General features: G+C 44.4%; 2 protein-coding genes across 4 annotated transcripts; both read right to left on the bottom strand.

The window, feature by feature from the left end:
• Positions 1-49,138: 49,138 nt before the first annotated feature.
• On the bottom strand, positions 49,139-73,357 carry LOC137428751 (uncharacterized). 3 transcript variants are annotated; one of them, XM_068118646.2, is made up of 7 exons: positions 73,172-73,357; positions 68,742-68,798; positions 65,481-65,537; positions 62,685-62,741; positions 61,681-61,788; positions 53,137-53,270; positions 49,139-50,506 (listed from the first exon to the last, which is right to left on the bottom strand). In XM_068118646.2, exons 1-7 carry the CDS (start codon positions 73,326-73,328, stop codon positions 50,471-50,473), a joined length of 606 nt encoding a protein of 201 aa, XP_067974747.2. In that variant the 5' UTR covers positions 73,329-73,357; the 3' UTR covers positions 49,139-50,470. The 3 variants fall into 3 exon arrangements, with proteins under 3 accessions (XP_067974747.2, XP_067974749.2, XP_067974748.2); XM_068118648.2 differs by lacking the exon at positions 53,137-53,270; XM_068118647.2 differs by lacking the exon at positions 65,481-65,537.
• Positions 73,358-82,146: 8,789 nt separating this feature from the next.
• On the bottom strand, positions 82,147-138,591 carry LOC137427833 (uncharacterized). Its single transcript, XM_068117591.2, has 3 exons — positions 138,422-138,591; positions 122,609-122,716; positions 82,147-85,221 (listed from the first exon to the last, which is right to left on the bottom strand). Exons 1-3 carry the CDS (start codon positions 138,567-138,569, stop codon positions 84,200-84,202), a joined length of 1,278 nt encoding a protein of 425 aa, XP_067973692.1. The 5' UTR covers positions 138,570-138,591; the 3' UTR covers positions 82,147-84,199.
• Between the last annotated feature and the right edge of the window lie 5,588 nt (positions 138,592-144,179).

The raw sequence follows: 144,179 nt of genomic DNA, 5'->3' as shown, positions 1-144,179 counted from the left end.
CCTTCTTTAGGCATATTGATTACCGTTGATTTATGTTCGCCACAATAATTTGAATGTTTATCTAATCTTTCTTGTGAATTGAAGAAGTTAAGACAACGCAAACAAATATATATTTTATTTGTTCTCTTACAGACTTGTGGTTTTATTAATTTAGCAATATCTTTGATGTATGTATAATGTGAATTTTCGTCTGAATTAAAATATAGAAGATTAATATGAGTTTGTTTACAATTGTCAGAAAGCTTTAAAACCTGAATGTTGTTTGTTTCTGTTAGACCATAAACATTAACTGATAAATTATTCATCTTTTCAAATTTAGGAATATCATTTAAAGTCATCGGAAACTTTAGATCTTTCGTATTTAATGTATTCTCATATTTTTTATAATGAGATACTCTTTCATCATGAAAATGTGGAGGATGTAAGTGTGCTAAAATAGACCAGAGAAAACATTTATTGTCTTTATTTTTGATATTGATAACTGCTTTTCTATTTTTGATAACACTGGGTAAATCAATGTAAGAAGAAGCTTTTAGAGGATCTGATTTAAGAATATGAATGTCTATGTAAATAATTTTTCCTATATTGAATCCACTTCCTACGATTGAATTATCCACATCTTGCTCTTGTTTAATAAGTTCATCATAGACTCCTGATGTTTTAAAATCTTGATATGAAGATATAAAGTGTGGCTCAGTTCTCATGTATGGTGCATCTATAACTCCTTCATCCTTTGTCATTTCTAATTTTACTCCCATATAAAATTTAAGTGGTTTCATTTCCTTTAGTGTTTTTTCAATCAACGTTTGAACAGCAGGTTTAACTATTTCTACAGCATCAACTATAGACTCTGGTTCAGGAGGTTTGAAGTTAAAGACTCTTATTTTAATATGTCCTTTGAATGCTCCATCAGAGTTTTTAGTTGTGATAAAATTTGATAAATGTAGATTTGTTTTAAGATGTATTTTGAAGCCTTTCTTGAGGATATTTTTATTACATGTAGAACAGTGTTTTGTTTCAGGTGGAAGAGGGGAAAGTTTGTTTAAAATGTTGTATGTATGTTTTGCGGTGAGAATATGTTGTTTATAATATTTTACTTCCTTCTCGCAAGTATCACAATAAACCATATTTATAGCGTGAGAAAACGTGGTGTTTTATATATATCACTGTGCTTAAAATAAAACACTTTTGAGCTTTACAGCTCCGTTTTATATATATCGCTGTGCTTAAACTAAAACACTTTTTCACTCAGAATCATCTAAGTCATAACTATCACATGAATACTCAGAATCATACTCAGAGTCATCAATAAAGCTACTCTCATAACTATCATTTGAGCACAAACTATTAGTATCATAACTATCATCTGTGTTCAATGAAATACTATCATCACCATCGTCCAAGTTCAATGAAATACTATCATCACTATCGTCCGAGTTCAATGAAATAGTAAAATCTTCACTGCTGTATTGACTCATATTTAATTAGCAAGAAAAATATTCCCATCAATATCTATATACTTTCTTTCATTAACAGATTCAATCTCTACAATTTTTATATCAAAAGTTATCTTTAAATAATCTCTAACTATCATAGAACGAAATGACATTTCACCAGAAATATTAACATCATTCATTTTACTTAGATCTACACCCTTTGGATTATTAAAGAAAATACAAATGTCTCCTCTAGAATTATTAATGGTCTTATCATTCTTTTTCAAAGTATCGTGGTCAATCACTTTTTCAAGCTTTGAATAAATTGCCAGGAGTAGAGGAGAAACTTTTGTTAGATTTACTTTAATGGATGTCTTTCCAGGTATAGTTAGAGCTCTTCCTTTAAATGAAATAGAGGGGCTCATGTTATTTTCCATAACTGGTTTTACCCAAAAATTTCCATATTTATCTTTGTTCAATTTAACATCTTTGACATATTTTTCTATATCTTCCACCGAAGTAGAGATTGATTGAAATTTGTCTTTTGTGCTTTGAAACATTGTATTTATTAATGAATAAACTTGCGTTTAGTTTAAGTAAAAATTTACCACATAAATATGATAAGTTCTGAAGGATATTTAGAATTTCCAGACTCTCCATATGATAAATTAGAGAATTGTCCGGCTTGTGATAGAGTGGGGCTTAATGATGAGGATTCATATAAACAATGTTTATTCTGTGATTATATTCTAATTAATGATAATAAGAAATATAAAAAAACATATAACTCTTTTAAATTAGAACCAAAAATGAATTACTTTACAAGATTAATAAGAGAGATGAATGTTAAGCATTATGGTGATAATACACCATTTCTTACAAGGAAAGAGACTCTTTGTATTGAGGAAATGTATAAGGGTTTAATGATATTTATTATTCAAAATAATTTTAATGGAAATGTTAATACAAGATACTACATAAATAAAATAATGAATTATTTTGAAATTAAACCCGAACTCAGGATAAAATATAGAGTTTCTAAAATAGCTCAAAAAAAGTTGGATGACTTGTTTTCCAAATATATAAATGAATGATTTTTTACCCGTTTGGGAAAATAAGATAAAATTTAATAACCATAAAAACATTCCAAATTCATTGAGATGTCTAATAGTTGGTTCAAGCGGATGTGGGAAAACCTGTTTACTTTTAAAGATGCTCCTTGGTCCTAATTTTTTAGATTATGATAATTTAATAATTTTTACAAAGTCAAGTTTTCAACCCGAGTATCAACTACTCTCACAGGGTTTTAATGCAGGTCTTAAAAAGGAAGACATTATCGGTTTATTTAAACTTCAAAACAAACTGAATGATTATAATATTGAAGATATAATACAATTATTTTGTGATACACAGAAATCAAAATCGAAACCCATAACTTGTATTCTCAGTGATAATACGGATGATATACCTTCACCTCAAGATTTAGATAAATCAAAAAAGAACCTCGTCATCTTTGATGATTGTGTTAATGAGAGAAACCAAACAGTAATGGATAGCTACTATACAAGAGGGAGACATTCTTCTTGTAATTGTATATATCTTAGTCAATCATATTTTCAACTCCCTCGACGCTCAATAAGAAACAATGCCAATACTTTTATTTTATTTAAGTTAAATTCAATAGATGTAAATAATTTTTGGAGAGATAATTGCTCTACGTTATGTAGTAAAAAAGAATTTGAAAATTATATGAAACACACGATTGGAAAATATAAATATATTGTTGTGAAACAAGATGAGATACTAAATGATATTTTTCAATAAATAAATACAGAAAATGAATACTGAAGAAAGAGAAAGAAAGTTTAAGGAACATCAACAATTAGTTTCAAAAGTTGTTAAACAACAGGAAGAGATAAAGAAGAAACGGAGACAGAAACTAACTGGTGAAGAAGCCTTTGAAAGAAAACAAGAGAAATTCTTTAAACCACTTTTGAAAACTCAACACTCACCTACAGTACCCACGGTAGAATTTACTCCGAAAAAACTTCAAATGCTCAAAGATTTTAGTCAGATAACAAAACAAGAACTTGGTGAATTAGAATATGATGACGAGGGATTATTTCGGAAACTTGAGGAGGTAAATCAACCCCCTAATTATGTTGTGGAAGCTCTTCAAAACAATGAATATTCGGCGGGTTCAAAAACCAGAGCAGGTCTCATTCCAACAGAAGAACCAGCAGTGTTTCATCTTGTGGAAGAAAAGGTATTGATATTTAATGATGAATTGATGTTCTTGAGTTCTACTCAACCAAATGTTAAATTAACTCCAAGATTAATGTTTCTTCTAACAAACCCCGGATTCAGCGGTTCAAAATATTTTGAGGAACCACTTGATATGGAAAGAGAGGAAGATAGGGTATATATTGAGTTGCTAAATGCACTTGATTATGGAGTTTCTGTTGCTGGTAAAAGTAAGAAGAATGAGAAGGAGAAACATATTATTGATGCTTTAAGTAAGCTTGGTTCGGGTGTTAGTTTTCTTCCAAATGACCCATCACAATTAGTTAATAGGCTATTATTGTTGTTAGGTAGTAAGAAGGCTGGAAACAACAATTGTTTTAATGAATCCTCAGCCATTTTAGATCAGTTGATGAACATGAAAATAATTAATAAATGTCAATACAAAGATATTTTATTAGATATTAAATAAGATGAGAAGCACAATTCTTAGTTTTAATTTCACAACGAGCGATTACACAGCTTCATTCCCTTACCCACTACAACTTGACCCCCTTACCTCATATGAGGCATCTTTGTTGTCAATGGAAACTTACAATACCCTTTTTAATATCACAGAGAAAAACAGCAAGTTTAGTTATAATCCAGGAAGTGGATATAAAACTATAACTGTTTCACCTGGAGCTTACGAGATTTCTCAAATATCTTCAGAAGTCTCTCGCCTTATGAAAGAAAAAGGTGATGAACCAAAAAATATTGTAATAGATATTCAAAAACACACTTCAAAATCAACTATTAAACTTAAAAATAATTATAAAGTTGATTTCACGATTGAAAATTCGTTTAGAGAGCTATTGGGTTTCTCTTCAAAAAAGATTGAAAATAACGGGACGTTTTACAGTGATAATGTTATCCAAATATCCTCCGGTATAAATTCAGTATTAATTCATTGTGATTTGATTGATGGTGCTTATAACGATGGAATAAGAACAAATACAATATTTTCATTCAGTGCATACTAAACCCCGATTGGTTATAAATTTAATATGGAACCAAAAAATCTTGTCTATTTACCTGTGTCAGGAAAAACCATATACAGAGTAAATTTTAGGATAACCGACCAAGATAATCGTATGATATCCTTTAATGATGAAATTATATCCATCAGAATTCACCTACGTGAAGTTTTTCAATAAATAAATAATGGTTATTGTGAGAAAACACGAGTTGGGAAAATATAAAATAATTACAGGGGAGGGCATGTTCCTTTCACCAGACTATACAAGGTATGTGGGTAGAGGATACTATAAACCTAAGAGACAACGAGGTGTAGGTCATCAATTTCGAAATAAAGGAGATGGGATAATTGATACTCTAATGGGTATTGGTTCAACCATCCTTAAACATAAAGACCTAATTGATTCAACTGCTTCTGCCGTGGGCTCCGTTGCGGGTGCTATAAAGAGTATAAAAGATGCTCAAAAGGAGTCTCATAAATTACAAGCAATCAAAGAAATAAAAAAAGGTAAAACTCAACTATCTTCACAAGAACGACAAAAAATCATTAAAATACTTGGGTCAGGGTTTCAACAATTTTAATGCTATATAAATACAAGTATGGAAGCGATTGATAGTATCTATGATTTGGATGATACGATTATCATTTCAAACTCCACTAAAAAGGAAGACTATTTTAAGGTAAATGCTATAACAGGAACAGACTGGAATTCAAACGGAACAAAAAGTTTTGAAATAAATAATCAACAAACTTACTTGAATATAGCTGATAGTTTCTTGCTGTGTAAATTTAAATTCACTAAGGCTGCGAATAATACTAATGCTACACTCGTAAATGATTTCTTCTGGAAAATGTTTGACAGTGTCCGCCTGTACATTGGAACACAAGAGGTTGAAGCGGTTGATTATGTCTCTGCTACATCTGAAATGATGAAATTTACACTATATTCGTTTAGTGATAGAATGGGTAAGGGAGCTGTTGAAGGTTTTATTCCTGATATGTCAACGGGTACAAACGCAGACCCTGGTTATAGTCAAAGGAAGTCAATGTATAATGATGAAACAAAAGCAGTGAATAGTTTTACCGTAGCAGTACCTCTTAAAGGTATATTTGGATTTTGCGATTATGATAAAGTTTTGTATGGTCTTAAAATTAGATTTCAACTACAAAGGAATGATAATGTAAATAGGTTGCTTTTTGGGGATGAAAATGCTTTTGGAGACAACAATAAATTTGTTATTAATGATTTGTGTTGGTATATCAGTGAATATACTCCTAATCTTAAAACGGAAGAGATGTTAAATAGAAGACTTAACTCAAAGAAACCGCTAAATGTATCATACCTTAAAAGAAGATGTCAACACGTTAAACTGGAACACACTACCTACACTTGGAATTTGGGTGTTCTTCAAGGAAAGCCACGATACCTCTGGCTCATTTTTAAAAAACCAGATGGAGAGGACGGTACTAATAAGAATAATGCACTGAGTGATAATGCTAAGGTGAAACAACTTCGGGTTTCTCTTGATGGCACATTTTATCCGCGAGATAGATTGGAAATTGATTGGGAAAAAAATGATTATGCGGAAGCCTACAAGTCCTACCAAAAGGTGTGTGAAAGTAATGGTAATAATGATCCTATTTTGGATATGGTTGCGTTTCAAAAACTTTATACAATCTACGCAATTGACCTGAGTTCTCAAAAGGAAACTATAAAGTCTAATCGAGTGGATACTTCTCTATACATTGAAAGAGGGGAGAGTGAAGAGGTTAATGCATATTGTTTGCTTTTGGAGGAAACAGAATTACAGATTAATACAGATAATGGTGTTATGATTAATATCACATAGGTTTTTTCTCATAAATAAATGGTTGGGGTATATGTTAATCAAATCAATCTTAATAAATTAACATCTTGTATTCAAAATCAAAAGCCTTGTATTATTAATGTTAATACAATTCAAAGAAAAGGAGCTGTAAGAATTGATGTTTTACTCACACACACACAAGTAAAAACACTAAATGATGTTGGATCACTTAAAATTAAAATGACGAAACCTATGTTAAAGAAATATTCAATAGACGAGTCAAGAGGAGGATTTCTCCCGTTTCTAATTCCTTTATTTGCTGGTTTAAGTGCGGCGGGAGCATTGACTGGTGGTATTTCAGCAGCGGTAAAAACTGCTAACGAAAGGAAGGCACAACTAAAAGCTCAAAAAGAATTGGAAAGACATAACAAGGAGTTGGAGAAACAAATTAGTGGAAGTGGTGTAATTGTAGATTTTGCTCAAAAACTTGAAAGTCTACCTGATAAAGCTAGATTGTTGGTTGGAGATATGCTTTCCTCTATCGCTCAAGCGGGTGTTAAACTAACTAAACGGGGTAATGGATTGTATCTTTCTCATAAATAAATGGATAAATGGTTTAAACAATTTGGAAAGAATACAACGTCAAATATAGAACTAGCTAAGTATTGTAAAACACTAAAAATTGATAATGTGGTTATTTGTATGAGAGATGAATTAATACATATAAATAAGAATACAAAGAATATTATTATGAATTTAGACACACAGAATGGTTCTCATTGGGTTTGTATTCATAATAGTCAGGATAAATATTATTTTGATAGTTATGGTATGCCACCACCTGTTGAAGTAATACAATTCTTACAGAATGGTGTTTATCAAACATTCCAAGTTCAAGAAATTAATTCTAAATGTTGTGGCCAATTATGTTTATATGTATTATTTCAACTCAACAATAATGAAAATTTTTATGATATCATTTTTTATCTAATATAAATGACCTATGTTGGAAAAGATGGTTCTATCTTTGGAAAATCCTCTCAGGATATTGATTTATCAAATTATTATACAAAGGCACAGGCTGAACGACAAAAATATAGTGTAAGTAAAAATATTAATATGAAGAATACTTATAAATTAATCAATTATCCAAACCCTACAGATGCGAATGACTTGATTAGATTCAGTGATTTATCACAATATATATCTTTAAAGAAAACAGCACGTTTTGTGAAACAAGTAAAATTTACAACCACAACACCTGGTTATACTGACCATACACCTTTCCTCATTGAATTTAACTACCTGCTTACAATTAAATTTTATAAAGAAGGACATTTAGTTAATATGCGAATTAATAAATGGGGGTATGATATGCCTGATTTAGGGTATAATTGGTCTTTTTCAATAAACATAGAAGACCTACATGATTTAAATCAGTCTCGTAAAGAAGAATATTATCCACTTGGTGAAGATAAGGATTTATGTGGAAGTACAATTAGTAAACAACAAATACGTGATTTTAAGAAAATAAAAATATATGATAGTATAGCGATGGTTCGCATGACAAAGAAGGAAGGTAATGAGATAAGGATAGAAAGCCGAGGAATACAAACCGATTTGGTAGTGGGAAGATGGGGTGGTATTACCTGTCATAATATTAATCTCACATATATTTCTGATACATAAATGGCAGGAAGAAGACTACAAGAAAATTATAATTTTTGTATTCAAGGATACCTACAAGAAAAGGGTGCTCGGTATTACATACCTTATGATTTGGAGCATATACATGGGAATTTTGTCATAAAAAACTGGCCTTATACTGATATTGTTAAACCCACAAATAGAGACTTGTTTAAAATATTAAATAAAAATGAACTTCTCAAAGTTATGAAATATAAAACTCTTTTAGAAATCGTCAACAAATCTTATTGGTATCCTATTATGAGAAAAATAATTATAGATACAAGAATATCTCAAAATCCAGATGAGTATATGTATAATATTCTTTGGGGTTCAAACTCAAGGGTAGCAAGGGATGAGGAAGGAGTTGAAGAAGAGAAGGAGGAAAGAGAGAAAAAGGAGAAGGAGGAAAGGGAGAGGGAGGAGAAGGAGGAGAGGGAGAAAAAGGAGGAGGAGAGGGAGAAAAAGGAGGAGGAGAGGGAGAAAAAGGAGAAGGAGGAGAGGGAGGAAAGGGAGCAAAGAGAGAGGGAGGAAAAATATAAAAAGATGGAAATCAGTGAGATTTATAAAAGATTTAAGGTATTACTGCAAATAAATCAAACTCAACGCACTGAGGAGGAAAATAAAGAAATTCAAATTCTCAGGAAAATATTATTTGAAAGAATGGAAACAACCTTTACTACAATTTCAGGGAGGAGGTTTAAACGAGAAAGTGGTGATGAAGAAGAAGAAGGAAAAGATTATATAGTTGATGATGTTGGTGTAATTGACTTTAGTTAGTTTTATTTGTAAATAAATGGAGGAGAGAGTGAAGGCAATCCTTAGGATTCTTTATGTTTTAAAAATAAAGATTGAAATGTATATGTTAAAAACCAAAAAGGTTTTGATACTCTGTCGGAATTTTTCTGATAAATAAATATGAGTTATTGTCTCAAATGTAAAAAGAAAACTAAATCTAAAAATATCTCTTATGTTAAAGCTAAAAATAATAGAGTTTATCAAAAAGGAATATGTCAAGTGTGTGGCTCTAAAAAGTGCCAATTCATCTCACCTAAAAGAGGAGGAGATATACAAAAGTTTCTGTCAGGAAGTAAATTTACAACAACTGGAATTCCAGGAGAATTACACCTTCCAGGGTATTCTTTCTGTGGTCCAGGAACAAACTTGGATAAAAGATTAGATGAGGTTGACAATCCTAAACCTTGGTCCAGACCAAAAAATAGGGTTGATGAAGTGTGTATGAAGCATGATATTGCTTATGGGGATACCACCACATTGGATGAAAAACATGAAGCAGACAGAGAAATGTTGTATAATTTGTCTTTGATACGAAATCCGACATTGAGAGAGAAAGTTGATAGGTTTATTGTGAAAAAAATGATAAGTGTTAAATTGAAACTTGGTCTTGGTTATTTCCCAAAAAACTATTAAACTCCAATGATGTTATCAAGACTGAGGAGCTTTTGGCTAATGAATTACATAAACCTATAATCACAAAGTTTAAAAGAAGGAAAGTTTATTCTAAATACACTGACCACATATGGTCCGCTGATTTAATCGAACTAAATAATGATAAGGGATACAGGTATGCTTTAACCGTTATTGATTTGAGGAGTAGATTTGTCTGGGTTGTCCCTTTAAAAAATAAAAGGGGTGATACTTTAATGTTAGCCTTTAAGCTAATATTTGATAGGGATAAAAGAAAACCAAAGAAACTGTGGACCGATGAGGGAACAGAGTTCTACAACAAAATATTCATGAAATTTCTTAAGGGGAAGGGTATTAAATTATACAGCACCTTTAATGAAGGAAAGGCAGTTGTTATTGAGCGTTTTAATCGTACTTTGAAAGAGAAATTATATAAAAAATTCACACAACTCGGTTCTCAAAAATGGGTGTATTTAATTCAGGATATTGTAGATAATTACAATAATACAGTTCATTCATCAACAAAATCAAAACCATCAGAAACATTTACAAAATTAGAATATGAAAAGGAGATTAATTTGAGAAAGCCCAAGTTCAAAGTTGGTGATATGGTAAGGATATACAAATGGAAAAGCCATTTTGAGAAAGGTTATACACAAAAATGGACTCGTGAATTATTTAAAATCATTGATGTAATGGATACAGTCCCTTGGACCTACAAATTATATGATTTAAATGGAGAAGAAATCTTGGGTTCATTTTACTCGCAAGAATTACAAAAAACACAAGTAAGCAGCTAATACCCTTGAAAATAATAAATAAATAAATAAAATGTAATGGGAATACGTTTTTATATCTGTGAACCCCAAACACAGAATCCCACAACTTTTTAGTTGGGGCTTAACTTTTGTGTGTGTATAATGGGGATACGTTTTTAAATCTGTGAACCCCAAACACAGAATCCCACAACTTTTTAGTTGGGGCTTAACTTTTGTGTGTGTATAATGGGGATACGTTTTTAAATCTGTGAACCCCAAACACAGAATCCCTCAACTTTCCAGTTGGGGCTTAACTTTTGTGTGTGTATAATGGGGATACGTTTTTAAATCTGTGAACCCCAAACACAGAATCCCTCAACTTTCCAGTTGGGGCTTAACTTTTGTGTGTGTATAATGGGGATACGTTTTTAAATCTGTGAACCCCAAACACAGAATCCCACAACTTTTTAGTTGGGGCTTAACTTTTGTGTGTGTGTGTATGTGTGAGTGAGTCATAATAATATACAAACCCTAACCCAACCCCAACCCTAACCCAACCCCATCCCTAACCCAACCCCAACCCTAACCCAACCCCATCCCTAACCCAACCCCATCCCTAACCCAACCCCATCCCTAACCCAACCCCATCCCTAACCCAACCCCAACCCTAACCCTCACATTCAAAATCCCAACCCTAACCCAACCCCATCCCTAACCCAACCCCATCCCTAACCCAACCCATCCCTAACCCTCACATTCAAAATCCCAACCCTAACCCAATCCCATCCCTAACCCAACCCCAACCCTAACCCTCACATTCAAAATCCCAACCCTAACCCAACCCCATCCCTAACCCAACCCCATCCCTAACCCTCACATTCAAAATCCCACCCAAACCCTAACATAATCTTTCTTTTCTTCTTTTTTTAAATACGTATTTCTTTTTTTTCCTCTTCCTCCAATTCTGTCTTTCAAGGCTTTCAAGTTTGAAGAAGTAGAAATGGGAAGAAAGAATTTTCCAGCATTTTCTTCCTCGAACTTTCTTGATATTGCTTAAATCAAGCGTCATTAAATAAAGAACATTGTTCATTGCTTTAGAATCCAAAGAGTCTCCAAGAGGAACCCCACAGGTAGAGTCTCCAAAATAAAACCAACTTTCCAAGTTCCCAAGGTATAACCACATTCCTGTTGAGCCTCCAAGATAGGTATCACATTCCGAGTCATCAAAACAAAACCCCCATTCCGAGTCTCCAAAAATATAACCATCTTTCCAAGTCCCCAAGGTAAAACCACAATTTTCAGAAATATTGGGGGTTTCCGTGATAAGTCTCACATAGTATAACTGCGGACCATCAGGGAAAACTTCCCTTTCCCAATTTTTTAGGGTTTCTATGATGTGTCTCACATAGTATAACTGCGGACCATCAGGGAGAATTCCCATTTCACAATTTTTTAGGGTTTCTATGATGTGTCTCACATAGTATAACTGCGGACCATCAGGGAGAACTCTCCTTGCCCAATTTTTTAGGGTTTCTATGATGTGTCTCACATAGTATAACTGCGGACCATCAGGGAGAACTCTCCTTGCCCAATTTTTTAGGGTTTCTATGATGTGTCTCACATAGTATAACTGCGGACCATCAGGGAGAACTCTCCTTGCCCAATTTTTTAGGGTTTCTATGATGTGTCTCACATAGTATAACTGCGGACCATCAGGGAGAACTCTCCTTGCCCAATTTTTTAGGGTTTCTATGATGTGTCTCACATAGTATAACTGCGGACCATCAGGGAGAACTCTCCTTTCCCAATTTTCAGAAATTTGTGGGTCTCCAATGTATGACTTGTATTCTGGCTCATCAAGGTAGAACTTGTTCAGTGGGTTTTGTTTTGATAACTCACAACAAGTATCATCATGGTAAAACTCTTTTTCAGGATTTTGTGGATCTCCAAGGTATAACTCTTTGGCTGGGTCATCAAGGTAGAACTCGTTCTGGGGGTCTTGGTTGTTCAAAATGTCTTCAAACAAAAAAATAACTTCATCCCAAGTTGTGTTAAAAGCAGAATTTTCATTTCGTATCTCAGATACAATTTCCTGTGAAAGAAAATAACAATGTATTAATTTAATACAATATTTTTTATTTGTATAAATCAAGCTCTATGAATATTAAAATAAACTTTGTTAACTCTTACACGAGTCTCATCTTAAAAAAAAAAAAAATTAAATAAATAAATAAATAAATAAACAAACTTACCTCCATTGATAAGAGGTTCGAGTCCAGTTCATCAATCTGAAGGTTGAGTTCTGCACAGGTAGTAGGACTCCATGGAATAGCAAAGTTATCCCATTCCATTTCGGCATAGTAGTCCATTCTCAAGTGAAGCAGAAAGCGTGTTTGAAAAAGCCTGTGTGGTCGGTGCCTTTTATAAGGACTGGGTGTGTCTTCCTGTGGAAATTCCCTGGGCGTGTCTTAACTGGAAATGATGTGATGGAAATTCCCTGAAAATGATGTAATGTATTACCTGGAAATGATACAATGCTGAAGAGTTTATAAAGTGGGTGGGACTTAGCAAAAGTGGGAGGAGCTTAGCAAAAGTGGGCGGGGCTTAGTAAAAAATGGGCGTGGCTTAACAAAAAGTGGGCGGGGCTTAGTAAAAAATGGGCGTGGTTTACCAAAAAGTGGGCGGAGCTTACCAAAAAATGGTATGTGGCACTGGAGGCGCTCAAACAAGAACATTGAGGGAGGTTTACCATTTTATCTTAGCTCAGTTAAAATATCTTAATAAAGAACCAAACTCAAACATATTTTTTGTTAATGTATTAGACGGTGAGGAGAGTTGTAGGAGAATTAAATTATTTCCCACACATAAACAAATATTTGTAGGGTCGTTGTTTGAGTGGGTTATATTCACCAGATGATATTAAGAGTAAAAGGTTAAAAGGTCCATAAGGTCAGAAGGATCACAGGTGTTTAAGTGGTCTAATGAATAAGGATAACATGTCAAAAGGTTAGAAGGTTCGTAAAGAACAGGGTGAGAGAAATAGAGGTCTTTAGGGGCAATGAGGGAGGGGAAAAATTAACATGTAAGTGAATGGGTCAATGTTTGAGTGGGTCAAAGATTAATCTGCCAGATGATATGTAGAAGAAGGATGATAGGTCTATAAGAGAAAACAAATATTTGTAGTGTTTGAGTGGTCTAATGAACAACATTAAGGATAGGTACTACAGACAAAAGGTTCATAAAGATGAGGGTGGGAGAAATAGAGGTGTTTATGATTTTTGAAAAAGACAAGGGGGTAAATGACATTAGATAGGGATTTCCCATGTTAAACGGAGGTGTCCCAGAAGCAACATTATTACACTACTTACCTGGGTTGTGTTCCGTTAGGAAGCAGCTTGCTATCACTTGTCAAGCCAGTCGTTCCGTGTCAACCGCTTTGCAAACCACTTGGTAAGTGGCGCAAGCCATTTAAGAGAGGTGTTTCGCCACGTTAACATTGACGACGTAAATTTATGTTCAACCCAATATGGCTGCCAAACCACGTGACCGATGACGTCATAAATTTAGTCCTCTTGTACAATCTTTGTGTAGATCATGCTGAAGAAATTTCAAACTGATCGGATCAAGCGTTCCACTTGTCCAATTATGACGTCATAATTAAGGCACCGATTACATTATCATGAATGTATGTTGTTCCCCATGGGAAGCACTTCACATTGAGCCATGTTTCAATTTTTTCCATGGAGCGGTTTCGGAGATATGGAGGTGCAAAGTTTTTCGTTTTTTCCAAGATGGCGCCCATACTACATGACCTATGATGTCATAATTATCACAAAAATTCTGCAGGATGAGGCACAGCTATGGTGGAAATGTCCTGTTAATCGGACCAACGGCAGAGAAAAGAGATAAGCTGCAGAAAAAATGCAGAGAAAAGCATACGTATTTTGTGCGGACAAACAGACAGACAAACAAACAAGAAATATGTCGCGCCCAGCACGATACTTGTGAAATCCCTAAAATACGTTGTTGGCCTATGATGACCTCAAAAATAATTGGTGGTGGAATTCAGTGACATGGTATGCAAATTCTCTTAAAATCTCAAGTCAATCCGATGAAAATTAAGCATTTTAGAAATTTGGCCGATGTTGACCTTTTGGCCGATATTGACCTCAAAAATAATTGGTGGTTGAATTCAGTGATTTTGAAGACACATGAAAGCCCACATAATCTTGTTTCTCAGAGTCTGAGAGTCCTTCAGGTGCTTTTTTGCAAACTCCAAGCGGGCTTTCATGTGTCTTTCGCTAAGGAGAGGCTTCCGTCTGGCCCCTCTGCCATAAAGCCCAGATCGGTGGAGTGTTGCAGTGATGGTTGTCCTTCTGGAAGTTTCTCAAATCTCCACACAGGATCTCTGGTGCTCAGCCAGAGTGACCATCCGGTTCTTGGTCACCTCTCTTATCAAGGCCCTTCTCCCCCGATTGCCCAGTTTGGCCGGGTGCCGGCCAGCTCTAGGAAGAGTCCTGGTTGTTCCAAACTTCTTCCATTTAAGAATTATGGAGGCCACTGTGCTCTTGGGAACCTTCAATGCAGCAGAATGTTTTTTGTGGGCTTCCCCAGATCTGTGCCTCGACACAATCCTGTCTCTGATCTCTGCAGGCAGTTCCTTCGACCTCATGGCTTGGTTTTTGCTCTGATATGCATTGTCAGCTGTGAGACCTTATATACACAGGTGTGTGCCTTTCCAAATCATGTCCAATCAATTGATTTTACCACAGGTGGGCTCCAGTCAAGGTGTAGAAAAATCTCAAAGATGATCAAGAGAAATGGGAGGCACCTGAGCTAAATTTCAAGTGTCAGCAACGGGTCTGAATACTTATGTCAATGTGATGTTTCAGTTTTTTATTTTTAATAAATTTGCAAAATCTTGTTTATTCTAAAATCCTGTTTTATCTTTGTCATTATGGGGTATTGAGTGTAGAATGATGAGGGAAAAAATGAATCTAAACGATTTCAGCATGAGGCTGCAACATCACAAAATGTGAAAAAAGTGAAGGGGTCTGAATACTTTCTGAATGCACTGAAAATAACACATGGACACTGCTAGGACCTCCAGGAAAGAAGTCGGTATTTCAAAAAAGTGGATCTGGGGTGAATTAACAGGGGTAAAAAAGATCAAGGTTTTGGATGGGGGAAGATAAGAGATGGTGGTGGACAGCTGTTTTAAAGACCTGGAGGGAGGAGTGTGATTGAAGGGAGTGGGGGAGTTTGTTCCAGAGGCGGGAGAAAAGAGGAATGAAAGAGTGAAGGATGCCCAGTCGGCGACTGGCTTTGGAGGCCAGCTTGGAAATGTGGTTTTCCCAGGAAAGATCATGGCAGATAGTGAGACCCAAGAGATTGAGTGACAGAACTTCTTGGAGAGGATTGTTGAGAAAGTAGATGGGAGGGTTTTCCAGATGGTCTTTTCAGAGAGACATAGTGAGAGTGTGAGATTTGTCAGGATTGAAAGACATGTTCCACTTGTTTGACCAGTCTATGATTTTGTCCAGGTCTGCAGAGAGCAAGGAGGCTGCAGACTGCCGATCTGAGGGATGAGGTATGCAGCAGCAGAGAGTGGAGTCATCATCAAGGAGATAGAGAGGATTTTCCAGAGTCGGAGAGATCATTGATGAAGACCAGAAAAAGCACAGGGTCCACAAAACTGCCTTGGGGAACTCCAGCCTGAGCAGGAAGGGGAGATGAGAGAAATCCATTCAGGGCCACATGTTGACTGCGACCAGAGAGGAAGTCCACAAGCCATGCTTGGAGATTTCCATGGATACCAGAGGAGGAGAGTTTGGTGAGCAGAACGGGGTGCCAGACCGTATCGAAGGCACGTGATGTGTCAAGGGAGACAGCTCTGATTTCCTGTTTGGCATTGAGGACCTCCTCCTCCATCCATTGTTGAGACAGCAGAAGCAGCATGTCCAGAGTAGAATGACCTGGTCTGAATCCAAATTGATGATCCGAGATCAAGCCATTGGAGAAGAGGAAGGATTTGATGTCAGATTCCATGACCTTGCTGATTGTTGGGAGCAGGCTGATTGGTCTGTAGTTGCAAGGATCTGTTTTTGCACCTTTTTTGTGTAAAGTGGTAATGTTGGCTGATTTCCAAGCTGATGGCAAATTACCTTGAGCAAAAGAGAGGGCGAAGAGAACAGAGAGAGGGTGTGAAAGAGCGATAGAGCAGGATTTTAGGACCTGTGGGCTGATGCCGTCTGGTCCAGTTGCAGAATCAGAGTCGAGGATTGACAGAAACTTCTTCACCTTGTCAGGAAAGAAGGACACAGAGTCCAGGAGCAGCTGGGTTCGACTGGGTAAGGTGGGAACAGAGAGAGATGGGTTTGGGACACAAGATTTTTCGGCAGATAGTTGAGACATTCGGCTTTTTCAAGTGCAGTGTCAACTGTGTAGCCGTTTGAGGTAAGGGAGGGGATGGAGGGGGAACAAACACCAGAAACAGATTTGACCAGACACCACCAGGACTTGGAGGAGTGAGACAGGTTTGAGCGTTCATTCTTGAGAGTCGAGAGATCTTGTTTCCTGGCTCTGCTAAGGGTAGACACACACTTGTTCCGAGCTTTGTGAAAGGAAATGAGAATGCCTTCCTTTGGATTTGCCTTCCATGAGGACAAGGAAAGTCGTTTCATGGCAACTGAAAGTTGTGAGTCATAGTGAGGACAGGCAGTGGTGAGGGGTTGTGAGGACAGGCAATGGTGAAGGGTTAGCGAGGTCAGGCAGTGGTGAGGGGGTTGTGAGGATAGGCAATGGTGAAGAGGTAGCGAAGACAGGCAGTTGTGAGGAGGTAGCAAGGGCAGGCAGTTGTGTGGAGGTAGCGAGGACAGGCAGTTATGAGTAGTGGTGAGGACAGGCAGTGTTGAGGAGTTGTGAAGACAGGCAATGGTGAGGGGGTTGTGAGGATAGACAATAGTGAAGGGGTGTCGAGGACAGGCAGTTGTGTGCAGGTAGCGAGGACAGGAAATGGTGAGCAAGTTGTGAGGATAGGCAATGGTGAGGGGTTGTGAGGACAGGCAATGGTGAAGGGGTAGCGAGGGTAGGCAGTGTTGAAGGGGTTGCGAGGGCAGGCAGTTGTGAGGGGTAGTGATGACAGGCAGTTGTGAATAGTAGTGAGGACAAGCAGTGGTGAGGGGGTTGTGAGGACAGGCAATGGTGAATGGGGTAGCGAGGGCAGGCAGTTGTGTGGATGTTGTGAGTACAAGCATTTGTGTCGAGGTAGCAAGGGCAGACGGTTGTTTGGAGGTAGTGAGGGCAGGCAGTGTTGAAGGGGTAGCAAGGGCAGATGGTTGTTTGGAGGTAGTGAGGGCAGGCAGTGTTGAAGGGGTAGCAAGGGCAGGCAGTTGTGAGGGGGTTGAAAGGGCAGGCATTTGTGAGGGGGTAGCGAGGACAGGCAGTGGTGAAGCAGTAGCGAGGACAGGCAGTTGTGTGGAGGTAGCAAGGGCAGACAGTTGTTTGGAGGTAGCGAGGGCAGGCATGTGTGAGGGGCTAGCGAGGGCAGGCAGTGGTGAAGGGGTAGCAAGGGCAGGCAGTTGTGAGGGGGTAGCAAGGGCAGACAGTTGTTTGGAGGTAGCGAGGGCAGGCATGTGTGAGGGGCTAGCGAGGGCAGGCAGTGGTGAAGGGGTAGCAAGGGCAGGCAGTTGTGAGGGGGTAGCAAGGGCAGACAGTTGTTTGGAGGTGGCGAGGGCAGGGTAAAGCTGGTAGAGGCCTACCCAAAAAGACTCATCACAGTCATTGCTGCAAAAGGTGCTTCCACCAAGTTCCGACTGAAGGAGCTGAATACTATTACAACCAGTGAATTTTGATTTCTACATCGTTTTTGCAGGTTTTCCTGACATGTAACCTCCTTCAACAATAACAGGCTGAGTCGACTCAACTGGTTTCATTTTTCGCATGACAGAGGCTTGAACTCCGGACCGTAAGAGCTCAAGAAATAATAAACAGCGACAATAAAAGAAAATCAATTTAAAAAAAGATGATTTTAATTTGTTTGCAATGGACAAATTCACAGCATTTTGAAAAAAGATAATACAGAATTTATTTAATGTGGAAACATTCTTCATCAAAATTGAATCGATTCTTCCTCGTCACACACACAACCTGTCCAACAAGTTTCGTCCAAATCCATCCATAACCTTTTGAGATATCCTGCTAAGTATAATTTTTGGCCCCATCTCCCAATGGTGAAGAATCACTTAAGAAATAAATAATTTTCATATCCGAATCCATATTCAGATCTTCACCAAAATCGAATCAAATCGTCCTTGTCAGACACCCAACCGGTCCACCAAGTTTCGTCCAAATCCGTCCACAACTTTTTGAGTTATCCTGCTATGTATAGTTTTGGCCCTATCTCCCGATGGTGAAGAATCACTTTAAAAAACTTCTACTAGCCGGATCCGAATCCGGATCTTCACCAAAATCTAATCATTTAGTCCTCGTCACATACGCTACATCTCTGCCACATTTCGTCCGAATCCGTCCACAACCTTTCGAGATATTTTGATCACAAACAGACAGATAGACCAGGGTGAAAACATAACCTCCATCCACCTTTGGTGGTGGAGGTAATAACAATAAGATAAACGTTGTATAGATTTATTGAGATGAAAACTCATTAAATGGTCAGTTCAAGCAATGCAAACTCGAGTGTTGGGGTGAACTGATTTTATCGAAGCCATCGTGGATAGTTCAAAATTAACTTTGCATAGATCTTGATTACCAATCTACACACGCAGCACGGTGTACCGTACCGCAGCACGGTGTACCGTACCGCAGCACGGTGTACCGTACCGCAGTCGTATTGGAACGCTGACCTGCGATCGAGCTGGTTTACACCTTTGATTTTGTTTCTTGGGGAGAGATTGTTCATCATTCCTTGTTCTGCACCGATATTCTTCGACTCTTATGTTGCTTGGTAGATTTTGAGGACCTCCTCTACCCTGATGCGTTTGTACGACGTTTCATTTCTTCGCCATTGCATCGGTGTTCTTAGTTTGACTTTTGTGTTGTTTGTTATTATTTCTTGTGATGTAAATTTGGAAACAATTACCTTGTACGAATTGCATGTCAATGCCTTCAGAGAAGAAGCAGAGTTCCGTTTTAACACTTTTAGGTGTTCTGTTACTTATTCGTTGTTTGGTGTGAAACCTTTTAGGTTGTTCATGTGCAAGAGGTGGTTGGCCTTGCTTGTTTGGACGTTGTAGTGCCGTGTACGGCTGAGTGAGGCCTGTGTTGCCTGAAATAAAAGATGGTGCTTGATCCTCTCTGCGTCTCTGCATCTTTATAACAGACATTACAGATGTAACTTCCAACCTCCTATTGGAGGTTACACTGTGTCCATCTTCTTGGCTGTTCATCATCGTATTTTGAGGGTTTGAGCTGAGAAGAACAGAAGAACGTGGAACGGAGTCCTCCCAGGACTCAAAGTGTTCACCTGCATTTCTGTAAAAGAGCACATTTCAAAGACCACGTTGCGAAGTTTTGATGTTCTCATAATTTTGTTCCGAGGATTCTATTCAACATTGTCCCTGAACTCCAGACAGCCTCCAATTGCACCGTAATTTGTTTGTAATAACTTTCCCTGGTATCGTTTTTTAAAGATCTCGCTGAGGCTCTTCTTTCTCAATCCCTTTGCTCCAACTATCACTGTCACAATGTCCGTGCTCTTCAGCTTCCAAGTTCTCTTGACTTCATTTTTGAACTGTCGTTTTTGGTTTGTGCTTCCATTGTTTTTCCGAGACTTCTTTGCAGTTGTGTGTTGTGCCTGTGGATTACTCTGCACATTTGCGCTTTTGGGTGTACAGGTGTTCGGACAATTCTCCAACATGGCTGTGCTGACTTTTCTAATGTACCTTTATCCAGTATGGGTCTTCATGTGTGTCCAGCGGGATGAATTATTACCAAATGTTTTATTGCACAAATTGCACGTGTACGGTTTCTCCCCAGTGTGGATCCTCATGTGTGCCTGGCGGTTTGCGATGTAACCAAATGATTTATTGCAGACACTGCATTCATACGGCCCCTCCCCAGTGTGGAGCTTCATATGTACCTGGCGGGTTCTGTCGTGACAGAATGATTTACTGCACATGCTGCACTTATATGGCTTCACCTCTCCAGTGTGGGTGCTCAGGTGTTCGTGGTGGCTTGAGATGTCACCGAATATTTGATGGCACATACTACAACTAAAGGACTCCTCTTCAACATGCGTCCTCATGTGTATCTGACCGTGTGAGATATCATTGAATGTTTTATTGCACACGTTGCACTTGTATGGCTTCTCACCAGTGTGGGACCTTATGTGACGCTGGCAGGTTGAGAAGTTTTGGAATCTTCTTTTGCACACATTGCAATTAAATGGCTTCCCATCAGTGTGTGTCCGCATGTGTATCTTGCGGCCTGAGTTCTGACAGAACGATTTACTGCAGAAACTACAATTATACGGTTTCTCCCCAGTATGAGTCCTCCAATGTGCCTGGTAAGTTGAGATCTGAGTGAATGATTTACTGCAAATTGAGCAGGTGTGCGGCTTTTCTCCTGTGTGTATTCTCATGTGGTTCTGGCGGTTCTGCTTCGATGTAAACGATTTATTACACACACTGCAATCAAACGGCCTTTCGCCAGTATGGATCCTCATGTGTACATTCCAGTTGGAAGACTGTCCAAATGATTTACTGCAAGCAATGCACTTGTACGGCTTCTCCCCAGTGTGTGTCCGCACGTGTGTCTGCCAGTTTGAATGCAGTGCAAATGATTTACCACAGTCAGTGCACTTATACGGCTTCTCACCAGTGTGCGTCCGTATGTGTTTCTGCAGCTCTGACTTAAACTTAAATGGTTTGTTGCACGTCGCGCACTCGTGACATTTCCCAACAGTACGTCTCCTCCGGCGAGTCTTCTTGCTGGAATCTTTCTGAGATGTCTTGCATTCTGTGCCATTGTCTGTCTTTTCACAAGTGTCAATATCCATGTTTACCTGGTCACGACTCAAATTATTTTTGTAATCCATGAACTTCATCAAGTAACTCTTCCGCTGTTGTGGCAAAGGTCTCTCGTTGGAGGTGGGAACATTCTTGGGAGAGGAAAACGTACTGAAGGTCGTTGTTGATCCCTCTAAAGATCATTCACAGAAAAAAAGTCAGTAGAGGTATCAGAGGGATATAAAAACAGCATCAACATAATGATATGGATCTCAAAAAGAGAGGAAAGAGGAAATTAAAAACCTCGCTTGGCAATCAATTTACATTTGTGAATGAGACAATTACATAAAGGTGTACCAGTGGGGAAAGAGGTAGAGAAACAGAGAATTAATGAAAAGTTCACACAAATATTAACAAGTGAGAATTCTCCAATACACTACAACCTGCGACCCTCACAATAACCAATGGGAAAGTTCAACCAAGTCATGCAAATATGCAGATCTGCGTAAAATTTCAAAGAATTTCCATTGCTGAGGAATTGAACAACATAATGGAGGAAATATCTTCCTTGATGATGTCTTTAATGACGTCACCTGTGAGGGATAATTAATTAATGGAGGATGTATTTGAGGTTTAGTGAAATACGAGGAAATTAATTTGCTGCACAATGTACCAGAACACAGGCCCAAAAGGCGTAACGACGCCTCATCCTTCAATAACTTTCGTTCTCTGTTTTCCCAATCTTTTCACCCCATAGCCCTCTTCCTTGTGTAAATCACAACTCAAAAAAATCCCCCAAAAAAACATTTCCTTCTCTGTTCTCATTCGTTTATTCATTCTTATTCGTTCGTTCGTTCGTTCTTCGACCACGTGTTTCTCCCCCATTTCCCCAAATAGATTGTCAAATTTCAACTCGTTATTTTATCGTCCATGTGATATTGTTTTGATTATAGTTACTTTTGGTTTGAATTTCCTGGAACTTGTAATTATTTAATCGTGTTCTGCTCCTCGTGTGCGGCCTTGTAGTTGTACCCCCGTCGGTGTTTGTTATCTTAATCGTGTTTTGCTTGGCTCTTAGTTTTTTTCCCTTCTACCCCGAACATAATACTCTGTCTAACGTTCTAAATCCCCACCTCCCCCCCCCCCCCACCCCCAAAAACCACACAAACAGAAAAAAAACAAAAACATTTATTTTCCTTTCTCCACGTGTACTGTTGACTCATCCTGTATTTTCTGTCCAGGTGTGCTGTTCGCCCCGCCCCCATTAACTCCTTGCCATCCACCGTTTGCCCTTCACGTAACTCGTGGTGGTCCCTCTCGGCTCTCCCCCCGTTGGTATTTTTGTGCACATAAGATTGTTCACGGTTCTGTTTAAATATTATTTAAATATGTATAACCTTTCCCCTTCAGTGTTTTACTCAGTGGTATTTTACAACACGCTGTTTTTCTTCCTATTTAAAAGGCTTTTCTCAATTTCCTCTCCAACTCATTCCACCTCAAAAAAAAGAAATTCAATATCTTATACGTCTCCCTCACTACATGGTCTAAATTCACATTCATTCCATCCCTCCTCCATCATTCTGAACCGGATTGCTAACTTGAAAATCACAACAAACCCAATTTGTTTTCAATGTTCGTCTTTCATTAATCATCCACTTTCTAAACTCCCCTCTTGCCCCTCCCATCCAAATCCCTCCCCTTGCACCTACACTCCTAAACTCCCCCCTTGCCCCGCCACTCTTAAACTCCCCCCCTGCCCCTCCACTCCTGAACTCCCCCCTTGCCCTTCCACTCCTGAACTCGCCCCTTGCCCTTCCCCTCCTAAACTCCCCCCTCCCCTTCAAAACTCCCCCCCAACCCCTCCCATTCAAATCTCCCCCCATACCATTCCTCTCCAATTCTCCCTCCTCCCCCCTCCTCCTCAAAGCTGCCTCCTCCCCACTTCGTCTCCCTTCTATCTCATACCTCCACCCCCCCAACCTTCTTCTTTCCTCTGCCCCCCCTCAAACAACCCCTCACTGTGCCTCATCCCTTCACCTTCAAACCTTTCATCCTCCTCATCCTTCCCTTTCTTGGAACTCTTCTGCAATCGCTGACACACTAACAACTGCTCTCCCTACCTCCCCCTCTCATCCTTCATCTTACCCTACTCCTCCCCTCCCCTGTCCTGTACCCGATGCTCCCCCTCTCTCTTCATTAACGGTATGGACCTCAAACATCCGGGGCCTTCGCTCAAACCTGACTGATCTCTCCATACAGGTTGCTTCTGACAATCCAGACTTGATCTGCTTAACAGAGACTTTCCTCCTTCAAGATGTCTCTGATTCCTTAATATCTCTTCCTGGTTACTCCCTCCTCCGGTATGATAGACCTGAGCCTCGGCCTGGTGGTGGGGTGGCTATCTTTATCAAAAACTCTCTTCCTCACTCTCCTTGCACTGCCCTCTCTCCTCCTCACCCCCAGGAGTACCTCTGGCTACGGCTTCCTCTCCGCTCCCACCTTTTGTTCATATGTGTTCTGTACCGTCCCCCAAACAGTGATGACTCCATCTACATTTCACTGTCCGACAACATGGACCAACTTCTATCCACTCATCCCAACTCTCTCTTCCTCATATGTGGTGACTTCAATTGTCATCATGCCACCTGGTTGGGTGTGGGTTCCTCTCTCACCAGTCATGGCACCTCAGCAAAGGACTTCTGTGACTCACTGGGATTGACACAATCTGTCAATTTCCTGACCCGGATCTCAGCCAATGGAGTATCTTCTCTTCTAGACTTGGTTATGACTAACTTCCCTGCTAATGTCTGCTGCTCTTCTTCTGCTCCAATCGGTTCTTCTGATCATGTGCTTGTCAAAGTGGACATCTCTCTGGCCATTCTCAGAGAGCCTCCTCAGCGTCGACGAGTCTGGCATTTCGCTCAGGCCGACTGGGACGGTCTTCAAGCAGCCATCAATCGTCTGGATTGGTCTCCCATCTCCACTGCCTCTGACATCAATTCTTCCTGGGAATTCTTCCAAAGCAAACTGATCTCTCTCATGCACAGATTTATCCCATCTCGCCTTCAGTTGTCTTACCCTTCCTCCCGTCCATGGTACACTGAAGCTTGTGGTGAGGCAGTTGCCCTGAAACAACTTGCCTTTGCCTCTTGGAAGGCTAATCCAACTGAAGGAAATCTCAGTTCCTTCCACCAAGCTCGGAACAAGTGTGTGTCTACACTCAGGAGTGCCAGGAAGCACTATCTCTCCTCACTCAAGAATGAACTCTCAAACCTGTCTCCTTCCTCCAAATCCTGGTGGCGTCTGGTCAAATCCGTTTCTGGTGTTTGTTCCCCCTCCATCCCCTCCCTTACCTCAAATGGCCACACAGTTGACATCGCACGTGACAAAGCCGAATGCCTCAACTCTGTGTTTGCCTCAAAATCCTTAGTCCCAAACCCATCTCTCTCTGTTCCCACCTTTCCCAGTCGAACCAAACTGCTCCTGGACTCTGTGACCTTCTCTCCTGACAAGGTGGAGGAGTTTTTGTCAAACCTCGACTCTGATTCTGCAACTGGACCAGATGGCATCAGCCCACGGGTCCTAAAATCCTGCTCTGCCGCTCTATCTCACCCTCTCTCTGTTCTTTTCACCCTATCTTTTGCTCAAGGTCATCTGCCAGCATCCTGGAAATCAGCAAACATTACCGCTTTACACAAAAAAGGTGCAAAAACAGATCCATGCAACTACAGACCAATCAGCCTGCTCCCAATTATCAGCAAAGTCATGGAATCCATCATTGCTTCGGATATGAAATCTTTCCTCTTCTCCAATGGCTTGATCTCTGATCATCAATTTGGTTTCAGACCAGGTCACTCTACTCTGGACATGCTGCTTCTGCTGTCTCAACAATGGATGGAGGTCCTCAATGCCAAACAGGAAATCAGAGCTGTCTCCCTTGACATATCACGTGCCTTCGATACGGTCTGGCACCCAGCTCTGCTCACCAAACTCTCCTCCTATGGTATCCATGGAAATCTCCATGCATGGCTTGCGGACTTCCTCTCTGGTCGTAGTCAACGTGTGGCCCTGAATGGATTTCTCTCATCTCCCCTTCCCGTTCAGGCTGGAGTTCCCCAAGGCAGTGTGCTGGGCCCTGTGCTTTTTCTGGTCTTTATCAATGATCTCTCCGACTCTCTGGAAAATCCTCTGTATCTCTTTGCTGATGACTCCACTCTCTGCCGCTACATTCCTCTTCCCTCAGATCGGCAGTCTGCAGCCTCCTCACTCTCTGAAGACCTGGACAAAATCACAGACTGGTCAAACATGTGGAACATGTCTTTCAATCCTGACAAATCTCACACTCTTACTATGTCTCTCCGAAAAGATCGACTGGACAACCCTCCCATCTACTTTCTCAACAATCCTCTCCAAGAAGTTCTGTCGCTCAAGCTTTTGGGTCTCACCATCTGCCATGATCTTTCTTGGGAAAACCACATTTCCAAGCTGGCCTCCAAAGCCAGTCGCCGACTGGGCATCCTCCGTCGTGCGAAGTCCTTCCTAGGCACACCTGAGCTCCTCACCACATACAAGGCTTTCATCCGCAGCTCAATGGAATACTGTTCTCCCCTATGGGCTGGTGCTCCTGCCTCACACCTGGCTCGGCTTCACGCTGTTGAATCCAAAGCTTTCAGAATCATTGGAATCTCCCGCGATGAAGCTATCTCTGAGGGCCTTTCACTCACTCACCGCAGGCAGGTAGGTGGTCTTTCTGTCTTCTACCGACTCCTCTCCGGCCTTGCTCCCCCAGCTCTCTCTGTGCTCTGTCCCCCAAATATTCCTACAGGTCGCACAAGATCTGCCAGCCACCCTCTGATGGTTAAACTGCCGAAATCTCGGCTCTCTGCTCACCTTCACTCTTTCATTCCTCTTTTCTCCCGCCTCTGGAACAAACTCCCATACTCACTTCAATCACACTCCTCCCTCCAGGTCTTCAAAACAGCTGTTCACCACCATCTCTTATCTTCCCCCATCCAAAACCTTGATCTTTTCTACCCCCACTAATTCACCCCAGATCCACCTTGTTTGAAATTCCAACTTCTTTCCTGGAAGTCTTGGCAGTGTCCATATGTTTTATACCTCTCCCACCCCCCCCCCCCCCTTCCCATGCCTCCCCCCCAAAGCCCTCTCCCTCCCACAGTTCTCTCGATGTCTCCATGTCTCTCGGTCCCTGATCTCAAATGTTGTGTTTGTGTCCTTCCCCCTCTCTCCCCATCTTGTCTACCGCTCCCGATGTTATTTGTTTTGTGTGTCTGTTTGTCTTTCTGTGTGATTAATGTTCGCTCTTTCACGAGCCTCGATGTTGTATACAAAAAAAAACAAAAAACAAAAAACAAAAAAAAACGTATACTTAAATGTTTGGGAGGTTTAAAAGAGAAATTTGCACTGAAGATTATTGTTGATTTATCTGGGGAAAAGATAACCATTTTTAAAATTCAAGCCGCATTTTCCTCACTGTGCTGCAAAATTACAAGGAATCACACTAAAATGCGCAATTTGGGGTCTGTCTGTCTGGCCGACATACATTCGGTCGTTACTTATCCAATCTCAACCAAACCTGACAAGATGATTAAGTGTCACACAGTGCAGGTTGTAGCGACTCCATTTGTCCCACCCACCCCCTCCCCAAGGAGGTATTCCGTCTTGGGAGAATGGCTGATGCGATTTTCCCCAAAATTGACTAAGTCGGCCATTTTGACACATTTCCCGTCAAGAGATCGGCATGACGTCTGCAATTCAACGTCCCTACCCTGGCCTAATGTTGTAACCGAAATTTTGTAGCATTTTGACTGGTGGGTCTGGAGAAGAAGATTATTTTAAGGAATTTACTAAGTAGACACATATTTATTTTTGAAGGTAGAACCTTTTGAAGGAATTCACGAAATGCAGACAGGAATAGTATGTGGACAGGAACGGCTGCAGCTCTCGTGGCTTGGGCGGGCAGATGGCAGAGAGAAATGGCTGCGGCTCTTGTCGGGATTCAGGCAAATGGCAGAGGCTCCTCATCCATTTGTCCGCCCACCTTTTATAGAGGATGGCGTGAGGCGTGGTCACGGCGCTCCGGCATTGAACACAGACCCCAAGTGTGCCGTCTGCTCATTGGCCTGTGTCTGGCCATAGCGTCGGAGGATCGGTTCAGCAACCACCCCCCTCCCCCCTCCCCCAGAGCATCTTTTTGGACGAAAGCAGATTTTGGCATCTCCGTTAGTAGTAGCATCGACCACGCAGGAACTGCCTTGCACAACGACGACAATTGTAGCACTAATGATCACAGCACACGGTGCTTTGAATGCGTGTTGGTCTAATTGTCTAATAATGTTGGTTGGGGTGTGGGAAGGTACAGGGGAGAAAAGGCTTTTGAGGGGATTTGAGGCGAGGGGATATTGATATGGATTAAATGAAAAGGGAGGACTTGCAGGGATGTACTGGGTTTGCGAGGTTAAGGGGCAAGAGGGAGAGGGGGGAAAGGGTGGGGGGGGGGGGGGGGGAGGGGAGGAAGGGTGGAGGATATGGATGGGTGGATGGGGAGGACGAAGGAATGTATGGACTGAAAGATAGATTGGTGGATTGAAAGTGGATAGAAAGTGGGAATTCACAAGAGGGATGAAACTTGCCAATCTCAATATGTTTTCTCCAAACCCTGAAACAAGGGGCAAGGCCCTGACCGAGCACAGTTACTGATGAAATATCTATCTGAGGGTTTCTTATGTCTCTGGATGCCCTGCCCGGGGTCCAATTAATATTTCCCCCTTGAGCGTTAAACAAAACAGCGCAATAAGAGGTTGCACAAAGTGAGGTCTGTTAGTATCACTGAGTATAATGGGTTTTGTTTTTTCACCTGCGTCCACCTTTTGTTTTCAACCCCATCTGTTTGTCTGTGCGCAGGACATCTCAAAGTTATGAACTGATTCGGACGGAATTTGGTGGACAGGTTGGGTGTGTGACAAGGACGAATTGATTCGATTTTGGTGAAGATCAGGATAAGAGAATTTCAAAAGGCATTTTTCACCACTGAAAGATAGGGCCAAAAATTATATATAGCACGGTACCTCATAAAGTTATGGACGGATTATAATGAAACTTGGTGGACGAGTTGGGTAGGTGACACGAACAAACCAATTTGATCTTGGTTAGGGTTCAGATGCAGATCCGGTCCATTAGTGGGGTACAAAACAAACTGTTCAGCCTGGCGAAGATATGTGCCCTACCGAGTACCGTTCTACTAGTTGGACGTGTTTTCATCCTATAAAGACCTATTTTAATTATTTATCAGAAATTAGATTTTAATATGTCTAGGGCTACCAAAAAGGCGAAAAGAAGCTCCACGTCTTGACTTGAAAGGGTGAGGGGGTGAGGGAGGAACCCTTTCCATATCCTTTTTCTCAAGATTGCCTGGGGTAAAGTGTTATAACACCTGTCTAGTTTCACCTGCAACTGTTCCAGAGAAGAGCATTTTAGGAATGTCGTTAATGGGTTAATTGCTAGTAATGGAATAAGACATGGAAAGTATCACAGAGAACTGTTCTGGATTTCACGATACAGTACTCACCTTCGGCAGAGATAGAATCTGCATTCAGCTCTTCCTTCATGTGGATGTTATTTGAAGTCTGAATAGCGTTACCAGAAATACATCCAGCTTCTACTGGATCCATTTCACCTGCACAAAATCAAATGTTAGCTGACAGCAGGATCATGATGATGATGATCTAATACAGGGGTGTTCAGCATTTAGATCAAATAGGTCAGCCAGGTCAGTCTTTTGGGACTGCCACTCCTAACATGTAACCCGGTGCTACCTGCCGCATGGTCAGGTAGTCGACGACTAAACCTGCCGTATGCCTTTGCAAGTGGGCAGGGTGACCTTGACACCCTGCCAGGACTAAACACAACACCTGGAAAAGGGCGGATGAGCTCCTGTAGGGAGCCAATGGCCATCCCGTAAGGAAATGGTGCCTCCTAAAAAAAAACCATCTGGTTTGGACCTGTTCAAGTCATACCAAAGACTTTTAAAATGGTACGTGTTGCTTCCTTGCCTGAAAAGGATAGAAGCACGGACAATCCCCATCGGTTGACATCCATGGGGAGGAGGAACTTCCTCTTAAGGAAATGTTCCTATTGGACATTCGTGGATATACACTGCCCGATATATTATATATCTCATGGGGTTGTGTCCAACGTTTCTGCCTGTCAATCTGTTGACAGGTGTGCGAACCAACGACCTGAGACTATAGACTACAAATGTACTCAACAAAAATGCACATAACTCTAAATTGCATGAATATCGATATTTGTGGACCTCCGCATACACTGTCGGGACCCAAGAGCTCTTAAATGAGGTATCATTCGGCATTGTGCGTGCTGTCGTTACGACGCATACCCCATTCAGACACAATTGTGCAACTTGCATTAAAATATAGATAGATTATCGGATGAAAAGAATGGAAATAAACCTTGCACTATCAAGTAACTAATTAATCACTATAATTTACTTTGTAGGACATCGTTGTATTCCAATGCGAGCAATGCTGTGGCCAACGCAGTTTCGATTGAGGCCATGCATCCCCCATGCAAATTATTTCCATATGCTTGATTCTATCTCTTCTACGCACCTCATTGATGGATAATAAAATAGAATATAATTTTTTTTGCAAACTTATCTGAGTTCCGAGCTGATCCGGGACCCAGACATTTTTTTGGCAAAAATGCTGAGCTGGATCTGAACCGAATTTTTGCTACCGAGTCCAAGCACTATTGAGAGGATTCTTTCCAAGTTAGTGTGTGCTGTCCCAACAATTTTGGATATAAAGGGGTAAATAAAGTCTAAAACCAAGCTCAGTAACAGCCCATCAGACCATTCCCACCATCCAGTATCGTTACCTTCAACTTGTACAATGTTATTCTGAATTCTTACCTTTTGAGAGAGAATCATCTGTTTGTTCAGGTTCCACCTTCACCACCACAATCGAATCTGTAAATGAACAAAAACTGCTTTCAAACAAAACACAAAATAACAACAAGAAAAAGAGCAATCGGAGATTGCAAACCCCCACCACCTATGACATGGAGGCACCTATGACATCATCATTAACATATTTTATTCCCCATGGAGAGCTCTTTACAATGAGCCATGTCTCAATTTTTTCTATTCAGCGCTTTCCGAGATATTGAGGTGCAAATTTTTCCGATTTTTCCAAGATGGCGGCCGAACCACGTGACCTATGACGTCATAATTATCATTTAAAAAATTCTACAGGTGGAGTTGCACCTATGGTGAAAATTTCCTGCCAATCGGACCAACAGTTGCAGAGAAAATCATATTTATTCTGTGCGGACAAAGACAAACAGACAAACAAACGGACTCAAATGCAATACCCTCTCCTCTGGCGAGGGTAACTACAAAGAACAATCACTCAACCGAGCAAGAGGCAGTGATCTTCCATTTAAAAAAAAAAAAGTGTAGAGACGCATACAGAAGGAGCAGAAGAGAGAGGAGGGAAACACCAACAGCTGAGTTGAAGGCCATGTTAATGGGATCCAAATTTTGGAGATTAACCCTCTCCTTCCCCTCCACTCATCCCCCCCCCCCCCCCCCCCCCCTCCCAGGAACCCTCATGATCTGAAATCGAAAAATCTAAGCCTGAGGATTGTAGGGGTTGCCGTCTTGTATTCAGTTTCAGAACAATCAGCCGGGTGATAAGGGAGGAGTAGCAAAAATAGCAAAAACTTAACAGACAGGTGGACGGACGACTGAACGGACAGACATCCGGATATCACTACCCATTTTATAAGTTAATCTCTTCGAGAATCGAGATGAGATGACCTAATAAGTTCAAGTGGCATCAAAATGTGAAAGCTTTTGGACGGTGGTGAATACTTTTACAGGCCAATGTGGGCCTATAGTTAAAGGGATCCGTTTTTGCACCTTTTATGTAATGCAGTTTATGTAACCATGACAATTACAACTACATATGGGCAGGGTGCAGCCCGAAGTGGAGATCGGTTTCTGAGGTTTGGGACATGGAATGTGGGGACAATGACAGGGAGATCAGGAGAAGTGGTGGAAGTATTGGTCAGAAGAAGAGTGGACATATGTTGTGTGCAAGAGACGAGATGGAAGGGAAGTGGTGTGAGAATGGTGAAGGGTAGGCAGGGACAGAAATACAAGTTTGTGTGGCAAGGGTGCCCGGAGGGCGTGAATGGTGTTGGTGTCCTGTTTTCTGAGGAGTTTGTAGACAGTGTGGTGAGTGTGACTAGAGTGAGTGATAGGTTGATGATGGTGAAAATGATGATTGGAAAGCTCTTGGTGAACGTCATCTCGGGATATGCTCCGCAGGTTGGTCGAAGCGATGAAGAGAAGGACAAGTTCTGGTGTGCGATAGAGAAGTTGATGGAAAACGTGAAAGATGAGGAAGTTGTTGTGGTGGGAGGAGACCTGAATGGACATGTGGGAAGGAGTATGGATGGTTTTGAGGGAGTTCATGGGGGTTACGGATATGGTGTGAGAAATGGAGAAGGTGAAAGGATTTTGGAGTTTGCTTATGGAGCTGATTTGTTGATTTGTAATACTCAGTTCCAGAAAGAGGACAATAAGCTTGTTACATACACGTCAGGTGGGTCGACGACAACCGTTGACTACCTGATGGTGTGTCGGCGAGATAGGGGGCACCTCCGGGACACAAAGGTGATCCCGGGGGAGGAGGCTGTTTCACAGCACCACTTGGTTGTCTGCGACATAAGGGTGAAAGGTGCGAGGAGAGCTCGGCGGGTGAAGTACCAACCGAGAATGAAGGTGTGGAGGTTGAAAGAGGTGAAAGTAAGGGAGGCATTAAAAGAGAGGCTGAGTAGGGTAGAGGATGATGTGGTTGAGCTTGAAAGTGGTTGGATGTCAATGAAAGCTAGTCTGTTGGGAGCCGTTGGTGAGGTATGTGGATGGACAAAAGGACCACCGAGGCACTCGGAAACATGGTGGTGGGATGTTGAGGTTGGAAAGAGGCTTGACGAGAAGAGGAAGAAGTTCAAAGAGTGGCAGAAGGCGAAGGGTACGGGAGCAGAAACAGCAGAGCATGAAAGTTATAAGGCAGCCAGGAAGGCTGCAAAGAAAGAGGTAGCAAAGGCGCAGGAGGCATGTAGGAAAATGTTCGGAGAACGCTTGGATTCGGAAGAGGGTCAGAAAGCAGTATTCAGGATTGCAAAGCACATAGCGAAAGAGAGGTGTGATGTGATGGGGGTGAGTTGCTTGAAGGATGAAGTGGGACAAATCGTTGTCGACCCAGATGGAATTAAAGGAAGATGGAAAAGATATATGGAAATGCTGTTGAACACAGAGAATGAATGGGATGGCAACATAGAGAGTAACCCAGTTTTAGGACCGGCAGAGAAGATAACTGAGAAGGAAGTTGAGGAAGCGATAAAAGCAATGAAGAGTGGAAAAGTGGGAGGGCCGACGGGAGTTGTGGGAGATATGTTGAAGGCACCAGGAAGTTGGGGTGTGAAGAGAATGACAGAGATCTGTAATCTGGTGGTGAAAGAAGGCCGCATTCCAGTGGATTGGGAACTGAGTACCCTCGTCCCTCTATACAAGGGGAAACGTGACCCTCTGGAGTGTGGCTCGTACCGAGCGATAAAGTTATTGGAGCATGGAATGAAGGTATTGGAAAGGGTGTTGGAGAGGAGGATAAGGAAGAAAGTGAAGATCGACGAAATGCAGTTTGGATTTATGCCAGGAAGAGGAACGACAGATGCGCTTTTCATTGTGAGGCAGTTGCAGGAGAAGTACATGGATAAGAGGAAGAAGTTGTTTTTTGGGTTTGTTGATCTGGAGAAAGCATTCGATAGGGTTCCACGCAAAGTATTGACATGGGCATTGAGGAAGTTAGGAGTGGAGGAATGGTTGATCAGAGTAGTGATGGCAATGTACAAAAGAGCACGCACAGCTGTAAGGACGAAGGACGGGAACAGTGGTGAGTTTGAGGTGAAGGTGGGAGTGCATCAGGGGTCGGTACTAAGTCCACTACTATTTGTAGCTGTGATGGAGGTGCTGGCTCAGACCGTAAAGGAGGGTTTACCGTGGGAGTTGTTGTATGCAGATGATCTGGTGTTGATTGCGGAAAGTATGGATGGACTGAAGGAAAAGATGAACAAGTGGAAGGAATGTATGGAGACAAAAGGTCTGAAGGTGAATATCGGAAAGACAAAGGTGATGGCAAGTGGTAAAGCATGTGGTGAGGTGGAAAGAACTGGGAAGTGGCCGTGTGCTGTGTGCAGGAAGGGTGTCGGAGTGAACTCCATTCAATGTACAATGTGTGCTGAGTGGATTCATCAAAAATGTAGTGGTCTGAGAGGGTCATTAACCAGTGTGGCAGCTACATTCAAATGTAAGGTGTGCACAGAGGGAGCTGCAGATGGAGGAAATGTTGAGTTGGATCTTGGAGACGGCGTGAAGCTGGAAGGTGTGAAAACATTTTGCTACCTCGGAGACATGCTGAATGGAGAAGGTGGATCAGACTCGGCAACGGTTGCTCGAGTGAGATGTGCATGGAAGAAGTTTCGGGAACTGAGTGGCGTGCTGATGAGGAGGAGAGTGTCGCTGAAGCTGAAGGGAAAGGTGTATGCTGCATGTGTGAGAAGTGTTATGATTTATGGGAGCGAGACATGGGTAATGAACGTAGAGCAGCAACGAAGGCTGGAAAGGGTGGAAATGCGAATGGTTCGATGGATGTGCGGAGTATCGTTGAGAGAGAGGAAGACAAATGATGAATTGCGAAAGATGATGGGAATATTGCCTGTGATTGATGCTGTGAAGAGGAACAGGTTGAGATGGTTTGGTCATGTATTGAGGAAGGATGAAAGTGACTGGTTGAGAAGTGATGGAAGTTAATGTAGAAGGAAGTAGAGGACGGGGAAGACCGAGAAAGACTTGGCTAAAGATGGTGGAAGAAGAAATGCGGGCAAGGGGGTTAACAAGGAGAGATGCAGAAAATAGGGCAAAATGGAGAAGATTGTCATGGGGACCGCAAGGCTAACCCCCGCTCTAGCAGGGAACATGGCCTTAAAATGCATGTTGTTGTTGTATGTAATGCAGTTAACCCTGGTGTTGGGCTAGCGGCTAGGGTGCCGGCTTAGGATCCTGGGTTCGAATCCCGGTCGATCGCTGAATTAACGCCAGGGGGGTTGACTCAGCCTGTTCATCCTTCCGAGGTCGGCTAATTGAGTACCAGTTCACTGGTAATTCCCTGTTTGTCGTAAAAGGCGACAAAAAGGGTTGGCAGCAGGAAGGGCATCCGGCCGTAAAACATTGCTTCAAAAAGTGGACAGAAAAACAACAACAACCACGGTCCCCGAAAAAGGCCAACCCCCGCTTTGCGGGGAAAAATGGCCTCTATAGGTGGTTTTTATGTAATGCAGTTACGTAGGCGTATTTGCAAGCAGATGGAATATGACATAGCACAAATGACAGCATGAACTGGGCAGAGAGAGGATGTACACGAGCAGCAGAGCAGGTTTTTAGGACACGTGAGCCGATATTATCCGGTCCAGCAGCAGAGTTCGAGTCCAGGGTTGAAAGAACCTTATCCACCTTCTCAGGTGCAAAAGTGACAGAGTTCAGCAGTAGTTGGATACGACAGGGAAGGATGGGTACCGAGAGTGAGTGGTTGTGGACACAAGATTTGGCTTTTGAGGCATTCACATTCAGCCTTCTCACGAGCAGAGTCGGCTGTGGTGCCATTTTAAGTGAGGGAAAGGATGGAAGGGGATACACCACAGACAATAATAACTAGAACGGCATGCTGTAGAGAGCATACCTTCACCGAGTTGGACAGTTTACGTTTCCTATCCCACTGATCGGGCAGATCTGGATTCGGACCTGAACCAAAATGGAATCAGCCTGTTCTTGTGACCTATCCAAGACATCCACAAAGTTTTGTCTCAAGTCATCCACAACTTTTTGAAGTATCATGTTAATTATCATTTTTGGCTCTATCATTCAATGGTGAAGACTCGGTTAAAAAATAAAAAAAATCCTCTGATCCGGATTCGGATTCAAATCTTCACCAAAATTAAATTCGGTCTTCCTTGTCACATACCCAACCTGTCCACCGAGTTTCGTCCGAATCCGTCCACAACATTTTGAGATATCGTGCTATATATCGTTTTTCTGTCCAATCTCTCAATTGTGAAGAATCACTTTCAATAATTCTCAGATCCAGATCCGGATCTTCACCAAAATATAATCATTTCGTCCTTGTCACATACTCAACTTCTCCACCAAATGTCCGCCGAATACATCCACAACTTTTTGAGATATCCTGTTCACAGACAGACAGACAGGGGTCAGGGGTGGATCCAGAATTTTTTTGGGAGGGGGTGGGGGGGGGGGGGGGGAGGATTCACTTGAGGTTAGAATATTCACAAATCGCAAAATCTACCACCAAGCCTTATTCAAGTCAATGTATTCATCTTCTATTTTTTTCACTTGACAAAATTTAGCTAAAAGATGTAAAATGACAATATTTTGATATGACAATATCAGATTAGTCTGATATTGATACAGTTTGCACAAGGATGATGAAAAAGAAGAAGAAGAAGAAGCAGAAGCGAAGAAGAAGAAGAAGTGGAAAGAAGAGGAAGAAGAAGAAGCAAAGGCAAAAACAAAAACAGGAGGAAGAGGAAGAAGAAGAAGAGGAAGCATAAGAATAAGGTGGAACCGGAGAGGGACAAGATGGAATGTTCGATATCGAGTTGTAATGTCTTCAAAAGGCTCAATATAATACGCTCCTGTGCTATTTTGTCACGAGCACAAAAATCACGGACTCATCAGTTTGAGGTCTCAGCACACACTGTCTGTATTTCTGTTTCCCCTCCGTAGGGGGTGTGGTCATGACCATAAAGTACAGTGCATGACATCTTCCCATTTTGCAAGTTGAAGAACAACCAACTTTTACAACAATAATACACGTAGTTTAACAGCAATCCGAGTGATCAGTTTAATAACACAAAACCTTAATAACCCAAACCAACTTAATCAGTGTCTTGCAACTCAACTCCATCTCCCCAAACATCCGTTCTACCCAAGTATTATACAAGTTTGCCATTCAAGCTCATCATACATGTATTCATGAAATGTCACGTCAATTTTACGAGTTGGCACAACGAGTCTGACACTTCTCGTGGTAATGGGCTGTCGTGTTGGGATAGTGTCATAGCGAGTTGTTTTTGGATGGTGCGATTGCTCGGCCATATTGTGTGCGACATCGTCATTTTGAAGACAGAGTGTTTGTGCTTTTGTGTGGGGGTCAGATTGGGAACAGTGAGTCTGTGCTTTCAGGTAGGGGTCAGATTAGGAACAGCGAGTCTGTGCTTTCAGGTAGGGGACAGATTAGGAACAGCGAGTCTGTGCTTTCAGGTAGGGGTCAGATTAGGAACAGTGAGTCTGTGCTTTCAGGTAGGGGTCAGATTAGGAACAGCGAGTCTGTGCTTTCAGGTAGGGGTCAGATTAGGAACAGTGAGTCTGTGCTTTCAGGTAGGGGTCAGATTAGGAACAGCGAGTCTGTGCTTTCAGGTAGGGGTCGGCATGCTCCCTATTGTTTGTGCTGCTGGCTGGAATCACATGTGTACGATTGCGCTGGAATTGTTTGGCAGATGCGGTCTGAATGATGTAGGTTCGCGGTGCGGCATGCTCGTGAATGACTTGCCCTGGGACCCATTTATCATCTGTTGCTCGAAATCGAACTGTCTGACCTGTCTGAAGTGTGGCGAGCTGATTACCACTTTTTGTGTCGTGGTAGGCCTATGCCTTTTGATTTTGCTGCCTGGCTATCAGACGATCTTGCATGGGTGGGACAAAATGAAATTTGAGCAGTTTGACTGACGTGGGAAGTTTGCTTTTCAGCAGATGGCCATTCAAAAGCTCTGCTGGGGCATACCCGTCTGTGCCATCCAGGGGGTGTTGCGGTATTCTAATAGTGCCCGGTATGGGTCTGTGGAATTTTTCATTAATGCCTTCACTGTCTGCACAAACCGTTCAGCCTGCCCGTTACTCTGGGGAAATCGTGGGCTTGAGGTATGGTGGTCGAACTCCTATTCCTCAATGAAGCATTGGAAGTCTCCACACGTGAATTGACAAGCATTGTCGGTGACAATGAGATCGGGTGTTCCTGATCGCGCAAACATAGCTTTGAGCTCATTGATCACCGAGTGTGCGGTGAGGTCAACAAAGCATTGAACCTCTGGTAACTTGGAATAGTAATGGACGACAACCAAAAAATTGTTTCCATCGAAATGGAAGATGTCAGCTGCGAGCTTTGACCAGGGACGGTCGGGTATCGGATGGGGTAGTAGAGGTTCTGCTGGCTGTGCTTTTCGATTCTCCTGACAGATTGGGCACTTTGATACTGTATCCTCTATTTGGCCATTCATGCCGGGCCAGAACAAGATAGTGCGCGCCCTTTGCTTAAGTTTAACCATTCCGAGATGTAACTCGTGTATTTTAGCAAGCATTTCACTCTGCATGCTTTGTGGTCCAATTATCCTGTTGCCCCGGAATAGTATGCCATTAATGTTCACTATCTCATCACGGTAGTGGAAGTATGGCACGAGCTCCCTCGGCAACAGGTGTTTGTTAGAGGGTCACTTCCTCTGAACCTGCTGCTTTAACAACTGCAGAGCTGGGTCTTTTCCAGTTTCCCACCTGATCTGGCTCATTCTTGGTTCTGAAACCGGCATGTCATCGAGAATGGAATTGACCTCCAACTTGTCATCAAACTCCGCATAGGGGCTATCAGGGTTTTGCGTGACTCTGCAGCCGAGCGCATCAGGGACGAACATTTCGCGGCCTGGTTTCCACTGTATGTCGAGGTCATATCGTAACAAATGCATCCGCATGCGCTGACGGCGTGGCCAAGCTTGTGTAGGGGTTTGCCGAATATACCGACTAGCGGTTTGTGATCAGTGTATATCGTTGTTGTCTGTCCGAAGACGAAGTCGTGGAATTTCCGACAGGCAAACAATATTGCGCATAACTCTTTTTCAATTGGTGCATAATTCCGCTCAGCAGCATTCACACTGCGTGATGCATGTGCTATCGGCCCATCGGCTTGAATGAGCACAACGCCAAAGCCGTTATTTGATGCATCTGTAGCCAGGGAGACGGGGTGTTCACATCGTAAAGTTTCAGCACTGGGGGTGATGTGATAAGACGCTTCAACTTGTCTATCGTTCTTGCGTGTTTATTATCAAAATGCCAAGCTATGTTCTTTTCTGTCAATTGTCTGAGGGGAGCTGTTACCTCTGACAGATTTGGGATGAACTTTCCCAAATATGTGACCATGCCCAAGAATGTTTCTACCTCGGCCTTGCTCATAGGGTATGGCATGGTAAGCACTGAGCTGACAGTCAGGGCTTGGCGATAGGCCCTTACTCGTGGGGTATGGCATGGTGAGCACCGAGCTGACACGGTCAGGGCTTGGCAATAGGCCCTTACTCGAAATGACATGCCCAACGTATTCCACTCTATCAGTACGCATGACCGATTTCTTCGCATTGCATTCAGTTTCAGTCCTGACTTCCTGACTTGTGCAAGTAGCTGTTTCACCCTGTCATCGTGTTGGGCCATGGTCTCACCCCACACGAGGATATCATCCACTACAATTTGAAATCCTTCCAAGTTTCCAAACTCATCTGACATGGCATGCTGCCAACTCTCGCTGGCTGACGATATGCCAAATGGGAGAACGAGGTATCGGTACCTCCCGAATGGGGTGTTAAATGTGGTCAAACACAAGCTCTCGTCTGTTATTGGGAGCTGCCAATAGCCACTCATAGCATCAAATTTCGAAAAGACCTTCGCCCCCGGCATGCGGGCTGCAATGTCTTCGAATGTCGGCAGAGGAAAAGGCTCTCTTTGTATCGCTGCATTGAGATCATGTGGGTCAACGCATATTCTCACCTTTCCGTCTGGTTTGCTTACTATAGTCATCGAGTTAACCCAGTCAGTTAAATCGTTCACACGTTTTACGACTCCCAAAGTTTCCATGCGTTCAAGTTCGGCTTTGACTTTGTCTCGTAGCATGTATGGGATTCTGCGGGGTGGGTTTTGCTTGGGCTCAATAGTACAGCGGATAAGCTCTCATATTTTAACAAATTGTGCATTTTTTGAGAAAAGCATGAAATTTCTAGCATAGTTAGTATATACCATAACCATAAGGTTTATTTTCAGATGTGGAGGGAAGTCAGATTTGACCTCTGAGGACCTTGAGAGGTCAAATCCAAAATGGCCACCAGTCCACCGGGTCTAATGTTCAAACGCGCTTATAGGTGTCATTTCCAACTAAATTGGGGATGCCCATTCATTTGGTGATACTTTTGAGATCGCCAGAACTCAAGGACATGCATTTAGGTCACGGTCAAGGTCAAATTACGTTAAATATCTATTTTTATGATACTGCAGTTGGAACTGCTATTGGAAAAAGTTCATTTGAACTTTTAAAACTTTATTTTTTCAGGTACAGGGATAGGTACAGAACACCCAAAGACCAGAAATGATGAAAAAAAAAGTGTTTACATTGCATGGAATGATGCAATAACCTCTGAAAAAATAACTGTAGTTAACCAAGTATGTCCACCAAAGCTTACATTAAATCAAGTGCAATGATTAAAATTGGTAATGATCTAAATCTAACAGTCTCCAGAAGAACAGAAGCACAGTGCAGTGCACTTGAATGCAGCTTTGGCACACTTGCAGCGTCCAGTGCACCCTTTCTTGCAGCCACAGTAGATCAATTCATGGCACGATTTTGATGCTTCAGGAAGAATGGTCCAAAGAGGCTGCCACCCAGTTGTCTCCTTTGTCCAGCCCCAGTCGGGTGGGTCTGGCATCTCTGGATCCATGACCAATGCCTGGTTACAACAGTTGGCCTGGTAGCAAGTGCGCTTGATGTGCTGCTTGAGTGTTGCCTGGGTTGGAGGAATGTTCTCTAGAGTTCTACACTTCTGTGTGAAGAGCTGTTTCCTGGCATCATTCACTTCTGTGCTCTCACTAGTTCGGTTGTACATCAGCACCACAAATCGCTCTAGCAGTAACATTGAGCCTTCACTGACCTCACTTGGCATGCCCAGGAGTTCATTGAAAGCATCGTTCACCTCTGGGCATCCCCAATTTAGTTGGAAATGACACCTATAATGTTTTTCTCCACTATTTGGTTCCAAAATTAAGCGCGTTTGAACATTAGACTCGGTGGACTGGTGGCCATTTTGGATTTGACCTCTCACGGTTCCCAGAGGTCAAATCTGACTTCCCTCCACATCTGAAAATAAACCTTATGGTATGCACTAACTATGTTAGAAATTTCATGCTTTTCTCATAAAATGCACAATTTTTGTGTTTATCTGCTGCACTACAACTCCCTCACAAAGTGAAATATCACACTCGTGCTTCTCCAAGCGACCCAACCCTTGAAAAAGATTGTGATGCTGCATCATCATTTCTGACTCAAACGAGTTCTGACTCTAACCCGACACATTCACCTCTTCTACAATCATATCTCTCCTCAACAGGCCCACCCGCTCACAAGTTTGCTTGCCTAGGATCGGTTTCACTTCACCTTGCACAATTTGAAGCTTAACTGTGTACGTTTCCTTACCAAATGTAACACGAGCCCTTGTTTGTCCTATAGGTCTCATTTGATGCCCTGAGTAGGATTTCAACATCACATTACTATCATCAAAAATCAAATCAGTGTTGTTAAATATGCATTCTGGTATAATATCCACTTGGGACCCAGAGTCCAACTTAAAGGTCGCCGGGATCTCACCGCTTAATCCGGTCTGCGTCCCATCAAGGTCACCGTTCTTGCCGTCGGTGAGGGCATCCACGAAGAGGTCCTCAAAATCAATCCCCGCTTCCTCTTCATCGCCGAGATGATCGTCGAGGCTGACCGCACCGATGTGGTGTAGTGGTGACTCGCACTGTGTGTCGATCTCCTGCACATTCTTTGTGGCGGTGCACCTACTCGACCTCATGAAATGCCCCGTCTTGCCACATGCCCGACATCTTTCAAACTCGGCGGGGCATCCGCCAGGATGGTGTTCGTGGGTGCAATTCTCGCATCTATGGGTGTTTGTTTGCCGGTGGTCTTGGCGTAGTCGGCGATAACCGAATGATGTACGTGGGTTGCCTCTAGTGCGGTAGTCCCTGGCCCTACCAGCATTCGGAGGTGCTCGTGCCCGCTGGACGTCAGAAGCCGTGGCAGGAGCGATGGTTTTCATTTGCTCCGCGCAGAGTTCTCTTATTTTGCAAAGCTCGACACACTTTTCCAACGTGAGCTCGTCCACCTGAAGCAGCTTTTCACGGACCTCATCGTCCACGACACCACACACAATTCTGTCCGTGATCAATGACTCCTCAAGCATGTCATATTCACAGTCTTTTGCTAAACTGCGTAAGTCCGTTAAGAAACCATCAAAGTTCTCACCCTTCCTCTGGGCGCGGGAGTTGAACAGGTACCTGGACACGGTCACGTTCTTTCTTGTCTCACAGAAGGCCTGAAATTTCTCAATGAGCGGTCTGATCATGTCTTGTTCCTCCGAGGAAAACGTCATCGTCGCGTGTATCTCCTGGGCGGCTGGACCTGCCACATGTAGGAATGTGGCACATTGAATGTCCTCACTTTTCTTTGTAAGTTCCACCGCCAATGCATACAGTTTGTAGGCCCGAATCCACTCCTTCCAGTTTTTTGAGACGTTTCCTTGAAGGTACAAGTGTCCTGGCGGCTTCAATCCGGACATTTGTTTTACTTCTGATACCATTTAATGACTTCAAAAGGCTCAATATAATACGCTCCTGTGCTATTTTGTTAAGAGCACAAAAAACACGGACTGACCAGTTTGAGGTCTCAGCACGCACTGTCTTTGTTTCCGTTGCCCCTCCGTATGGGGGCGTGGTCACGTAGGGGGCGTGGTCATGACCATGAAGTACAGTGCATCATAGAGAAACGTGGAGGAAAACTCGTCGAGCCACCTCAAGGTGGGATTATCAAAATAGTATTAGTACGTAGTATGTAGATAAACTATGCACGATATGTTCCGAAATCAAATCGTTTATATATACTAATATATGTCAGTTTTTTAAAATCGTATTTTAATGGATCTTCCACAAATCATAGTGAAATGTTTCATATATTTAATTTTTACTCGCTGCAGCTTCTGTGGAGAACTTGCTCTGAGGTAAATTCCTTCCCGCCAATGTGGGCGCTCATTTTAAAATTTATCAACCTCCGTGCGTACGTCATAAATAGATGTGCACTCACCAAATTATTACCTGTACACGAGAACACTGTACCTGTTCGCACGTCGGGCACGTCCCCTCCATCACGAAGGTTCTGAACGTCCAGGATCCTGAACCCGCAGATCCCAGCAGCCCCTGCTGGACCTCCTCCGTCTCCTCCATGAGAACCCGACGAGGTCGGATCGTCGGCGCAGTTTGGGGGTTCTTGGTCCATGACCCCTCAGTTCGAGGAACCTCCCACTCCCCCAATATCACCCACACTCTCTCGGACATCGACTTGATCACGATCTTGAGTCGCCGAACCACGTGGTGCGATTCCCCGGTAGTAAAAAGCAGGTTTAACATTCCTGTGATTGACCGGAATAATATCAAACCCTCATCCGTGTTTCAGGTTTCGTGGAACACAATCGCTCTGATATGGAAAATGTTAAAGGCAGATTGGATAACTTCAGCTAACGCGATACACGCAGAGATGAACAAAGATTACAAGATTCTTCACGCAGAAGTCCAACAGAGGTTGCTTAGTGACGTCATCAATCTGCGTGCCGCCGCCATATTGGAGTACAAACCAAAAACAAAAGGAACGTCCATTCACGATCGGTTGGGTTATTAAGGTGGACGGAGGTGATGTTTTCACCCCTCTATCTGTCCGTATGTTTGTCTGTGAACAGCATATCCTTAAAAGTTGTAGACGAAATTTGGTGGACAGGTCGAATGTGTGACAAGGACGAATTTATTCGATTTTCGTGAAGATCTGGATATGAGAATTTAAGTGATTCTTCACCATTTATAGGGCCAAACGCGACATATAACATGATATTTAAAAAAAATTATGGACGAGTTATGAATAAACTTGGTGGTTGAGTTGGTTAAGTGACAAGAACAAGCAGATTAGATTTTGGTTCAGGTCCGAATCCAGATCCGGCCTATCAGTGGGATACAAAACATAAACTGTCCAGCCAGGTGGAGGTATGCCCTCTACCAGGTACCATTCTAGTTCTAGTTGTGCTTTCATGGCCAAACAATCGGGGTCAAAGCCTGTCCCGAAGCTTGGGTATGTCGATGAGTTGGACACTTTGCCCAGCGATCAATATCGTAGCAAAATACAGATTTATCACCAACACAGACCCAACTGTTCTGGTAGCAATCCAACACAGACCCATGTGTTCTGGTAGCAACCAGCTTGCTATCGCTTCACAAGCCAGTCATTCCGTAAATACCGCTTTGCAAGCTGCTAGTGTAGCCTTTGGGCAAGTGGGGCAAGCGATTAAGAGAGGTGTTTCGTTATGTTTTACGTTATTTCAACCCACCATTGCCAGGTGGTGCCGCGCCACTCTGAGGATGAACACAACCACCTTACGCCTCAATGCCAGCAACGACCACTCCACCAGCAATGACCGCTTCGCTTGTCCAGCATGCTGTCAGCGCCTCATTTGTGCGGAAAATAGGGAGCACCGCATCCAGTCCCATTTTTATTCTGGAGGCTGGAGCAGATGCACGTGGCCCACCCGAAAGACAACTGGGACCATTTTCCACACAGCAATCTCGAATGGAGCGTGGCGTCACGCTGAGGGAAGCCTGGACCAATGGGCACGCTGTGCTCAGGACAGAAGAGGTGGAGCGTGACCCTTGTTCCCAGCAACCATGCCAACGGAGGATGCCAAACTCCAAGCCACCCCTCCCCCCAGACTCCCCTACCCCACCCCGCCCCTTGCTCGTGCTAGTGGAGCATTTGGAGAATTTGCGGAATGGAGCAGTACGCTTGTGGAGCTTTTGGAGAACCGAGCGGGACAGGCGCTCAGCCCATACACGTGCTCAGATAGGGGAGAAAACCAGACCAACAACACTGCAAAGAGAGCGTATCGCACAGTGACACTCCTCAATCACATTATCCTTTCCTTACCTTACCCGCAATTGGGATCAGTTTGGCTCACCAGTCCACGCCGGGTGATCAAAGAGGTCGCCAATGCCTCGAACTGTCCCTATCGCTCTCCCTTGTCTAACAATTCCTCGGATACGAGTGTGATTTGGCGCCAATGTTATGTTTGTACAAGTAAGAGGTATAAGGGCCATTTAAACAGGTAGGATTTGCAGTCTGTTCTCTTCTCTTCTGTACATTGCGCACCACACGTATTTCCCCATTGTTGTCTTTTTCCACACCACACGGATAAATGTATATCTGCTGTACCATCTATATATATAAAACACAGTTTGTGTGTGTGTAATGTTACCGATAGACTCCTAAACGGAGAGGCTTACGTGCTTGATATTTGACATAGACATGGCCATTGAGCCTGGGACGAACATGGCCGAACTCAAAATATTTGACGATCCATATTTTTTATTCATATTTACCTCAGCGCATTTCAGCGAAGTACCCACTAATCTCAGCCGGTTCCAGAGCAGCTCGCTGATTCGCTCAGAGCGATCACGTGATGTTCCATTCCCGCCGCCAGACTGATTCGCTCAGAGCGATCACGTGATGTTCCATCCCGTCACACGTCACACGTTTTTTCACCTTTTATGCGATCGTGTTTTGTATCGATTTTGTGCGATATGAATTCACTGTCTTTGAAACAGCTGTGAAACGTCTTTCCAGAACCCTTCTGTAACCGATTGGAGCAGTTTCTTGCCGCACAAAACGAGATCCGCGAAACGAGTTGGTCGAGTCGTGCTGACCAAGATGGCGACACGGCGGCTTCACTTTTCACGGAGTATGAGCGTTCTATATATTTTCAATTCAGTGCGCCCGTGATTTGTGGCATAGACATGACCATTGGGCCTTCACAGTGTAATTTGTGCGAGGCTTTTGTCCGAGTGAGCTTGAGTCGAGAGGGCGAATGTACGGGTTGGGAATGTACGGGTCTCCCTTCCCCCGCCCGGCAACGCCGGTACTGGAGGACGTCACAGGATCGGTGAGTCTCCAAAATCCGCTTCGTGCTGTTGCGAATATGCAGGACTATGTCCGATTGTTGTGCTGCTCTCCGACCATGAGAACTGCAACGTCATTGTTGACTGGCCATCCCCTTCCCCCTCCGTCCCCCCTTCCCTGTCTCCCCTCCCCCTCCCCCTCCCCCACCCTTCTCCCCTCCCCCCCCTCTTCTCCACTCCCCCGCCCAGCAATGCCGGGTACTTCTGCCGGGTCCCCCCCTCCCCCCTTCCCCTCCCCCCCCTCCCCCCTCCCATCCCTCACCCTCTCCCCCCTCCCATCCCTCACCCTCCCCATCCCCCCCTCTTCTCCCCTCTCCCCCTCCCACTCTTCTCCCCTCCCCCCCGTTCCCCTCCCCTCCCCTCCCCCGCCCGGCAATGCCGGGTACTTCTGCTAGTTGTAAATAAATCCCCTTTTCTTTTAATGTGCCACATACCTTTCCTCAGCCCTTATGACAACAACAACAACAACAACAACAACAACAACAGGCATTTTAAAGGCCATTTTCCCTGCAAGAGCGGGGGTTAGCCTTGCGGTCCCCATGACAATCTTCTCCATTTTGCCCTATTTTCTGCATCTCTCCTTGTTAACCCCCTTGCCCGCATTTCTTCTTCCACCATCTTAAACCAAGTCTTTCTCGGTCTTCCCCGTCCTCTACTTCCTTCGACATTCATTCCCATCACTCTTTTCAACCAGTCACTTTCATCCTTCCTCAACACATGACCAAACCATCTCAACCTAGTTCTCTTCACAGCATCAATCACAGGCTCTATTCCCATCATCTTTCGCAATTCATCATTTGTCTTCCTCTCTCTCAACGATACTCCACACATCCACCGAACCATTCGCATTTCCACCCTTTCCAGCCTTCGTTGCTGCTCTACGTTCATTGCCCATGTCTCACTCCCATAAATCATAACACTTCTCACACATGCAGCATACACCTTTCCCTTCAGCTTCAATGACACTCCCCTCCTCGTCAGCACGCCACTCAGTTCCCGAAACTTCTTCCATGCACATCTCACTCGAGTAACCGTTGCCGAGTCTGAGCCACCTTCTCCATTCAGCATGTCTCCAAGGTAACAAAATGTTTTCACACCTTCCAGCTTCACGCCATCTCCAAGATCCAACTCAACATTTCCTCCATCTGCAGCTCCCTCTGTGCACACCTTACACTTAAATGTAGCTGCCACACTGGTTAATGACCCTCTCAATCCACTACATTTTTGATGAACCCACTCAGCACACATTGTACATTGAATGGAGTTCACTCCGACACCCTTCCTGCACACAGCACACGGCCACTTCCCAGTTCTTTCCACCTCACCACATGCTTTACCACTTGCCATCACCTTCGTTTTTCCGATATTCACCTTCAGACCTTTTGTCTCCACACATTCCTTCCACTTGTTCATCTTCTCCTTCAGTCCATCCATACTTTCTGCAATCAACACCAGATCATCTGCATACAACTCCCATGGCAAACCCTCCTTTACGTTCTGAGCCAGCACCTCCATTACAGCTATAAATAGTAGTGGACTTAGTACCAACCCCTGATGCACTCCCACCTTCACCTCAAACTCACCACTGTTCCCGTCCTTCGTCCTTACAGCTGTGCGTGCTCTTTTGTACATTGCCATCACTACTCTGATCAACCATTCCTCCACTCCCAACTTCCTCAATGCCCATGTCACTACTTCACGTGGCACCCTATCGAATGCTTTCTCCAGATCAACAAACCCATGAAACAACATCTTCCTCTTCTCCACATACTTCTCCTGCAACTGCCTCACAATAAAAAGCGCGTCTGTCGTTCCTCTTCCTGACATAAATCCAAACTGCATTTCGTCAATCTTCACTTTCTTCCTTATGCTCCTCTCCAACACCCTTTCCAATACCTTCATTCCATGCTCCAATAACTTTATCGCTTGATACGAGCCACAGTCCAGAGGGTCACCTTTCCCCTTGTATGGAGGGACGAGGGTACCCAGTTCCCAATCCACTGGAATGCGGCCTCTTTCACCACCAGATTGCAGATCTCTGTCATTCTCTTCACACCCCAATTTCCCGCTGCCTTCAACATATCTCCCACAACTCCCGTCGGCCCTCCCGCTTTTCTACTCTTCATTGCTTTTATCGCTTCCTCAACTTCCTCCTCGGTTATCTTCTCTGCCGGTCCTAAAACTGGGTTACTCTCTATGTTGCCATCCCATTCATTCTCTGCATTCAACAGTATTTCCATATATCTTTTCCATCTTCCTTTAATTCCATCTGGGTCCACAACGATTTGTCCCACTTCATCCTTCAAGCAACTCACCCCATCACATCACACCTCTCTTTCGCTATCTGCTTTGCAATCCTGAATACCGCTCTCTGACCCTCTTCCGAATCCAAGCGCTCTCCGAACATTTTCCTACATGCTTCCTGTGCCTTTGCTACCTCTTTCTTTGCAGCCTTCCTGGCTGCCTTATAACTTTCATGCTCTGCCTTTTCTGCCCCATACCCTTTGCCTTCTGCCACTCCTTGAACTTCTTCCTCTTCTCGTCAATCTTCTTTCCAACTTCATCATCCCACCGCCATGTTTCCGAGTGCCTCTGTGGTCCTTTTGTCCATCCACATACCTCACCAACGGCTCCCAACAGACTATCTTTCATTGACATCCAACCACTTTCAAGCTCAACCACATCATCCTCCACCATACTCAGCCTCTCTTTTAATGCCTCCCTCACTGTCACCTTTTTCAACCTCCACACCTTCATTCTCGGTTGGTACTTCACCCGCCGAGCTCTCCTCGCACCTTTCACCCTTATGTCGCAGACAACCAAGTTGTGCTGTGAAACAGCCTCCTCCCCCGGGATCACCTTTGTGTCCCGGAGGTGCCCCCTATCTCGCCTACGCACCAGCAGGTAGTCAATGGTTGTCGTCGACCCACCTGATGTGTATGTAACAAGCTTATTATCCTCTTTCTGGAACTGAGTATTACAAATCAACAAATCAGCTCCATCAGCAAACTCCAAAATCCTTTCACCTTCTCCATTTCTCACACCATATCCGTAACCCCCATGAACTCCCTCAAAACTGTCCATACTCCTTCCCACATGTCCATTTCGGTCTCCTCCTACCACAACAACTTCCTCATCTTTCACGTTTTCCATCAGCTTCTCTATAGCACACCAGAACTTGTCCTCTTCATCGCTCCGACCAACCTGCAGAGCATATCCCGAGATGATGTTCACCAAGAGCTTTCCAATCATCATTTTCACCATCATCAACCTTTCACTCACTCTCGTCACACTCACCACACTGTCTACAAACTCCTCAGAAAACAGGACACCAACACCATTCACGCCCTCCGGGCACCCTTGCCACACAAACTTGTATTTCTGTCCCTGCCTACCCTTCACCATTCTCACACCACTTCCCTTCCATCTCGTCTCCTGCACACAACATACAGTATGTCCACTCTTCTTCTGACCACCCTTATTCTCATTATATTATGTTCTCAGCCTTTATTGTAAATAATAAACCCCCTACGCGTTCTTCCAATCTGCATGTGATGTATTTTCTTTATTGATCCAGCAAAGTCCGTACTAGCGACAGCCGGGAAGTTTTACCCCACTTTCTTTGCTCCATTATAGTCAGCGCCGCACTTCTGTTCCACTCGGCAGTAATCGAAATGCACGCTAAGAGCGTGATCCTCGGTTAGTTGGGCCACGTCGTCCCGGGTAAACAGTGTCAGACGGGGGACCCTGGGAGATTTGGCCATCTGATCGACGTTCGTTGTTCGTTCCAAAGTAATGCTATGGATCAGGAACATAGCATTACACTGAATCTCATCACCTTCCAAATGAGAAATCAACTTAAACAATGGGGGGTAAAGGAGAAACACTATGGTGAGCATCATGAGTGGCAAGAGAAGGGGGAAGAAGCTTTGCTGTGCTCATCATAGTCCGAGCTTCCAATGTCTGCTTCGCACACATAGTCAGTGCGATTAGCCTACTCGCTTGAAGATCAGAGATGTTGGTGACTCCAGCACATATGACCAAGGCGACTCGTGTTTTAGTACGATCTCACCTAGAACCCATTTGCTCGTACCTGGTCTTGGTTCCATGCGGACCGGTTGAAATAATAAAGTGCATTTGGAATCTATCCGAGCTATACAACCACCATGATCGATGTATTATATAAATATAAGCATTTAACATGTTTTTGCTTCAAACGTTACGCAGGTTAATATTTTGAAGTGATGGAGGCAGCCGGCGGTTTCTGACTATTTCCTCTTTAAAAACTCGATAAAGACCACACCAGAAAACCCATCATTAATAATGTCTATGTCCCAGTAATTTGGGGAATCTCGCAACTGCTCTGTGAAAAAAAACCTCTAATTATTTACTTTTAACGATGTGTACAAAGCAAGTTACTGAGGCAGGCACCACCGGGCAACGGGGAACTTCTGGGCCGGCTATGTGACGTTCTGGCACTCCCTCGCAACATGCATTTGGGAACACGGGGTGATGGTCTGGGGAGGGGGTTGAGGGCCTGGGAGGGGATAAATGGTCGGGGAGTGGTTGGAAGGTCTGGGAGGGGGTGGACGGGTTGTGGGGCAGATGAGGGTATGGGGGTCTGGGAGCACGGGGTGACGGTCTGGGGAGGGTGGGGGTTAGGGCAAGAAGAATAAATTTCAGTCAGGGCAAGAATAAAAAGCGTACTTTTTTCTATCGTATCTATCATGGTATTTTACCATGGGCTTCCAGCTAGTAAAATAATAATACTGTAGTAATCAAGAAAACATTCCTTTCATGCAGTCAGGCCCCTAAGGCTGCTGAAGCCGTCTCACTGGCTCGGGGGCACAATCCTGGATGTGTCACAACTCCAATGGCTCATTTCCTCCCAGAGTTGGTACTCATTTTGCCGACCTTGGAAGGATGAACAGACAGGGTCAACTCACCAGGTGTTCATTTATGGCACAACAAAGGCTTGAATTCAGGACCTTGCAATCTTAAACCAGCCACCATAACCATTTGGCCACCACTAAACTTAACTAAATAGAAAGCAGTCACAATAAAATAAAAATCAAGTTTTAAAAAGATTATTTTTATTTTTTTGCATCCAACCAATTCACAGCATTTTTTTTCTTTTTTTAAAATTCTTGTTATTGAGACTTCATTAAAAAGAATTGGTAAACAACAAGATAAACACTGTACAGATTTGTCGAGATGAAAACTCATTTAAACGGAGTCAGTTCAACCAATGCATGAAATGATTGTTTATATTTCATGAACAATTATTTCAGGTTCGTAAAGGAGCTTTTTCAGTCCATTCCACATCAAGAAGAAGACATTTCCCATCCAGCTGATCTCTCCTTAACATTAACAAATAAAAATGTCTGAGTTGAATGGTTTTGTTTTGCGATTTTCCTTCATTGTCCTTGAATTTGTGAATGTTGTGTTTTCTTCTGTTTTGCTTTCAGTTCTTACATTTTGTAATTGTGCTTCTTGATGGAAAAAGTTTTCCGAGGTGATTGAGCTTTCCAGCCTCGCGTTCTTGGTGCTCATGTGAAATGGGATTCAAAGATCTGTTGAGCATTTTACATTCACAGCGAATCCCACAGTTGGTCAATTAACTCAATTAAACTCCAACAGGCCTCTGCATCCTTCACGTCTCGCGAACTCGAGTCTTGGGGCAAACTGATTTTATCGAACACTTTGTGGCCTGGTGTTGGCTTAGCAGTTAGGGTGCCGGCTTGGGATCCGAAGATCCTGAGTTCGAATCCCGGTCGATCGCTGAATTAACGCCAAGGGGGTTGACTCAGCCTGTCATCCTTCCGAGGTCGGCAAATTGAGTACCAGCTTGCTGGGATGAATGATCCCGGTGTGTACCCTGGCTTAGAATAGGTACACCGTATCCCTGCGCATCGAAGAGGTGACTAAGGGTTGGCGTCAGGAAGGGCATCCGGCCATAAAAACATTGCCTCAAACAGGGAACCATGATTGTCATGGGGCCCGCAAGGCTAACCCCCACTCTAGCGGAGGGAAAATGGCCTGAAAACGATCATTCATTCATTCATTGAACACTTCGTGGATAGTTAGAAATTCCTTTTACATCTGGATTATCAATCTACTCTTGCAGCACGATTTATCGTATCGCAGCCGTATTGGAGCACTGACCCAACCATAGAGCACCTCTACAGCTTTCATTTTGTTTCTTGGGGAGAGATGTGTGTTCATCATTCGTTGTTCTGCACACGTATTCTTATTTATATAGTTTTAATAAATTTGAAATAAAACCCTCTGAAAATTTACGTTAAAAAACCGTAAACGCATCTGTAAAAAAAACTAAACAAAAAAAAAACGATGTATAGCAGGAGGTCGTTTATGGTTGTCTATAATCATAAAGCTTCTATTTATTACGTATTTACATACTTATTGCTTACAAGGTGTAAACATAATGTGTGTGTGTGTGTGTGTGTGTGTGTGTGTGTGTGCGTGCGTGCGTGTGTGCGTGTGTGTGTGCGCGCGAAGTATATGTTTGTTTATGTGTGTACGTGCAAGTTGCTGTTGTTGGCTGCTATCTCCACATGTGAGTGGGTTTCAGGAGATGGATCGGAGATCTATCAGGTCTCAAAGTGTGGATCCTCACATGTGGGGTGGGTCCCCAGTGTTGGTCCTCAAGTGTACGTGGCGGTGTGAGATGTCCCTGAATGTTTTTTCACACATATTGCACTTTTAAGACTTCTCAACAGTGTGGTATGGGTCGTCATGTGTCGCTGGTATCTTGAGATCTTTTGGAACCTTTTATCACACACATTGCACATATATGGCTTCTCAACAGTGTGTGCTCTCATGTGTACATTGCGGCCTGAGGTCTGACTGAACGATTTACTGCAGAAACTACAATTATACGGTTTCTCCCCAGTGTGAGTCCTCATGTGTGCCTGGTAACCTGACATCTGAATGAATGATTTATTGCACAAAGTACAATTATACACTTTATCCGCAGTGTGAGTCTTCAAGTGTGTCTCGAAAGCTAAGACCTGAGTGAATGATTTACTGCAGAAACTACAATTATACACTTTCTCCCCAGTGTGAGTATTCATGTGTTCCAGGTAAACTGGCATCAGAGTGAATGATTTACTACAAATTGGGCACGTGTGCGGCTTTTCTCCTATGTGTGTTCTCATGTGTTTCTGGCGGTTCTGGTTCGATGTAAACGATTTATGACACACTCTGCACTCAAACGGCTTTTCTCCCGTATGGGTCCTCATGTGTACACTCCAGTTCGATGGCTGTGCAAAGGATTTACTGCAAGAAGTGCACCTGTACGGCTTCTCCCCAGGGTGTGTCCGCATGTGTTTCAGGAAGGTTGACCTTGAAGTGAACGATTCATTGCACGTCGCGCACTTCTGAGGCTTCTCGGCAGTTTGCGTCCTCCTGTGATTCTGCTCGGTGGAGTCTTTTTGAGAGGATGTTGCGGAAGAGCAACTGAATGATTTACTGCATTCTGTGCCATTGTCTGTCTTTTCACAAGTGTCCTTATTCATGTTTACCTGCTCAGGTCTCAAATTCTGTTCATAATCCATGGACTTCGTGAAGTGACTCTTCTGGTGTTGCTGCAAAGATCTCTTGGAGGTGTGGACATTCTTGGTAGAGGAAAACGTACTGAAGGTCGTTGTTGATCCCTCTGAAGATCATTCACAGAAAGAAAGTCAGTCGAGGTATCAGAGGGATATAAAAACAGCATCAACATAATGATATGGATCTCAAAAAGAGAGGAAAGAGTAAACTACAAATCTCTCTTGGCAATCAATTTACATTTATGAATGAGACAATTACATAAATGTGTACCAGTGGGGAAAGAGGTAGAGAAACAGAGAATTAATGAAAAGTTCACGTAAACATTAACAAGTGAGAATTCTCCAATACACTTTGAAATTCTTTGAAATCAAATTTCTTTGCTAAGAAATTGCACAAAATAATGGAGGAGATTTCTTCCTTGATGATCTTTTACCTGTTCAGTGAAATCACCTGTGAAGGATAATTAAGGGATGCATTTGAGGTTTCGTGAAATATGAGGTAATACACAGGCCCAAAGGTTACTCTGCATCTGGACCTTATTACTAAAACCTAAGTGGCTTGTTCTCGTCACCTCCCCAACTCATCCAACAAGTTTTGCCACAACCAATCCAAAACTTTTTGAAATATGTCACATGCCCACGGGTCCTAAAATCCTGTTCTTCCGCTCTTTCACTCCCTCTCTCTGTTCTCTTCACCCTCTCTTTTGCTCAATGTCAACTGTCATCTGCTTGGAAATCAGCCAACATCACCGCTTTGCACAAAAAGGTGCAAAAAACAGATCCTAGCAACTACAGACCAATCAGCCTTCTCCCAATTATCAGCAAAGTCATGGAATCCATCATTGCTTTGGATATGAAATCTTTCCTCTTCTCCAATGGCTTGATCTCTGATCATCAATTTGGTTTCAGACCAGGTCACTCTACTCTGGACATGCTGCTTCTGCTGTCTCAACAATGGATGGAGGTCCTCAATGCCAAACAGGAAATTAGAGCTGTCTCCCTCGACATATCACGTGCCTTCGATACGGTCTGGCACCCCGCTCTGCTCACCAAACTCTCCTCCTTTGGTATCCATGGAAATCTCCACGCATGGCTGGCGGACTTTCTCTCTCGTCGTAGTCAACGTGTGGCCCTGAATGGGTTTCTCTCATCTCCTCTTCCTGTTCAGGCTGGAGTTCCCCAAGGCAGTGTTCTGGGCCCTGTGCTTTTTCTGGTCTTCATCAATGATCTCTCTGACTCTCTTGAAAATCCTCTCTATCTCTTTGCTGATGACTCCACTCTCTGCCGCTCCATTCCTCATCCCTCAGATCGGCAGTCTGCAGCCTCCCCACTCTCTGCAGACCTGGACAAAATCACAGACTGGGCAAACAAGTGGAACATGTCTTTCAATCCTGACAAATCTCACACTCTTACGATGTCTCTCCGAAAAGACCGACTGGACAACCCTCCCATCTACTTTCTGAATAATCCTCTCCAAGAAGTTCTGTCACTCAAGCTTTTGGGTCTCACTATCTGCCATGATCTTTCCTGGGAAAACCACATTTCCAAGCTGGCCTCCAAAGTCAGTCGCCGACTGGGCATCCTCCGTCGTGCGAAGTCCTTCCTTGGCACACCTGAGCTCCTCACCACATACAAGGCTTTCATCCGCAGCTCAATGGAATACTGCTCTCCCCTCTGGGCTGGTGCTCCTGCCTCACACCTAGCTCGTCTTCACGCTGTTGAAACCAAAGCGTTCAGAATCATTGGAATCTCCCGCGATGACGCTATCTCCGAGGGCCTTTCACTTACTGACCGCAGGCAGGTTGGTGGTCTTTCCGTCTTCTACCGACTCCTCTCCGGCCTTGCTCCCCCAGCTCTCTCTGGGCTCTGTCCCCCAAATATTCCTGCAGGTCGCACAAGATCTGCCTGCAACCCTCTTATGGTTAAACTGCCAAAATCAAGATTCTCTGCTCACCTTCACTCCTTCGTTCCTCTTTTCGCCCGCCTCTGAAACAAACTCCCTCACTCTCTTCCATCCCACTCCTCCCTCCAGGTTTTTAAAACGGCTGTTCACCACCATCTCTTATCTTCCCCAATCCAAAACCTTGATCTTTTCTACCCCCGCTAATTTCACCCCAAATCCACTTTTTTGAGGTGACTTTTGTCTTCTTTCCTGGAAGTCCTTGGTGTCCTTGCGTTTTATACCTATCGTGCCTCCCCCCAGGCCCTCTCCCTCCCACACATCTCCCGATGTCCCTGCTCTGAAATGTGTTTATGTGCTTCCTCCCCTTCTCTCCCCATATTGTCGACCGCTCCCCTTTTTATATACTTTGTTTGCTCGTTTGTTTGATTTGTTTGTTTGATAAATGTTAGCTCTTTCACGAGCCTCGACTCTGTATACAAGAAGAAGAAGAAAAAAAATCTCAATTATGGAGAATCACTTAATTATTTTTTTTGTCTTATTCAAATTCGGATCTTTGCCAAAATTGAACGAATTTGTCCTGGTCACACACCCAACCTGTCCACCAAGTTTCGCCTGAATCCATCCATAAGTACATTTTTATATATCCTGCTCATAGACAAACAAACAGAACCTCCATCGACCAATCTAGAGCAAAGTTGACGGCGCGCCATCGCAGATCCCCACGCTTCCCACCTAAGGCAAAGTTGAAAGATGGCAAAAAGTTCCCATATTTATTTTGCCACCTTTGAGATATCCCTGGACATGCCACATTGTCTCATCCACATTCCCGCAATGAAATTGCGTTGTTATGACGGATATATTGATCTGGTGTGGATGTGGCACAGGCATGATTGGCCAAATGGCCTCCTCCTGTGTCTACTTTCCTTGTGCATCCTTGTGTAACATTGCGTGGGTTATCATGTTCTAGGAACTCTAATATTACCTCCGCCACCAAAGGTGGGAGGAGTTATGTTTTCACCCCTGTCTATCTGTTTGTTTGTGAACCGGATATCTCAAAGAGTTATGGACGGATTCGGACGAAATTTGGTGGAGAGCTTTGGTGTATGTCAAGGACGAATGATTAGATTTTGGTGAAGATCCAGATATGGATCGAATAATTTTTAAACTGATTCTTCACCAGTGAGAGATCGGGCTAAAAACCATATTTAGCGCGGTATCTTAAAACTAGAGAGGTTCCAGGGAACCTGAACTCAACTGGTCTATATCAATATGGTTAGAATATGCATAATAGAACCACAAACTATATAGTTTATATGTGCTAAAAATATGTCCAAATATGTTTATATGTGCAACAATGGATGGAGGTCCTCAATGCCAAACAGGAAATTAGAGCTGTCTCCCTCGACATATCACGTGCCTTCGACACGGTCTGGCACCCCGCTCTGCTCACCAAACTCTCCTCCTTTGGTATCCATGGAAATCTCCACGCATGGCTGGCGGACTTCCTCTCTAGTCGTCGTCAACGTGTGGCCCTGAATGGGTTTCTCTCATCTCCTCTTCCTGTTCAGGCTGGAGTTCCCCAAGGCAGTGTTCTGGGCCCCGTGCTTTTTCTGGTCTTCATCAATGATCTCTCTGACTCTCTTGAAAATCCTCTCTATCTCTTTGCTGATGACTCCACTCTCTGCCGCTCCATTCCTCTTCCCTCAGATCGGCAGTCTGCAGCCTCCTCACTCTCTGAAGACTTGGACAAAATCACAGACTGGTCAAACAAGTGGAACATGTCTTTCAATCCTGACAAATCTCACACTCTTACTATGTCTCTCCGAAAAGATCGACTGGACAACCCTCCCATCTACTTTCTCAACAATCCTCTCCAAGAAGTTATGTCGCTCAAGCTTTTGGGTCTCACTATCTGCCATGATCTTTCTTGGGAAAACCACATTTCCAAGCTGGCCTCCAAAGCCAGTCGCCGACTGGGCATCCTCCGTCGTGCGAAGTCCTTCCTCGGCACACCTGAGCTCCTCACCACATACAAGGCTTTCATCCGCAGCTCAATGGAATACTGTTCTCCCCTATGGGCCGGTGCTCCTGCCTCACACCTAGCTCGGCTTCACGCTGTTGAAACCAAAGCTTTCAGAATTATTGGAATCTCCTGCGATGAAGCTATCTCTGAGGGCCTTTCACTCACTCACCGCAGGCAGGTAGGTGGTCTTTCTGTCTTCTACCGACTCCTCTCTGGCCTTGCACCCCCAGCTCTCTCTGTGCTCTGTCCCCCAAATATTCCTACAGGTCGCACAAGATCTGCCAGCAACCCTCTGATGGTTAAACTGCCGAAATCTCGGCTCTCTGCTCACCTTCACTCTTTCATTCCTCTTTTCTCCCACCTCTGGAACAAACTCCCTCACTCCCTTCAATCCCACTCCTCCCTCCAGGTCTTTAAAACAGCTGTTCACCACCATCTCTTATCTTCCCCCATCCAAAACCTTGATCTTTTCTACCCCCGCTAATTCACCCCAGATCCACCTTGTTTGAAATTCCAACTTCTTTCCTGGAAGTCCTGGCAGTGTCCATATGTTTTATACCTCTCCCACCGCCCCCTTCCCATGCCCCCCCCCCCCAAAGCCCTCGCCCTCTCTCAGATCTCTCGATGTCTCCATGTCTCTCGGTCCCTGCTCTCAAATGTTGTGTTTGTGCCCTTCCCCCTCTCTCCCCATCTTGTCTACCGCTCCCGATGTTATATGTTTTATGTGTCGGTTTGTCTTTCTGTGTGATTAATGTTCGCTCTTTCACGAGCCTCGATCTGGTATACAAAAAAAAATATATATATATATATATATATATATATATATCTATATATATATATATATATATGACAAAAATTGATTTTTCAATATGGTCGCCCTGCCGCACCCAAATGCAATCCCAAACTAGTTTATGTCTTAAAGATGCTGCATAACAAGTTTCATCAAATTTGATCAATATTTGTGACTTTTAGAGCGTAGACGTCAAATTGTTTACAGACGACAGACAGACAGACGACGGACACTGGGTGTCGACAAAACTCAGCTGGACATAGTCCAGTTGAGTTCAAAATGTGGACGGATTCGGACGACAATTGGTGGACAGGTTGAGTGTGTGAGAAGGAATAATTTATTTGATTTTGGTGAAGATCCGAATTCGGATCTGGCTCCAGGAATTTTTAAGTGACTCCACCATGGAGTGATCAGGCTAAAAACGATGTACAGTCACGTGAAAAAGCAAGTACACCCCATGTAAAGTTTTGACTTTTTCAACATATTTCAACTTACGGCTATTTGATCTTCATTTCAACAATATTGATAGATAAAGGTGATATAATATAACAAATATCATGAAACATTTACATTTTGTCGTCCATTGTATAATTTAAATAAACATAAATGCAAATTTCGCATGTGGAAAAAGTAAGTACACCCTTGGCTCTAATAGGTGGTATTGCCCCCTTTGGCAGAAAACCTCAAGTAGGCATTTCTTATAACTGTCTAACAGTCTCTGACATCGACTGGGAGAAATTTTTGCCCACTCCTCCACGCAGAATTCTTTCAGCTGTGCGATGTTTGAGGGGTTTCTTGCATGCACAGCTTGTTTCACATCCCCCCACAAGATCTCGATGGGATTTAGATCCGGGCTTCGACTTGGCCATTCCAGAACCCTCCATTTCTTTATTTTCAGCCATTCCTTGGTGGATTTACTGGTATGTTTAGGGTCATTGTCATGTTGCAAGGTACATCTTCGGTTGAGCTTCAACTTTCCGACAGATGGCCTCACATTATCCTCAAGCACCCTCTGGTACAATGAAGAATTCATAGTGGATTCTATGATGGTGAGCTGCCCAGGCCCTGATGCAGCAAAGCTGCCCCAAACCAAAATATTTCCACCACCATGCTTTGCAGTTGGTATCAGGTTCTTGTGGTCAAATGCTGTCTTTGGTTTTTGCCAAACATGTCTTCTGGTACTGTGGCCAAATAGCTCTACCTTTGACTCCTCTGTCCAGAGCACATTGTTCCAGAAGTGCTGGTCTTTGCCTAGGTGTTCGGTGGCAAACTTTAGTCTTGCACTGATGTTCTTTCTGGACAGCAAAGGTTTCCTCCTGGCACACCTCCCATGTAGATAAAATTTGTGCAGCCTCTTTCTAATGGTAGACTCGTGCACTTTGACATCAACAGTGGCAAGAGCTACCTGTAGGTCCCGTGATGACATTCTAGGGTTCTTGGAGACTTCTTTAAGCATCTTGCGGTCTGCTCTCAGGCTGAACTTGCTGGGGCGGCCTAGCCTGAACAAGTTGGCAGTTGTTTGGAATCTTCTCCACTTGTAGATGATCTTCCGGACAGTCGAATGATTAATTTCAAATTGTTTGGAGACCTTTTAAAATCCCCTCCCAGACTGTAGGCATCTGTAACCTTCTTTCTGAAGGCCTCAGAGAGCTCTTTTGATCTAGGCATGGTGACGCCGCACACTTCAACAACAAAGAGCAAACCAAACTAAATGTCTGAGGTTTAAATAAGACAGGTTCCTCCAAGATCCTCTCTAACGGTGTTCTAATCATTTGCACCTGAGCTGGTGCACCTGATTCTAATTTTAGGTATTTGAAGTAGTGATAAATGTAGGGGTGTACTTACTTTTTCCACATGCGAAATTTGCATTTATGTTTATTTAAATTATACAATGGAATACAAAATGTAAATGTTTCATGATATTTGTTATATTATATCACCTTTATCAATATTGTTGAAATGAAGATCATATAGCTGTATGTTGAAATATGTTGAAAAAGTCAAAACTTTACATGGGGTGTACTTACTTTTTCACGTGACTGTCTATCATGATATTTCAAAAAGTTATAAACGGATTCGGACGAAATTTCTTTAATTTTTGTAGGGTTGGAGTTGAAAAATTCAATAATTATTGGATTTTTAAAAGTGATTCTTCACTATCGAGAGATCGGGTGAAACACAATATATAACATGATATTTCAGAATGTTGTGCAAGTATTATGACAAAACTTGGCGTACGAGTTGTTTAGATTTTTGATCCAGATGATTTTTGATTAGATTTTTGTTCAGATCCAGATCCGGCCTATCGGTGGCATATAAAAAGTAAACTGTTCTGCCTGGTGGATGTGTGCTCTCTACCGAGTGCTGTTCTATTTTCAATTCAAATTTTATTATTTTGAACACTGCAAAACAATCTGAGGGTGGAGGAACATACAGTAGATATTCAAACAAAATGGCAGCGCCCAGTAATGCAGCTTTTGCATTTGGAAAATATATACACAGGTTAAAATTCTCACACTTCCTAGTTGTTGGACCTATTTATATTCTTTATCAAACATGAGATTACAATATTTTTGGGGATACCAAGCAAGCCACCAGAAGCTCCACGTCTTCATACAAATGGGACAGGTAGTCTAAAATTATTCACAGATATGGACAGAAGAACCTTGAAACAAGGAATATTCTGCCTGTTATAAAGTTGGTACAAGTCTTGGGTTAAACAAGTACAAAAAGTTTTAATTAAAACAAAAGCCGCGTCGATGTTACACAATGCCTAGATGCAGCTGTGCCTATAACGTCGATGTTATAGGCACAGGACATTCCTATTGATTCGATTACTTGATGTTATTTTTGTGCAAAGTGAAAATATATCTCGGCAATTTCCCGTGTGTGGCGACGAATTTTTAATATATCTTGGCATTTTCCCGTCTGTTATTTCAGGCGGTGTATGACTGACCATGCCGCGATTTAAAATATATATATCTCGGCAATTTCCCGTGTGTGGCGACACGTGAACGAAGCTATGCTCCTCTCTCCACATTATTGTGACGACGTATAAATTAAATATTTCATCATGACGATTGTCATCAAATGGACGAATTTTTAATATATCTCGGCATTTTCCCGTCTGTTATTTCGGGCGGTGTATGACTGGCCATGCCGCGATTTAAACAAAATATATCTCAATGGACTTGAAGTTACAGGCCTTTGAGAATTCATTTCGTTCTATAAAGGGCAACTTTCATCGGATTTTCTTCCCGTTTTTTTTCAACCAAGTCTAAAACTATGTTAGCGACTGTGAAAAATGAAATGATATATCGAATTTGATTTGAAATAAAACTGTGTGAGAGAGGAAGACACCACGGGCCTACAAAACAGGCCTCAAAGCTATGCGAGTTAATAAAATGGTGGATATTTGTTTATATGAAGCCTCTCCCAAAATGGGTGGAGCTATGGTTCCCAGAATGGGTGGAGCTTTGAGGTTTTGTCTTCTCTGCAAGAACAACAAGAAGAACAAGAAGAAGAACAAGAAGAAGAACAACAACAACAGCAGAGGACACTCTATGACCAGCGTCTGCGACACGGCTAAAAAGGGTGGGAGGAGGTGTGGTAATCTCTTCCATGTTATTTTTCTCAAAACTGCATGGGGTAAAGTGTTATATCACCTCTCTAATTTCACCTGGAATTGTACCAGTGAAGAGCTTTTTCGGAATGTTGCTGGCTAACGGGTTATTTGCTAGTAATGGAATGAATCACAAATAACTGTTCTGGACTTCACAAGTCTCACTATACAGTACTCACCTTCTGCAGAGAGAGCATCTTCACTCAGCTCTTCCTTTATGTGGATACCATCTGAAGTCCGAAAAGCGTTACCATAGAGACATCCAGCTTCCACTGGAACCATTTGACCTGCACAAAATCAAATGTTAGCTCAGAGCAGCATGATCTAATACAGGTGGTGTTCAGCATTTAGATCAAATTACTGTTACATGGGAACTGTATCAAATTAAACACAACGCTGTGTAAAAATATTGGACATTATGGAGGTGGACATACACAGACACTGACCGTCGTATTATACAGAGCACATCTCTTGGGGTTGTGTACAACCTTTCTGCCTTTCAGTCTGTGGACCTCCAACCCTTTGTTGCGTCGCTCTCCACCAGTCTCATTATGTAAAATTAAAGTTCCATGTTTAATTAAAATTTAATTTAATTATTTTATTTAATTTAATTTCATAAATTTAATTTAATTTAATTAATTTTTAAAATTTAAATTAAATTAAATTGTCATGGGGAACCGCAAGGCTAACCCCCGCTCTAGCAGGGAAAATGGCCTTAAAATGCATGTTGTTGTTGTAAAGTGCCAATAGAAAGTCTACACCCCTTTCAAAATTTTCACCTTTTGTTGCCTTATCGCCTTTTTAAATGTTGAAGGCTCCAGTCACGGATTATATAGTCCTCATCGAGGCCAGGCCTTAAATAAAAGAGAAGAAAGGTTGTATCAAATCAGACTTTTTCCAACTTCATTTACGCATCGTAACCCACAACTTCCAAGTGAAAAACAAATTGTACAAATTTTAGAAAATCAATTAAAAATATAAAACTAGACTATCTTGGTTGGATAAGTGTGTTAGGACGTGACCTGGGTTACATGTTACCAGTAGTAGTCCCAAAAGACTGACCTGACCTGAATATAAAGGGGAAAATAAAGTCCGAAACCAAACTCAGTAACAATACATCACACAATTCCCACAATCCAGAATTGTTACCTTCAACTTATACAATGTTATTCTGAATTCTTACCTTTTGAGAGAGAATCATCTGTTTGTTCAGGTTCCACCTTCACCACCACAATCGAATCTGTAAATAAACAAAACCGGATTTAAACAAAGCACAAAATAACATCTACAGAGAACAATCACTCAACCTAGCTGTGATGAGCCAGTGATCCCAGTGATCTTCCATTTAAAAAAAAAAAAGCCTCTTCCATTCACACAAAATCTGACTTCCGGTTCAGAAAAGAAATTCCGTTTTGCGTCATCAGTGGAAAAAGAAACATTTATTTGCGCATTTGCAGTGATTTTTTTTTTTACAATTTTCCTCAAGCTTTCACCCGTCAAATTCTCCGCTCCTGGGTGGTGTATTTTGCCGCCAAGGTATTGCGGAAACGTCGCAAATTAGATGATGAAAATAATATTAGAAACAGCAGGTGCGAAAATGTGGGAACTGGATCTGTGTGACGTGGCACTCAAAACCAAATTAATCTGGATGATGATGTCCAGGTACGCTCGTCTACAAAGGGCTTTGCAGACACGGCACTACATACATTGACACAGGGAGGTTGCCATCACTTCCCAAGCACGCTTCAAAATGGTTTCTATTATGAGTGGATGAAGACGGTCACCTTTGATTGGTCAAATAATTTTCATTGATAAAGAAACTTCAACAATTATTTTAACCATACGGCTTCATTTTGTTTTTCAGACGTTTTTGAAAATTTCCAGGAAGGAAAAACTGGAAAGAGATTGGCTTGGAGTCGTGTGGGGTGTTGAGGGGATGGAAAATATCATAGTTTTGGATGAGGGACGATCTGAGATGGTGGGAAGATTGAGATTTAATAGAGCGTGGAAGTTGGTTCCACAGGCGGGGGAAAAAGAGGAACGAATGAGTGGAGGTGACGTTACAAAACACAGGCAAACAAAAGGTGGGAGCGGAGGTGAAGTTGCAGCCAGAGGTGAATAGATGTTCCAAAGCTCTCCTCCAACCCCCTCCCTCCCTCCTCCAACCCCCTCCCTCCCTCCTCCAACCTCCTCCCTCCCTCCTCCAACCCCCTCCCTCCTGCAGCCGCCTCCCTCCTGCAACCGTCTCTCTCCTGCAACAGTCTCTCCTCAAACCCTCTCTCTCCTCAAACCCTCTCTCTCCTCAAACCCTCTCTCTCCTCAAACCCTCTCTCTCCTCAAACCCTCTCTCTCCTCAAACCCTCTCTCTCCTCAAACCCTCTCTCTCCTCAAACCCTCTCTCTCCTCAAACCCTCTCTCTCCTCAAACCCTCTCTCTCCTCAAATCCTCTCTCTCCTCAAACCCTCTCTCTCCTCAAACCCTCTCTCTCCTCAAACCCTCCCTCTCCTCAAACCCTCCCTCTCCTCAAACTCCCTCTCTCCTCAAACCCTCTCTCTCCTCAAACCCTCTCTCTCTCCTCAAACCCTCTCTCTCTCCTCAAACCCTCTCTCTCCTCAAACTCCCTCTCTCCTCAAACCCTCTCTCCTCAAATCCTCTCTCTCCTCAAACCCTCTCTCTTCCAACCGTCTCTCCTCCACCCCTCTCTCCACCACCCCTCTCTCTCCTGCAACCGTCTCTCCACCACCCCTCTCTCCACCACCTCTTTCTCCTCCAATCCCCTCTCTCTTTCTCCTCCAATCCCCTCTCTCTTTCTCCTCCAATCCTCTTCCCCTCACCCTCCTCCCCTCTCTCTCCTCCTCTCCCCCGCCTCTCTCTCCTTCTCTCCTCTCCCCCCTCTCTTCACCCCCTCCTCCTCCTCTTCTTCCCAACCCCCTCCCTTTCACTCATTCTCTCTCACCCCCTCTCTTCTCAAAAATGTCATGATGGCAATCCGTAAAAAACATTGTGCTGTTGCATTGTGGTGCCATTCCTAACTTGTCACTCCTTCCTTGTCATTCCTTCAAACCTTGTTTGGTTATTTGTTGTGAATTCCTTCCCTTTTTTTAATTTTTATTAAATTGTTTTTTCAGACATGTTCAACTATATTTCTCCTGATCTGGATACCAATGATGTCATCATCTAGTAAATTATTTTAAGGGGCGTCCACAGGGGAACTCCCCGACCCCTCAGCAATATATCTTGTACAAGTCTCTTCCCTAGTTCCCTTAATGCCCCGTCCAATATTCCCATCCCTTCTGTCTTGATTCAGACATTCTGCTACCCTGTTATCCTTCACTTTTGGAGTCATCTATTTATTCTGTCTCGCCTATGCCAACATGGCAGAATTTCTCCTTACCTTCTCTGCTTTCTCTGCTCCTTCCCTTCTATTCTATCCCCATATGTCATAACAATGGCACCGCCTTTCTCACTGCGCTCAGCGGGGCATTTCCTCCTCCCCATGGATGCAAATCAATGGGGATTGTCCGTGGTCTATCCTTTTAAATGCTGAACGTCAAGCAAGGAAGTAGCACGTCCCATTCTTAAAGTCTTTGGTATGGCTAGACCCGGTCCAATCTGGATGAATGTTTAAGAGACACCATTGCCTTACTGGATGGCCATTGGCTCCTTATGGGAGCTCATCTGCCCTTTGCCAGGTGTTGTGTTGAGTCCTGGCAGGACATGTCATAGTCACCCTCCTCACTAGCAAAGCCAGTGAGGGGTGTTGGTTTAGTCGCCGACAACCGACCATGTGACAAGTAGCACTGGGTTACATGTTACCAGTGGCAGTCCCAAAAGGCTGACATTACCTGAATATAAAGTAAACTTTTGAATATAAAGGGGAAACAAAGTCCGAAACCAAACTCAGTAACAACCCATCACACAACTCTCATCATCCAGTATCGTTGCGTTCAACTTGTAAAATGTTATTTTTAATTATTACCTTTTGAGAGAGAATCATCGGTTTGTTCAAGTTCCACCTTCACCACCACAATCGAATCTGTAAATAAACAAAACCTGCTTTAAACAAAACACAAAATAACTGTTACGGATTCGTCACTTCCGTTGTGGTGGCTTTCATCCACTTGAGACATTTCTGGTTCCATGTATTATTATTATTGTTGTTTGAGGGAAATAGCAATTACTATTGTCAAAAGGTAAAAGGAATGTTTTAAAAATGAAACCGGATCGGGAACCGGAAGACGAAGAAGAAGAGAGACAAAGGGCGGAGCGAATGAGTCGGACAAGAAAGCCGAGTTGCTCCGGGTTCTGAAGCGAACGTTGGCGAGCCAGAGTCACTAGCGAACTTTCGGGTTTCCGGGAGAGGAATTCCTACGACGGAGTTGTCATCGCTGTGACCGGTCAACCTGCATGTCAGGTTTTGCGATCGATTCAGGAGAGAATGATCGCCGTGCCGTGCGCCACGAGACCGGGTCGTCGGCCATTTTGACTCGCGCAGGACTTGTGCTTTGCTCGCGGTTTCGTCTCTTCCCGACCATTTTCACCGCATCCAGACGTCGATCTGGGGCGTGTGTGTGACGTGTCTTTTTGAAGGTTAATTCGTCCATACCCGAGGGTGTGATCTCTCAGTCGCCTGTAGGGCGCCTTTGGATATCCCAGTCGCCTTGAGGGTGCCTTTGTACAGCTGTGGCTGTGGGACTGTATTTGCCATCCGAACGGGATTCTGGTCTCGATCGGACATCGTTCTGTCGATCGCTGGAGTGAATCAACTTTGGGCTTGAAGCCGGGAATAAGAGACATTGGGGATGTTCGTGTTTCACTCACTTGGAGCACAGTGAGTTCTATATTACCAAAACTGATGGTACCATCATAGGACATGGATTGTACTATTGAATACTATTATGGTTGTACTGTTATTCTTGTGTGATCTTAATACAATATTTGTTTGTGAGTAACAATTGGGGTGGCTTCTCCATTGATCTTTGACATACAGAATAACACATTTTTCTGCCGTGACTCCTCTCGGGGCTCGGAGGTACATCGTGACCAGGGGGTCGGGGAGGAGCACGTCACATAACATCTACAGAGAACAATCACTCAACCTAGCTGTGATGAGTGCCAGTGGTCTTCCATTTAAAAAAATGCCTTTTCCATTTCCACAAAACCCGACTTCCGGTTCAGAAAATAAATTCTCTTTTGTGTCATCAGTGGAAAAAAACAAACATTTATTTGCGCATTTGCAGTGAAAAAAATATACAATTTTCCTTAAGTCTTCACCCGTCAAATTCTTCGCAGCGCTCCTGGGTGGTGTATTTTGCCACCATGGTGACGCGGAAACATCGTGAATTAGATGATGGAAAATAATATTAGAAATAGCAGCTGGGAAAAATGTCGGAACTGGATCTGTGGAACAAACACCAGAAACAGATTTAACAATATGCCACCAGGATTTGGAGGAGGGAGGCAGATTTGACAGTTCAGTCTTGAGAGTTGAGAGATAGTGCTTCCTGGCTCTCCTGAGGGTAGACACACACTTTTTCAGAGCTTTGTGAAAGGAACTGAGATTGCCTTCAGTTGGAATTGCCTTCCAGGAGGCGAAGGCAAGTTGTTTCAGGGCAACTGCCTCACCACAAGATTCAGTGTACCATGGACGGGAGGAAAGGTGTGACAACTGAAGACGAGATGAGATGAATCTGTGCATGAGAGAGAGCAATTTACTTTGGAATAATTCCCAGGTAGAGTTGATGTCAGAGGCAGAAGAGATGGGAGAGCAGTCCAGATGATTGATGGCTGCTTGAAGACCGTGCCATTTGGCCTGAGTGAAATGCCAGACTCGTCGACGCTGAGGAGGCTCTCTGAGAATGGCCAGAGATGTCCACTTTAATAAGGAAATGATCAGATGAACCGATTGGAGCAGAAGAAGAGCAGCAGACATTTGCAGGGAAGTTTGTCATAACCAAGTCTAGAAGAGAGGATACTCCATTGACTGAGATCCGGGTCGGAAAATTGACAGATTGTGTCAGTCCCAATGAGTCGCAGAAGTCCTTTGCTGAGGTGCCATGGCTGGTGAGAGAGGAACCCACACCCAGCCAGCTGGCATGATGACAGTTGAAGTCGCCACAAATGAGGAAGAGAGAGTTGGGATGAGTGGATAGAAGTTGGTCCATGTTGTCAGACAGCGAAATGTAAATGGAGCCATCACTGTTTGGTGGACGGTATAACACACATATAAATAAAAGTAGTTGTTCAATTCCACTCTAAACGCTATCCGAGTATTCAGTTAATCCTCCTGCTTTGTGGTAATAAACATTTTGTTCAAAAAAACCTGTACGTGGTCATTCGAGGTATGGGACTTTGTAAGTAAGCGCGGCAGAATTTGTTTTAAAAATCCGGCAACAGGCCAATTGGGAAATGCGCATATGGTGTTGTTAAATAATTACATAATGCAATTTTTTTAGGGAGGCACGTACAGGCTTATTAAACCTTATTAATTATTTGCCACTCGACCCAAACAAAGCCAATGGAAATCTGACGCAACAAAGCCGGACAGTGTAAAATCTGCAGAGACCTACAGGCCTTATGTGCTAGGCCCGCCAGGAAACAAGACGGCAGGCATATCATTTCGTCCTCAGCACTATGGTGGGTGGAGTCAAGTGACAGATGTGGGTGTGGTCCAGCAAGTTTCCATCCAATGGGTGCACATTTCAAAACCCTGAGTTTCGAACCAATCCGGGTTCGCTTGGTGGTGGCTCAATAATTAAGGTGGTTGGCTTAAAATCAGGTTCGAGTTTGAGCTCCTGTCATACTGTTGAAATGACACTAGGTGGGTTGACTCAGCCTATCATCCTTCCGAGGTCGGCAAAATGAGTAACCGTTTACTGGTGACGGAGGCACTGCATCAGTGGCACAGTATTGTGCTTCCAGAAAAAGATCATGCAACCAGCAGCCACAGGCTGCATACGAAACAACACTAAACGAACCCTAACCCAACAAACTTTTGCCAAAATTACAAAGCTGGGTCTGACTCGAGTTTTTGCTGTGGAATCCCAGCACAACAGGTGGGAGTGCGGGGGGGGGGGGGGGGGCGGGAGGGAGGGTTTCAAGTTGCTTTGTGCTGTCCCAACACTTTTGAATATAATGGGGAAAATAAAGTCTGAAACCAAACTCAGTAACAGCCCATCACACAATTCCCACCATCCAGTATCGTTACCTTCAACTGGACAATGTTATTCTGAATTATTACCTTTTGAGAGAGAATCATTGGTTTGTTCAGGTTCCACCTTCACCACCACAATCGAATCTGTAAATAAACAAAACCTGCTTTCAAACAAAACACAAAATAACAACTACAAATAACAATCACTCAACTGAGCTGTGATGAGAGCCAGTGATATTCCATTGAAAAAAAAAGTCTTTTCCATTTCCACAAAACCTGACTTCCGGTTCAGAAAATAAATTCCGTTTTGTATCATCTGAGGGGGAAAAAAAAAAAGAAGACATTTATCTGTGCAAAAAATACAATTTTCCGCAAGTCTTCACCCATCATATTCTCTGCGGCGCTCCTGGTTGGTGTATTTGGCCACCAAGGTGATGCGGACACATCGTGAATTAGATGAAAACAAGAAGAAAAAGACAAACCGTCATAGTCCCCTCTGTGGACCCACTCCCACTGAACCCACTCCGAGCCTCCAACCAAGCCAAGGTTTGATCTGTTCGTCGGCACCATGACAGTACATGACGTGGCAGTCCAACGAGCAGGATTTTGTTTTGTTTTTACCGGTAATAGAGTGCACCGACAACTTTTCATTTCATCAGGCACTTGAAGGTGGGTGACATCAGAGGAGCTAAACTAGGCAATTGCAATCAACAGTGCAAAGGCCATGCCTCTGAATTGTATATGTAACTGGAGTGCACCTGCAGCAGCACCTGCAGCACGTGCTTGTGGGCAAGCATCTGCCATGTTGGAATAATTTTCCCTCACTAGAACGCGAGAGGTGCAGGCATAGCTGAGAGTGTGCTAAGCGCTTTTCTTTATCCAGTTCTGTTGACAGATTGATTTACATTTGTTTTCCTTAATTATTTATTTTTTTGTATACAAAGTCGAGGCTCGTGTAAGAGCTAACACATAAAACACATAAAAACATAAACAAACACACATGGAATATATAATAAAGGAAGTGGGAGACAAGAGGAGGAGAGAGAGCAAAGCACAACAACAGTAGAGAACAGAGACATCGGGAGATCTGTGGTAGGGAGAGGGCTGGGGCGGAGTACACGGGTTAAACAAGATGGACACTACAAGGACTTTCAGGAAAGAAAACGGATTTTGAAGGAAGTGGATTTGGGATCTATTAATGGGGTAGAAAAGATTAAGGTTTTGAATGGGGGAAGATAAGAGATGGTGGTGAACAGCCGTTTTAAAGACCTGGAGGGAGGAGAGGGATTGAAGAGAGTGTGGGAGTTTGTTCCAGAGGCAGGAGAAAAGAGGAATTAAAGAGTGGAGTTGAGCAGAGAGTATTGATTTTGGATTTTTTTTCGGAGCCTTGTAATAGAGCTACGAAAGTGACTGACAAAACTGAGAGTCTGATTTTAGAACATCACAAGTGTCAGGTTGTGTTGGTCTGCGAGAATAGTCGTTTCATTCCAATAAAATAGAATTAAAGTGGGGGTTAAACTTCAAATTGATAATCGTCCAGAAAGAATTGCCGCTTTGATTTTTTTTGAAGCAATAAGAAAGAGGACGTGCGCGCGCACACACACCCCACCACACACACACCCCACCACACACACACCCCACCACACACACACCCCACCACACACACACCCCACCACACACACCCCACCACACACACACACACACATCGTGTTGTTGTAAAGATAATGTTGGGGTAATATTTCATTTTCCGAGGCAATGCTTACTTCTGAAACAAACAACAATTAGTTGCACATTCTGTTATCATAACAGGAGGATTCACAGTTCACACACCTTAACCAGAGGTACGACTATATAGGTACGATTATATTTATCCCATGGAGCTGTGTATTTTCTTGACAAAGTGCTCCCCCACCTCAAATCCTCCCCGTCTGTTGTGCGGAAGGTCCGAGAGCTCAAATAGTTATTATATACTAGCGCGGGTCGGCTCGCTTCACCACATGTCGCGACAGAGGCACAGGCTTGTTTAAACTGAGGACAATGACTGTACGTGAGTTGATGTGTCGTCACGATTTTCAACAATCATGATACAAACATTTCCTTTGTATAAATGTATTTGTAATATTGGTTATATTATTTATTTGTAATTTATTTTCAATATTGGTGATATTAGTTATTTGTAATTTATTTGTATTAATGGTGACATTATTTATTTGTAATTTATTTGTAATATTGGTGATATTAGTGATTTGTAATTTATTTGTATTAATGGTGACATTATTTATTTGTAATTTATTTGTAATATGAATGAATGAATGATCGTTTTAAGGCCATTTTTCCCCGCTAAAGCAGGGGTTAGCCTTGCGGGCCCATGACAATCATGGTTCCCTGTTTTGAGGCAATGTTTTTATGGCCGGATGCCCTTCCTGGCGCCAACCCTTAGTCGCCTCTTCCGATGCGCAGGGATACGGTGTACCTATTCTGAATCGGGGTACACACCGTGATCATTCATCCCAGCAAGCTGGTACTCAATTTGCCGACATCGGAAGGATGACAGGCTGAGTCAACCCCCCTGGCGTTAATTCAGCGATCGACCGGGATTCAAACCCAGGATCCTGGGATCCCAAGCCGGCACCCTAACCGGTAATATTGGTGATATTATTTATTTGTAATTTATTTGTAATATTGGTGATATTATTTATTTGTAATATTGGTGATATTAGTTATTTGAAATTTATTTGTAATATTGTTGATATTATTTATTTGTAATTTATTTGTAATATTGGTGATATTATTTATATGTAATTTATTTGTGATATTGGTGATATTATGTATTTGTAATTTATTTGTGATATTGGTGATATTATTTATTTGTAATTTATTTGTAATATTGGTGATATTTTTTATTTGTAATTTATTTGTATTATTGGTAATATTATTTATTTGTAATTTATTTGTCATATTGGTGATATTAGGTATTTCTAATTTAAGTGTAATATTGGTGATATTATTTATTTGTAATATTGGTGATATTATTTATTTGTAATATTGGTGATATTATTTATTTGTAATATTGGTGATATTATTTGTTTGTAATTTATTTGTATTATTGGTGATATTATTTGTTTGTAATTTATTTGTAATATTGGTGATATTAGGTATTTGTAATATTGGTGATATTATTTCTTTGCAATTTATTTGTAATATTGGTGATATTATTTATTTGTAATATTGGTGATATTAGGTATTTGTAATTTATTTGTAATATTGGTGATATTATTTATTTGTAATATTGGTGATATTATTTATTTGTAATATTGGTGATATTAGGTATTTGTAATTTATTTGTAATATTGTTGATATTATTTATTTGTAATATTAGTGATATTATTTATTTGTAATTTATTTGTAATATTGGTGATATTAGGTATTTGTAATTTATTTGTAATATTGGTGATATTATTTATTTGGAATATTTGTTGATATTATTTATTTGTAATATTGGTGATACTATTTATTTGTAATATTGGTGATATTATTTATTTGTAATTAATTTGTAATATTGGTGATATTATTTATTTGTAATTTATTTGTAAAATTGGTGATATTATTTATTTGTAATCTAAAAAGGTCCATGTGATGCAAAGCTCTAAGTCTAAATGGTCAAGGGTCCAAGCTGGTTTAGTGGGTCTAAAGCATCTTATGGGTCTTTGGGTTTTTAAGGGTCCTTGTGGTCTTTAATGGTCTTCAGGGTATTTGTGTCTTCAAGGTCCTCTGTGTCTTTTAGGTCCTCAGGGTCTTTGGGATATTTTGAGTCCTCAAGGTATTTTGGGTCTTTTGGTTCCTCTGGGTCATTAAGTCTTTGATGGTCTTCACGTCTTTTGGGTCTTCAGGGTATTTTGGCTTCTCTGGGTCTTTAAGGGTATTTGGGGTATTTAATAGTCCTTTGGGTCTTAGGGAGTTTTGTGGTCATTTAGGTCTTCACGGTTGTTTAGGTCCTCTGGATTTTCAGAGTTTTTAAGGGTCTTCTAGTCCTTCGGGATCTTGGTTGTCTTAAGGGTCTTGGGGAACTTAAAGGGTCTTCAAAGGTCTAACCTCTAAGGGGTCGAAAGGTATTTTCCAACAGAACGTAATTAATAGACAAATAGTCACACAGCTTCTATTTAATTATGTTTGTTTGGTCACTATTTAATTGAAATTAAACATTATTCAGCCAATCACCGTCGCCAATTCAGGTTGAGATAGTCATTACATTAGGAATAGATACCTGTAATTTGAAAGCTAAATGTTCAACGCCAACTGTTTATGAAATATCGAGTATATAAAAGCACATGGACGGATGATCGGTCGGTCGGTGTTCAGTCTAACGTCACACTTGTCTGACCTTGTCGGAGGGGCGGGTAGGGGACACCTACCTGCAGCTTCCGTGGAGAACTTACTTCACAGAAGCAAACTCCGTGTGCACGTCATAAATAGATGTGCACTCACGAAATTATTACCTGTACACGAGATCAATGTACCTGTTAGCACGGCGGGCTCGTCCCCTCCTTCACGAAGGTTCTGAACGTCCAGGATCCTGAACCCGCAGATCCCAGCAGCCCCTCCTGGACCTCTGTCTCCTCCATTAGAACCCGACGAGCTCAGATCGTGGGCGCAGTTTAGGGGTTCTCGGTCCATGATCCCGACCTCGGTCTTCACCTCTTGGGTCGCCGAACCACGTGGTTCAATTCACCGGAAGTAAAACAGGTTTACCCTTCCTGTGATTGCTCGGGATCGGATCAAGATGAAATCCCAGATACCTGTTTCAGATTTTCACTCTAAATTGAGGAAAAAAAAACTTTCCGATATAGAGAAGGTGAAAGGGAGATTGGATAACTTCAGCTGACGCGATACACCCAGGTCACGGGCTCACGGTGTTGAAGCAGAAGAAATATCCACACGGAATTCCAACGGAAGTTGTTAGTGACGTCAGCAATTTGTGTGCCACCGCCATGTTGGAGGACGAAGAAAGAAAACAACAAAAGAGACGTCCATTCACGATCGCTTTAGTTATTATTACCTCCGCAGGTTATGTATACGGATTCGGAGGAACCTCAGTGGACAGGTTGAGTGGGACGAGGAAGAATTGGATCGACTTTGGTGAAGATCCAGATCCGGATACCAGATTCTTGTCTTGAGCACGTGGTGATGATCTCGGACACGATCAGGATAGGCTAAGAAAGATAAAAAGAAGCTTTATGTTACTATCGTGGATCGGCTACCTCTCAATGATGAAGAATCACATAAAAAAATTAAATAATTCTAGTATTGTAGCGGTTGCCGCTGAACATACACAATCGCCTTACACCTGCGGAGGACGCAACCACGGAGCGATCGCTGTGCCGGGCTCGCCCAGACCGCCCGGAGACGCTCAGTCTCGCCTTTCCCGGGCATGCCCGGACTCGCCTTTCCCGGGCTCGCCCGGCCCGTCCGGCGACACCCAGTCTCGCCGTTCCCGGGCATGTCCAGGCACGCCCGGCCCGTCCGGCGACACCCAGTCTCACCGTTCCCGGGCATGTCCAGACTCGCCCAGGTCTCCTGGACACGCCCAGTCACGCCTTTTAAGGGCAAACGCTCCGGCATGAGATATTCGAGTGCTTGTATATAATGCTGCCCGATAAACGGGCTTTTCAGTTTACCCGAGTTGATTTGATGGAATAAAGAAACTCGGACGAATTCCAGCTTTTTGTCGCGTCCATTCTTTCGATTCGAGTTGGAGCACAGCTCCTTCATTGGTGACCTACCGACATGGACACGGCAGTTGCCCTCAAACTGCCTACCTTCTGGGAGGCTCACGCGGCGGTTTGGTTCGCCCAGGCGGACTCCCAGTTCGCGCTGCGAGGCATCACCGCCGACGGCACCCGCTTCCATCATGTGGTAGCAGCACTCGGCTCAGCCACGGCGGCCGCGCCCTCAGCCTCCTCCAGCACCCGCCAGCCGCTGACAAGTACGGCGCGATCAAGAAGCTCATCCTCAACGCTTTCGCCCTTTCATCGGCGGAACGCGCACGGCGCCTGCTCGACCTGCCCGAGCTCGGCGACACGCGCCCGTCCGAGCGAATGGATTACATGCTCTCGTTGCTCGGGGAGCACGCCCCGGATTTTCTTTTTCAAGAGCTGTTCCTCCGTCAGCTGCCTAGCCAGGTACGCCTCGCCCTGGCAAGCACGCAGATCACGGATCCCCGCGCCCTCGCCAGGGAAGCCGACAAGATCTCCTCGGCAGGCCAACGCATCGGGGCAGCGACCTGGAGCCCGCCGCTGTCCGAAGCAACGCCCATGGCGCCCGAGCACCCGGCACGGTCGGCGGCCGAACTGCCAGCGCAATTGGCGGCCGCTACGCCACGCCGACCGCCTCCAACACGACGACCGGGGCCTCCACCTGACCAGGCGTGGTGTTACTACCATGCCAGGTTCGGACAAAAGGCCCGGACATGCAGACCCCCGTGCACTTTCGGCAAGTCGGAAAACGGCCGGGCCGGCGTTCATTACCAGCCATGAGCGCCGGCCACACGGGCAACTTACTTTTTATCAGGGACAAAGCGTCCGGACGGCGCTTCCTGTGTGACACCGGCGCCCAACTGAGCGTCATACCCGCCTCCGATCAGGACAGGCAGTCCGCGGTTTGCGGCCCCTCCTTGGTGGCGGCCAACGGATCGGCCATCCGCACCTTCGGCCCGCACAACGTCACCCTCTGCTTCGGCAGCCAGCGCTTTCATTGGACTTTTGTGACCGCAAGCGTGCCCATGGCTCTGCTGGGCGCCGACTTCCTCTGCGCACACGGGCTGCTGGTTGACGTCAAACGGCGTCGCCTCGTCAACGCCGAGACCTTCAGCTCCCTGGCATGCACGTTGAGCAGCTCCGCGCCGACCGAGCTAGCATGCGCCCTCCCGGCGGCGAACGAGTTTGCTCGCCTGCTCACAGAGTTCCCGGCCCTCACGCGGCCGACGTTTTCGGCCGTCGCGGTACGACATGGTATCGAGCACCACATACCAACCACGGGCCCGCCAGTCTACGCCAGAGCCCGCCGCCTCGACCCAGCCAAGCTCGCCGTGGCCAAAGCCGAGTTCGACGCTTTGGAACACCTCGGCATCGTGCGGCGCTCCGATAGCGCGTGGGCTTCGCCACTACACATCGTACCGACGCCGGGGGGCGGCTGGCGCCCATGTGGCGACTACCGCCGCCTTAACGACATTACCACCCCCGACAGGTATCCGATCCCACACATTCAAGACTTCTCCGCCCGTTTGGCAGGACGGGTCATTTTTTCGAAGATCGATTTGATACGGGGATACCACCAGGTACCTGTCAGGCCGGCCGACGTCCCAAAAACGGCCGTCATCACACCGTTCGGCTTATTCGAATTCCTTCGAATGCCATTCGGCCTCAAGAACGCGGCTCAGGCGTTCCAGCACTTGATGGACGGCGTGCTGCGTGACCTGCCGTTCCTCTTCGTCTACCTGGACGACATCCTCGTCGCCAGCGCGTCCCAGGCCGAGCACCTCCTCCATCTCCGAACACTGTTCGGGCGCCTCAGCGAGCACGGCCTAATCGTCAACCCGGCCAAATGCCACTTCGGCACGACGGCCATTGATCTTTTGGACCACCACATCACCAAGAACGGGGCCGTGCCGCTGCCTACCAAGGTCGAGGCCATCACCGCGTTTCCGCGTCCCCGCTCCATAAAGGCCCTGCAGGAGTTCCTCGGAATGGTGAATTTCTATCACCGCTTCGTGCCCCGCGCTGCTCAGCTCATGCGGCCCCTCTACGAAGCCCTCCGGGGCAAGCCGGCCAAACACGACATCGTCTGGTCCGCAGCCATGGACGCGGCATTTACAAGCTCAAAGCGGGCCCTCGCCGACGCAACACTGCTCGCTCACCCGGTGCTCAACGCTCCCATCGCCCTCACCACGGATGCCTCCGACTACGCGGTGGGCGCCATACATGAGCAATGGGTGAACGGGGGTTGGCAGCCACTCGCTTTTTTCAGCCGGCAACTCCGGCCGAACGAGCTCAAATATAGCACGTTTGACCACGAGCTCCTCGGTCTACACCTGGCCGTTCACCATTTCCGCCACCTCCTGGAGGGCCGACCCTTCACGGCTTTCGTCGACCACAAGCCGTTGGTTTACGCAATGGCCAAAGTCACAGAGCCATGGTCGGCCCGCCAGCAGCGCCACCTCTCCGCCGTGTCGGAGTTTACCACGGACATCCGGCACGTCGCCGGCAAAGACAACGCCGTGGCCGACTGTCTTTCTCGGTCCAGCGCGAACGCGGTCCACCTCGGCGTGGACTTCGCGCTTATGGAGGCTGACCAGACCACCGACACCACGGTGTAAGCCCTCCGGGCGGTGGACACGGGCCTCCGCCTGGCCGACGTCCCCTTTGCGGACACTGTCCTGCCCGGCTGACCAGACCACCGACACCACGGTGCAAGCCCTCCGGGCGGCGGACACGGGCCTCCGCCTGGCCGACGTCCCCTTCGCGGACACTGTCCTGCTCTGTGACGTCTCCCATGGCCAGCCTCGCCCCATCGTGCCCGTTACCTGGCAACGCCGCATCTTCGCCTCCCTCCACGGCCTTTCCCACCCGGGCCGGAAAGCTACCCAGAAGCTGGTGTCGGCGCGATTCGTCTGGCACGGCCTTCGACGGGATGTCCGCGATTGGACCAGCACCTGCACGGCCTGCAAACAGGCCAAAGTCCACCGACACACCCAGGCCCCGCTGGCACCTTTCACCGTGCCCGAACGGCGTTTCGACCACGTCAACGTGGACCTGGTGGGCCCCCTCCCCCCATCACGGGGTTTCACACACCTGCTCACCATGGTGGACAGGACCACCAGATGGCCGGAGGCCGTTCCCCTCGTCTCCACCACCACCGCCGACATGGCGCAGGCTTTCATCGCCACCTGGGTCGCCCGTTTTGGCGCACCGGCGGACATCTCTTTGGACCGCGGGCCGCAGTTCACCTCCGAGCTGTGGGGCGCGGTCACCCGCAACCTGGGGGTCAGGCTCCACCGTACCACGGCCTACCACCCCCAAGCCAACGGGTTGTGCGAGCGGTTTCACCGTTCCATGATGGCCGTGCTCATGGCCGGCCTTCAGGACGGCGGCTGGACTGACCGGCTACCGTGGGTCCTTTTGATCCTCCGCACGGCCCCCAAGGAAGACCTCCGGGCGTCCACCGCCGAGCTGGTCTACGGCCAGCCGCTACGCGTCCCGGGCGAATTCGTGCCCGACGCTACCAGTCCCTGGTCCGCAGCTCGCCAGCGCTCGGACCTCCAGGAGACCACCCGACGGTTTGCCCCCGTGCCAACGTCCCACCACGGTGACCCCCAGTCCTACGTCCCCCCAGTGCTTCGCACAGCGGAGTACGTTTTTGTGCGTCATGACGCACACTGGGGGCCACTCAGGCCGCCGTACGACGGACCCTTCCGGGTCCTGCGACGGGACGACAAGTCCTTCGTCATCGACGTCGGCGGCATGTCGGACCGGATTTCGGTGGACCGCCTCAAGCCGGCACACGTGGACATCGACTAACCACCTCGGTTGGCCCTTCCTCCGTGGCGAGGCCACCCCCCGTCCACGATGCCTCCCGCTCGACCACCCACCCCCACACCGGACCCCCCCCCCCCACCCACGACCCTCCAGGGGTCGCTTCGGCCGGTTCATCAGGACCCCCCTTAAATTGACCCTGCCAGTGCAAGTCGATTCTGGGGGGGCGTGTGTCGTGGTTGCCGCTGAACATACACAATCGCCTTACACCTGCCGAGGACGCAACCACGGAGCGATCGCTGTGCCGGGCTCGCCCAGACCGCCCGGAGACGCTCAGTCTCGCCTTTCCCAGGCATGCCCGGACTCGCCTTTCCCGGGCTCGCCCGGCCCCTCCGGCGACACCCAGTCTCGCCGTTCCCGGGCATGTCCAGGCACGCCCGGCCCGTCCGGCGACACCCAGTCTCGCCGTTCCCGGGCATGTCCAGACTCGCCCAGGTCTCCCGGACACGCCCAGTCACGCCTTTTAAGGGCAAACGCTCCGGCATGAGATATTCGAGTGCTTGTATATACTGCTGCGCAATAAACGGGCTTTTCAGTTTACCCGAGTTGATTTGATGGAATAAAGAAACTCGGACGAATTCCAGATTTTTGTCGCGTCCATTCTTTCGATTCGAGATGGAGCACAGCTCCTTCAGTATCAGAATCCATAATTAGATCTTCACCAAAATCGAATCGAATTGTCCACGTCAGACACCCAACCTGTCCACCAAGTTTCGTTCAAATCCATCCACAACGTTTTGAGATATCCTGTTATGTATCGTTTTTGGCCATATCACTCAATGGTGAAGAATCAATTAAAACATTAAATAATTCTCATATCCGAATCCATAATCAGATCTTCACGAAAATTGAATCGATTCATCCTTGTCACACACACAACCGTTCCACCAAGTTTCGTCCAAATCAGTCCACAACCTTTTGAGATATCCTGTTATGTATCGTTTTTGGCCCTATCTCCCAATGGTGAAGAATCACTTAAAAAATTTAATAATTATCTTATCCGAATACATATTTACATCTTCACCAGAATCGAATCGATTCTTCCTTGTCACACACACAACTGGTCCACCAAGTTTCATCCAAATCCATCCATAACCTTTTGAGATATCCTGCAATGTATCGTTTTTGGCCCTGTCTCCCAATGGTGAAGAATCACTTAAAAAATTAAATACTTCTCATATCCGAATACATATTTAGATCTTCACCAAAATCGAATCCATTCTTCCTTGACACACACACAACCTGACCACCAAGTTTCGTCCAAATCCGTCCACAACGTTTTGAGATATTCTGCTATGTATCGTTTTTGGCCCGATCTCCCAATGGTGAAGAATCACTCAAAAAAATTAAATAATTCTCATATCCGAATACATATTTAGATCTTCACCAAAATCGAATCCATTCTTCCTTGTCACACACACAACTTGACCACCAAGTTTCGTCCAAATCCATCCATAACTTTTTGAGATATCCTGCTATGTATCGTTTTTGGCCCGATCTCCCAATGGTGAAGAATCACGTAAAAAAAAAAAAAAAATCTCATATCCAAATACATATGCAGATCTTCACCAAAATCGAATCGATTCTTCCTTGTCCGACACCCAACCGGTCCACCAAGTTTCATCCAAATCCGTCCATAACTTTGAGATGTCCTGCTATGTATCGTTTTTGGCCCGATTTCCCAATGGTGAAGAATCACTTTAAAAATTATATGAGTCGGATACAAATCCGGATCTTCACCAAAATCTAATCATTTCGTCCTTGTCACATACGCTACATCTCCGCCAAATTTCGTCCGATTCCATCCACAACTTTGAGAGATTTTGTTCACAGAGACAAACAAGAAGACGTCACGCAGAGCACGATACTTGCAAAATCCACCCTTCACCCCTCAAAAGATTGCCATGGATACATCAAATTGTCAATTTCATTAAGATTAAAATTGATGGCGTTAATCAAAGCTCGGGTCAATCGGATTGAAATTCATGATTTTAGAAGTTGGACTTTGAGTTGACCTTTTGACCTCAAAAATAGTTGGTTTCCCATTTAGTATCTCCATATGCAAATGCTGTTCAATTTTCAAGTCAATCGGATGAAAAGTGAGGATTTTAGAAATCTGACCTCCAGATGACCTTTGACCTCAAAATCAATAGGCTTCTTAATTGTGACGACCTCAAAACGTGGTGAAGTTTCATGACGATCGGTTTAGAATTGTGACTTGTATGCGAGTGACAAACAAACAGAGAATAACAAACGCAACCGACCAATATACTTGAAAAATCTTCGATTTTTGCAAGTAACAAACAAACAGACAGGTAGTCAGGTTCACTATGTCAATAAATTATATTTCGTTCAAAATCATGGAAGATTAGCAAACCTATACATTTTTGGAAAGGTTATAGCATAAGGAAACTAAAAATCAATGTTTACATTTGGAGAGATACCTGTATGGCGGCCATTTTGGATTTTCAAAATGGCCACTGTAAAATACATATTTTGTTCTATTTCTGCCTCTAATTACCCTAAAAACTTTAAAAAATAAACTAAACCTATATTTTCAGGGACAAGGAATCCAATGAAAGTATCAAATTAGTGCTATGGGGAATGGTAAGACACGAATCAAAGGTTTTGAATTGCAAAATACTGTCTTTATATTCGCGATAGGTTGCATAATCAAATACATGTTATCATTTTGTACAGGCAGTTAATAACATCAAAATGTGTCACAATAATTCATATCACCAAACATACACAGGCAGTCAGCAAAATCATATATACACATGCAGTCAGTATAACTTCACATCTACACAGGCAGTCAATGACAAAATATACACAGGCAGTCAATGGCATCAAACATACACGATTACAGAATATGCCATTTAGAGTTCGTCATCACTGTCCTGTGTGTCGTATCCGACAATATAGTCCGCATCGTTTTCACAGTCCGTTCCACACAAGCAAAGGTCGGTCAAATTGATTGGCAAATCGAATTGGTCGAATGGTCGATCGAATCGAATCGGTCGAATTGTCGATCGAATCGATTGGTTGAATGGTCGAATGGAATTGGTCGGAATTGGCAAATGTAAACATTGATTTTCAGATTTTCCATGTAATAACGTTTCCAAAAATGTATAGGTTTGCTAATCTACCATGATTTTGAACGAAAAAACATTGTGAACCTGACTAAGCAACCCTCTGATGGTTAAACTGCCGAAATCTCGGCTCTCTGCTCACCTTCACTCTTTCATTGCTCTTTTCTCCCGCCTCTGGAACAAACTCCCTCTCTCCCTTCAATCCCACTCCTCCCTCCAGGTCTTTAAAACAGCTGTTCACCACCATCTCTTATCTTCCCCCATCCAAAACCTTGATCTTTTCTACCCCCGCTAATTCACCCCAGATCCACCTTGTTTGAAATTCCAACTTCTTTCCTGGAAGTCCTTGTAGTGTCCATCTTGTTTAACCCGTGTACCCCGCCCAGGCCCTCTCCCTACCACAGATCTCCCGACGTCCTTGTTCTCTACTGTTGTTGTGCTCATGTGCTTCCCTTTCTCTCCCCCTCTTGTCTCCCACTCCCTTCATTGTATGTTTTATGTGTCTGTGCATGTTTTCATGTTCAATATGTGAGCTCTTACACGAGCCTCGATTCTGTATACCAAAAAAACAAAAACACGTTTCTGCCCTAAAATAGTGATTTCCGACAGAAAATGTGCACAAGCAAAGAGCTTTTTTGTCAAACGCTTCTATTAAGAAAACAAGACCGTTTTTTGCACTAATAAGGTTTCTTGCGCAATGTGTTGTTTTGCTGCGTACAAGCTAAATACACTATTTTTTGAAACACACGTTTCTGCCCGAGAAGAGTGACTTGCAACAAAAAACGTGCACAAACAACCATCATTCGTGTCAGAAACGCTTCAATTCTATTGACTTCCATTAATAAAAAACATTCTGTTCCTCCCGTCAGTCATATGATACAAGCTGCTGAGGTAGTGCCATTCTCCAGGTGGCACAATCCTGGAGGGTCACAACTCCAATGGCTCATTTTTCTCCAGAGCTGGTACTCATTTTGTCAACCTCGGAAGGATAACTGGCTGAGTTCACCCACCTGATGTTATTTATGACACAACAGAGGCTTGGGACCTTGAAAGCATCCATCTTATCTGTTAAGCCACGAGCAGACTCAATGAAATAATAAACTCAGCGACAATAAAAGAAAATCGCGTTTTAAAAAGATTTTAATTCGTTTGCATCCGAAAAATTCACAGCATTTTGTTATTCAAAGAAAATTATTGTTGTTATCGAAACGAAACTGTTATAAAAAGATGAATTCGTAAACAAGCACAATAACGATAAGATAAACATTGTACAGATTTGTTGAAATGGAAACTCATTTAAAGGGAGTCAGTTCAACCAATGCATGAAATGATTGTTTATATTTCATGAACAATTATTTCAGGTTCGTAAAGGAGCTTTTTCAGTCCATTCCACATCAAGAAGAGGACATTTCCCATCCAGCTGATCTCTCCTTAACATTAACAAATAAAAATGTCTGAGTTGAGTGGGTTTTTTTGTGACTTTCCTTCATCTTTCTTGAAATTGTGAATGTTGTGTTTTCTTATGTTTCGCTTTCAGTTCTTACATTTTGTAATTGTGCTTCTTGATGGAAAAAGTTTTCCGAGGTGATTAAGCTTTCCAGCCTTACGTTCTTGGTGCTCATGGGAAATGGGATTCAAAGATCTGTTGAGCATTTTACATTCACAGCGAATCCCACAGTTGGTCAATGAACTCGATTCAACTCCAACAGGCCTCTGCCTCCTTCACGTCTCGCTAACTCGAGTCTTGGGGCAAACTGATTTTATCGAACACTTCTTGGATAGTTAGAAATTCCTTTTACATCTGAATTATCAATCTACCCTTGCAGCACAATGCACCATTCTGCAGTTGTATTGGCTGATTTACAACTTTGATTTTGTTTCTTGGGGAGAAATTTGTCCATCATTGGTTGTTCTGCATAAATATTCTTGGACTCGTCTTGTGTGTTCGATTTGCTGATCCTATTCCACCCCGAGGTGTTTTCACAATGTTTCATTTCTTCGTTCTTGCATAGTTCTTGACTTTTGTGTTGTTGGTCATTATTTATGTTTATGTTAAGTTGGCAACATTTACGTTGTCCGAGTTGCATTTCAATGTTTTCAGAGTAGCGTTTTACCACTTTTACCTGGTCTGTTAGTTATTCATTGTTTGGAGTTAAACCTCTTCTGTCGTCCATATACAGGAGGTTGTTGACTTTGTTTGTTAGGATGTCACCTCCAACTTCCTGTGGGAGGTTACACTGTGTTCATCTACTTGGCTGTCGATCGTCGTGTTTTGGGGGTCAGAGCCAAGCAGAACAGAGAGGGGACAGGGAGTGGGAGAAAGATCATCTCCCTGGAAGAGACTATCTTTCTATTAGGGTATCATCTCCATTTGGGTTTCAGAAGGAGGAACAGAGTCCTCCTAGGACTCAAAGTATTCACCTCCATTTTGGTAAAGGACCACGTTTCAAGGACCAAGCTGTGAAGTTTTGCTCTTCTCAAAATTTTGCTCACTGATCTCCAGGCAGCCTCCAATTTGTGTTCGTTTGTTGCAATATTCCGCAATATGGTTTTAAAGGTCTCGGTGCGTTTCTTCTTCGAGTTCATGTTGCTCCACCTATCACTGTCGCAACGTCTTGATGGGATGGTGATGTCATCGTGAGTACTATGTCTCGTTTTCAATTATTGCCTTTAGTTTGTACTTTTCTGAATTTGTCAGACTGGGATATTGAACTTTTTGCAGATGTGCCAATGGATTACAGGTGTTTGGACAATTCTCTAAGATTTCTATTTTGGCGTTTCTCTTGTACCTTTATCCAGCATGGGTCACCATGTGTGCCTTGTAGGATGAATTAGAGCTGAATGATTTATTGCACACACTGCACTTTTACAGTTTATCCCCAGTGTGGTTCCTCATGTGTGTCCGGAGGCTTGAGATGTGACGGTATGGTTTATTGCACACACTGCACTTATACGGCCTCACCCCAGTATGGGTCCTCGTATGTACGTGGTGGTTTGAGATGTGATTGAATGATTTACTGCACACATTGCACTTGTGTGGCTTCTCAACAGTGTGGATGTTTGTGTGTATTCCCATGTGTCGCTGGCAGTTTGAGATGCTTTGGAATCTTCGAACGCACACACTGCACTTATATGGCTTCTCAACAGTGTGTGTCCGCATGTGTACCTTGAGGCCCGAGGTCTGACTGAACGATTTACTGCAGAAACTACAATTATACGGTTTCTCCCCAGTGTGCGTCCTCATGTGTGCCTGGTAAGCCGAGATCTGAGTGAATGATTTTTTGCAAATTGAGCACGTGTGCGGCTTTTCTCCTGTGTGTATTCTCATGTGTTTCTGGCGGTTCTGATTCAATGTAAATGATTTATTACACACACTACATTGAAATGGCTTTTCTCCAGTATGGCCCCTCATGTGTACATTCCAGTTGGAAGGGTGTCCAAATGATTTACTACAAAAAAGGCACTCGTACGGCTTCTCCCCAGTATGTGTCCGCACGTGTGTCTGCCAGTTTGAATGATTTGCAAATGATTTACCGCAGTCAGTGCACTTATACGGCTTCTCACCAGTGTGCGTCCGTATGTGTTTCTGGAGCTCTGACTTAAACTTAAATGGTTTGTTGCACGTCGTACACTCGTGACATTTCCCAACAGTACGTCTCCTCCGGCGAATCTTCTTGCTGGAATCTTTCTGAGATGTCTTGCATTCTGTGCCGTTATCTGTCTTTTCACAAGTGTCAATATCCATGTTCACCTGGTCATGACTCAAATTATTTTTGTAATCCATGAACTTCATTAAGTAACTCTTCCGCTGTTGCGGCAAAGATCTCTCGTTGGAGGTGTGAACATTCTTGGTAAAGGAAAACGTACTGAAGGTCGTTGTTGATCCCTCTAAAGATCATTCACAGAAAAAAAGTCAGTAGAGGTATAAGAGGGATCAACATAATGATCAGCATCAACATAATGATATGGATCTCAAAGAGAGAGGAAAGAGTAAATTACAAAGCTCTCTTGGCAATCAATTTACATTTGTGAATGAGACAATTACATAAATGTGTACCAGTGGGGAAAGAGGTGGGGAAAGAGGTAGAGAAACAGAGAATTAATGAAAAGTTCACACAAAGATTAACAAGTGAGAATTCTCCAATACACTATGTAGAATTATAAAGACCTCCACAAGCCAGGGGCAGGGAAGTTATCACAGGCATTCAAATTCAAACTTGTCCCTGATCCCCTTGATTAATAAAATATATTGTAATGACAATGAGATAGAAATAGTTTAGTCTTTGATGAATCTTAATAATACTGTTGCGGATCTGTCGCCGGCCTTCTCCCCTTACCAAGGGGGGATTAATCCCCTTGTCTTTTACTGACCTGGCGCGACCCGAGACCTATCACGTCCATTCCGGACAGCGCTAAATAGGGTTGCAGGACCAAATTCGCCCGATTCAAGCAGTTTTATTCGTACCACGCATAGTCAATGGAGAAATCACAGGTACGATCGAATCAGAAGGAAGAACAAGATTTATTTACACTATACAATTGAAGAAGCAGACACAGAGCAAATCCTTAAACAGTCTTACTTAATACCCAAAGACTACGGGCCCGTTTCACTCACACTCACACGGGGATTGCAGATGACAGGATGATGTTCTCCGGCTCGTCCAGGGATGGCTCCCGTGCAGCTTCGTCCGGTCCCCGGCACGTCCCGTGTAGATGGATGCAGGAGAAGGCAGGAGCTCGTAGAGTGTCGCCTGAACGGAGCGGGTTATCACAGGGCAAACGGTAGGGGGCGGACTTTGGCGCGGCTGGCTGCGATTCACTCACAGTTATGGCCGCGCTTACTCGCGTGGCTGAAAAGCGCTATATGCATTACCGGCGCGTCTGGCTGCACCCGCGTACGTGTACGGCCAACGCCTCTTCTTCTTTCCCTCGGCGCGCACGTTCTAATGCGAGGTCAAAGTTCAACAACGGCGAGTGATGCACGTTCTTCACGTTCTGTTCTTCTCTTTCTTCTCTTCTCTTCTCTTCTCTCTCTCTCTCTCTCTCTCTCTCTCTCTCTCTCTCTCTCTCTCTCTCTCTCTCTCTCTCTCTCTCTCAACGCAAGTCCTCAAACAAGTCCTTCAAGCCCTCAAGCCACTGGTGCAAGCAAGTCCTTTTTATCAAGTCCTCCCCCAACAAGTCCTTTCGAGGGCTTTTCGTATGGGCTTATATAGCCCCGCCCCGCGAACCTTCTGGAACTCACCAGACTCCCTTTACCACGCCCTCTCACGCCATGCCGCTAGAGCTCTGATTGGCTGGTGGCTCTTACCATCTCCCCCACGCCGCTCACCCCGACCCCACGCCCCTCCTTCACCTTCCGAGGCTCTGCCTCGTGTTAGCTTGATGAGGGGACGGCCAAATGGGGTGCGGGATGGATTCCGCCCACAGAGGTAGAATGGGAGGGTGGACACAAAATGAATGGAATGGCCTATTCTCCGGTCTTTACACAACGCAGGTACTAAGAGGGGAAATGGCCTATTCTTACACATACTAAGACATAACTATACTACAAATGGGCCTATATGTTGCTCGTGGAATTAACTATGAGGGGCAAACCTTTAGCATTTATTGAGTAAAATGTACAAATCTCAAAACCGTGGCACTGCCCCCCTCCCTTGCCAGACTCGTCCCCGAGTCGAACCCACACAAGTGAGAATGACCGGTTTTTGAGAAATGTTTGGGACTAGTTTTTAAGTTACGTGTGACACTTAGATGTGGTTTCCCTCTAACATTTAATCCAACTCCCTGTATGTGACAGTTTTACAACACTAGATATGTCCCACCTACTGCGTTGTGTAACTAAATCTAACCGACTCACACCCACAGCTAACCAAATTGCGGAATTAATTCTCAAACTACACATGAAGCCGGTGGGTGGCATCTTATTTACAACACTAAACCTAATTATTTACATCTCTATAACCCAGGACCTGTTCTTTTTGGAAAGAAGATTGGAGGGGAGAAAAATCACAGCAATGCACCAATACACCAATACAAATTTCACAGTCAAAAAGTTCACATTTCAAATGTCATATTTGCTGCTTGGCTGCATCTTCTTGCTTCCTGCTTCATCTTCGGTGTGCAATAATAAAAAACTTAAAGGTCTTCTTTCCTGGCACACCAGAATACAATGTACAAACCGTGTCCATTTTCATTGCCAGCAGAGCCAATCTTATGGTCCATCTGCGTGACATTGACGCCACTTAAAACCAGTCGTCCGCAGGTGCAAGGTAAGTTTGCAGCAAATGACTGCTCAGCAAAAAGGCAAGGCCACAGAACGTGTGGCCCATAATGCGTATTGTGGTGCAGCAAAATTCAGCAGGGGTGCCGCACAGGTGTAGCCAGGTGCAGCTGCACAGTTCAGTGTTCCTGCACACTTCCCCTCAAAAGTGGGTCCATGGGTGGGGAGGAAGACAAAGCAGTCAGCAAAGGAAAGGACGCAAAGGTACACATAATACAAGGCAATGCAACACGAGGGGCGCAGGAGAGCGAGCAGAGCAAGCTCGCCCCTAACCGGTCGTAACCCTCCATGTCAGCTTACACAACCCTTGCCTTTACCCCTCCCTGTATTTACACTTTACAAATTCGTCTCTACGTCCTGTCTCCCATATCCCCCTCTAAACCAAATTCGTCTTCCAATCCCTCCCAAGAAGGAAGAGATGGAATGAACACATTGTCTCATCACGTCGAGATGCGTCTTACTCACTCAAATAGTTCACAAACCCTGGTGTGGAGTTCCGTCTCACTTGGTGAGTGAATGTGGATGGCGCGAAGGGACTTCCTCATCCAAGCTACACTAGTTACATTAACTTTTAAACTAACCCGGGGTCATACCCTGCCAATCGGCATCTTTAAACTATGCGGTTCTAAAAACCAAATTCCCATTGACCACCTGGTGCCATCCAATTTGGGTCTCACTCCCCAATTTTTCTTATTGTGCCTTTGCACAATTTCGGGGTTGGGTCGTGTGGCTCCACTAGCAGGTCCAACTACCTGCGCACCTCCGCCACTGAAGTCGCCACCCGAGCTTACCTTGCTCCTGCGACAACCTAACTTGGGGAAGGCCCCTCCTGGCTCTCTCACCCCTCTGATGCCCTCTCTGGCATTGGGCTACCCGGGTCCTTCTCCTGGATCCTCGGGTCCCACTGAACACTACTCATAACCCTAACTGGCTCCCAGAGCCTACCTGCGGTCTCACCTGGCCGACAGACTACCTGTGGCGGAGTTCCCCAATAACCATACGCACCAACAAAGCCCACACACCCAGCCATTCCACATACTCTTGCACCCACCAAAGCACTTCCTTGCCACTACCTGCACCACAGGTGTCAATCTCCAAACAATTTACCTAAGCCCTCTACCTGACTTCAAACTACTCACCCCGGGTATTCGTGAATGGGTCCATCTTCCCCCCATTCACTCCTTCGCACCATGCATTCCACACCACTTATTCCCACATCAAGCATTCCACACACCTCATCTCTTGCACACTCTTGTGCTCACACACCTGTTCCCCACTTGCACACCATGCAAGTCAATTCACCTCAACACACTCCATTCGTCCTCAATACACCACCTCTGGTTATCCCCAACCAATGCCTCATTTGCTCAAGCTCAACACACCCCCAATTCCTCATTTGCTCAAGCTCACCAAGATTCTCACACACACAGCCATTCTCAATCAATGCCTCATTTGCTCAAGCTCACCAAGATTCTCACATACACAGCATCAGCTAGCTGACTACTTCTCCATGAACTCGTGCTCCCCTGTCATCCCATTACACGAAGCACATCCCTCGTCATTAACAACCATCTAACCTCTCTACGTCCCCTCTACTGGTACAAATGTCCCTACTTAACTCTCATGTCCCTACCGTCATCTAAATCCCTATCAATATCCTAGCCCACCCTCGGCTAGTTTACACTGCCACCCCATAAATCTAATGCTCATGTGCCCAAATATTGAGGAATGGTAGACCTACCATCCCTCCACGTAGGGTACACTCCTTTCATCAGTCCGCTATACTTGAGCCTCTTCAAGTGGGAATAAATTTTCACAGCTCGGCTTCGCAAAGCCGAGCGATGCATGCGGGTGGTTTGTCTCCTGTAGGTTGGGTCCATCCGGCATTTTCGATCCAGGGGAGGAGGCATGCTTGGGCCAAGGCTCCAGGCGCCATCTCTGTGCGGAGCCTTTCGGTCCCATGCACGATGACCCAACCGCCCACGGTCGGAGCACCGCAGCCGCCAGGGGGCGCGGCTCCGACCTCTCCTACCCCCCCTCGAACCGTGCCGATCGCCTTTCCCGCCAAGGCACGGCACCGACCATACAGGGCGGGGCCCAGCACGGGTCGGGCACGGCGGTTCTTGTGAAACCGCCGCACTACCGATCCCAGCCGGTCTCCGCAGCAAACGACTCACCGAGGGCTCACGTCGGCTATCCGTCGCGCAAAACGCTAACCCCCCGGTCTGTGTCGATGCTTGAGCCGCATTCTCACACCTACAAGCGACCCATTCCACACTCGTACACCCAGGCGTCCCAGCGCCTTCCATACACTCTATTACACACTCTCTTTCCACATCGTCCGGTGTGCATTCTCTCTTGCACACCGTACTCACACCTACACACCCAGGCGCACTCATTCCGCTTGCACACTCCATTATCACACACTTTTCCTCCACACCCGCCCTCGTTACGTACTCCGTAACACAATCGGCCATCGCACACCCTCGCGCACACTCTTTTGATACACACCCAGTAACAACCACGGGTGTGCACTCTCCCGGGACACACCAAATGAGCACACACTTACCCACGGGTGTGCACTCTCCTGTTGCACACCCAATCACGCGCTCTGGTGTGCATCCTCTCTCGCTTTCCTCGGCCATCGCACACTCTGTTTCACCCTCGTCTCCGACACACTCTTCCCACATACATTCCGTTTCACACTCGGTTTCACACTCTCGCTCCGGTGCACACTTGTTTTGCACACGCGTGCCATTCACCCACGTACACGGTACAGTGGACCTTCCACAAGCGCCCGGGCTCCGTCGGGATCCCAAGCGCGCCAAAAATCTTTTCGCGCCATACACACTCCGACTCACCTTGGGGATTCTCTTCGGCTGCACCACCTGCAAACTTTCATTGGGGTTAGGCAGCACGACATCACGATGTGAATACAAACTTTGAGTACATTCCAACTTTTCCTTCTCCCGTGATACATGTACTTTCTCTGCCGTCTCTTCGGCCCCAATTTCAACTATGATTTCTTTTTCTTTATCTAGCTCGACGACCGCAGGTGCACATAAAATTTTATTTTCCAATTCGGCGGCCGTCGGCTTTTCCACACCCCGAGTCGCGATTTCTACACCCTCGGTCAACTTGGCTGCGCTCTGCTCTACCTCGCTCTCCCCGCGTTACCTCGTCGCGTCCCTTTGCGACCTCCTCGCTCAACTTGCGCCGAATGTCCTTCCCCGCTTTTTTTGTGTCCTTCTTTGACGCCGCCATAAATTTTTCCAATTCCCCAGTGGATTTGTTACTTTGGGCGTCCATTTTGTTTTCCAACCCCAATAACCCATCTTTCATCTCCTTGGTGGATTTGTTCCCCTGGGTATCCATCTTGCTCCCCATTTCTTTTATGTCCCTGGTGGATTTATCACCCATTTCTTTCATTTGCTTCTTTAGCTCTTTCGTGTCTTCACCCGACTTGACCATAAAGGCCATCATTTGTGCCATAAATAGGTCCATATTCATTGGCGCCGCGGGCTCGGCTTCCGCTGCCTCGTGCGAGGCGCCGCCATTTTCTTCCCCAGCTACCTCTGCTGCCGCTTCCTCTTCGGCTTCCTCCATTACCAACTGTCCCTCTCGGTCCTGGGTCATTAATTCCTTGTTATCTACCTCTTCCTCTACCCCCACCGGCATCCGATCGCTTTGGCTAGCCATGGCACAAATTAAATTTGGATTTAAAAAAACAATTTCGGTCGCTCGTAATTTTGGGCCAAATTTGTCCAAAAAAAATTTGGTTGGGTTCCAAATCCCACTCCCGGACACCAATTGTTGCGGCCAATAGGTACAATTGGTGTCCAAAATTTGGTCTAAAAAATTTCGTCCCAGGTTCCACATCCCCACTCCTGACTCCAAATGTTGCGGATCTGTCGCCGGCCTTCTCCCCTTACCAAGGGGGGATTAATCCCCTTGTAATTTACTGACCTGGCGCGACCCAACACCTATCACGTCCTTTCCAGACAGCGCTAAATAGGGTTGCAGGACCAAATTCGCTGTTACCTAAGTACTAGCGCTGCCCTGAAATGAGGAGATAAGCCTCGCACGAACCACGTGTGTTGGTGGATGCGCCGAGCGCTAGCGTACACGTGATCCGCGCCGTTATAGTTGGTGGAACCCGATTCAAGCGGTTTTATTCGTACCACGCTTAGTCAATGGAGAAATCACAGGTACGATCGAATCAGAAGGAAGAACAAGATTTATTTACACTATACAATTGAAGAAGCAGAGACACAGAGCAAATCCTGAAACAGTCTTACTTAATACCCAAAGACTACGGGCCTGTTTCACTCACACTCACACGGGGATTGCAGATGACAGGATGATGTTCTCCAGCTCGTCCAGGGATGGCTACCGTGCAGCTTCCTCCGGTCCCCGGCACGTCCCGTGTAGATGGATGCAGGAGAAGGTAAGAGCTTGTAACGTGTCACCTGAACAGAGCGGGTTATCACAGGGTGAACGGTAGGGGGCGGACTTTGGCGCAGCTGGCTGCGATTCACTCGCAGTTATAGCCGCACTTACTCGCGTGGCTGAAAAGGGCTATATGCGTTACCGGCGCGTCTGGCTACGCCCGCGTACATGTACGGCCAACGCCTCTTCTTCTTCTTTCCCTTGGCGCGCACGTTCTAATGCGAGGTCAAAGTTCAACAACGGCGAGTGATGCACATTCTTTTTCTTTTTTTTCTTTTTTTTTCTCTCTCTCTCTCTCTCTCTCTAAGTCCTCAAACAAGTCCTTCAAGCCCTCAAGCCACGGGTGCAAGCAAGTCCTTTTTATCAAGTCCTCCCCCAACAAGTCCTTTCGAGGGCTTTTCGTATGGGCTTATATAGCCCTGCCCCGCGAACCTTCTGGAACTCACCAGACTCCCTTTACCATGCCCTCTCACGCAATGCCGCTAGAGCTCTGATTGGCTGGTGGCTCTTACCGTCTCCCCCACGCCGCTCGCCCCGACCCCACGCCCCTCCTTCACCTTCCGAGGCCCTGCCTCGTGTTAGATTGACTAGGGGATGGCCAAATGGGGCGCGGGATGGATTCCGCCCATAGAGGTAGAATTGGAGGTTGAAAGCAAAATGAATGGGATGGCCTATTCTCCGGTTTTTACACAACGCAGGTACTAAGTTGGGAAATGGCCTATTCTTACACATACGAAGACATAACTATACTACAAATGGGCCTATATGTTGCTCGTGGAACTAACTATGAGGGGCAAACCTTTAGCATTGAGTAAAATGTACAAATCTCAAAACCCGTAGCAATACTATGCTATAGTTCATAATGATTCTGGGCTCCTTTGCTGAGATTAGAGGCAAACGTCCAGCTTGAACTGTGATGTTATCTACCTTCAGATCCTCACAGTCAAGTCAGCCCGTTTGGAGAATAAAAATAAATAGTCCCTTTTATTCTAATATTGGATAAATAAGTATACTTTTCATACGATACATATATACACATATATATTGAAGATCTAAACTATAGAACTGAATCTTGTAACAATAATGTGTAACCCTCTCATTGAACTTTTGTAACCCTGTTTTCTCTAGGCTGGAGATGGAGACAAACCAGATGTTCTCAACACGCTAAAGCATGTTATCTCAAAGGAGCAGTGAGCTCTGTTTATTTTGCAAAACAGCTAGTATCTCTGTTTATCATTATCTGACACTCATGGCCGGGGAGAGGCAGAGATAACGACCTGGAAGAGCTGCCTGCTGTGGATGGATCCAATGAATGGCGAAATCACAAATGCACTGTATGCTGAAATGTTATCTCTCCTCTCTGACCCTCTCCTGACCTCTCACGCTTTCATCTTTGACCACAAATAGCCGTGTAACAGAAAATCGGAAAGGTTCTCAGTCCAGTTGCCTGTATTGAATGTAGCGTGCGTAGTATGTAGCGTAGTGATATCATTCTGTCGTGTATGTGTTACTTTGAATTGAAGTGTTTTGTAATACCTTTTGTAAAAGTGAACTGAGAACTCCCACGTACCATTAAAATCAGCCGATTGTACTTCTGACACAAGTTTGGACCTTAATTATTGAGACAATGAGTCAGTGAATATCATTCAAGGCTAAATTAATTAATTCTCCAAAAACTACAACCTGCGACCCTCACAATAACCAATGGGAAAGTTCAACCAAGTCATGCAAATATGAAGATCTGCGTAAAATTTCAAAGAATTTCCATTGCTGAGGAATTTAGCAACAGAATGGAGGAAATAACTTCCTTGATATGTCTTTAATGACGTCACCTGTGAGGGATAATTAATTAATGGAGGATGTATGTGAGGTTTGTTCAAAATATATTGTCAAACTTTAAAAAATATAATGTAAAAGTTTTCAAATACAATGTCAAACCTTTTTCAAATATAATGTCAAACTTTTTCAAATATAATGTCAAATTTTTTCAAATATAATGTCAAACTGTTTCAAATATAATGTCAAACTTTTTTCAAATATAATGTCAAACTTTTTCAAATATAATGTCAAACTTTTTCAAATATGTCAAACTTTTTCAAATATAATGTCAAACTTTTTCAAATATGTCAAACTTTTTCAAATATGTCAAACTTTTTCAAATATAATGTCAAACTTTTTCAAATATAATGTAAAGCTGTTTTCAAATATAATGTCAACCTTTTTCAAATATAATGTCAACCTTTTTCAAATATAATGTCAAACTTTTTTCAAATATAATGTCAAACTTTTTCAAATATAATGTCAAACTGTTTTCAAATATAATGTCAAACTGTTTTCAAATATAATGTCAAACTGTTTTCAAATATAATGTCAAACTGTTTTCAAATATAATGTCAAACTGTTTTCAAATATAATGTCAAACTGTTTTCAAATATAATGTCAGTCTTTTCAAAAAAATGTCAAACTGTTTTCAAATATAATGTCAAACTTTTTCAAATATAATGTCAATCTTTTCAAATATAATGTCAAACTGTTTTCAAATATAATGTCAGTCTTTTCAAATATAATGTCAAACTGTTTTCAAATATAATGTCAAACTGTTTTCAAATATAATGTCAGTCTTTTCAAATATAATGTCATACTGTATTCAAATATAATGTCAAAGTCTTTTCAAATATAATGTCAAACTTTTTCAAATATAATGTCAAACTTTTTCAAATATAATGTCAGTGTTTTCAAATGTAATGTCAACCTGTTTTCAAATATAATGTCAAACTGTTTTCAAATATGTCAAACTGTTTTCAAATATAATGTCAGTCTTTTCAAATATAATGTCATACTGTATTCAAATATAATGTCAGTCTTTTCAAATATAATGTCAAACCATTTTCAAATATGTCAAACTGTTTTCAAATATAATGTCAAACTTCTTCAAATATAATGTCAAACGTTTTCAAATATAATGTCAAAGTCTTTTCAAATATAATGTCAGTCTTTTCAAATATAATGTCAGTCTTTTCAAATATAATGTCAAACTTTTTCAAATATAATGTCAAAGTCTTTTCAAATATAATGTCAGTCTTTTCAAATATAATGTCAAACTGTTTTCAAATATAATGTCAGTCTTTTCAAATATAATGTCAAACCATTTTCAAATATGTCAAACTGTTTTCAAATATAATGTCAAACTTCTTCAAATATAATGTCAAACGTTTTCAAATATAATGTCAAAGTCTTTTCAAATATAATGTCAGTCTTTTCAAATATAATGTCAGTCTTTTCAAATATAATGTCAAACTTTTTCAAATATAATGTCAAAGTCTTTTCAAATATAATGTCAGTCTTTTCAAATATAATGTCAGTGTTTTCAAATAAAATGTCAGTCTTTTCAAATATAATGTCAAACTGTTTTCAAATATAATGTCAGTCTTTTCAAATATAATGTCAAACTGTTTTCAAATATAATGTCAGTCTTTTCAAATATAATGTCAAACTGTTTTCAAATATAATGTCAGTCTTTTCAAATATAATGTCAAACTGTTTTCAAATATAATGTCAAACTGTTTTCAAATATAATGTCAAACTGTTTTCAAATATAATGTCAAACTGTTTTCAAATATAATGCCAAACTGTTTCCAAATATAATGTCAGGCTTTTCAAATATAATGTCAACCTGTTTTCAAATATAATGTCAAACTGTTTTCAAATATGTCAAACTTTTTTCAAATATAATGTCAAACTGTTTTCAAATATAATGTCAGTCTTTTCAAATATAATGTCAAACTGTTTTCAAATATAATGTCAGTCTTTTCAAATATAATGTCAAACCATTTTCAAATATGTCAAACTGTTTTCAAATATAATGTCAAACTTCTTCAAATATAATGTCAAACTTTTTCAAATATAATGTCAAAGTCTTTTCAAATATAATGTCAGTCTTTTCAAATATAATGTCAAACCATTTTCAAATAAAATTTCAAAGTCTTTTCAAATATAATGTCAGTCTTTTCAAATATAATGTCAGTCTTTTCAAATATAATGTCAAACTGTTTTCAAATATAATGTCAAACTGTTTTCAAATATAATGTCAAACTGTTTTCAAATATAATGTCAAACTGTTTTCAAATATAATGCCAAACTGTTTCCAAATATAATGTCAGGCTTTTCAAATATAATGTCAAACTGTTTTCAAATATAATGTCAAACTGTTTTCAAATATAATGTTAAACTGTTTTCAAATATAATGTCAGTCTTTTCAAATATAATGTCAGTCTTTTCAAATATAATGTCAAACTGTTTTCAAATATAATGCCAAACTGTTTCCAAATATAATGTCAGGCTTTTCAAATATAATGTCAAACTGTTTTCAAATATAATGTCAAACTGTTTTCAAATATAATGTTAAACTGTTTTCAAATATAATGTCAGTCTTTTCAAATATAATGTCAGTCTTTTCAAATATAATGTCAAACTGTTTTCAAATATAATGTCAAACTGTTTTTTTTTTTGTTTTTTTTGTTTTTGTATACTGAATCGAGGCTCGTGAAAGAGCTGACATTTACTTCACAAACAAATCAACCAGACAGACAAAATATATAAAAAGAGGGAGCGGAAGACAAGAGAAGGGGAAGCACACAAACACTTGAGAGCACACAACATTTAAGAGCAGGGAGATGTGTGGGAGTGAGAGGGCTTGGGGGGATGAGGCATGGGAAGGGGATGGGGTGGGGGGGTGGGAGAAGTATAAAACGCAAGGACACCAAGGACTTCCAAGACAGAAGTTGGTATTTCAAAAAAGTGGAATTGGGGTGAAATTAGCGGGGATAGAAAAGATCAAGGGTTTGGATGGGGGAAGATAAGAGATGGTGGTGAACAGCTGTTTTAAAGACCTGGAGGGTGGAGTGGGATTGAAGAGAGTGAGGGAGTTTGTTCCAGAGGCGGGAGAAAAGAGGAATGAAGGAGTGAAGGTGAGCAGAGAGTCTTGATTTTGACAGTTTAACCATAAGAGGGTTGCAGGCAGATCTTGTGCGACCTGTAGGAATATTTGCGGAACAGAGCCCAGAGAGAGCTGGGGGGGGCAAGGCCAGAGAGGAGTCGGTAGAAGACGGAAAGACCACCAACCTGCCTGCGGTGAGTGAGTGAGAGGCCCTTGGAGTTAGCTTCATCGCGGGAGATTCCAATGATTCTGAATGCTTTGGTTTCAACAGCGTGAAGACGAGCGAGGTGTGAGGCAGGAGCACCAGCCCAGAGGGGAGAGCAGTATTCCATTGAGCTGCGGATGAAAGCCTTGTATGTGGTGAGGAGCTCAGGTGTGCCAAGGAAGGACTTCGCACGACGGAGGATGCCCAGTCGGCGACTGGCTTTGGAGGCCAGATTTGAAATGTGGTTTTCCCAGGAAAGATCATGGCAAATAGTGAGACCCAAAATCTTGAGTGACAGAACTTCTTGGAGAGGATTATTCAGAAAGTGGATGGGAGGGTTTTCCAGTCGGTCTTTTCGGAGAGACATCGTGAGAGTGTGACATTTGTCAGGATTGAAAGACATGTTCCACTTGTTTGCCCAGTCTGTGATTTTGTCCAGGTCTGCAGAGAGTGAGGAGGCTGCAGACTGCCGATCTGAGGGATGAAGAATGGAGCAACAGAGAGTAGAGTCATCAGCACAGAGATAGAGAGGATTTTCAAGAGAGTCAGAGAGATCATTGATGAAGACCAGAAAAAGCACAGGGCCCAGAACACTGCCTTGGGCAACTCCAGCCTGAACAGGAAGAGGAGATGAGAGAAACCCATTCAGGGCCACACGTTGACTACGACTACAGAGGAAGTCCGCCAGCCATGCGTGGAGATTTCCATGGATACCAAAAGAGGAGAGTTGGGTGAGCAGAGCGGGGTGCCAGACCGGATCGAAGGCACGTGATATGTCAAGGGAGACAGCTCTAATTTCCTGTTTGGCATTGAGGACCTCAATCCATTGTTGAGAAAGCAGCAGCAGCATGTCCAGAGTAGAGTGACCAGGTCTGAAACCAAATTGATGATCAGAGATCAAGCCATTGGAGAAGAGGAAAGATTTCATATCTGAAGCAATGATGGATTCCATGACTTTGCTGATAATTGGGAGAAGGCTGATTGGTCTGTAATTGCTGGGATCTGTTTTTGCACCTTTATTGTGCAAAGCGGTGATGCTGGCAGATTTCCAAGCAGATGGCAGATGACCTTGAGCAAAAGAGAGGGCGAAGAGAACAGAGAGAGGGAGTGAAAGAGCGGAAGAACAAGATTTTAGGACCCATGGGCTGATGCAGTCAGGTCCAGTTGCAGAATCAGAATCGAGGGTTGACAGAAACTTTTCCACCTTGTCATGAGGAAAGGACACAGAGTCCAGGAGCAGCTGGGTACGACTGGGTACGGTGGGTACAGAGAGGGATGGGTTTGGGACACAATATTTAGAGGCAAACACAGAGTTGAGGCATTCAGCTTTTTCATGTGCGGAGTCAGCCGTGTGGCCTTTTGAGGTGAGGGAGGGGATGGAGGGGGAACAAACACCAGAAACAGATTTGACCAGACGCCACCAGGATTTGGAAGAGGGAGACAGAAAAGAGAGTTCTGTCCTGAGAACGGAGAGATATTGTTTCCTGGCTCTCCTGAGGGTGGACACACACTTGTTTCGGGCTTTGTGAAAGGAAATGAGATTTCCTTCCGTTGGATTTGCTTTCCAGGAGACGAAAGCAAGTTGTTTCTGGGCAATAGCCTCACCACAAAATTCCGTGTACCATGGATGGGAGGAAGGGTATGACAACTGAAGACCAGATGGGATAAATCTGTGCATGAGAGAGAGCAATTTACTTTGGAAGAATTCCCAGGATGAGTTGATGTCAGAGGCGGTAGAGATGGGAGACCAGTCCAGATGATTGATGGCTGCTTGAAGACCGTGCCAGTTGGCCTGAGTGAAATGCCAGACTCGTCGACGCTGAGAAGGCTCTCTGAGAATGGTCAGAGAGATGTCCACTTTAACAAGTACATGATCAGATGAGCCGATTGGAGCAGAAGAAGAGCAGCAGACATTTTCAGGGAAGTTAGTCATAACCAAGTCCAGAAGGGAAGATGCTCCGTTGACTGAGATCCGGGTCGGGAAATTGACAGATTGTGTCAGTCCCAGTGAGTCACAGAAGTCCTTTGCTGAAGAGCCATGGCTGGTGAGAGAAGTACCCACACCCAGCCAACTGGCATGGTGACAATTGAAATCACCACATATGAGGAAGAGAGAGTTGGGATGGGTAGATAGAAGTTGGTCCATATTATCAGACAGCAAGATGTACATGGAGTCATCACTGTTTGGTGGACGGTACAACACACATATGAACAAAAGGTGGGAGTGAAGGGGAAGCCGTAGCCAAAGGTATTCCTGGGGGTGAGGTGGAGAGAGGGCAGTGCAGGGCGAGTGAGGAAGAGAGTTTTTTTAGAACGATAGCAACCCCGCCTCCAGGACGAGGCTCAGGTCTATCATACCGGAGGAGGGAGTAACCTGGGAGAGATACCAAGGAATCAGAGACATCATGAAGGAGGAAAGTTTCTGTTAAGCAGATCACGTCTGGTTTGTCAGAAGCAACTGTATGGAGAGATCAGTCAAGTTTGAGCGAAGGCCCCGGATGTTTGACGTCCATACTGTTAAAGAAGAGGAAGGGGGAGCATCGGATACAGAACAGGGGGGGGGGGAGCGGTAGGGTAAGATGTGGAAGAGGAGGAAGAGGTTGGGAGAGCTGTTGAAGGTGTGTCAGAGATTTCAGAATAACTTGGAGAAAGGGAAGAATGGGGCGGACAAAAGGTTTGATGGTGATTGGGTGAGGAGCAGTGAGGTGTTATTTGAGGACGGGGAAGAGTGAGGCAGAAGGTTGAGGGAGATGAAGGTGAAAGTTGGAAGGGGGAAGAAGCGGGGAGGACGCTTTGAGGAGGAGGGGTGAGAGGGGAGTCTAGGAGGGGAGGAGTGAGGGAGGGTCTCGGAGGGGAGGGGTGTGGGGGGAGTTTAGGAGGGAAGGGGCAAGGGGGGAGATCTGAAAGGGATGGGTGATGGGGAAGATTTGGAGGGGAGGGGCAAGGGGGAAGATTTGAAAGGGATGGGTGATCGGGAAGATTAGGAGGGGAGGGGCAAGGGGGAATATTTGAAAGAGATGGGTGATGGGGAAGATTTGGAGGGGAGGGGCAAGGGGGTGGATTTGGCGGGGGAGGGGTGATGGGCAAATTTTGAAGGGGAGGGGTGATGGGGAAGTTTTTGAGGGAAGGGGTGATGGGGAAGTTTTGGAGGGAAGCGGTGATGGGGAAGATTTGGAGGGGAGGGGTGAGATTGGATTTTGAAAAATGTACGATTAATGGGAAACGAACATTTCTTGCAAAATGAGTTTCTTGAAACCTTCGAGTCAAAAATACGTTTGAGGATGCTGAAGGATGGGTGGAGTTCTGGAGAGTTTCGGGAATGTATGAATTATACATTATATTTTTGTACAATTTTACATTATATTCAAATTATGCATTATATTTTCAAATATAATGTCAAACTTTTTCAAATATAATGTCAGTCTTTTCAATTACAATGTGTAACTGTTTTCAAATATATTGTCAAACTGTTTTCAAATATAATGTCAAACTTTTTCAAATATAATGTCAAACTGTTTTCAAATATAATGTCAAACTGTTTTCAAATATAATGTCAAACTGTTTTCAAATATAATGTCAAACTGTTTTCAAATATAATGTCAAAGTCTTTTCAAATATAATGTCAAACTGTTTTCAAATATAATGTCAAACTGTTTTCAAATATAATGTCAAAGTCTTTTCAAATATAATGTGAAACTGTTTTCAAATATAATGTCAAACTGTTTTCAAATATAATGTCAAACTGTTTTCAAATATAATGTCAAAGTCTTTTCAAATATAATGTCAGTGTTTTCAAATATAATGTCAAACTTTTTCAAATATAATGTCAGTCTTTTCAAATATAATACAACAACAACATGCATTTTAAAGGCCATTTTCCCTGCTAGAGCGGGGGTTCGCCTTGCGGTCCCCATGAAAATCTTCTCCATTTTGCCCTATTTTCTGCATCTCTCCTTGTTAACCCCCTTGCCCGCATTTCTTCTTCCACCATCTTTAGCCAAGTATTTCCTGGTCTTCCCCGTCCTCGACTTCCTTCTGCATTCATTTCCATCACTCTTCTCAACTAGTCACTTTCATCCTTCCTCAACACATGACCAAACCATCTCAACCTGTTCCTCTTCACAGCATCAATCACAGGCTCTATTCCCATCATCTTTCGCAATTCATCATTTGTCTTCCTCTCTCTCAACGATACTCCGCACATCAGACAGCGAAATCTCCCGCGATGAAGCTAACTCCAAGGGCCTCTCACTCACTCACCGCAGGCAGGTTGGTGGTCTTTCCGTCTTCTACCGACTCCTCTCTGGCCTTGCCCCCCCAGCTCTCTCTGGGCTCTGTCCCGCAAATATTCCTACAGGTTGCACAAGATCTGCCTGCAACCCTATTATGGTCAAACTGCCAAAAGCAAGACTCTCTGCTCACCTTCACTCCTTCATACCTCTTTTCTCCCACCTCTGGAACAAACTCCCTCACTCTCTTCAATCCCACTCCACCCTCCAGGTCTTTAAAACAGCTGTTCACCACCATCTCTTATCTTCCCCCATCCAAAACCTTGATCTTTTCTACCCCCGCTAATTTCACCCAAATTCCAATTTTTTGAAATACCAACGTCTGTCCTGGAAGTCCTTGGTGTCCTTGTGTTTTATACTTCTCCCTCCCCCCCCCCCCCCCTTCCCACGCCTCCTCTCCCCAAGCCCTCTCCCTTCCACACATCTCCCTGCTCTCAAATGTTGTGTTTGGGTGCTTCCCCTTCTCTCCCCTTCTTGTTTTCCGCTCCCTCTTTTTATATATTTTGTTTGTCTGGTTGATTTGTTTGTGAAGTAAATGTTAGCTCTTTCACGAGCCCCGATTCAGTATACAAAAAAATATATATATAAAAATATATAAAAAATCCATCGAACCATTCGCATTTCCACCCTTTCCAACCTTCGTTACTGCTCTACGTTCATTACCCATGTCTCGCTCCCATAAATCATAACACTTCTCACACATGCAGCATACACCTTTCCCTTCAGCTTCAATGACACTCCCCTCCTCATCAGCACGCCACTCAGTTCCCAAAACTTCTTCCATGCACATCTCACTCCAGCAACCGTTGCCGAGTCTGATCCACCTTCTCCATTTTTTATTTTTTTTGTATACTGAATCGAGGCTCGTGAAAGAGCGAACATTTATTTCACAAACAAATCAACCAGACAAACAAAATATACAAAAAGAGGGAGCGGAAGACAAGATGGGGAGAGAAGGGGAAGCACACAACCACAACATTTGAGAGCAGGGAGAAGTGTGGGAGGGAGAGGGCTTGGGGGCAGGAGGCGTGGGAAGGGGAGGGGGGGGGGGGGGGAGAGGTATAAAACACAAGGGGACCGAAATTGGCGGGGGTAGAAAAGATCAAGGTTTTGGATGGGGGAGGATAAGAGATGGTGGTGAACAGCTGTTTTAAAGAGCTGGAGGGTGGAGTGGGATTGAAGAGAGTGAGGGTGTTTGTTCCAGAGGTGGGAGAAAAGAGGTATGAAGGAGTGAAGGTGAGCAGAAAGTCTTGATTTTGGCAGTTTAACCATAAGAGGGTTGCAGGCAGATCTTGTGCGACCTGTAGGAATATTTGGGGGACAGAGCCCAGAGAGGGCTGGGGGGGCAAGGCCAGAGAGGAGTCGGTAGAAGACGGAAAGACCACCAACCTGCCTGCGGTGAGTGAGTGAAAGGCCCTTGGAGTTAGCTTCATCGTGGGAGATTCCAATGATTCTGAACGCTTTGGTTTCAACAGCGTGAAGACGGGCTAGGTGTGAGGCAGGAGCACCAGACCAGAGGGGAGAGCAGTATTCCATAGAGCTGCGGATGAAAGCCTTGTATGTGGTGAGGAGCTCAGGTGTGCCAAGGAAGGACTTCGCACGACGGAGGATGCCCAGTCGGCGACTGGCTTTGGAGGCCAGATTTGAAATGTGGGTTTCCCAGGAAAGATCATGGCAAATAGTGAGACCCAAAAGCTTGAGTGACAGAACTTCTTGGAGAGGATTATTCAGAAAGTGGGTGGGAGGGTTTTCCAGTCGGTCTTTTCGGAGAGACATCGTGAGAGTGTGAGATTTGTCAGGATTGAAAGACATGTTCCACTTGTTTGCCCAGTCTGTGATTTTGTCCAGGTCTGCAGAGAGTGAGGAGGCTGCAGACTGCCGATCTGAGGGATGAGGAATGGAGCGACAGAGAGTAGAGTCGTCAGCAAAGAGATAGAGAGGATTTTCAAGAGAGTCAGAGAGATCATTGATGAAGACCAGAAAAAGCACAGGGCCCAGAACACTACCTTGGGGAACTCCAGCCTGAACAGGAAGAGGAGATGAGAGAAACCCATTCAGGGCCACACGTTGACTACGACCAGAGAGGAAGTCCGCCAGCCATGCGTGGAGATTTCCATGGATACCAAAGGAGGAGAGTTTGGTGAGCAGAGCAGGGTGCCAGACCGTATCGAAAGCACGTGAAATGTCAAGGGAGACAGCTCTAATTTCCTGTTTGGCGTTGAGGACCTCCATCCATTGTTGAGAAAGCAGAAGCAGCATGTCCAGAGTAGAGTGACCAGGTCTGAAACCAAATTGATGATCAGAGATCAAGCCATTGGAGAAGACGAAAGATTTCATATCTGAAGCAATGATGGATTCCATGACTTTGCTGATAATTGGGAGAAGGCTGATTGGTCTGTAGTTGCTGGGATCTGTTTTTGCACCTTTTTTGTGCAAAGCGGCGACGTTGGCTGATTTCCAAGCAGATGGCAGATGACCTTGAGCAAAAGAGAGGGTGAAGAGAACAGAAAGAGGGAGTGAAAGAGCGGAAGAACATGATTTTAGGACCCGTGGGCTGATGCCGTCAGGACCAGTTGCAGAATCAGAGTCGAGGGTTGACAGAAACTTTTCCACCTTGTCAGGAGGAAAGGACACAGAGTCCAGGAGCAGCTGGATACGACTGGGTACGGTGGGTACAGAGAGGGATGGGTTTGGGACACAAGATTTAGAGGCAAACACAGAGTTGAGGCATTCAGCTTTTTCACGTGCGGAGTCAGCCGTTAAGCCGTTTGAGGTGAGGGAGGGGATGGAGGGGGAACAAACACCAGAAACAGATTTGACCAGACGCCACCAGGATTTGGAAGAGGGAGACAGATAGGAGAGTTCGTTCTTGAGAACGGTGAGATATTGTTTTCTGGCTCTCCTGAGGGTGGACACACACTTGTTTCGGGCTTTGTGAAAGGAAATGAGATTTCCTTCCGTTGGATTTGCTTTCCAGGAGACATTCAGCATGTCTTCGAGGTAGCAAAATGTTTTCACACCTTCCAGCTTCACGCCGTCTCCAAGATCCAACTCAACATTTCCTCCATCTGCAGCTCCCTCTGTGCACACCTTACATTTGAATGTAGCTGCCACACTGGTTAATGACCCTCTCAGACCACTACATTTTTGATGAACCCACTCAGCGCACATTGTACATTGAATGGAGTTCACTCCGACACCCTTCCTACACACAGCACAGGGCCACTTCCCAGTTCTTTCCACCTCACCACATGCTTTACCACTTGCCATCACCTTCGTCTTTCCGATATTCACCTTCAGACCTTTTGTCTCCATACATTCCTTCCACTTGTTCATCTTTTCCTTCAGTCCATCCATACTTTCCGCAATCAACACAAGATCATCTGCATACAACAACTCCCACGGCAAACCCTCCTTTACGTTCTGAGCCAGCACCTCCATCACAGCTACAAATAGTAGTGGACTTAGTACCGACCCCTGCTGCACTCCCACCTTCACCTCAAACTCACCACTGTTCCCGTCCTTCGTCCTTACAGCTGTGCGCGCTCTTTTGTACATTGCCATCACTACTCTGATCAACCATTCCTCCACTCCTAACTTCCTCAATGCCCATGTCAATACTTTGTGTGGAACCCTATCGAATGCTTTCTCCAGATCAACAAACCCAAGAAACAACTTCTTCCTCTTCTCCATGTACTTCTCCTGCAACTGCCTCACAATGAAAAGCGCGTCTGTCGTTCCTCTTCCTGGCATAAATCCAAACTGCATTTCGTCTATCTTCACTTTCTTCCTTATCCTCCTCTCCAACACCCTTTCCAATACCTTCATTCCATGCTCCAATAACTTTATCGCTCGGTACGAGCCACACTCCAGAGGGTCACCTTTCCCCTTGTATAGAGGGACGAGGGTACTCAGTTCCCATTCCACTGGAATGCGGCCTTCTTTCACCACCAGTTTACAGATCTCTGTCATTCTCTTCACACCCCAACTTCCTGCTGCCTGCAACATATCTCCCACAACTCCCGTCGGCCCTCCCGCTTTTCTACTGTTCATTGCTTTTATCGCTTCCTCAACTTCCTTCTCAGTTATCTTCTCTGCCAGTCCTAAAACTGGGTTACTCTCTATGTTGCCATCCCATTCATTCTCTGTATTAAACAGCATTTCCATATATCTTTTCCATCTTCCTTTAATTCCATCTGGGTCAACAACGATTTGTCCCACTTCATCCTTCAAGCAACTCACCCCCATCACATCACACCTCTCTTTCGCTATCTGCTTTGCAATCCTGAATACTGCTCTCTGACCCTCTTCCGAATCCAAGCGTTCTCCGAACATTTCCCAACATGCCTCCTGCGCCTTTGCTACCTCTTTCTTTGCAGCCTCCTTGGCTGCCTTATAACTTTCATGCTCTGCTGTTTTGGCTCCCGTACCCTTCGCCTTCTGCCACTCCTTGAACTTCTTCCTCTTCTCGTCAATCCTCTTTCCAACTTCATCATCCCACCACCATGTTTCCGAGTGCCTCAGTGGTCCTTTTGTCCATCCACATACCTCACCAACGGCTCCCAACAGACTAGCTTTCATTGACATCCAACCACTTTCAAGCTCAACCACATCATCCTCTACCCTACTCGGCCTCTCTTTTAATGCCTCCCTTACTGTCACCTCTTTCAACCTCCACACCTTCATTCTCGGTTGGTACTTTACCCGCCGAGCGGTAAAACAAAATTCCGATATGGAGCGTTCCCACACACAGACAAAAGGGATGAATGAACTGGAAAAGAAATTATGTGTGTGTGTGTGCTTAGCTCTGATCACTGGTGAGGTCTCGTCAGGGTCTGCGAATGGGTCCGGCCGGCGTTGCGCATGAAGCGCGCACATTGGCAGGAACTAGGCCTCGTTGCGCCCGTTCGAACTGCAGCGCTCAAAATAGGCCTCGTCACGCTGCAGCAGTAAGCCGCACGTCGTTTCCGCCTGCAAAATTCTGCACGTCTCATGGTGGCGTCTCTGAACACGGCCGGTCCAAGCACAATCGTCCCGAGGTCCAGAACGAAAACAGGCACAAGAGTGCGAGGGAGAAGAACAAGAGAACCAGAGGAGGGCAAGAGCAGGGCAAGAGAGGAGGGCAAGAGGAAAGATGTCGGTCCGAGAGTTATTGTAACGTCCGGTTGTGATGTCATCAGTGCTTCTCCACCAATCATCCCGCAGGCCACCACTGCCTTGTCCAGCTCTCCGCCTATCAGTGCACAGCTTCTTGCTCGCCCTTCTTTCCCCAATCGATGAGTGCCTTCTTTCTCCGCCCTGGCCAATCAGCGAATCCCTTCTTACCCCGGCCTTCCCGTTTGTCAACCCCCGCCCAATCACTGTCCTTCTGGGCATGGCTCTCGGCCTGCCCGAGCAATGTGTGCCTGCCAGGTGGGATTATCAGCCCTAGTGCCCGATGCCTGGCTTCCGGTTGGTTTTATTGATATGTGAGGTTTAATGGGCACTTCCTGCGCTGGTGTCAATTGCAGTGCCATAAAGGACAAAGGATGTAAATCACATAGGGTAAGACAAACAAGGGATAATTTATCCTTATGCCCGAAGCTAGTTAACATGCCCAGCTCCCTCATGACGGGGACAGATATACACTTATCCGGCATTCAGCTAAACAGAACTTATTATATGGTGATGGTTCTTACCTGACATCCGGAGCATGTTAATTTATACAAATCTACCTGACTCTACATATCACTGCCGAGCCCACAGACATGACAATATTATTTATTGTGTAATAATGGCCAATCCCAAAAAATCATTTTTTCATGGAGTATGGTGGTACTCCTTATGGAGGGATGGAAAGGTGAAATAAAATGGCCATCCCATCAAATGGGTACAAAAAGATAAGCTGAAAAAAATGCGATGGAAGGAAGTCATTAGCTTTTAAAAGCCATACCTTATATTTTAGAGCGTTTTCCGAAAAACCAAGACTGATCACGACGCCAGAACGCATCGTTAAATTACCAAATCGGGAGATCGTAACATTGCCGAAAGTACGACTGGACTTGGCTTCGCACTAATGTGCAGTACATTGACGGAGATGCATTATAAAAAATGTTACCTTAAAAGTGAAATTAGATGTTATTCATCGAATGGATACTGGTGAAAGTGCCGTTGATCTTTCTGGGTTATTCAGTTTGCCTCCATTCTATAAATATACTGAACTTCATTAAATAAGGAGGAAGGACGTACCACAAGCTTCGACTATTTCGGAAGAGGTAAATTTTTATTTCAATATTTCTGATAATTGTTTTTTGTTTATTTATACGTTTGTGCACTTGAATATTACTGTCTTAATCACAAAAGGGTAATATCACAGGTAAAAGGTGAAATATAATACCTGAAGTAGCAATGTTAAGAACACATCCCCCCTTATTCCATTAATTCTCACGAGTAACGGTACCCGCCCCACGGGCGGGGCTTCAATTGGGAGGCCCAAATGAAAAGGCTAAATATCAGAAATTGAAGGCTTTTTTCTTTAAAACGATTTATATAAACATCCGTTAAATCTCGATCGGTGCAGCCGTTTGTGCGGCACCCGGGAAAATAACGTCATGCGGGAGCAAATATCAGCAGGATGTGGCAGTGTGGGAGTCCACGTTTCTGATCCTCCTTCATGCCGAAGTAGCCCACCACTTCTCCAAGCATTCCACTCTTCAGATCCGCCATGACAGATTTAAGCTTGATACTGAAGACGCGTGCAGTGAGTACTCCCGATGTCGTATGTACTCCCGATACGTGTTTCCTTCATTGTAAAAACTTCCAAATCAACAGTTAAAATGATTTTGAGCCGATCGGTGTTACGGCCTTGGCAAGATCGATGGAGACAGCGATCTGTTAGCGTATACACCGCCCAAATAGCTATGTGGAATTCTCCCATGCAGAGATTAAACTCACGTCATTTGAACTTTGGCCGAGGTCATTATTTACTTTTAGTGATGTTTATATACGAATGATGTTTAATGATAAGTATATTGGTTTTGGATCGTCCTTTCCGCATATCTCATGGGATTGTAAGTTGGAGAGACGGCCGTGATGGCGGGGAGGGGGATGGAATTCTCTCAAGCAGGGATTCAACCTGTGTCCTTATAAAAGGTCTTTGTCCGAGGTCACCGAGTCCGATCAGTGCAGCCGTGCAGCAATCGGTGCAGCCGTTTGTGCGGCACCCGGGAAAGCAACATCGTCACAATGAAAACATCGTCACAATGAACGTTATGCGAACGCGAATGTTATGCGGGAGTCCAAACCTGAGAATGCTGGAGACCAAAGCTGAAATTGGGAAAACTAAATAGCTTATTTTACTCCTGGAGATCCCAGGATTATCCACCAAAAATATCGTTGCGATCGGTTCAGCAGTTTTTACAGTACCTTCGAACGGACAGACAGACAGACAGACAGACAGACGGATGGACATTTGGTGAATTATAGTAAGATGAGAAAAACTGCTTTGATTTTCGTCATTTCAATATTCGTCACACTTTTCAGGAACGCATCAGTTATGTGTTGCCCTTGGGGGCACCGCAGTGAGTGCACTGGTAACCCAAAGGGTGTCACAACAGAAAATAAATAAAGAAGCTGATGTACCCTTCGTGTTGTTTAATGGGTGAAACCAACATACGAGAAGACAGAAAGGTAACTTTATAAAGAATATTTATTATTCCCCACTGTTTACCTCAAGCACAATAATACTAATTTCATGTAGCACTTACAGACTTTCTTCAGAATCCCCAAATTAAATAAGTACTAACGTCACAGACAACAACGCAACTATAAGTTAACTCACGACTCTCGACGTGGCAACTTAGCTCAAGCAAGCAGTTTGTGTGTGTGTGTATATATAAATAAATAAATAAATAAATATATATATATATATATATATATATATATATATATATATATATATGTATATGTATATATATATATATATATATATATATATATATATATATATATATATATATATATATATATATATATATATATATATATATACAGTGGAACCTTGACTTACGAGTGCCCCAACTTACGAGTTTTTCGAGATACGAGCCGTCGCTCGGGCGGTTTATTGCTTTGAGATGCGAGCCGAGATCCGAGTTACGAGCTTTCGCCACCCGGTCACGTGGTTATCTTGCCGTGCACGTACAGTACGTATCTCTGTCGTATAGCGCTGCATTTTTTTTTTCGCATTTTGGTTATTTCGAGTTCACGCCGCCAGGTGGGTTCTGGTCACGTGGTTATCTTGCCGTGCACGTACAGTACGTATCTCTGTCGTATAGCGCTGCATTTTTTTTTTCGCATTTTGGTTATTTCGAGTTCACGCCGCCAGGTGGGTTCTGGTCACGTGGTTATCTTGCCGTGCACGTACAGTACGTATCTCTGTCGTATAGCGCTGCATTTTTTTTTTCGCATTTTGGTTATTTCGAGTTCACGCCGCCAGGTGGGTTCTGGTCACGTGGTTATCTTGCCGTGCAAGTACAGTACGTATCTCTGTCGTACAGCGCTGCATTTTTTTTTTCGCATTTTGGTTATTTCGGAAAATTTCTTAGTTTTAACCATGGGGCCTAAGAAAGTGAGTGGCAAGTGCAGTGCTGAGAAGAAGAAGAGGATGATGTGCTTGGATATAAAACACGCAATCGTCGAAAAACATGAGCGAGGTGTCGAGGAGGACGTATATAACGGCAGAGGAGAAGAGCATGCCAGGCCACAACTTGTTCAGAATGCCGGCGATAGCTCGCCTTCTCTTTGTGGAAAACACGGTGAGATCCTTAACATCCAACAACTAATGGGACGCAAACGGGGCGCCCAGTTTAGCGGTACACACATTGATGAATCACCCTGCCTGTGATTCACCCATGACAGGTTATAGCTGGGTCGGGATTCAAACCCAGGCTGGACAGTTTAGACTTTAGAGTCAAGTGTGCGTACCTCCAGTCCAGGCCATCCTGCCAACTTGTATGCTGCATACAGGTGAAATATAAAGCGCGAGATATTTTTATATATACTGTATATTTAAAAAAAAATTGGTGTGGTTTTTGGCGGGCTGGAACGGATTAATAGCATTTCAATGCATTTCAATGGGGAAATTTGATTTGAGATACGAGCAATTTGAGTTACGAGCTCGGTCACGGAACGAATTAAACTCGTAAGTCAAGGTTCCACTGTATATATATATATATATGTATATGTATATTTGTATATGTATATGTGTATATATATATATATGTCAGGTCGCAGATTTGTTACTGCTTAATGCTCTGTTATGGATGTCGTTTGACTAATATGTTATGTTATAAATGCTGTTTAAAAATGCTATTTCATAAAGTTAATAAAAGGTTGCCGCTTCGCTTTAGTTTAAAATGAGAAAATACTCGCTTCATCCGTGCTGAACGAATGGCCTCGTTGTATACGTGTGCCCCTTGAAGGCTAGATAAGCCTAGTCATAAACTTTCTCCCTTCTCCGCAGACGGCGCCTCAAGCCGCGGGCAGGAAAATGGATTATATGCGCGTGGAATGTGTAACTTTACGTAGGATGCTTGAATCGTAGACATAAAACCTTTTGATAAACTGTCAAAAGATTAACTATATTTTGTATAATCACAGTGACGCTTGAGTTACAATAAATATGCTTTGAATTTAAGTTTAAATGAGAAATGTGAACTGAAGGTACATTTAAACACCTGGAACTCATCAGAACGACCTCATTCACTTTATGGTCTTATCAGGACCAAGAATGCAATCCCCCTTCGGTGAGTTATATTTTCTGTCACCTCGGAGCCTTGAAACCACATCTGGTCCGGATCCTGACGGTGCGTGCTTCACTCCCCCAAGATGAAAGGACGGATGACGGTGGGGGCTCGGCGCACTGGGGATGACGGTGGGAGGAACTTTCGCCAGTTTCTTTGTCCTCTCGGAGATTCCCTGATAAAGCGTGTCCCTATATAAATGAACTGTGAATCAATGTATTTTCAGGAAGGCAGACTTGGCATGACGGTGGTTCGTGCTGTAGACGTCTCCGTCTCCTCCAGATCTGTATAATTGGTATTTAATAAAGATTCGCCATTCTCAATCTGTTGGTGAACTTCTGTTACGATCAAGGAGTTGTTCCCCACAATTTTGGTGCCGTGACTCGGATGCAGCAGAGCAGGGACAAGTGAGGTGAACCCTGAACGACCGGAGGGAGGCTGACTGAGGCCGGCGCCGGCACGCTGATTTGTTTTAAGGTGAGCATTGTTTTATATCAGAGGGCTATTTTTCCAAATTCGAACCTCCCTCCCTCGAACGGGCACAGTCCGTTTCCCTTGCCACCTGCACTGCCTGCACTCCGAACAGAAATTGTAAGTAAAGGCTAATTTTCAAGCCTTAGAATGACGAGCCTTTGTTAAATTCACCAGGATAACGTTAAGAGGGTAACGGGTAACGCTAAGGATAACGTTACAGTTAGCAAGGAGGAGGGGGAAATGTGAGGTCGGACAGCCATAAAGCTGCGCCGGTGACCGAGAACTTTCCAGGAAGGAACAGCCCAGAGACAAGATGGGGTATGCCATTGCATGCCAGGGAAAGAAGGGCTGTGGCTAACGTAGAGGGCCAAAGGAACATGGCCAGGAAAAGGGAAATGCGCAGGTACCAGGTAGGCTTGACAAGAAGGTAGTGACAACTACGAGGTCAAGCCAGGAAGCTCGAGACTAAGCTCTAGACAAGAGGGCAGGAAAGTTGCTGAAGCTGTAGGGACAGAGGAAGCAAGCAACAGAAATCCAGATAGAAACAAACCAGGACCAGGTGAACAAGATAAAATAAATAGGCTCACAGCAAGGGGCCAGGTAACCACAGGTAGGAAGGACAGAAGTGGTTTTTGAAATATTGAAAATTTAAGCATTACAGCTGTAGTTATTGAAGCTACAAGGACAGAGGACAATTAAGTAAGCAGTTAAGCAAGTAAATCAGCGGCTGATGCCGCTGGTCCAGGATCCAGATCAAGACCCCGCGATAGGGGAGGTAGCTACCATGCCTCTACCCCCCCCCCCCCCAAGCCCTGAGCCCTGTCCCCGGGCCACAGGCGCCACCTCTCCCACCCCCGCCCCTGTTTCCCCAGGGGTTAGACCCCCAGAAAACTAGACCAGCCGCCCCTCAGGTTCACCTTAGCCCGGGCAATCCATTTAGAGGACAAGAAGTTAGTGGGGCGGACAGCGGGTTCGCGCCTCCAGAAGGGCTAGGAGTACTGTACCCCTCATTGGAAGGGTTCACGGAATCGGAGAACCCACAGCCTACAATCGGGATGTGTCCCTTAAAAACCATAGGACTGAACAGGGGGGCACCCATTAACATCAGGATACCCTGGAGAGAATCAGATTTGGCGTCTATGCAGGAGCGGGTGAGAACCTTGCTGGCTGAACAGCCCGGTCAGATACCGGAATTTATGCGTTTGTGGATACAAAATACAGGCGCAGATTGGCGGGACGTCTGCCACATGGGGAAGGCTGTATTGCCCGCGCGGGTGTGGGACCAGGCCAAAATACACGCACGCTGGCCAAATGTAGCACCACCCCCGGCCCAAACCGTGGCCCAGACCCTCGCCGATTGGGAGGCCCTTGTCGACCTATTGTTGACCGGGGTATACACCGCACTGATGCCAGCCGCGGGGCCAGATTGGAATAAAATATACGGCCTAAAACAGAAACATGGCGAAGCAGCCATCGATTGGAGAGAGAGGGTAGAAAGAGCAGTGTTAAAGTGGGGAGGACTGGGCCAGGTGCGGGCACAAGATCTCCCTCGCGCTGTAGTGAACAATTTTTTGGTAGAAGGGATGAGACCGGCAGTTAGGAAGCGCATTCAAACGGCTATGATAGGATGGAGAAACACCCCAACCGACCAACTAGTCGAAGCGGCCGAACAATGTGGCGACGGCGACGATAAGAAGGCCGATGTTAAGGACGACATGTTGCAAATGCTTGTCCAGGAAAAACGGGCCCAACTCAACCAAAATAAGAAGGGAAATCGAGGCCAAGGACGGGCCCAGAATCGGAACACCAGGATAGAGCCCAACGAAGAGTGGGGCCGCGATGACGAAAACGAAAATGACGCCGACGACAACGACAGTGGACGAGTCGACATGCGGACACAAGGGCCCCCTCCCCAAAATTGGAACCCACAAGGGCCCCCTCCCCAAAACTGGAACATGCAGGGGCCCCCTCCACAGCCGCAGAATTGGGCCGTGCAAACCACCCACCCCCCCCCAAGACCTGAGCTCAGTCCCGGGGCTCTAGGCAACACCCCAACACCCCCGCCCTGCCTTCCCTTTCCACCTCAACCCACCCCGTCCAACCCGTCCCAAAAATCCTTTTTCCTTGAATGAGAGACGTAATATGAATGAACAAAGATTGTACATGGGAGTGGCTGGAGAAAGGCATGATTTGAGTCGATCTGATTTTCGCGCGGTCTGGGAGACTCACTGGTATACGAATGAGGAATGAATGTATATTGGGATATTAATTGACGTGTGTATCTGGCCAATGTATTTGTCTGTATGACATATGCAAAGCAGAGGGTTTCGGTGTGAAGCTTTGTAAGTGGTCTGCTTGATGGGCTGCTTTCGTCTTTCGAGTGGCAGTCGAGCAGAAATTTGGAATTTGTTGAACTAAATTCAGAATTTGAATCGAAATGTGTGTTTGACTTGAATTGAAGAGTTCATTCAATGGCAGATTGAAGAATTCAGTCAATTCAACTGAATTCAGAGGTTGAATTTAGAATACGGAGTTTGCTCAGAGTGCAGGTGATAACCTGCCTACTCAAAAAGGATGTGCCCCGCACGGTGGGAGGTCCGTGAATGGTTGGCAAAGGGTTTCTAGAATTTAATGGCAGGAATTATGCGATTAACGATTATATTGTGTATTGGTGACTTGTGGATTGTATGAGTATATCCCTGAGGCCGATGTGACCTTGGGAGTCAATGGGTCGTGTAATGAGAAAGATTACAGTTTGCTGGTGTGAAATTATGTCATGGTGTGAAATGCGGTCAGAGAAAGAAATACACACCCTTGATCTGGAGGGAGAGCGGAGGTTGTGGTTTCATGTTTCAATGTTTCAAGGAGGAGGTGTGTGCCCCGAGAAGATTGTGGGTCGCGGATTGGGCACTCTGGGTGGGCACTGGGGGCTGCAGTTGCGTGTGCGCGCAGGAGAGTGCAGGGGGAGTGGGCGCGAGGAGGTGTGTTGATGAAGTGTGCAAACGAGGAGGGATGTGCGAAAGGTGTGCACCAGGTAGAGAGGGTGCTGCATTGTAAAGCACGCCTCCCACGGAAGTTCCTGGGCGGATTGTGACGGTTGTTTGATTCGTAGGGTGTTAGCATTTTGCAATGTGGAGCCACAATAATGGTCGTTTGTCTGTCCGGATGTGGAGTTCTTGCAAGGACGGGAATGTCGCCGGACTTGTATTATTTGTGGGATGAAAGCGCTGGTTACCCTAATTCGACGTTTGTACCACCTTTCTTCGTTTGAAGTTTATTTGACCTTTGTTCGAGATGTGCAAGGGAAAGAGGTCAGAGATAATTCACTAACCTTGGAAGAACGACAGGCGGAGTCAGTCTACAGGGTGTTGCTTTAACGGCAGGATATAGAACTTAAATCTGGAAAGAAAGGACATATACTGTTGGTTAAAACTGAAATCATGTACGTAATTAGTGAACAGAGAATATCGGGACATATACTGTTGGTTAAAACTGAATCATGTACGTAATTAGTGAACAGAGAATATCGAGTTCTGTTTGTTGTTGTGGTTGTCGTTGACGTCTCGATTCAGGGGACTCAAGAAATAAACAGATTTCCGGTGCCGACCGGAAGCGTCAGGTACAGTATGCTTTGAATTTAATTTAACCGGGCTGAGTACAGTGACGTGTTTGATCGAGCTCTGGGGATAGTCATGTTAAATGGAGGACATTTGGGAGGATGAAGAGATGCAAGTAACATGGATTAAGTTGTGGTATCAAGAGGTGGATGCCCAGAGGTATTGTGGTTATTATAACTTGCTGATTATGAGGGGCGCACCAAGTACAGATCGGGTTGCATGGGGGAGCATGCATGCATGGAGCGTGGAGCGTGGAGCATGCATGAAGCATGGAGCAGGGTGGAACACCCCGTGTGGTTGGAGGTTGCAATTGCGTGAAATGCAGTGAACATGCCCGATTTTGGCTTTGCGAGGCTCCAGATAGGAGTTGGCATTTCGATACTGTGGATTATATTGTGCCTGTCTGGAGAGGTGATGTCCTGTGCTGAGGCTGGTGACACGCCTCTGTTATTTGTCTGTCTGTCTGTCTGATTGTAAGTCTGTGGTACGATGGAGGGCTAATTGAGTGCTCAGGCGTCATTGTTCCATGGAGGTAAGGTGTGAAATATAGCATAAATAAGCTATAGGTAATGGAAATATGGCAGTGTAAGCTCGCCGAGGGAGAGTTGCCGGTAGTGGAGGACGTGGCAGATTAGTGGATTAAACATCGGAAAGCACAGGTCTCAGAAGGGAGTAGTCAGCTTCGATGATGCAACAGTGTATGAGTGAGTAATTGTGATCTGTTTAAGTGTAAGAGGCGGTGGAGATGGATTCGGAGGTGATGAAAGCGTGGATGAGGGTTTCTGCAGCCATGGAGAAGAGGGATGGACGGAGACGGGCGATGTTTTTAAGGTGAAAGAAGGCTGTCTTTATGATCTGTTTAGTGTATTTGTCAAAGGAGAGGGTTTGGTCAATGATGATGCCAAGATTCCGGATGTGAGGGAAGGTGGATACTGGGAAACCATCAATGTTGAGGGCAGAGTTATGGGTGGTTGAGGTCGTTGTTGGTTGTTGTTGATCTGAAGCCAGGATTTTATTTCAGTGATGCAGTTTGTCAGGATAGAGTGGGTTGTGGTGATTGAGCCGTTGTAGATGTCATCAATTTTGCTTTGGATGAATGAGAGAAAGGAGATGCAGTTGTCTACTGTGAATGACAGGTGGTGTGTGTTATCGTTGTTGTCTTGGAAGTTCAGTTGTTGACATAGTCCGGAGTGCTCTAATTTGCACAGGGAATGACAATTGGGATGACAATTGAAAAGAAAAAAATTGAGTAAGTTACAAATTTTGTTTTGTTGATCTGAGGACAAGCTAGTTTGATGGGTACCCTGGGGTCTTCAGCGTGTCTATGTGTTTGTCTGTCTGTTACACCGGACTCTTGAATGGGTTTTCATGAGACGAATTTCAGACATAACAACAGTGAGAATCTATTTTGAGCGAATCACAGTGGGTGAGAAAAACAGTGTGTGTGACCAGACACCAGAACTGACCAGAATTGGAATTGGAATTAGACCAGGTTATTTCTATTATTTGTTTATTCGCGAAAATAAATAAATAATAGGGGGAGGTTAATGGAGGTTAATGGTGGTTTGTTTGTGTTAATGGAGGTTAATGGTGGTTTGTTTGTGGTAATTCTAGTTGAAACTCTAGCTGAAATAATTTTCGTTTATTTTTTATTTATTATTGATGTAGGAAACAGGCAAATGGGATGCTGAGAGAAGGATTAGAGAAAATTGGATTGAATTTAAGTTTCGAATATTGGATAAAATTGGATCCACTTGGAAAAAGTGGATTAGGAAATTGGTGACCAGGTGTTCCACCAGAGGAAAAAGACCAGGTGTTCGTGGAGCACTTCACCTGCAAGAACGCCTTGGAACCAAGGTGGAAGGGACCAGTCCAGGTGTTGCTGACTACACCAACGGCAGTCTTTTGCGAGGGCAAGACCTCGTGGATCCACGCCACGCAGTGTAAGTTGGCCATACAAGCACCAGACACTACACCACAGCAACCACAGTAAGGATGGGCCTAATCATAGGTACGATACTATTGATAGCGACAGCAGCTAGGGGAAGCTCCGATCCCAATAGATGCGAAAACGGAACCCGACACCTCACCGTAACATGGGGACAAAGAGTATCACTACCATGTTTCGAACAGAAAACCCTGTACACAAATTGGGTAACCGTAAGATGGCTAGCACTGTCGGCAGGGCCTGGACGGGTTGGCATTGTACTACGAAAGCAACGAGAGTTCCGGGAAGACGGGCAAGCTAGCATTAAGACCGTGGCCCAACCAGGATACAAATGGGGAACCCCTGATTTTAAGCTACAAACACGCACACGCCTAGAGAAAGGCATGACTATGCAGGTCCGGTGCAGCGTCTGGACCCCTGGCGCGGCCGGTGGTGAAAAGAAATACATACGATGCAGCGAATACATACTCACGCCGCAACCCCAGGATAAGGCCCCAAAGAAGGGTGAAAACACATATTGGAAAGTGGCAAGGGAGGTGGCAACAATTCAAAATAGGACACACTGCTGGTCGTGCATGCACTTTCCCCAAGCAGGCACCACAGGAATACACATGATAGTGCTACCTTTGTCCCTCAACGACCTTTGCTCACAACCTATCGATTCCCCATGTTTAGTCACCACGCTGGAAAGAGAAGGGGTTGGCAACGGCAAGAGTTGCAATCGACAATTTAATTATCGCCCGTCAATGATTGCCCATGTGGCCGAGAGGCCTGCCCCCGTCTGGGTCAAACCACAGAAAGGGACGGTCTGCCTCCAGGGTTCCGGCCACTTGCGTATGGGAGAATCAGAATGCGCCTACACTCTCCCCGGGAAGCTGGGACAAGGGAGCTCGGGGATTACATTACGAATAGTACTGCAAGATAAACACAACCACAACATAACGGCTATAACATTCTCTAGGGGGGTTAGTAGGATTAATGGGGTGATAAAGGGACTCCAGTGCTTATCCACCCACCTGGTCCCACCCCATGGGACAATGTTTATATGCGGCGACAAGGCTTACCCCTATTTACCAAATAATTGGGGGGGGCACATGTTATCTTGGTTCAGTCCTTCCTGACGTTGAAATACTGGATGAGCTAGACCCAAAGTCCTTGGACAGGCGACATAAGAGGTCAGTCATGAACGAAGATGGAACCACTAAACTACACGGGAGCCTATGGGAAAAGGTGTTAGGTTTCTTCTTCCCAGGTGCGGGCACAGCCATGAACAGCTTCCGGATAGATAAATTGGCTTTGGCCCTAGAAAAGGTGGCAAACGACACCGCTACGGCTCATGACATACTATTGGACACGGTAATTCACATGCGTACAATGGTGATGCAGAATCGGGTGGCTTTGGACATGCTCCTGGCAGAGAAGGGAGGGGTATGCGGAATAATAGAGGGAAAGTGTTGCACTTACATACCTGATCCATCCGAAGGAGTGTCAGCCGCAATAGTGAGACTAAGGGAAACTAGCCACGCCCTGACGATCGATCGGATCGCGCACGAGAACTCTTATAAATTTAGCTGGCTCACTGACTGGTTCCGGGGATGGACGGGCACCATAGTGAAGTGGTTATTGACCGCACTGGCCGTGATAATTGGGGTAGTAATTTGGGGGGCACTAATGAAATCTTTAGTCCTCCTCTGTATGAGAAAGTACTTTACAGGATGGAAAGTGAAGAAGCCGCCGACAACGACTATGGTTCTGACCACAGAGGCCGTCGACCTGAATGGGTCCTTCAACAAGGCAGATGTGACCGGCGCTCCAGAAAATTGTATTGATTTTTGTGATGACTGTGATACTTGTGTTGAAAATCCCATGTGGGAACTGGCTGCTGCCTGTATTGATGTTTGTGATGACTGTGATACTTGTGCTGTAAACCCCTTGCGTGTACTGGCTAACGCCTCTTATGTATTACAAGCTGACAGCTGTACACCCCCTTCCGACCCAACTATGGATCTGATTGCGACGCTGGGTCTGGCAGTCGAGGGACCCGACGTGGATATCCTAGACCCGCAAGCCGACCAGGCGTCCATGGGAGACTTTGACATAAAGGAAGTCCCTCTCTTTGCTTCAAAAGTTTTAAGTTCAAATGCTTCAAGTGAATCGGATTTTAACGCTCTGTACCCTGACCAGGAAAATGAGACACAAGATACTGACGACATTATGTATTCCCCAGAACAGCAGCACATGAGAGATCTCATGGGCATGATCGTTGATTAACTTCGAAGATCTGCAAGGACCGCGTCTGCAAAGGGTGGGGAGAGCAAGTTCCGCAGGGGAGGTGACGGGCCCCCTGGCGGGGCAGAACCTCATCTGGACCAGACGCCTTCGTTGTGGATCCAAAACGTTAATGGACTTTCATGTTCTGAGCCCTCAGGTTCCAAGCACGCACCACACGACACGTTCCCCAAATGCACGGGCGAGGCGCTATGTGCGCACGGTATGCCCTTGGGAGATACCCGCATTACACGATTGTCTTTCAATAAAGCCCGATGCGGCATGTTGTCTCTCGAGATACTTTGTCTCGACGAGACAAGAGGAAGGGATGTCAGGTCGCAGATTTGTTACTGCTTAATGCTCTGTTATGGATGTCGTTTGACTAATATGTTATGTTATAAATGCTGTTTAAAAATGCTATTTCATAAAGTTAATAAAAGGTTGCCGCTTCGCTTTAGTTTAAAATGAGAAAATACTCGCTTCATCCGTGCTGAACGAATGGCCTCGTTGTATACGTGTGCCCCTTGAAGGCTAGATAAGCCTAGTCATAAACTTTCTCCCTTCTCCGCAGACGGTGCCTCAAGCCGCGGGCAGGAAAATGGATTATATGCGCGTGGAATGTGTAACTTTACATAGGATGCTTGAATCGTAGACATAAAACCTTTTGATAAACTGTCAAAAGATTAACTATATTTTGTATAATCACAGTGACGCTTGAGTTACAATAAATATGCTTTGAATTTAAGTTTAAATGAGAAATGTGAACTGAAGGTACATTTAAACACCTGGAACTCATCAGAACGACCTCATTCACTTTATGGTCTTATCAGGACCAAGAATGCAATCCCCCTTCGGTGAGTTATATTTTCTGTCACCTCGGAGCCTTGAAACCACATCTGGTCCGGATCCTGACGGTGCGTGCTTCACTCCCCCAAGATGAAAGGACGGATGACGGTGGGGGCTCGGCGCACTGGGGATGACGGTGGGAGGAACTTTCGCCAGTTTCTTTGTCCTCTCGGAGATTCCCTGATAAAGCGTGTCCCTATATAAATGAACTGTGAATCAATGTATTTTCAGGAAGGCAGACTTGGCATGACGGTGGTTCGTGCTGTAGACGTCTCCGTCTCCTCCAGATCTGTATAATTGGTATTTAATAAAGATTCGCCATTCTCAATCTGTTGGTGAACTTCTGTTACGATCAAGGAGTTGTTCCCCACATATATATATATATATATATATATATATATCTATATATATATATATATATATATATATATATATATATATATATATATATATATATATATATATATAAATATATATATATATATATATATATATATATATTGTTGCGGTTTTGAGAACCCACACAGGTAACATCATTAAAGGTTAAAGGTTGCACCCCATAGTTAGGCCACATGCAACACGTAGGTCACCTTAGGACGTTAGTTATTTCATAGTATGTGTTTAGGATAAGGCCATTCCCAATAGTTGCATCTGTGTTGTGTAAAACAAATAAGGGTTGGCCCATTCGTCCATTTTGCAGCCTCCCTCCAAATCGACCTCGTTAGGCAGCATCCACCCCGCGCCCTGATTTGGCTAATACACCTCCTTTGCCAGCAGCGTTCGCTGCCCTTGGGCTTCTGCTCGAACCAGCCCAAATGCCACGAGGTAAGGCCCGAAAAGGGGGTGGAGCGCAAGGGTGGGGGTGTGGTCACGTCAAGCAGCCATCAGACGCGGAGCGGGTAAGCCCTCAACAGCCAACCAGGGCTGAGGCGACATCGCCTGACAGGGTGTGGCTGGGCATTCCAGAGGGTTCACTGGGCGTAGGAATATAACCCTTCGCGCGAGGCCCCCACACCTCAGTTGAGTTGAGTGACGAGTCTTGAACGAGTTGAGTTATGGGAGAGGTGCTTGTTGAGTTCGGGAGTTGAGTTACGAGAGGGAGAGACGTGCAGTGACGAGCCTTGAAAGGATTGATTGCGCTTTACAAAGGACTAGCGCGCGGCACGCATTGCAGAGGACTGCAGCATGCAGAAGGACTTTTGTGGGAAGGCACCATTGGTAACATCATTGGGGGGGCGGCACATTGTACACCGCGATACCGGGAGCGTGTATAAAGGCGCCGGTACACCTATTGCGTACGCAATATAATCGCCACTTACCGATCCCCCGATATATAATTGTCCGCCTCGCGCCTACGCCATGCGGAGAGCTGCCTGCCGTCTTCCACCATCTGCACGGTACGAGTCGGGGACCGGACGAGCTGTGGACCTTTGGACCCTCAACCCGACCATCTACAAATCCCGTGTGAGCGAGTCTGAGAGTGAGTCTGAGTGTGAACGGGCCCGTGTCCAGGGAATAAGTAAGACTGTATAAGGCTGCCCTGTGTATCTGCTTCTTCCTCTTCATTGTACATTGCTCTTTTTTCTTCCTCTTCTTCTTCGTGTCCAAATTGTTAATAAACCAATCTGTTCTTCCTGTCTTTCCTAATTCGATCGTCTTCGTGATTTCTCAATTGGGTAAGCGTGGCACGATTGACAACCGCTCGAATCGGGTTTAGTACCTGCTAACGGCCCGGATCTTGGCTCGCTTAGCTCGGCGTGTCCACTAACGCCGTGGTTCGTGTGGGGTTATTTTCCTTGCTTCACGGCCAGTGTTAGTACTTAGGTAATAGGACTAATTCGACCAACAACCCTATTTAACACCGACCGGAAGGAACGTGATAGCCCCGGGACCGCGTCGGCCAGTAAAAGGACAAGGGTATTAATCCCCCCTTGATAAGGGGAAGGCCGACATTTTGGAGATCCGCAACAATATATATATATATACACACACACAAACATATACATATACTACGTGGGGCAAACTGTTCGATGAACTCTCTAGAAGTCTAGTATCACCTGTACCTGTACCATAGAAGACCTTAAATTTAGAATTGTCACTGATGGGTTCTTTGCTTGTCATGGAATAATATATGGAAATAATCCAAAGAACTCTTCTGAACATCACAAGCCTCACCATACTCACTTTGTGCAGAGCGAGAAACTTCACTCAGGTCTTCCTTCACCTGGATGCCATTTGAAGTACGATGAGCGTTACCAGAGAGACATCCAGCTTCTGCTGGACCCATTTTACCTGCACAAAATCAAATGTTAGCTCAGAGCATGATCTTGATGATCTAATACAGGTGGTGTTCAGCATTTATATCCAATTATTGTTACATGGGAACTGTATCAAATTAAACAACGCTGTGTAAAAACATTGGACATTATGGAGGTGGACATGCACAGACACTGACCGTCGTATTATACAGAGCACATCTTTTGGGGGTTGTGTTGTTGTTGTTTGTGGGGCGTGTAGGGGGTTTGGACAGGTGAATATTTAGTGTGAAATAACAAGAAATAGTTATAAATTATATTATCCAGTTAACAATGTTTTTCAAATCAATCTTTATTGTGAGAATTTTTTTTAAATGACTGCAGTTGATGACCCCCTGCAGAAAATAGGGCAAAATGGAGAAGATTGTCATGGGGACCGCAAGGCTAACCCCCGCTCTCGCAGGGAAAATGGCCTTAAAATGCCTGTTGTTGTTGTTGTTGTTGTTGACTGCAGTGTAAACTTTTGCAAAATTACGTCACTCTGACATAGTAGCGGCCATGTTGGATTTTTTTTTTTTACATTGTCGCATAACGTTTTATCTGTAGGTACACTTCAGAAAATTTCTTAAGGAACACCAAAAACATACAAGATTTCTATCCCCACCCCAAATATGTCTAACAAAACGTGTAAGTATAACGTGTAAGTACAACAAAACGACAAACTGATTCCATGTCTTAATTGGGCCAAAAACACCACTAAATGTGCAATGAAAACCTCACACCGTAGTTTTTCTGATTCAGGAAACCCGAGCAATTTACAATTTGTATGGTGCCAGCAATTTTAAAAAATAGTGCCATGGGGTCAAAGGCTATTTACCCACAGCTTTTGAGAAGATTTTAAAATAAATTAACTGGATTTGAGGCAAAACCCCCCTTTTTCAGCCTCTTATCGGAGGCGGATCCGGATGGGGAGCACAGCCCCATGAGACCTTTATGCTCTGATGTATCGTACCAAATTTGGTCCATGTCGGTCAGGTGCTAATAAATGTTTCCATTCAAACCACCGTGTGAACACACCAATAGCGCTTCTTGTTATTCTTGTCTTCAGATACAGGAAGAGGCTTTTAAATTGGGCACCTTTGTGAACAAATTGATTGATTTATTATCTACTGGTCTGTGTATCGCCATTTTTCTCAAAGATAGCTGAACGGATCTTCGTCAAACTTTCAGAGGTTCATCAGTGAGTGCTGGGAATGTTTTCGGCAAAAATAAAGTGTGAAATTTTTTTTGTTTGTTTTTTGGGATTAATTTTTTTTTTGCTCTTTAGTGCCTAAACCTTTTTGATTAATGACAGTTTTTACAAGTACATGTTCACACAAATAAATACAAAACAATCACCAGACATTTGAACACAAATAATAAAACAATTCCAGAAGTGGTCAAAGTTGGTGGTAAGGCTTCTTCTTCTTCCTGAACGTCATCATACTTAACTCAGAAACGTGATGAACGCCACATTCAGCAGCAGATATTCAATGAAAAGGTAAAATGATGATTTGACATTTGTGATGGATTCTGATTTGGATGTAATTGCTTTTCCATTATATTTGCCCTCATTTCAAATATGTTAATGTTTATTTTTCGCTTGAGCAACGCCGGCTACTCCAGCTATAAACACTTTCATACTTTATTCGGGGTACAAATACAAATACAACTTTGTCTCGGGGGTAACATTGGCTATGTGGCCACGGCCTCATGCGGGGGTGTGGGGGACCAGGAGAAGGGCGTAAATTATCTATGTAAATGTGTATCGTGTTGTGCCACCTGGTGATGGTGGCAAAGTGTATAACAATTTCCTTTTTTTACTTGTGCAACACTGAGGTTATGAAGCACTCTTTGCATGGTACATTTTTCCTCCTTCCCTCCCCACCTCCTCCCCCAAAACAGAGGGGCCTGTCAAAGCCCCCCTCCCGCACCCCAGAATATGTTTTTGTAGTATACACAAAGAATTAAGTTAAGCACCCCCCCCGTTTTTTTACAACCTCGCACATTACAAGTTTGTTGTCGTCAAAACAGTGTAATATACCCATTATATTGCTATATTTTCTGGAGAAGTGATATTATGGTCACATAAAAACATAACAATCATGCCGTTTTCAATATTTTATTCTGAATAATTTAAGGTGAAATTTTTTGGGAATTTTAGGCATATTTTCACCTCAATTTAAGTATGGAGCTATAGGTCCATCACGGACAGTGTGGATGACGTTTATGTTTTCTAACGTACAGTCATTGTTCTGTGAAGACCTCTAGCGATCTTTGCGTCAATCCCATCTTCATGGATGACAACGCCAGGCCTCACCGTGCGAGACGCGTCCGAGCCTTGCTGGAGCAAGGTGCTGTGACAACCATCCCCTGGCCTGCGTACAGTCCTGACCTGAACCCCCTCGAGCACGTTTGGGACATGTTGGGACGACAAATTGCGAAGATGGTCCCTCCAATAGCCAATCTGGATGAATTGGAACGTGCATTACATCGGGAATGGAACAACCTGCCACAGCAACGCATACGACGGCTTACAGGGTCTATGAGACGTAGGGTTGAGTCAGTGATCCGATCACGTGGGTCCTACACACGTTATTGACGCAAAGATCGCTAGAGGTCTTCTCAGAACAATGACTGTACGTTAGAAAACATACACGTCATCCACACTGTCCGTGATGGACCTATAGCTCCATACTTAAATTGAGGTGAAAATATGCCTAAAATTCCCAAAAAATTTCACCTTAAATTATTCAGAATAAAATATTGAAAACGGCATGATTGTTATGTTTTTATGTGACCATAATATCACTTCTCCAGAAAATATAGCAATATCATGGGTATATTACACTGTTTTGACGACATCAAACTTGTAATGTGCGAGGTTGTAAAAAAACGGGGGGGGTGCTTAACTTAATTCTTTGTGTATATATCTTTCCCCTCCCTCTCCCCTTCCCCACCCCTCCCCCTTCCACTCCCTTCCTCACCCCTCCCTCTCCTGCTTCCTTCTCTCCCTGGCTTGACTTGACTTCACCACAGTACTCGCCAACAACGGCGTCGAGAAACCACAATGCGTCTTGTGCCATGTTGTCCTGAGTGCGGAGTCAATGAAACCTTCGAAACTCGAGCGTCACCGAGAGACGAAGCATCCGGAACACGCAGAGAAGGATTTGGAGTTCTTCAAATGCCATGAGCTTCTTCTCAAACGTCAAAAGCTCGATGCTTGTGGGTCTTTTCAGCAACATAGTGCAGCAGCAGTGGAGGCCCCATATGAAGTTGCGTTGGAAATTGCCAAACACAAAAAGCCTCACACCATTGGAGAGACACTTATCAAACCCTGCATGTTGAAGATGGTGAAGCTCGTTCTCGGGGAAGCCAGCGCGAAGAAGATGCAGCAAGTATCTTTGTCTAATAATACTCTTCAGAGGCGTATTTCTCATATGTCTATGGATGTGAAAGAGCAGGTTTTGGATGAAATCAAAGATTCTCCATTGTTCTCCTTTCAACTCGACGAATCAACGGATGTGAGTTCATGTTCTCAGTTGCTTGTCTCCGTAAGGTACATTCATTCAGATGACATCAAAGAAGAATTCCTCTTCTGTGGTGCACTTGAAACCACTACAAAAGCTGTTGACATCATGGAAAAGGTCTCTACATTTTTTCATACCGAAGGTCTGCAACGGGGAAACGTGTGTGGGGTTTGTACGGACGGAGCACCAGCTTTGCTCGGATCGAAGTCAGGATTCCAGACAAGAGTGAAGGAGCTGGCTCCCCAAGCTAAGGGCATCCACTGCATGATCCACCGATATGCTCTCGCCAGTAAGACGCTTCCTGCCACTCTGCGGGAAGTGCTCGATTCTGTGATCAAAATTGTGAATTACGTGAAGTCTGGGGCACTCAACACTCATGTATTCAAAGAACTCTGCAAAGACATGGATGCTGACCATGAGGTCCTTCTCTTCTGCACGGCTATACGCTGGTTGTCGCAAGGGAACGTTGTGAATCGTGTCTTCGAGCTGAAAGACGAAATCAGATTCTTTCTGGAAGTGCAAGAAAAGAGAGATCTTCTGGCTCACTTCGATGATGAAACGTGGAATAAACGGGTTGCGTACTTGGCGGACATTTTCGACCAGCTGAACAAGCTGAATTTGAAATTTCAGGGAAGGGAAACACACGTTCTCCTATTTCAAGACAATCTACAGGCCTTCATATCCAAACTGCAGAACTGGCGTCGGAAAGTCAATCTTGGGAACATCGCCATGTTTGAAAAACTCTGCGGAGTGATGGATGAGTCTGAGGGCGAACTAGATCAGTTCCTGAAGGATGAGATTACCGGACATCTTGAGCCCCTAGAAAAGGAATTCCAGCGATACTTCCCCGAGCTCACAGGAGAAGAGGTGGCACTGGTAAGAAACCCTTTCTCTGCTGTACTTGACGTATCCAGCCTCCCCGACGAAGTCAAAGATAAATTCTTGGATCTACGGAACAACTCTCCGGCACGTGACCTGTTCCAGGAGAAATCGGTGACTCAATTCTGGTGCACTATGCATCAATCATATTCCAAAGTCAGCATGCTGGCCTTACGTGTTCTTCTTCCATTTGCCACCACCTACCTCTGCGAAGCCGGATTTTCTACCCTCGTCCACATCAAAACGAAGACCAGGAACACATTGGATGTCGAGGATGACATGAGATTAGCTCTTACAAACACCCTGCCACTAATTCCAAGACTCGCTGCTCAGATGCAACCCCAACCATCCCACTAGCTCGGTTGGAGAGATGATGATATTTTAGTGATCACGATCATAGATTGTGTGACGATGGATGGCAGTGATAAAAAATAATGAGCTTGGTTTGACTAACTAACTAAAAATTACCCAAATTTTATAATGTGCAAGGAATATTGTAGTAAAATTTGTAAAAATTGATGAATTAATGATTGTTTTCTCTTTCTTCCCTTTTCCTTCTCAGAAAAATTTGTAAAACTGAAACGGCTGATGGCAGGGGTGTGTCGCGTGTGTTTCGGGGTTTTGAGAAAGGGGTGGCGAGTACAAAAAGGTTGGGAACCACTGCCCTAAGGGGTCGAAAGGTATTTTCCAACAGTACGTAATTAATAGAGATTATAGTCACACAGCTTCACCGCGTTATGTTTGGTCACTATTTAATTGAAATTAAACATTATTCAGCCAATCACTGTCGCCAATTCAGGTTGAGATAATGTCATTAGGAATAGACACCTGTAATTTGAAAGCTAAATGTTCAATGCCAACGGTTTATGACATATCGAGTATATAAAAGTACATGGATGGATGCAGGGCTGTCTTAAGAGCATTGCAGGCCCTGGGCAAAGCAATCCACTGGGGCCCCTTCCCACCCACCCACGGGAATAAAAATGTAAACGGTCAATTAAATTAAACCTATAGATTTATTGGTACTTTCAACAAAATCAGTTTAAACATTTTAAAAAACATGCTGTAAAGCGAGGATTAATCAACACAAACTTTTGAACAATATAACATAAGCCTTGAAAAAAAGAAACATTTCAACATATAAATGATAATAATTGGTACACCGTACAGACGGAGATGGTACAGTATGAATTATTTATTATTATGCAAACGTTTGCCAAATTTCTTTGCAGGGAATTGATTTATAATTGGCTTGGAGTCGATAGTCTTCAGGTGTCATTTTCCATGCACATGAGTGAAAGCCAGTTCAAACGCTGCTGCCGCATTGTGCTGCAAAGCTGATTCTTTGTAAGCTTCAATCTTGAAAATTAACGTTCCCCTGTACAGTTGGTCACCATCATGCACATGAACACTCTGAGTGCAATTTCAACATTGGGAAACACAGATTTCAAGTTGTCCGAAATTATTTTTCTGTACAACGCAGGGAGAGTCTCACAATTTTCATCGAGAACCATATAGTGCTTGAGTTGCTGCCATTCATTTAGAAGGTCACCATAATCAAGGTCTTTGTGATACACCTTAGCCAAGTGTTCACACTTTTTGTTTAACTCATCAGAACCAATCGTTTTCAATTGACTGAAGAAGGAAAACAGATTTCCAATCCATGAATAAGCATCTGCACGTTTTGTCATGTCAGAGTTCAGAGAGTCCAGAACAGAAAGGAATGTTTCCACCCTGAACTTTTCACTTTTGTTTAGAAGTATCTCTTCTTCTGATCGGTCATATGTAGTAAGACGTACACTTAGCTTTCGCACCCGTTTCTTCACATCGCTGTAATCCGAATCTGGACACCTACTCCTGGCCTTCAGTTCATATTCACTAAATTTGTCTCTAATTTCCTGAAGATACGTTTTCAGAGACTCAAGAAGATTCATGGCAACAAGTAAGTCCACATCTTTTGACTGCAGGACCTTACTTGTTTTGCTCACTCTTTCGAGAATGTCGTTCCAAATAATTTTCAGAAAAATCGTTTCCAGGTTCTCTATTTTCTCGCTCAATCGTTCTGCCTCTCGCCTTGTGTTCATTTCCTGGTCAGTGTCAGCTGATACCGAATCCAGTGCATGTTTAATTTTCTCGAAACCTCTATGCAGAGCATGGACAGCATCAAAATGTGGCGACCATCTCGTGTCAGGCAGACGCTTGACCACAATATGATCTTTTCCTGAAGATGATGCCAAAACATTCCATTGATGTGTAGAAGCCGAGAAAAAGGAATACAGACGCTGAACAAAGTCAAATAATTTTACAATCTGTAGACAACACTCTGCCGCTTTTACTCCCACTAAGTTCAGGTTGTGTCCAGCACAGGGGACAGAGATGGCGAACTCATTCAGTTGACGGATCCATGCCTGCAATCCAGTATAGCGTCCAGACATATTTGAGGCTTTGTCATACGACTGACGACGGCAATTTGATAGCGGAATTTTGTTCCCATTCAGGAAATCCACAAGTGTCTGCGAGATTCTTTGCTCCATGAGAAAAGATGGGAATGAACTTGATGAAACGCTCCACAGGCTCACATCCTCGAATGTACCGGACGGTAAATGTCAGTTGATCAATGTGTGAGATGTCTGGAGTGGAATCCACACTTATTGAATAATACTTTGACTCTTTTATTTCTTCCAGAATAGCACAAAGAACATGTTGACCCATTAATTCAATAAATTCCTCACAAATGTTTGCAGATAGATACGATGGGTTCCCCTTTCCAGCATTTCCATGCAGTTTGAGATGCTCTTCCAGAAAAGGGTCAAATTCACTCAGCAGCTCTAGAATACCTAAAAAGTTTCCATTTTTTGCCGACCCAATAGTTTGATTCTCTCCAAGAAATGACAAACCTCTGGAGGCAAGAAAGTGAATGACAGAAACCACACATGTCAACACTTTATGCCAGTACTCCTGCTCTGAGCGCTGATGTTTGATTAATAAAGAATCTACACATCCAGTTTCTTTATGCCGAATCAAATATGCCATCATGCACTTGCGATGTTCTTTTCCATTTTCATGTTCTGCAATAAGATTGCTGTGTTTCCAGTTATTGAATCCTGATGTAGCAAAGGGTGATTCGTTCTTGGACAATAGGCGACATCCAAAGCAGTACAAAGAACCCTCAAGTCTCAAGATGATCAAGATGGTCTCCATTTATGGATCAAGGGAAGTAACTCAACTTATCTAAAATGATTTTTAATAAATAGATGATAATGTCGGTGTGCTCTAAAACATATCAGAAATCATAAACATGCATCAAATACCATTTTAGGTGTATAAAACTCTCAAATAGTTATATTTTAACAGTATAATAAATGATTAATATCGAATTACCTCTCTTGAAATAGCTTATATTCCATCAAAGCATAAAGCACCATCTTTAGCTTGATTTTTCCTGTAATTATCCAAGAATATTTATTCTACAGTTGCAAAGTAAGGATAAAGGAGTGATGTAATGTGCCATTTACAGAGTTATGTTGCATGTATACGCTATCATAACATTCAATCATTACCGGAACTGTTATTAAGATATTTCACAGTTACATGTGCACAGCCTGGTGCATGGAAGGTCACTCTTTTTACATTTACACCGAATGCAGTTTTCCGGTACATCGGCACTTAATCAGTTCGCCACAAGCCTCGGCCGCCTTGGGAAGGGTCATCCATGTGGGTTGTAGGCTCTGTTCATCGTCTTCCTCCCATCCCCACTGTAGCGGTGATGGGAGATTTTGCAGCGACTGAAAAAGAATAATTATGTAGAATGTAACAGTGCTAGTTAAATTATTTAGCAGAACTTTATAAGATGGAAGATCAAGGAATGAAGACTGTCATGTGGTATATTTATATTATTACCTTGTGTGCCATCATCCAGACTGCTGATTGGTATATTGCTCACAGAACGTGAAGGAAAAGAGCGTCTTGAGTCGGTGGAAGATTTTCGAAACTGCGGGATTTTTTGCAGAAGAGGTTCAAACGTGTTTGATTCACGAATTCGCTATCGGATGTTTTGTCATATACGAGTACAGTAAATCGTTCGAGTGCTTTGAAGACGTCCGAAGATATGTTGATGGCTGCAAATGGGTTGCTTGATATTTTGAGGAACGTATGTGTTGCCTCAGGGAACGACTTCCATATTTTGAATATTGTCTTTTTGCCTTTGCCCCTGAAGCCTGAAGTGGAATCACTGCCGCTGAATGCGTGAAAAAATGGTAACGAATTGGATCTATCATGTCCGAGGAACTCATAAAGTTTGTTGATCGAGATGACTTTGAGGTCCTTGCCTACTCCAAACTCCACATTTATTTGCAGTAAGGGGTGATCATCAACTATTTGTGAAAACAATCCTACCAAAATAACAATCACGTCGGTATCAACAGTTTTTACCACAATATTCTTGTGTCCATGTTTAGCTGCGTCTATCAGATGGACAACAATCCTGGTGTCTGCTTCCTCGTGATCACATGGTCCAACCGAATTGTCATTGCCCGAAGTTATCACCGGTCTGGAAAAAGAATGTTCCTCTACTTCACGGTTTAGAAATTGAAACAATTCCGTTTTGTTTCGATTGTCACGAAGAAAGTCAGGCCATTTTCTGGGTATTTTTGCGGTAGAGGTAACCTTTCGTCTTACACCTTCGCCTCTTTTCTGACGTGTACTCGCCTTGATGCTCTTCTCACGATATTCATCCCAAACAATGTCAATGCACGATCGTGATGCCTCTTTTTCGATATAGGGCAAGAACACATTCTTGGAATATTGGTCAAACGTCGTCATTGTCGTTGGCCGAAGCATGTGAATGAGAGCCCCGCCGTCGAAGTTTTTACAATCATGTGTGCTGTTTACATTTGACTTGGTCGGAGGAATCTCCAATGATGTTAACAAGTCCGACTTTGTTATGCTATGGAGCTTCCCCTGGTCAGACAGGGAGGGAGGGAACAACTGGTTTTCATGACGGAAGAACAGTTTGATATCTCCATTGCGTTGCTGATTGGCAATATAGAGTCTACCAAAGAGAGCGAAATCGTTTTTCAATCCCGCATGTTGTTTTGATTTGACTGATTTTTTTGTCTTTGGCGTTTTAAACAGTATCGGATTATGTTTCTTTATGACATCATGTATTGTCTTCGTTTGGTCTTCAAACACATCTTTTTTGAACGCGTTATACTTTTTATTACCAACAGACTCCAACGACTTGATTGTAGCTACCACTTCTTTGCTCGCACAATCGCGTGTGTTTAGAATGATCAGTTCAGAGCCGCTCTCACAGAATGGATTTCCATATGCATTGATGGTGTCGATTAGAGAACGAGTTTGGTGGTGAAAGCTGCGTTGTGTGGACGTATTCTCTTCATTTTGTACAGGATGTGTCAAAAAATTGTCCTCAAATTCTACTAATAGACGAGCTTTTTCGGGTCCTGCCACTACCCAGTCTTTTAACGCTGCCGGACTTTCGGTTAAGCCAATTATGCCCCCGCTTCCTTTTACGATGGCGTTTTGTTGCTCGTGGGCTTGGTCGAGAGGCATGGTTGAGAATCTGTGGCAGGTCTTCTGTTCCACCCGAGCTTTCCGAAGAAGGTCTTTGGCGTTGCTGCTTAGTGATGTGCGATATGTTTGGGTTTCCTGCTCCTGACAGTCCCTATTCCAGTTGATTTTGGATTATTTATCAGAAGAACGCTTGAAGATTTTCGGCGGCCTTGATTGATTCAATATGCATGCGCCGGGAAAGAATCCTCCTGGAAAAAAAGTATGTTTACAGTTGAGGTATACCATTTATATTAATCATAAAGCAGATATTTAGATGCTATGTACATAGATATCAAACGTCATCATAAACACCCGTATAGGGGAGGAACAATTTAGGTTTATTGCTCTTCCAGGTTTATTGCTCTTCCAAAGGTTTATTGCTCTTCCAAAGGAGATAATTCGATATTAATCATTTATTATACTGTTAAAATATAACTATTTGAGAGTTTTATACACCTAAAATGGTATTTGATGCATGTTTATGATTTCTGATATGTTTTAGAGCACACAGACATTATCATCTATTTATTAAAAATCATTTTAGATAAGTTGAGTTACTTCCCTTGATCCATAAATGGAGACCAAAGTGTATCATCTTGCACGGGCCACTGTGGGCCTCATAGGGGGCCAAAAGTTGTTTGGAGAGGCTAATTATCTTCCTAAATCAATGTTCTAACTCCTGTGAAGATTTGGTGCTTTAGTCCGGCCGGTAACTATATTGACTATATTAAGCCGTAACTCCCCTAACCATTTAGTCCTTTTGTTAACGGCCTGAGTCGTGGCTCGCTTCGCTCGGCGTGTCCATTACAGCCGCGGCTCGGGCGGGGCTCATTTCCTCGCTTACCGGAAGGCGCTGGTAATTAGGTCATAGGAATAATTGGCCTACTACCCTATTCAGCGCTGACCGGAAGTGACGTCATAGCTCCAGGACTCGGACGGCCAGTGTGGTAGACGAGGGGATTAAACCCCCCTCGGTAAGGGGAGTGCCGAAACCGAGATCCGTAACAATATGTAATGTATCAGGCTGCGAAGACAGTTTGAGTGCACCATCGGTCGTTTATTGCGCCGGGAAAACCACAAACCCCCAGTGTAGGCCCAGCTTCCTCTGCCAAGCCGTAAGCCCGGCCTCTTTTATATCCACCTTCCGGTTTAATCCCATGCAATACATAACATCTCCCCCCCCCCCCCCTCCCATTAACAGTGAAAATACCAATGTGAAAATAACAGTGAAAAGCATACCAATGCATACAAAAATACAGACATACAAAATTGCGAAATTGCAAATGCAAAATTGAATGCGAAAATTGAATTGAAATTGAAAATCGAATGCAAAATGCATACAAGAATATTAGCTACAAGTCAAGGCGAGTAGGCGCCTTTCGAACTCTGGATGATCGTCGTGGTGCAAAGCCGCCACACGGCTCCTCTGGTGGTGCTGCAACAGCGTTATGGGTTTCAGCCTCAGGGAGTGGTGCAGTACTATCTGCGGTAACAATGTCGCTGTTCACAGGTTCAGGAAGTGGCGAGATATCCTTTGTGAAAATGACAGGATCACAGGACCGATACCGGACATGATCAAGGTGCCTCCGGATGACTCGATTGTCCTCTAGTTTGATAACGTAGGGCAATGGTCCCTCATTTTTGTGAACCCGCCCTGGTAACCAAACCATTCCGCGACCAAAGTTTCTCGCAAACACTGGGTCCCCGACCTTTATAGAGCGCTGTCCAGCATGTTTGTCGTGGTGAAGTCTGTTTCCACTGATTTTGATACACAACCGACACCACATCTGGTCTTAGACAATCCAGTCGTGTACGCAAACGTCGTTTCATCAGCAGCTCAGCCGGTGTCACCCCTGTTGTTGTGTGGGGAGTGATGTGGTGAGCGAAAAGCACACGCGATAGTCTGGTCTGAAGGCTTCCACCAGGTATCTTACTTAGACCAGACTTGACGAAACTCACAGAGCTTTCAGATAGTCCATTTGAAGCTTGATGGTGTGGGCTCACAAACTTGTGAATTATACCATTCAGGCGGGTGAATTCAGTGAATTCAGAACTTGAGAAACAGATCCCATTGTCCGTGACTATCAAGCGTGGCAAACCATGAGTGGCAAAGCACTGGCGCAGCCTCTCTATGGTAGCGTGCGAGGTTGCTGTATGTGTTACATAGGAGTCGATCCATTTAGTGTGAGCGTCCGTAACAACAAGGATCATACGGCCTTCGATGGGTCCAGCATAGTCAAGCTGAATCCTCTGCCATGGTTCAGTGGGCCATTCCCAGGGGTGTAATGGTTCCTTAGCAGGGGCGTTTCGACTGCTTTGGCATGGATAACAATGTTTCACACACTGTTCGATGTCAGAGTCGAGGTGAGGCCACCAGACATAGTTCCTTGCCAGCGATTTCATTCTTACAATGCCTGGATGACAATCGTGAAGCTGGTCCAAAATCTTTGTGCGCAAGTTTGGGGGAATGACCACTCGGCATCCCCACAGCAAGCAGCCGTTCTCGACACTTAGTTCATTTTGCCTGACCTTGTAAGAATCCAATTCAGGGTCAGCATCGCGTAGAAGGCCCCACCCATGCCCAGTAGCACGAATGACCTTGGAAAGAAGTGGGTCACGCCTGGTGTAGGTCCGTATCTGGTTGGCATCAATTGGGTTGTCATTCAAAAAGTCCATCAGAGATATCATGCTGCCAGGTACAGGGGGGTCAAACACTGTGTCCGGAAGTGGTAGGCGACTCATGGCGTCTGCATTTGAAATTGTGGAGCCAGGTCTGTACGTAGTATCGTAATCATACGCCGAGAGTGAAAGTGACCAGCGTATGATCCGAGGCGGTAAGACCTCTGAGGTAGCCTTTGATGGACCAAACAAACTAATCAGTGGCTTGTGGTCCATGTAAATCATGAAATGCCGACCGAAAACGTACTGGTGAAATTTCTTAATTCCGAATACAATGCTGAGTCCTTCTTTTTCCAGCTGACTGTAGTTCTTCTCAGCAGGAGACAGTGTACGAGATGCGAATGCTATTGGTCTCTGTGCGATCTGGCATGATGTGTGACAGAACAGCACCAACCCCGTACTGACTCACATCACACGACAGGACCATGTGATTGTCTGGGTTGTAGTGAACTAGCACATTTGAAGACCGCAGCATGTCTTTTGACTTCTGGAAGGCTGCTGACTCCGGAATGTCCCATTTCCAGCTGATGCCTTTTTTTTAACAGGCAATACAGTGGGCCAAGCATGGTAGCAATGTTTGGGATATACCTGCTGTAGTACTGCAGCATGCAAATGTAAGCCTTGAGTTCAGTGATGTTGGTCGGAGCAGGGGCGTCTTTGATTGCTCTGATCTTCTCTTCTGTGGGATGTAAGCCTTCGGCGTCGATACGATGGCCCAAATAGGTCACCGACGGAACCATGAACTCGCACTTGTCTCTCCACAGGCGTAGTCCAGAGTCGGAAATAATACGTAGAACACGTTCGAGGTTGTCCAGATGATGAAGCTCTGAGCGACCAGTGACTAGGATGTCGTCTTGGTAAACAACAACATGTAGTTCAGCAGCGAACAGGCTATTCATACAACGTTGGTAGATTCCTGGCGCCGATTTGACACCAAAACTCAAGCGGTTGTATCTGTGGAGCCCCCGATGCGTGTTGATGGTGAGATGTTCTTTGGCATCCTCATCCAGAACGACTTGTAGGTAGGCCGATCTCATGTCGAGCTTGGTGAAGGACTGTCTTCCGCTCAGTTTTGCGTATAAGTCATCGATCCTTGGTATGGGATATTTGTCCAAGGTGGAACATTTGTTGATCGACATTTTGTAATGCCCGCAAAGGCGTATCGATATGTTTGCCTTCACAACAGGAACAACTGGAGCAGCCCAATTTCAGTACTGAACTGACTCAATGATACCTAACTTTTCCAGTCTGGCTAATTCTGCATCAACTTTTTCTTCCAATGCGAGAGGGACTGGGCGTGCTTTGCAGAAAATTGGCTTCACATCTTTCTCAACATTGAGCTTGGCAGTGAAGCCCTTCCATGTCCCGAGTTCATCCTTGAAGATGTCCGGGTATCTCACGAGGAGGTGCTGCAGTACAGTTGCTGGCTTGGAAGCCTGTATTTGGTGGATGTTTCCAATTGAGTTTGACAACATCGAGCCAGTTTCGCCCGAGAAGTGTGGGTCCATCCCCAGGGACGACCAAGAGTTGTAATTGGTGAGTGTTGTTTCCATAGGTTACTGTGACATCACACGACCCGCGGGCTTGTATTGACTCACCAGTATATGTGGTGAGTTGGATTGGGGACCAATGGAGGCTGGGATGTTCACAATTCCCCCACAGGTTACGGAAAGCTGCTTTGCTCAGGAGTGAGACGGCAGCCCCCATGTCTATCTCCATTTCCACGTTCCGTCCATCTATATCTACTATAACCAGTATTGGAGTCGACTGTCTGCCAGACTTTGTGTGGAAAAGGTCATACGACTGAACACTGTCGCTGTTAGGGCTGTCTCCATCAGTCACATCTTCTTGGTTATGCTCTGAGTCAAGGAGGTGGGTTTTGCATTCCTCTCTCCTTGCCCTCCGTTTTCGAGACAAGCACGCAGAGGCGATATGACCCACGTTGTGGCAGTAGTTGCAAGCGGCATTCTTGAAACGGCACGTAGTGGCAGAATGCTCCCCATTGCAGCGGAAACATTTGTCAGCACCAGCTGCCAAGCAGTTTCCAGGTGTTTTGGCGTTGGATTTTCTGGTCGGATGTTGTCCCACCCGGTTGACAGATGACAGGTCAGCTCTAGGCTGGTAAGTGATGGAGCGTGCAATATCTGCAGCATTTTTGTCTGCACACTCCATTGCAATAGCAATGTCCTTTGCACTGGAAAATGTCAGAGATTTGTCAGATTACAAATATTTATATTAACAGACAGATTGATAAACAAAAAGAGAAACGAAAAGGAAAGAATATATATATATATGCTCTCTCAGGTCTGGCCTCTGGTGAACGACACGATTAGGATAAACTCAATTCTTCGTGCCCAGTGGACACTTTGACAATCATTTCGGCAAATATTGGTTGTTAATGCATTATAATTGACAACGAATTTAAACTGTACATAGCTTATTACATGAGAATGGAAGATGCTCACAATTCACAATTCACAAAAGTGACACTGAGACAAATAGTTGGCGCTGTGAAATGCTGATGGCGCTTGCTGGAATAAATTTGAGAGAAGTGCGTGATGTCATTCAACAAATGGCAATGGGATGCGCAGTGAAACTTGTTTCGTATTTTACACAGTGAATAAATGAGTGGAAATCTTAATGAAACAAGGTTACTGCATATTATACCATTTGCATATAAAATGAAATGTAATCTCTACAGTCTGATTTCGTAACTTAATCCCAGGCCTTTCCAACGAGAGGTCGAGTAATTATCAACTCTGCCAAGAGATCTCTCATGAACAATATGGCAGCATGGTGCCCCGAGAATCGTGGGGCACCTGAGCAACTGCCCAGTGTGCCCATGCCTTAAGACGGCCCTGAAAGGATGATCGGTCGGTCGGTGTTCAGTCGAACGTCACACTTGTCCGACCTTGTCGGAGCGGGTAGGGGACACCTACCTGCAGCTTCCGTGGAGAAATTACTTCACAGAAGCAACCTCCATGTGTACGTCATAAATAGATGTGCACTCACGAAATTATTACCTGTACACGAGAACACTGCACCTGTTAGCACGTCGGGCTCGTCCTCTCCTTCACGAAGGTCCTGAACGTCCATTATCCTGAACCCCCAGATCCAAGCAGCCCCGACTGCTCCTCCATGAGAACCCGACGAGCTCGGATCGTGGGTGCAGTTTAGAGGATCTCGATCCATGATCCCAACCTCGCCCTCGGTCTTCACCTCTTTGGTCGCCGAACCACGTGGTTCGATTCACCGGAAGTAACAAACAGGTTTACCCTTCCTGTGATTGCTCGGGATCGGATCAAGATCAAACCCACGATTCCTGTTTCAGATTTTCACTTTACATTGAGGAAAAAAACTTTCCGATATAGAGAAGATCAAAGGGAGATTGGATAACTTCAGCTGACGCGATACACCCAGGTCACGGGCTCACGGTGTTGAAGCAGAAGAAATATCCACACGGAATTCCAACGGAAGTTGTTAGTGACGTCAGCAATTTGTGTGCCGCCGCCATGTTGGAGGACGAAGAAAGAAAACAACAAAAGAGACGTCCATTCACGATCGCTTGAGTTATTATTACCTCCGCAGGTTATGTATACGGATTCGGAGGAACCTCAGTGGACAGGTTGAGTGGGACGAGGAAGAATTGGATCGACTTTGGTGAAGATCCAGATCCGGATACCAGATTCTTGTCTTGATCACGTGGTGATGATCTCGGACACGATCGGATAGGCTAAGAAGGATAAAAAGAACCTTTATGTTACGATCGTGGATCGGCTACCTCACAATGATGAAGAATCACGTAAGAAAAATAAAAAATTCTAGTTTAAGTATCGGAATCCAGAATTACAAATTCACCAAAATCGAATCGAATTGTCCACGTCAGACACCCAACCTGTCCACCAAGTTTCGTCCAAATCCATCCACACATTTTTGGGATATCCTGCTGTGTATCGTGTTTGGCCATATCTCCCAATGGTGAAGAATCAATTAAAAAATTAAATAACTCATATCCGAATCCATATTGAGATCTTCACCAAAATCAAATCGAATCGAATCTGTCCTTGTCAGACACCCACAACCTTTCCGCCAAGTTTCGTCCAAATCCGTCCACAACTTTTTGAGATATCCTGCTAAGTATCGTTTTTGGCCCCGTCTCCCACTGGTGAAGAATCCCTTTTTATTTTTTTTATTTTAATTTTTGTTGTTGTTGTTGTTGTTGTTGTATACAAGATCGAGGCTCGTGAAAGAGCGAACATTAATCACACAGAAAGACAAACCGACACATAAAACATATAACATCGGGAGCGGTAGACAAGATGGGGAGAGAGGGGGAAGGACACAAACACAACATTTGAGAGCAGGGACCGAGAGACATGGAGACATCGAGAGATCTGTGAGAGGGCGAGGGCTTTGGGGGGGGGGGCATGGGAAGGGGGCGGTGGGAGAGGTATAAAACATATGGACACTGCCAGGACTTCCAGGAAAGAAGTTGGAATTTCAAACAAGGTGGATCTGGGGTGAATTAGCGGGGGTAGAAAAGATCAAGGTTTTGGATGGGGGAAGATAAGAGATGGTGGTGAACAGCTGTTTTAAAGACCTGGAGGGAGGAGTGGGATTGAAGGGAGTGAGGGAGTTTGTTCCAGAGGCGGGAGAAAAGAGGAATGAAAGAGTGAAGGTGAGCAGAGAGCCGAGATTTCGGCAGTTTAACCATCAGAGGGTTGCTGGCAGATCTTGTGCGACCTGTAGGAATATTTGGGGGACAGAGCACAGAGAGAGCTGGGGGTGCAAGGCCGGAGAGGAGTCGGTAGAAGACAGAAAGACCACCTACCTGCCTGCGGTGAGTGAGTGAAAGGCCCTCAGAGATAGCTTCATCGCGGGAGATTCCAATAATTCTGAAAGCTTTGGTTTCAACAGCGTGAAGCCGAGCTAGGTGTGAGTCAGGAGCACCGGCCCATAGGGGAGAACAGTATTCCATTGAGCTGCGGATGAAAGCCTTGTATGTGGTGAGGAGCTCAGGTGTGCCGAGGAAGGACTTCGCACGACGGAGGATGCCCAGTCGGCGACTGGCTTTGGAGGCCAGCTTGGAAATGTGGTTTTCCCAAGAAAGATCATGGCAGATAGTGAGACCCAAAATCTTGAGCGACAGAACTTCTTGGAGAGGATTGTTGAGAAAGTAGATGGGAGGGTTGTCCAGTCGATCTTTTCGGAGAGACATAGTAAGAGTGTGAGATTTGTCAGGATTGAAAGACATGTTCCACTTGTTTGACCAGTCTGTGATTTTGTCCAGGTCTTCAGAGAGTGAGGAGGCAGCAGACTGCCGATCTGAGGGAAGAGGAATGGAGCGGCAGAGAGTGGAGTCATCAGCAAAGAGATAGAGAGGATTTTCGAGAGAGTCAGAGAGATCATTGATGAAGACCAGAAAAAGCACGGGGCCCAGAACACTGCCTTGGGGAACTCCAGCCTGAACAGGAAGAGGAGATGAGAGAAACCCATTCAGGGCCACACGTTGACGACGACTAGAGAGGAAGTCCGCCAGCCATGCGTGGAGATTTCCATGGATACCAAAGGAGGAGAGTTTGGTGAGCAGAGCGGGGTGCCAGACCGTGTCGAAGACACGTGATATGTCGAGGGAGACAGCTCTAATTTCCTGTTTGGCATTGAGGACCTCCATCCATTGTTGAGACAGCAGAAGCAGCATGTCCAGAGTAGAGTGACCTGGTCTGAAACCAAATTGATGATCAGAGATCAAGCCATTGGAGAAGAGGAAAGATTTCATATCCGAAGCAATGATGGATTCCATGACTTTGCTGATAATTGGGAGAAGGCTGGTTGGTCTGTAGTTGCTAGGATCTGTTTTTGCACCTTTTTTGTGCAAAGCGGTGATGTTGGCTGATTTCCAAGCAGATGGCAGTTGACCTTGAGCAAAAGAGAGGGTGAAGAGAACAGAGAGAGGGTGAGATAGAGCAGCAGAGCAGGATTTTAGGACCCGTGGGCTGATGCCGTCGGGTCCAGTTGCATAATCAGAGTCGAGGGTTGACAGAAACTTTTCCACCTTGTCAGGAGGAAAGGACACGGAGTCCAGGAGCAGCAGGGTACGACTGGGTATGGTGGGTACAGAGAGGGATGGGTTTGGGACACAAGATTTAGAGGCAAACACAGAGTTGAGGCATTCAGCTTTTTCACGTGCGGAGTCAGCTGTGTCGCCGTTTGAGGTAAGGGAGGGGATGGAGGGGGAACAAACACCAGAAACGGATTTGACCAGACGCCACCAGGATTTGGAAGAGGGAGACAGATAAGAGAGTTCGGTCTTGAGAACGGAGAGATATTGTTTCCTGGCTCTCCTGATGGTGGACACACACTTGTTTCGGGCTTTGTGAAAGGAAATGAGTGGACAACCTAACCACACTTAAAAAATTAAATAATTCTCATATCCGAATACATATATAGATCTTCACCAAAATCGAATCCATTCTTCCTTGACACACACACAACCTGACCACCAAGTTTCGCCCAAATCCATCCACAACTTTTTGAGATATTCTGCTATAAATCGTTTTTGGCCCTGTCCCCCAATGGTGAAGAATCACTTAAAAAATTAAATAATTATCATATCCGAATCCATATTCAGATCTTCACCAAAATCGAATCGATTCTTCCTTGTCACACACACAGCATGTCAACCAAGTTTCATCCAAATCCGTCCATAACTTTGAGATATCCTGCTATGTATCGTTTTTGGCCCAATTTCCCAATGGTGAAAAATCACTTTTAAAATTCTATGAGTCGGATCCAAATCCGGATCTTCACCAAAATCTAATCATTTCGTCCTTGTCACATACGCTACATCTCCGCCAAATTCCGTCCACAACTTTGAGATATTTTGTTCACAGAGACAAACAAGAAGACGTCACGCAGAGCACGATACTTGCAAAATCCACCCTTCACCCCCAAAAAGATTGCCATGGATACATCAAATTGTCAATTTCATTAAGATTAAAATTGATGGCGTTAATCAAAGCTCGGGTCAATCGGATTGAAATTCATGATTTTCGAAGTTTGACTTTGAGTTGACCTTTTGACCTCAAAAATAGTGTTACAGACGCGGCTTTAGATGTTATATTGACCGAGCGGTGGTGTATTTAACCGCGTCCGAACAGTTACTCCCCGATTAGAACCCGATTCCACCCGACGTTGACCAGATCGCCCCACAGATATTCAATCGGGAAACCTCTAAAGCGACCGAAAGAGAATGAAAAAGAAGAAGAAGAAGAATACGGAGGAAGAACAGATTTATTATACACACACAAGCAATGGATGGAAGAAACAGTAACACAGCGAATCGTTAACTTACACTATTCATTTTTACTTAGCCCCAAGACAACGAGCAGGACAGGACGTTCACACTTACACAGGGGATATTGCAGGCAGGTAGGGCCTGAGGTGGATTGCTTGAGAGGGAGGCAAAGTCGGGAGGCAGCAGCTCGCAATTCCTCGCGGTTTTGGCGGGAAAGCCCTCCGTCGTGTATCCGCTGCGGTAGACGTCACGCGCTGGTTCGGCACACCTGCTCCTCTTCTTGTGGTGGAGCCGTCTCCCTCCTTTCAGCGCGTCTCTCCAAAGCTGGTTTCCTTGCCGAGTACCTCTCCTCTTTGGCTTGGAGCGTTTCGCATCTCACCGCTCCTCTTGGTGCAGCCTCTTTGCTCATCCCCCAGGTCATCTCCCAAGGCCTCTCCCAAGTCATCTCTTAAAGCAGTCCCTTACAGTCGCTTTTATCACCTCGGGCGAAATCAAGCCGCCGGCTCCGAGGGCACGCCTACCGGGTCGCTCACCGCGGTGCTGATTGGCTGTTAGGGCTGGCTCACTCCTCCCCCCTTATGACGAGGTGGAGACACGCCTTTCTTCCCCAACCCTACCTCGTGGCCAATGGTGGTTGAAGAAAACCGCCCAAAATGCGGAAGGCAATTGGAAGGGAGGTTTTGGGGAAATTGGAAGGGCCTACGCTTATTTTGTTTGATACAATGCAAAGTCAATCTAGTGGGAAACACATATTTAGCCTACATGGAATAAGGAAATACACTATTTAAAAGATATATCGTGACCTGCGTGTAAGTTTCATGGAATTAACTAGGAGGACGGCTGCGACCATTATTTACATTACGAGGATGTTACCATACTTTTGTAACGTTCACATTGTAACGTTTCCACATTCGTTACACTGCACCCTCCTTTCTTCAGGCCCGTCCTCGGGCCTACTAAACTTTAACTTAGTGTGACACGTAGGTGTAATTCCCTCTACAATTAACCTGACCCTGAGTGTGACAATCTTAAAACACAAATAAGTATGTCCCCCTATTGCATTGCACCCTGTCTAACAGACTCAAGCCCACAGCTAACCGAATTACGGAATTATTCTCAAATTATACATTTACGGTGGGGAGCATTATTTACAATGACGTGATTTCTTATTTACAACGCAACCCAGGACCTGTGTTTTTTTTCTTTTTTCTTTTTAGGGAACAAGAGAAAAAAAAGAAATTCCTGTTGGGAGGGAGGAGACAGCACGCATTGCATCGATGCACCAGTACCAATACCACCAAAGCACCCAAAAGCACCCAAAAGCACCACAAAGCACCACAAAGCACCACTCGGTGCGCAGTCACCATGGTTCATAATAAACACAACAAAACAACTGGTGGTGGTCTTCTCTTTCTCTGCTGGGCCGATGTTCTTCCCGACGTCTTCTGGCTTCATGCGGCCTAGTTGGAAATAATAAAAAGCACAACTTGTGTCCATTTTTATTT

Source organism: Myxine glutinosa, chromosome 5 (genome assembly GCF_964187855.1).
Source record: "Myxine glutinosa chromosome 5, kmMyxGlut1.1, whole genome shotgun sequence".
Taxonomy (NCBI): Eukaryota; Metazoa; Chordata; class Myxini; order Myxiniformes; family Myxinidae; genus Myxine; species Myxine glutinosa.
This window is presented reverse-complemented; position numbering and strand designations above follow the sequence as displayed.

Coding starts and splice junctions, on each gene's coding strand:
- LOC137428751 (XM_068118646.2), bottom strand. CDS start 73,328: ATGGACCGAGAACCCCTAAACTGCGCCCACGATCTGAGCTCGTCGGGT. Junction 65,538..68,741: donor CAATGATTCTCTCTCAAAAG/GTAATAATTCAG, acceptor GTTTATTTACAG/ATTCGATTGTGGTGGTGAAG. Junction 62,742..65,480: donor CGATGATTCTCTCTCAAAAG/GTAATAATTAAA, acceptor GTTTATTTACAG/ATTCGATTGTGGTGGTGAAG.
- LOC137427833 (XM_068117591.2), bottom strand. CDS start 138,569: ATGGATCGAGATCCTCTAAACTGCACCCACGATCCGAGCTCGTCGGGT. Junction 122,717..138,421: donor CGAGCCCGACGTGCTAACAG/GTGCAGTGTTCT, acceptor GATTTTGTGCAG/GTAAAATGGGTCCAGCAGAA. Junction 85,222..122,608: donor AGTTTCTCGCTCTGCACAAA/GTGAGTATGGTG, acceptor AATGATCTTTAG/AGGGATCAACAACGACCTTC.